The 105,109-nt window shown below is 32.8% G+C and overlaps 8 protein-coding genes across 21 annotated transcripts; 6 read left to right on the top strand and 2 right to left on the bottom strand.

Moving 5' to 3' along the window:
- The first annotated feature begins 13,121 nt into the window (after positions 1 to 13,121).
- LOC108325377 (transposon Ty3-G Gag-Pol polyprotein) lies at positions 13,122 to 18,353 on the top strand. Its single transcript, XM_017558447.2, has one exon. The coding sequence runs from the start codon at positions 13,122 to 13,124 to the stop codon at positions 18,351 to 18,353; it is 5,232 nt and encodes a 1,743-aa protein (XP_017413936.2).
- A 9,018-nt stretch (positions 18,354 to 27,371) lies between these two features.
- LOC108325367 (trihelix transcription factor ASR3) lies at positions 27,372 to 29,891 on the top strand. 5 transcript variants are annotated; one of them, XM_052867990.1, is made up of 3 exons: positions 27,372 to 28,171; positions 28,353 to 28,475; positions 29,404 to 29,891. In XM_052867990.1, the coding sequence occupies exons 1-3, from the start codon at positions 27,400 to 27,402 to the stop codon at positions 29,661 to 29,663; spliced, it is 1,155 nt and encodes a 384-aa protein (XP_052723950.1). In that variant the 5' UTR covers positions 27,372 to 27,399; the 3' UTR covers positions 29,664 to 29,891. The 5 variants fall into 5 exon arrangements, with proteins under 5 accessions (XP_052723950.1, XP_052723952.1, XP_052723951.1 ...); XM_052867992.1 differs by having other exon boundaries at positions 28,353 to 28,403; XM_052867991.1 differs by having other exon boundaries at positions 28,356 to 28,475.
- A 776-nt stretch (positions 29,892 to 30,667) lies between these two features.
- On the bottom strand, positions 30,668 to 34,386 carry LOC108331902 (magnesium protoporphyrin IX methyltransferase, chloroplastic). Of its 2 annotated transcripts, XM_017567032.2 has the most exons (3): positions 33,694 to 34,386; positions 32,675 to 33,089; positions 30,668 to 31,078 (listed from the first exon to the last, which is right to left on the bottom strand). In XM_017567032.2, the coding sequence occupies exons 1-2, from the start codon at positions 34,264 to 34,266 to the stop codon at positions 32,688 to 32,690; spliced, it is 975 nt and encodes a 324-aa protein (XP_017422521.1). In that variant the 5' UTR covers positions 34,267 to 34,386; the 3' UTR covers positions 30,668 to 31,078; positions 32,675 to 32,687. The 2 variants fall into 2 exon arrangements, with proteins under 2 accessions (XP_017422521.1, XP_017422438.1); XM_017566949.2 differs by lacking the exon at positions 30,668 to 31,078 and having other exon boundaries at positions 32,446 to 33,089.
- Positions 34,387 to 36,166: 1,780 nt separating this feature from the next.
- LOC108321569 (uncharacterized) lies at positions 36,167 to 43,901 on the top strand. Its single transcript, XM_017553362.2, has 14 exons — positions 36,167 to 36,329; positions 36,460 to 36,555; positions 36,699 to 36,765; positions 37,242 to 37,352; positions 38,024 to 38,219; positions 39,170 to 39,255; positions 39,507 to 39,702; positions 40,498 to 40,609; positions 41,259 to 41,386; positions 41,469 to 41,675; positions 41,816 to 41,925; positions 42,779 to 42,908; positions 43,267 to 43,413; positions 43,566 to 43,901. The coding sequence occupies exons 2-14, from the start codon at positions 36,465 to 36,467 to the stop codon at positions 43,794 to 43,796; spliced, it is 1,812 nt and encodes a 603-aa protein (XP_017408851.2). The 5' UTR covers positions 36,167 to 36,329; positions 36,460 to 36,464; the 3' UTR covers positions 43,797 to 43,901.
- Positions 43,902 to 46,125: 2,224 nt separating this feature from the next.
- Positions 46,126 to 64,326, top strand: LOC108323855 (ADP-ribosylation factor GTPase-activating protein AGD3). 7 transcript variants are annotated; one of them, XR_008246202.1, is made up of 22 exons: positions 46,126 to 46,396; positions 46,632 to 46,708; positions 48,116 to 48,216; positions 48,526 to 48,596; positions 49,071 to 49,133; positions 51,315 to 51,359; positions 52,226 to 52,291; positions 52,398 to 52,445; positions 52,531 to 52,626; positions 52,713 to 52,754; positions 53,377 to 53,592; positions 53,802 to 53,933; positions 54,021 to 54,245; positions 54,321 to 54,407; positions 54,491 to 54,826; positions 56,462 to 56,607; positions 56,676 to 56,769; positions 60,238 to 60,403; positions 60,482 to 60,728; positions 62,342 to 62,507; positions 62,809 to 62,901; positions 63,685 to 64,326. XR_008246202.1 is itself a non-coding variant. In XM_052871054.1 (20 exons), exons 1-20 carry the CDS (start codon positions 46,352 to 46,354, stop codon positions 63,791 to 63,793), a joined length of 2,454 nt encoding a protein of 817 aa, XP_052727014.1. In that variant the 5' UTR covers positions 46,126 to 46,351; the 3' UTR covers positions 63,794 to 64,323. The 7 variants fall into 7 exon arrangements, 3 of the variants coding, with proteins under 3 accessions (XP_052727014.1, XP_052727023.1, XP_052727026.1); XR_008246203.1 differs by lacking the exon at positions 63,685 to 64,326 and adding an exon at positions 63,643 to 63,676; XR_008246201.1 differs by lacking the exon at positions 62,809 to 62,901 and having other exon boundaries at positions 63,685 to 64,325.
- A 19,297-nt stretch (positions 64,327 to 83,623) lies between these two features.
- Positions 83,624 to 88,758, top strand: LOC108344583 (auxin response factor 2B). The gene is made up of 15 exons (XM_017583016.2): positions 83,624 to 84,415; positions 84,497 to 84,609; positions 84,794 to 84,889; positions 84,984 to 85,040; positions 85,131 to 85,286; positions 85,389 to 85,473; positions 85,570 to 85,660; positions 85,744 to 85,908; positions 86,020 to 86,139; positions 86,271 to 86,346; positions 86,438 to 86,609; positions 86,708 to 87,630; positions 87,716 to 87,906; positions 88,007 to 88,213; positions 88,308 to 88,758. The coding sequence occupies exons 1-14, from the start codon at positions 84,274 to 84,276 to the stop codon at positions 88,176 to 88,178; spliced, it is 2,559 nt and encodes an 852-aa protein (XP_017438505.1). The 5' UTR covers positions 83,624 to 84,273; the 3' UTR covers positions 88,179 to 88,213; positions 88,308 to 88,758.
- Positions 88,759 to 89,408: 650 nt separating this feature from the next.
- LOC108344591 (transcription factor ICE1-like) lies at positions 89,409 to 93,116 on the bottom strand. The gene is made up of 4 exons (XM_017583024.2): positions 91,868 to 93,116; positions 91,195 to 91,410; positions 90,157 to 90,324; positions 89,409 to 89,824 (listed from the first exon to the last, which is right to left on the bottom strand). Exons 1-4 carry the CDS (start codon positions 92,903 to 92,905, stop codon positions 89,741 to 89,743), a joined length of 1,506 nt encoding a protein of 501 aa, XP_017438513.2. The 5' UTR covers positions 92,906 to 93,116; the 3' UTR covers positions 89,409 to 89,740.
- Positions 93,117 to 96,496: 3,380 nt separating this feature from the next.
- On the top strand, positions 96,497 to 100,442 carry LOC108333649 (uncharacterized). Of its 3 annotated transcripts, XM_052871638.1 has the most exons (6): positions 96,575 to 96,627; positions 97,471 to 97,616; positions 97,928 to 98,050; positions 98,120 to 98,192; positions 99,799 to 99,920; positions 100,041 to 100,442. In XM_052871638.1, exons 3-6 carry the CDS (start codon positions 97,943 to 97,945, stop codon positions 100,125 to 100,127), a joined length of 390 nt encoding a protein of 129 aa, XP_052727598.1. In that variant the 5' UTR covers positions 96,575 to 96,627; positions 97,471 to 97,616; positions 97,928 to 97,942; the 3' UTR covers positions 100,128 to 100,442. The 3 variants fall into 3 exon arrangements, with proteins under 3 accessions (XP_017424615.1, XP_017424622.1, XP_052727598.1); XM_017569126.2 differs by lacking the exon at positions 97,471 to 97,616 and having other exon boundaries at positions 96,497 to 96,627; positions 97,880 to 98,050; XM_017569133.2 differs by lacking the exon at positions 97,471 to 97,616 and having other exon boundaries at positions 96,508 to 96,627.
- Positions 100,443 to 105,109: the final 4,667 nt, after the last annotated feature.

A 105,109-nucleotide genomic window follows, 5' to 3' on the forward strand; every position in this document is an offset into this window, starting at 1 on the left:
AAAATTTCTCCCTAACTCTTTCTTCTCTATTTCTCAAGCTCTCACTTGATTCCTCTTTTCTTGGTGCAAAATACCCTTCCCTCCTATGGCTATTTATAGTAAAAAAAAAATTTACTATTCATTAATATTTTAATATTATTTATTATTTTAATATTATTTAAAAATAATATTTCAATCATTTTCTCACCAAATCTGATCCTAATTTCTACCTACTACTTACTTTCATGCTAAGGAATCCAAATGCTGAAAATTTATTTTTACTATTTACTATTCACTTTTACTATTCACTTTTTACTATTCACTTTTTACTATTCACTTTTTACTATTCACTATTCAATTTTTACTATTCGATTTTTTAAAAAATTTACTAAATAAGTTATCAAAAATTTTAACTTCTCCTTATAAAATTACTATAATTTTATATCCAAAATTTATATTTTTCTATCCATTAAAATTATTATTACTAATAAAATGCTAAAATTTACTATTATAAATTTTTTCATGGGCTTTACATGAGACATTCAAATTCACAGTTGTCCCACTCCATTATCATCGTGTTTATAAACACATTAACGTTTGGAGATAAATTAAAATATATTAATTAAACAATTTTTTAAATCATTCCATAACTAAAATTGTAGTTTGATTTAGAAAATAAGGCTACTTTGCTTATATATTATAGTCAAATTAAAACAATTTTATATAAAATTAAGAAAAATAATGTTAAGTAACTTTATTTTTAATTTATATTATTAGACATATATGTAATGCAAACAACAAATAAAAATTAAAAGAGAGAGAGAGTGATGAATGGAAGGAGAGAGAGGAAGAAAGAAGAGAGAGAAAGGGAAAAAACAATGGAGAAGAGAACGAAAAACATATATTTTTAAGAATTGTATAATTTATGATGTAAATTAAATGAATCATGTATCATTTTATTTATTTATTTATTTTATTTTTAATTATATTTATATAATAAGATGTTTTTAACTTCATCTTATTTATTTACATTATTTTTGGTTATTGATTTTTAATTTATTTTATTTATATCTACTTTTAAGTTTACTTCTAATTATGGATTGGTCTTTGTTTATTTGTACGTATCTAAGTTTAGTTACGTTGGTTTGTTCATTTATTTATTTAGATTTATATTTAACTGTGTATTAATCATGTTTATTTGTTTATACTTATATTTAGTTGTGTATTGATTTGTTTATTTATATTGTTTGGTTGTTTCAAATATTTATTATTTTATTTGGTTAATTATGGAAAATAAATATGATATTTTCATAAAATTTATTTAAATAAATATTTATTATTATAATTGAATTTATGACCTTACAAATTTAAATGAGTAAGTTTTATATTCGATATGATATGTTTTTATAAATTTAATAAAATGTTTATCTATTTTGATAGTTATGACTTTATATGATATTTGTCTCATTTTCTTTTGTCATTGTTTGTGTTTGAAAAAAAATATATCATTTAAAGTAAATGTATGTATCAAATATTTCAAATCCTTTCCGCATATTACTAATTATCTAATAACGTTTTAATGCACAAATTCATTAACCCTCACTTTTGTTTCATACAATAAAGATTGAATACATGGTGTAAAAATTTTCACATTTATTATTCTTCTCATGAAATAAGATATGAAATATATGGTGTAAAAATTGTAACATCAATACATTTTTTAAGATCATATTTATGTTTTATTTAATTTCAAGTATAATATGATTATCTCTTAAATAATAATTAAAAATTAGACTATATAAAATAAATGTCACATAGTGTTATTGTAATTTCTAATATAATAAAAAAAGAACAAACTAAAATAGAAAATATGTAATTATTTTTATTACGATAAATAAAATTAAAAAATATTATGCAAGTAATATAAAATACATACTTATATATTTTTAGACAATTTAATTTTAAAGTTTATATATTGAATACATAATTAATTCTATACTATCATAAATTACATAAATTCGAAATGTAAATTTTAAGACTATTATTGTAAGTTACCACACACACACATAAAGTATTAATATCAATAATGATAATAATTTATGATTAGATAATGGATTTAATTTTTTTTATAGTATTAGTATTAGTATTTAAAGGACATAAATTTGTGGTTAAACTCACATATGACTTTTATTGTTGAATGAAAGTAAACAAAAATGAATAGACATATATACGATGTTGGGAAGACTGCTAAAAAAAAGAGCAAAGTTCAACATAAAAAATAAAAATAAAAATACAATATTCAAAGACTGTGAAGCAAAGGCGAGGTTGAAATTGTGCACGAATCACAGTGCTATGATATTTTAATCATTATATTACAAATTGTTATAAAAAAGTTATTAAAAAAAGTTATTAAAAAAACATTTTTCTATTTGGATTTTGTACTGCATCTTATAAGATCATAGTATCAAATGCTAGGGTTTTGTTTTTCTATTTGTTTTTGTTTATCATCATCCAATAATAATGATGTTAACTACAAAATTATATTATTTAATAATATGTGGAGAAAATTAAGATAACATGAAAGGGTAAAATAACAATCACGTTACCTAGTTAAAATAAAAAATAAATTTTATTAATACTCAATAATCCAACAAAACTTAACAGCAACTCAATTAAAATACTAAGCTTTATCAGGGGATTTAAACGTAATTAAACCTTACAATTAAGCATCAAGTGTGTGTGTGTATATATATATATATATATATATATATATATATATATATATATATATATATATATATATCATTTTAGATTTAAATACATTTATTAAAATTGTAATTTTTAATTACCATGATTCATGAAATATGCTTTGATAATTAAAATTAAATCTTATTATATTCATGATATATAAAATATATATTTATTCTCTTTTTAGTTATTAATTAAAATAAAACATCACTTTAAAAAGACAACCACACATTTTCGAAATTGTTATTATATTTTGAAAAATGGCTTAAAAAATGTATTACAAATGCTATTAACAGGTAATTTAATTTTATGGATTAAATATATTTGTAATTTTTAAATTTAGATGCAAAATTATAATTCATCTCTATCAAATTTTCATATGTTTTGGTTTCAAACTTTAAAAGTGAACAAATATTGTCTTTTTAATTATTTTTAAAAGAAATTTGTATGTTAAACAGTGTTTTAAAGTGACATTTGAAAGAAAATGTAACATCCCAAATTCTCACATTAACGTAACATCCCAACTTTTCACATATTAATGTAACATCCCAAATTTTCACACTTGATAATTAACATTACATTTACGGTAACATTCCATAATCTCACCCTTTAAAATTTCCTAGTTGATATAAGTCTATACATGTAAAAAGATTCTAATTATAGTTCTTCTACTCCTCCCTTTCCTTGGTACTATGTGAGGCGACATTCCTTCATCTGCTCCCGTATAACGAATTATACGATCATCGCACATACCCAAACACAAAACACAAACAAGTAGGGTGAGCTAACATGCAACAAATCATTTATAAGACATGCATAATTACTTCGATACAAACATCATATAATAATTATGTCAGACACCCTCATACCATCGTACCACAATTCCTATTAGACACTCGTCCCACAATACCCAATAAATACCATAATACCCAATAGACATTCATTCCATAATGCCCAATAAACACTCATCCCACAATATCCAATAAACACTTATTCCACAATACCCAATAAACACTCATCCCACAATACCCAAATAAACACTCATTCCACAATACCCAATAGGCACTTATCCCCACGATATTCAATAGGCACTTATCCCAACGATATGTTGATGAGCGATACAACGGAAGGTTTTTCACTTGTGATGTCATTCTTAGTCCCCTCACTATGTCCAAAACCGGCACATAGACCAGGACATTCTGCCCTCCATACCATTTACAAGGTTAGTCCCCTCACTATGTCCTAAACCGGCACATAGACCAGGACATTCTGCCCTCCATACCATTCACAAGGTTAGTCCCCTCACTATGTCCTAAACCGGCACATAGACCAGGACCTCCTGCCCCTCTCACCACATAATTCATCATTCTCTACTTGAGACTGAATGATTATTAGAGTATCAGGATAACCTCCAACTTCATGACCCTCAACATCAACATATACGCACATACCATGACATTACAGAATCTCTCCACGAAACTCATACCATGCTCACATTCCTTAACTCATATTATACCATTACGAAATCTACCCATAATCCTCATACACATACCATGACATTACAGAATCTCTCCGCGATACTCATACCATACTCACATTCCTCGACTCATATTATACCCTTACGACATTTCCCCGTAATACTCATACATGTTTAGATGCATAAATTCAAATCAAATAAACTTCAATCATTTCAGAAATCATACAAACTGAATATATTCCAACAAGATATATTACATGATAATTTAACAGTACATAATCTGTACATAAGATTTAAGTTAAAAACCTGTCGAGTAGACTTCCAGGAAAGAGAGGTGCGTCACAATGGACAACTTAAGTACCAAGTCTTTCCTTAGCCAAAGTGTTCCTCAACTAGTTTTTAACAAATTTCTTATTAACAGATTCAAAACAACAGCATATAATATTTACACCGAATATCAATATAGATAAACATACAGTAAGCATTAACAATATTCATACATAATTTCAAGACATGAATAGTAATAAAACAGTACTAAATCATAATATAAAATCTTAGAAAAATTAGCTCCCCTACCTCTATTCCAAACTTAATCTCCTGCTCCGAATTTGTTTCCCCCGAAACCCTTCAGAACCTCTACTCTTCTTGCAACTAAAAATTTCTCCCTAACTCTTTCTTCTCTATTTCTCAAGCTCTCACTTGATTCCTCTTCTCTTGGTGCAAAATACCCTTCCCTCCTATGGCTATTTATAGTAAAAAAAAAATTTACTATTCATTAATATTTTAATATTATTTATTATTTTAATATTATTTAAAAATAATATTTCAATCATTTTCTCACCAAATCTGATCCTAATTTCTACCTACTACTTTCTTCCATGCTAAGAAATCCTCATGCTGAAAATTTATTTTTACTATTCACTTTTTACTATTTACTATTCACTTTTTACTATTCAATTTAAAAAATTTACTAAATAAGTTACCAAAAATTTGAACATCTCCTTCTAAAATTACTATAATTTTATATCCAAAATTTACATTTTTCTATCCACTAAAATTATTATTACTAATAAAATGCTAAAATTTACTATAAATATTTTTCATGGGTCTTACAGAAAACATGTGAAATTGTATAAATAATTTTAATGTCAGTCCAAAATATTGTTTGACATGTTAAATTTTTTTAAAACAGTTGAAATAAAAGAACTATATCTATTTATTTTTAATATTTGAGATCCAAACTATATTAAAATTTGAAACATGAATAAATTATAATTTTGCATCAAAATTTAAGAACAAAAACATTTAATCCTTTGTTTATTGGATATATTTAGGTCTTACAAATTTGATTAAATTTATTAAACAAAATTGAATTTTGTATCATTGTACGTAGTAGTTTAAGTCTTGTATTTTACAGATTATAAGATAAGAGTAAGTTTTGTTTAGAATAATGTTTGATTTTCTAAGAGCAGAAATTTGTGATGTAACATCTTGCAAAACATTGTCTTTTTACCTCAAATATAAAAATAATTATGAATAGGTACTATTTTTTGGAATTATTTCCCCAAATGCCACAATTAACTGTTACATTAATTGAATTTAGTAGCACAAATAATCAACATTTCAATTAGATAAAAAATAAATAAACCAGGTGAATGTGAAAAAACATGTTGGTTTGACATTTGGTCTTGGTTTGAACATAGTACAACTTTTAAATTATGTTTCGAAGTTGCAACTTTGATCTTTCGACCGTGTCACACTTATGTTATGCAATGTCATGGTCAATAACTTTTGTGATGTAATGTGCTAATATTTCATCTTACATGCAAAAATCATCTTTTAACTTTATTATAAATACATAGGACTTAATTACTAGACAAGAGATTATTTATTTTGTGTGTTTAGAATATTTTTAAATAGATTAAAGTGAACAATTATCTTCAAGAAATTATTTAATCTTTAAAATATTTAGTTCGATTTTCTTATTAGACAACAATGTGTTTTATATAACTGTTAAATAATTTGGTATGATTTTATATAATTATTTATCCTATTTTATTCTATTTGATTGTGTGTATAATATAATGTAATTGTGATAATAATACATAACTCAGTTAGAGACAATGTTATGGTTGAAGAAACTCTGGTTTTCCCATCTTAAATATATGCGAATACTTCTTGTTTTACATAGTGAATATCGTGGTAAGAACTTTATATATATATATACTCAGAATACTTTTTTTCTTTTTTCTGTTATTTCGAAAAAAAAAAGACAGTTTACATTTAATATTTCCAATGATCTACACGTGTTGAATAGTTGGAGAAACGTAATAATCAGGGGGTCCAATTTTGGCAGTGGTGTGTGGATCATGAATATAGTATTTTGGATTTTTCCTTCGGTTATTCTTTTTGTGATTTTTCTGAGTATATACTACCTTAAATTTTTTTAATATATTTTAAATTTCAAAATTTGTAATTATTAATATATTTTGAAAACATAATCCATAAAAACACAGCATGAAATTCAAATCTGACAAGTCATTTTATTCAATCTTTGAGATGATAATTCATTTGTTTCGATCATATTCAATAATATCATCACATGTTATCTCAGATATATATAATTGACTTTAACGATATTATTCAATAGATTTAGGATCGAAATGAAATAAAACTATTATATTTAATAATTTTTTATTTGAATTATTTTAGCTGTTATATTTTGGTATAAATAATTAAAAGATATTTTAAAATTAAATTATTAATTTGAGAGAGAAAATTATCATATAGAATAATTAATAACATGATGATTACGAGGATACAAACGTTTGATGATTCTAGTTGAAGTTTTTCTTTCTTTCTTTATTTATGCATTACTTTTTTCTTAATATTTAAATATTTAAAAAAAAATTATTTGTTGATTTTATGGTATCGGGAACACGTATAAAAGCTTTATCTATTTGTCTATCTTTATTATTTACTAAAATCTTCTTATTTTCTTTAATATCAATAATTAAAAGATAAATAATAATTTATGTAATGAATAATGTTGAATTCAAACGGACATTTTGTAAATGAAGTAAAAGATACTGAACCAAAAGCAAAAGGTTAAAATAAAAATATTTCAAATGAACAATTTTAGTTTTCTAAAATTATAAAAATATATAATTTTAATTTAAATAATTGGATCAAATTTAAAATTTAGAAATATAAATTTAATTTTGAAACGAACATGTTAAAATAAACTTAAAGTAATATATATATATATATAGTATGATTATGAATGAATAAGATTTAAATAGTTGAATTATTTGTATATTAGGCCCTTTATTTTGAATGAAAGAATAAATGTAGATTGAAGATCACCCTCTACACCATTCATTACTTAAAATATTTATTAGACTTTAATCTCTTTTTGATTATATATATATATATATATATATATATATATATATATATATATATATATATATATATATATATATATATAAAGTAAAATCAAATAAATTCTTCTAATAATCTAATATTGAAAATTATCGATTGGCGTAAAATGGTAATGTGTAATCTTAATAGTCAATAAAGTGTTTTGTCAGTATCTGGCAAATAACTTAATAGGAATCTTCTAACCTGCTAATAATCCTAATTAATTAATTAATGACTCGCAACTTGCCAACTTTTAAAGGTAAAAAATATATTTAAAAGAAGCATTAAAAGTAAACGAGTGGTGGTTTATTGTTATATATAGAATAATAATTAATTACATTTTTGTTACGACGAACCATATGCTATATAAAATATAATGCTTTGCCATATGTATGCAAACAATTTTTTCCTTCTTTTCTGAAAAAAAGAAGATAATATTTCTTCCTTTTGTTTCTATTAGCCAACGAAAACGAGAATATATATATATAATTATTTTTTTTGTAAATGAAAGAATAAATTATGAAAAAATAAATAAATTATATTAATCTTGAACATTGGACCTCTTGTGTTTTGTTGTTGTAGCATACCATCTTCTAGCGCATCAAGGTGAGTGTCGTGTACGAAAATGTTTTGCTTTGGATCAGTGACCACAATTTCTTTATACTGTAACTGTTCACCAAAAACAATAAAAAATAAATAAATATTGGCCGTTCTGTTCAATGTGATACTGTTTTAATTTTAATCTCTTGTTAATTGTTTATAGACACATAAAAATGTTATTTATTTATTAATATTATTAAAGTCTTACATCGATTAATAAATTTCAATTGTAAATAAATATAAATCTATCTTATAAGTAAGTCCAATACAATAACTTTGAAAAAATACAAATATTTATTTGTTTATGATAATTTTATTTTTATAATGTGTTAAATAAATATAAATTTATATTAGTTTTTTAAAAAAAACTTGAATTGGGGTATGTGGCATATCTTTCCTCTTACTTTGGATAGTGTGTATGGATGATCTTCATCTCATCTCATCTCATCCACCAATGGTATACAATTTGTCGCTTATATCTCACATGGCCAATCATTTACTCCGAATCTCTCATCTTTTTATGCAAATTTCATTATTATACAAATGTATCCACTCACAGATTTTTAAATGCAACAAGCATGGAAACAGAACATGTTCTATGTCATATGTCAGATTTAAATTAAGATTAGTAACTTGTATTCTTGTTTTGGTGTTTGATGTTGTTTTCAGATTTAAGGTAAATTTTGATACAAGTTCTGGAGTTGTTGTGTAAGGAAGATCGTGGTTAAATATTGTTTCAAATTTTAAGACCTTTTTTTTGTTTTTCAGTTTATTCATGTAGGTATGGAAAAGGTGTGGAAGTCAATGATTCAGAAAATGAGATTTATTCTTTGGAGGCAAAAGAATCTTTCTATAAATGATTGTGGTTGTTTCGTTAATTCTATTATATCATTTATTCTGCTTTCTTTCTCTTATTTTATTGAGCGTTGAAGAATGTGATTTCACAAATAATTAGGTTGCAGCGGAATTTTCTATAGAGCATTACGATAAACAGTTTTTATTGAGCGTTGAAGAATGTGATAACAGTTTTTATTAAGTTCCCACGATATTGATAATTTTGTCATTAAAATATGATATGGTTATTTTCATAAATATTTTATAAACTTTAATAAGATATTATTGGCTTATTAAAAACTAAATGAACGAATAAACAGTAATGTATATATAATCTTTCACGTGATAATATATAGCAACATCTAAAATTAAGATAAATTGGAGGCATTAGTTACATCAGTTGGCCAGGGAAATTAAAAGTTGTATTGATTGAGCTACTATTTAATTATATATATCATTATTTTATATTTTCATTTTATTGTCTCGAGACTTTAATAAATGAGTTATGTTTGGAAAAACAATTTGAGCCCTGAAAACATGGTGAGATTATTTAATATAATCTACTAAAATAAAGGTATAGAGTTAGTAAGTAATAAGCTAAAATAATGACAAAATTGAGATAGTTTTTCTCGGCTTTTTATGACACTTGCGAATAAAAAACAAGAATTACCTACGATAATGCATATGTTATTGATGTCATACTTCAATTCGAGTTTCACATATTATAGTAAGTGGTGATATTTCATGAAATATTTTATTAGTCGTATTATTAACATAAAATTACAATTTAAATTAAAGAATTGTACGATATTATATATAATAATTAACAATGTTATAATATACAAAGAACTACAGTAGTTTTTTAAAGGAAAAACATATTATGATTTTTTTTATATATGTGCTTTTTATGCACACATTTTTTTATAACTTTAATATAAATTTTAAAGAATATTTTCATAAGCATTATACTAAATATTTTTTAGTTAAATATTTTACGTTTTTATTATCATAAAGAAAGCAACAATGTGTGACATTTCAAGAAACTAATATATATACACGTGTAAACAATAAGATTTTAAGGTGTTAACATTTTTTGGTATATAAGTTTGTTCTCATGCTTCTTCATTTTTAATCCAGGTAATTTGGAAATTTTTACATAGTTATTAGATTAAATTAAATATTGATGATGCAAGGAAATTTTATATAAACTTGTCTTTTTGTGGTGATATTTTTAGATGTAGCAAAGAAAAACATGTTGGTAATTTTTCTAATTTTTTGGATTTGTAAAATTCTCTTTATATGAAGTTTATGAGAGTTATATATATCATTGAGTATGTTTAGAATGAGAGGTTATGCGTCTCTAATTGGAATGCAGTTTTGGTGTGCAATTTTTTTTCTCAACATACAGATCTTTGGTGGATAGAGAAAATGTTTAATGTACAGGTGTAGAGTTTAGAATTCTATATATTTTTAGGGAAATAAATTATTGTGCTGATAAATTGGATAATTTGAGTTTAATAAATAAAGAAGATTTTAAATGGTATTCTATTTTATCCTCTAATATTAGTTTGATCTTTTTTTTTCTTAATAGAGCTTAGTTTTAATTGAAAACATTTGTTTATGGGCTTGGTTTCATCCATGATGGCTTATATATATATATATATATATATATATATATATATATATATATATATATATATATATATATATATATTTATATATTTATTTAGTAATGTCTAGCATGGTCTTTTGAATAAAAAGACACTAAGGGTGTGTTCACTTGGGAAGATGAATTGGGAGGGAGTAAATGGATGAATTTGAGGGGATTTAAGGGTGAATTAGTTGTTGTTTATTTGAGTAGAATGTAAAGCTCAAGCCTAATTTTATATTTTCGATTTATTTTCTTGTATGTATATTAATACGTAATATCAAAATAATGGTTATATCTTATTTTAATACAAAAATTTATTTAACCAATAGTTATTTTATAATGAAATGCAAATAGCTTCTCGTGGTAATGTTTAAAAAAATCAACATTTTGGAATGCAATGTTTCTAAGAATATTAAACGTGAAAAGGTTATAAGATTTATGAATATACGAAAATGTTTAAAAGAAAGTTGTGCAATGGTGTGAAGGTAGTATATTATTCGTATTAAGATTATGCTTCCCTACCTGTATTATCTTGATTTGAAAATCTACACATAAAAAGAAAGAAATGACCAACAGAGTAAGATTAGTGGAGGTACCAATAGATAACAGATACTAAATGAATTATTAACAACAATAATAATTAAATAAAATAATACAAAGATTATTGATAACAATAATTAAGAAGGGTAGAATAGTTAGCAAAAGAACATTATGGATAGAAAGAGTAGAAGCCCAAAAGTCAATAATATCTTATCTTTAAGACTTGTGAGACATGTATACCGGATAATTCTCAAAGAGTTATCCACTTTTTGAAGCTACTCGCTATTCCACCACCGACATGTTCATGGTACCACCAATTACAGTATTCAGGAACATAAAAGTTAAAAAAGGTAATTAAGGATAAAACAAACATCAAAACAAGGTTAGTTCCTGGATAAGAAAAAGGTAAAAGGTTGTAATGTTTTGAATATATTGATATTGTTTAGGTTGGGCCAACACGAAAACTTATGGAATGGTCCTAAAGTTAGGGGACACGTACATCATTTTACAATTATATATATATATTCCCAGTAACTGTTCTAAATGATTGAGGACCATGTAAAATTTTAAGTTTGTAGAAATTTCTCTTTTGGAGGATTTATTATTTTTAAATGGAGGGTCATAATTTTTGTTTCTTTTTTTCTTCTCTTATTTTTTCGAAATTTGTCCCTAACCTACACTGTTATCTTGTATCACATCTCTTTGACATGACACTGACATAATCTCTGCCGATTGCACGTGACTGTTGTCATTTTCTTACTGCTCCAAACCATTGTATATGGGTTTTTGGCTGCTGTTAGATTGCCTACTACTGAAAGGAGGTGAAGTGAATTTTAAAATTTATTTTTTAAAATGATATTAAAATCTAATTTAAAAAGATCAGTTGAATTACGAAACTGATATCGAATAATTTATAAATATATAGTTTTACGTTATATTTCTTACAATAAGTATTATTACACATTTAAATAAAATTAGTTAAACTTTAATAGTATGCTTGTCTTATGTGTGGGTATGTATACATGTACATGGTTATGTTCATGTTTCAAACTTTATGAACTATTGTATAAGTAGAAAAAATATGATCAAGTGATTATTTTTTCAATTTTGTCCTCGTGGGTGCTTTGTTTCTCAATAACCCTAGACATAGATTTTGACTTTTGTTAGTATGTTCTTTTCTCATGCTTTGAATATTTCACCACACATTAAACAAAAACTAGTATCATATTTTTAGAATCATTTTTATTTTGTTATTATCAACCCATACTTATAGTTTTTGTTTCTGTACCCGCAAGGGCCGGACGCCGTACGGAAAAGTCCACATGGGCGGACATAACCGGCAAAACCGGACGCCGTACGGAAATGTCCACATTGGCGGACGCCACAAGGGCGGATCTCCGTGCGCGTGAGACGAACGCTCACTTTATATGGGCGGACGCCCACGCCCGCCAAAACACTAATCAGCAGGACTTAAGGAAAAGTAGCCTGGTTTAAAGGTAAGTAGAAATTAGAGGCTATTGGGCTGTTTTGGGCCGTGATTAACTTTTCACTAATCCCGAGCCCATAGCGAAAACTATAAATACAGGTCCACGGTGAGTGGTAGGGGGGTTACATTGAATGCACATTGATTACTATCCCTGAGAGAAGCCTTTGCTCTGAAACTGACTTTGGCATCGGAGAATCTTTTGCAGGTCTCCGCCCCTCAGGATTGAAAGAAGGAACGGAGAGTCAAGATAGAAGATCAGCTACCAGGACAAATTGACAGGAGGACGTGGAGGTTTGGAACTGCACAGCCCTACACATCCGAAACATTTGGCGCCCACCGTGGGGCCGTGTGATTTCAAAAACTCAATGGTGACCACAAGAAACATGGGCATGGACGATCCAGTTGAAATGATTCGCGTATTGCAGCAAAAGATGGATGAGATGCAGCAGCGGCATGAGGACGAACTAGCCGCCGTGAAGGCCGACTGTGAAGCCCGAATAGCCCGAGAGGTCGGGCGGATAGCTGAAGGGGAGCAAAGGAAGGACAAAGGGAAGGCGATAGCGGGGGACCACCCGCCCACTAAGACCGAGTGCGATAGAACTTGGAGACCTACTGGGTCTGAAGCGGAAGAAAGTAAGGCCAAATCGGTGCATGCGGAGAGCGCCGTCGAGGATGGGCGGATGGTATTGAAGTCGGAACCTTCATCCACCTTGCTACTGCCGTTCACCCAAAATATAATGAACGTCCAAATCTCGGAGCAATTTGTGGCTCCGCAATTTAAAATGTACCACGGGACAACTGACCCTGCGTCCCACATCCAAACGTTCTCGAACGCAATGGCGTTCCGGACGGGCAATGACGCCATTTGGTGCCGAGCATTCTCATTATCATTAGAGGATGAAGCGCTGGAATGGTTCAACACCCTCCCTCCTAACTCCATTGAGAACTTCGCTGGTTTAAAACAGCTGTTCATTAAACAGTTCGCGGCCAGTAGCGCCCAAGACTTGACTGTGTTCGAGTTGATGACCCTCAAGCAGGGGAAAGAGGAGACACTGCGGACATTCATGGACAGGTACCAGAAGACCGTCCGGCGTGTAAAAAGCCTGACACCTGAGCTCGCCCTGCACTACGTCCTGCCGGCTCTTAAACCAGGACCATTCAAGGATAGCGTCTGCAGGCGAGCACCCAAGACGATGGAGGAATTAAGGGAAAGAGCAGCCGACGAAATAAGGGTGGAGGAGATGAAACTCTCATATAGGAGGGAGAGCCAAGAGGCCAAGGTCGATAGAGCAGACGGAGGGAAGAATGGTGCCTCGGCAGGAAGACCGACCGGCCTTAGACACAAAGAACAAAAGAGAGGACCTCGTTTCCAGCAATACACTCCCTTGAACGCACCCAAGGAGAAGATTCTAAGGGAAGCGCTTAGCGCGGACCTAATCCGCCAACCGGAAGGATGCCAGACTCCGAAGGGAGCGGATGGAAGTAAGCACTGCGCTTATCACAGAAACATGGGCCACACCACGGAGGAATGCACGGCCCTTAAGGATAAAATAGAGGAGCTTATCCAGGCGGGAAAGCTCAAGCAATACGTCCGCGAGGAGCGACCTCCGCATACGGCCACCCGGTCTACTCAGCGACCGGCATATCGTTCGGACAGGCCGAGACCGACAAGGACCGAACGACCTCGATCAGAGAGGAGACGAAGCCGAAGCCGAAGCCGTAGCCGAAGTCGAGAACGCCCTCTGCGGGGGCACATCAACACGATCTCAGGAGGGTTCGCAGGGGGAGGGTCATCCTCCTCTGCTCGGAAGCGCCACATACGAGCCCTCCAATCGGTGAATTCGGTGGACAAACCGCGGCGGACCATGCCGCCTATCACATTCTCGGATGAAGATTTTCATGCCCCAGATCCTGACCAGGATGATCCGATGGTCATAACGGCCGAGATAGCCAGGTACGGAGTCAGCAAAGTTCTGGTCGACCAGGGGAGCTCGGTCAACATCTTGTATTGGAAAACTTTTCAGCAAATGGACATCTCAGAGGACCTTGTCGTCCCCTACGATGGCCAGATCGTGGGATTTGCAGGAGAAAGGGTCGATACCAGGGGGTATGTGGAATTGAGGACAAGGCTGGGAACCGGCCGATCTAGCGAGGAAAAGAGGATTCGATACTTGCTAGTCGAGGCTAACACCTCGTACAATGTATTGCTCGGACGACCATGTTTGAATGCGTTCGGAGCAATCGTTTCCACGCCCCACCTCACAATGAAGTATCCGTCCGAAAAAGGGACTATATGTACTGTTCGGGCGGACCAAAAGACGGCCCGAGAGTGTTACGCAGCGGGTTTGAAGTTGCACACCCGGCAGTCAAAACGTAGAGCGATCGGTTCGGAGGTTGCAATGGCGGATCTTGACCCCAGGACGAACACTGAGGACCGGCTGGAACCAATGGGGGACACCCAGCCTGTTTTAATAGGAAGGGACCCCGCCCATACGACTGCCATCGCCAGAGAAATGGATCCCGACCTGGAGAAGGAGTTGAGAGCACTCCTATGGACCAATAGGGATCTATTCGCGTGGACGACGGCCGATATGCCGGGTATCCATCCTGCCGTCATGACCCACAAGCTTTCGCTTTTTAAGGATGCCCGCCCGGTCGCGCAGAAGAAGCGGAGGATGGGCGACGAAAAACGACAGGCCGTGCAGGAGGAGGTGAGGAAGCTGAAGAAGGCTGGGTTTGTCCGAGAAGTTACATATACTACGTGGTTGGCTAACGTAGTGATGGTGAAAAAAGCAAGTGGGAAGTGGCGCATGTGTACAGATTACACGGACTTAAACAAGGCTTGTCCAAAAGACTCCCACCCCTTGCCTAGCATAGATGCCCTGGTGGACGGGGCTTCTGGACACCGAGTGTTAAGTTTCTTAGATGCTTATTCCGGGTATAACCAAATACCCATGTACGGGCCGGACGTTGAAAAGACGGCCTTCATCACGGAGAAAGCAAACTTCTGCTATGAAGTGATGCCATTCGGCCTGAAAAACGCTGGGGCGACGTACCAACGCTTGATGGACCGCATCTTTCGGGAGCAGATAGGCCGGTGTATGGACGTTTATGTAGACGATATGGTAGTCCGGTCCTCGGCCGGGAAAGAGCATATTAGAGACCTGGAGGAGGTGTTCCGCCAGGTGCGGAAGTTCGGTATGCGCCTAAATCCCGCCAAATGTACATTTGGAGTAGCGGCAGGGAAATTCTTGGGCTTCATGTTGACATCCCGAGGGATCGAAGCCAACCCGGACAAATGTGGAGCGGTACTTCAGATGCAGAGTCCCGCCACGCTCAAAGAAATCCAGAGATTAATTGGACGTCTCACCGCTTTGTCACGATTTATCCCCAAGCTGGCGGAAAGAGTGAGACCAATTTTGCGAAAGATGAAAAAGGGGGCTGGCCCCGTGTGGGACGACGAGTGCGAGCGGGCTTTCCAAGATGTGAAAACTATCCTCGTCAACCCGCCGGTCATGAACCGCCCGGGGGCAGGAGCAGACTTACACGTTTTCCTGGGAGTATCAGAAACGGCCATTAGCGTCGTATTGTTGCAAGAGCAGCCTCAGCCGAGGCTAGTGTACTTCATTAGCCGAACGCTTCTAGACGCCGAAACTCGCTACCATAGGGTAGAGAAGGTGGCATTAGCTTTGCTAAACGCGTCCCGGAGACTCCGCCCCTATTTCCAAAGTCATCAGGTGATAATCAGGACCGACTTTCCCATCTCCAAGATCTTGAGAAAGCCGGATTTGGCTGGACGAATGGTTGCTTGGGCGGTGGAGCTTTCGGAGTTTGGACTGCGTTATGAACCCAGAGGGTCGATCAAAGGCCAACACTTAGCAGATTTTGCAGCAGAACTACCCCCCTCCAATCAAGATGAATGGAGGTTATACGTTGACGGGGCCTCCGGCCAATCGGCCAGTGGGGCCGGCATCGTCCTTGAAGGTCCCAATGGGTTCTTACTCGAACACTCCCTGATATTCAAATTCAAAGTCTCCAATAATCAAGCCGAATATGAGGCCTTAGTGGCCGGCCTCAAACTCGCAAAAGATATGGGTGCCAGGAGGGTTACTTGCCACACGGATTCAGAGCTAGTGGTTGGCCAGATGAACGGCAATTTCCAGGTCCGGGAGGAGCGACTACTGCCTTACTTCCAGCAAGCAACTGAGCTAGTAAAAAACTTCGACAAAATTGCAATACAACACATACCCCGGGAACAGAACACTAGGGCCGACGTACTGTCCAAACTCAGTTCCGGGAAAGAAAAGGGACAACTAACTACCATTGTAAGACAAGTGTTACTCCAGCCCTCAGTGGAATGTTCGGCTGTATCCGGTGGAGGGAGTGATTGGCGGATGGAAGTCAGAGAAATCATGACCCGCCAAGACGAAGGAAGGACGGTTACCCCTCATGACGCCAAAAAAGTCGCCCGTTACCTTGTCATAGGGGATGACTTGTACCGAAGAGGATTCTCCTCCCCCCTCCTCAAGTGCTTAGGGAGCGAAGAGGCCCGTTATGTCATGGACGAACTTCACAACGGCGTTTGTGGTCTCCATACGGGTTGGAGAACGTTGAAGGCCCGCCTGCTGAGAGCCGGATATTATTGGCCGACCATGGAGGCAGACACCAGAGTGTTTGTCCAAAAGTGCATCCGTTGTCAAGAACACTCCAACAATTCCCACCTGCCGCCACACGCTTTACATTCAATATCTTCCCCATGGCCGTTCGCCCAATGGGGAATGGATATCGTTGGACCGTTCCCTGTAGGGCGCGCACAGAAGAAGTTCCTTTTGGTGGCGGTTGATTACTTCACCAAGTGGGTAGAGGCCGAGCCCTTGGCAACCATTACGGCCGCCCAGGTCCAGAAGTTCTGTTGGAAACTGATATGTCGCTTCGGCCTCCCTCGATCCATCATCACGGATAATGGCCGGCAGTTCATTGACAAGAAACTCGCCGAATTCTTCAAAGGACTGGGGATAAAGCGCATCACCAGCTCGGTCGAACACCCCCAGACGAACGGTCAAGCCGAAGCAATGAACAAGACCATCGTCTCAGAACTCAAGCGTCGTTTAGGCGAGAGAAAGGGAGCCTGGGTAGACGAGTTACCCGAAGTCCTCTGGGCGTATAGATGCACACCTCACGGGACCACTGGCGAAACTCCTTTCAACCTAACTTACGGCACAGACGCCATGTTGCCGGTCGAGTTGGGGGAGCCGTCCCTGAGACGACAAGTTGAGGACTTACACCTCAATGACCGGGAGCTGAGGATTGAATTAGACTCCTTAGACGAACGGCGCGATCGAGCGGCGTTAAGAGCCGAAGCATGCAAACGTATGGTTGAGAGGAAATATAACTCCAAAGTGCGACCAAGGAGCTTCCAAGAGGGAGACCTAGTATGGAGAAAAGCAGTGGATGCTCGCCGAAATCCGACACATGGAAAACTTGCTGCTAAGTGGGAGGGGCCTTATCGAATATCAGAGACCCTAGGAAATGGGGCGTACAGACTGGAGCAAACGGGCGGACGTCCCATTCCTAATACTTGGAACGCCACACACTTGAAGTTCTATTTTAGCTAATTTGTATGATGTAAATGACATGAACAGTTATCCCATATAAATGAATGACAGGATATTCTCGCACCAACAACTACATTCGGTAAAGAGTCAGTCAGGAACAACTCTCTATTGGGGACCGTCCGCCACACAAAACAGGCGAAAGTTTTCCTCCGGGAATAACTTAGAGTGTTCTTCCGGGAACAACTCTCTATTGGGGACCGTCCGCCACACAAAACAGGCGAAAGTTTTCCTCCGGGAATAACTTAGAGTGTTCTTCCGGGAACAACTCTCTATTAGGGACCGTCCGCCCCACAAAACAGGCGAAAGTTTTCCTCCGGGAATAACTTAGAGTGTTCTTCCGGGAACAACTCTCTATTGGGGACCGTCCGCCCCACAAAACAGGCGAAAGTTTTCCTCCGGGAATAACTTAGAGTGTTCTCCCGGGAACAACTCCCTATTGAGGATCGTCCGCTCCTAAAAAACAACAACGAAAGTCCTCAAGCGTTTAAGTAACTTAATATTCTTCCGAGAATTACTTCGTTTCGCAAAATAAACGTGGCCGTCCGTGGGAGCGAAAGCCGGACCATGGATGACATCCCAAAATTAAAAATAAGGAGAACATCCCCGTCCAAAGAATGAAGCCACAACTCTATCAAACATATAAAATTGAAAGAAATAGCTGTGTATTAATCGTTTGCGCTAAAAGGCGCCCGGATTTACAAAAAGACTGTCCGACCAACATCTGAGAAATCCAAGATGTTGGACGGGCGGCCACAAGAATACACATCAAAATTAAAACATAAACTCCTAACTATTTTCCCCAGCACCGTCTTCCACGACCGGTTCATCCTCCTCGGCCATCAAGTCAATCAAGACGCCATCCACGACGTCCTTCTCGATGTCCACGCCGAGGCTATACGGATCCTCGACGCCCGCCAGGAGAATAACTTGGCGAAGGGCCTTGTTGAAGCCTTCCTCATGTTCAAACATGACGGTCGACTCCAGTTCGGCGACCTTCTCCTTAGCTTTAGCAAGGTCCTGGGAAAGAGCCTCGTTAGCCTTGGCGCGCTCCGCTTCGACTTCCTTTAGGCGGGCTACATCCGCCTTCAGCTGGCGGTTTTCCTCTTCCGCACGCTCATACTTGCCCCGGGCGGCTGCCAAACCCTCAGCGGCCTCTTTCTTTGTCTTCTCAAGATCGGCCTCCAGCTGGTCGATCTTCTTGTTGCATTCCTCTTCGTTGAAAACCATCTGTTCCAAGGTAGATTGAAGAGAGGCTGCATTCTTTTTTTCCTTGTCAAGCTCGGCACGCAGCTCCGCCACCCCAGGGCGATCAGCAAACTCCTTCAGGTACCACGCCAGGGCGGATGTCCGAGTAGACATCTCCAGCATGGCGTTGGTCAATTCCAACTCGGTGAGAGGCTCTATGAGCGCCCTTTGGGAGGAGCTCATGTGGAACTTCGACCGGTTACTCATGCTAAATTCCGGGCTGAAGATACCCCCCGGAAGAGGGACGGCAGGGGCCTTCCCACGGTCCTTGTCTTTGCTCTTTCGAGCCTTCTTCGAAGCCGACCGAGACGAAGACCCCTCCTTGTCTTTGCGTCCCTCCGCAGCGTGCTCCTTTCTCTTGCGAGCTGAGGGATTGGCAGAAGCAGTGGCCGCCTCAGATACTGGGGTTGCCTGAGTGGCCGCTCCCTCTGGTTGAGAGTCGGGAGGCGGCACCTGGACATTTGGACCCCCAGTCTTATTGGCAGGGGGGGCTTCTACTTTCTGGGTGGGACGCGCAGTTGCGTGACGTCCGCCCAAGGAAATTCGCCCGGCAGGAGGAGGACGGGGTATGTTTGGGACGGTCGTCGGCCGGGCGGTCGACGAGCTAGCCCCGGACTTCTTCCGGGCGGCTATAAAATTGGATTTACGGGAACCCTGAGTCGTCATAAGTTCTGCAAGAAACAAAGCAATTCAGAAAATTAACGTCAGTATACGAAAAATAAACACACCCAATGTAACAGAACCATACCGAACGCCTTTGGTCCACAATCCTCGAGACTAAGGCATTCGACTAGACAACGGGCGGAAATCCGGCGGGGGAGGTCGTTAATGGTACGCACGGCCTCCAAGTCGGACGCTGTTAAGGCCCCCAAAGAAGTCGCCTTTATTCGTCGAGGATCTCTCGTCCAATAAAATGGGAACAACGGCCTCCCTTCATCATCAGAAAATTCGCGGAGGCCGGCTTTATTCACAATTATTTTGAAGTAATGTGTCTTGAAATTTTTGAAAGAATCGGAGAAAGGGCGGAAGAGGGTCCTATCCCGGACTGATATGAAGGAAACCCAACCGCCAGAAGGAGAAGGGCGAACCTCGAAATAGTGAAAGAAGACCGGGATGGTGGGAGTGACGCCCACTGCTAAGCACATAGCCAAGAACGCCTGTACAGCCGCCCAAGAGTTGGGATGCAGTTGTGTAGGAGCCACATTGACTTCTCGAAGGATAGCCATTTGGAACTTTGTGAAAGGCACCCGGATGAATAGGTGGGTGAAGAAGGTGACATACATGAAAAAGAAGTCAAAGGGAGAAGACCGCCCATCATGAAAAACCCGTTCGTTCAACAAGGTCACACCGGCTCGAATTAATCTCGAGTCCTCTACATCCCGGACAATGTGCGTAAGGCGGATCCTCCATTCCAAATCCTTGCGGAAAGCGTAACACGAAGCATACCGGCTAGGAACGACGGGAGCCAACTCAGACACCACCGTCCCTAAGCCGTCCGGTTCATGGGGAGACCCAACCACACGAATACCGCCCTTGAGCAGGAATAGAGGGACACCATGGAAGATCCGGTCATCCGGTGAGACCGGTGCCTCGAGGTCCGCCTCGGAAGACCCAACCGCCTCGTCCACAAAACGAGAGGAAACCGAGCTAAGAGGATCGCTGCCGTCGCCCCCCGTCGACCCCTCCCGGATTCCGCCCGACGACCCGGAACCAGACACAAGAGAAACGAAGGCCATTTATTACCTGAGGGAAAAAAGAATTTAAAATCTTCAACAAGGGAGATAAGCGAAAATGACCTCGTCTAATTTCCTATTTATAGGAAAAATTTCATAACCGTTGGACACGCTCCAGCCGTCTAGATCTGGCACGACCAACGCTCCAGATTCGGCGACGCTTCGCCTCCCGTCCATAGGAACACGCCACGTGTTTTCCCGCCTAAAGTCCAAAATTTGAAAGCCCACTAGATATAGCCCAAATGCGGATTCCTGGCCCAACACACGCCGTACTCAAAATCCTACGTCCACTACGTGGACTAGGACTTGGGGGGCTTGTGTACCAGGGGGGGGGGCTCGAGGCTGTACGAAAGGACCCGGCAAAACCGGACGCCGTACGGAAATGTCCACATGGGCGGACGCCACATGGGCGGATCTCCGTGCGCGCGAGACGAACGCTCACTTTATATGGGCGGACGCCCACGCCCGCCAAACATCAAATCTTGTTCGCCAGGCAAATCTTATTTGTTTGGTCGTCCAAAGTCCTACGTTCACCGCGTGCACTTGGACTCGGGGGGCTTGTGTACCCGCAAGGGCCGGACGCCGTACGGAAAAGTCCACATGGGCGGACATAACCGGCAAAACCGGACGCCGTACGGAAATGTCCACATTGGCGGACGCCACATGGGCGGATCTCCGTGCGCGTGAGACGAACGCTCACTTTATATGGGCGGACGCCCACGCCCGCCAAAACACTAATCAGCAGGACTTAAGGAAAAGTAGCCTGGTTTAAAGGTAAGTAGAAATTAGAGGCTATTGGGCTGTTTTGGGCCGTGATTAACTTTTCACTAATCCCGAGCCCATAGCGAAAACTATAAATACAGGTCCACGGTGAGTGGTAGGGGGGTTACATTGAATGCACATTGATTACTATCCCTGAGAGAAGCCTTTGCTCTGAAACTGACTTTGGCATCGGAGAATCTTTTGCAGGTCTCCGCCCCTCAGGATTGAAAGAAGGAACGGAGAGTCAAGATAGAAGATCAGCTACCAGGACAAATTGACAGGAGGACGTGGAGGTTTGGAACTGCACAGCCCTACACATCCGAAACAGTTTCCATTAACTTTCTTGATGTTCTTTTACTATAAAGAATATTCATAATGTTATTCATTATTGTTATACTTCTTTCATTTTTCGTATTTAGATTTCAACATGTTGCTTCATAAATATTTTTTTTTTCCATGCATTCACATCTCTGTTTTCTCAGCAAAGTATTGTAAGTCATTTTTATATTTTTCTTAACCTAAACCTCTGGCCTTTTTGGATTTGCACACACTCTACCATTTTTTTCCCATTGATGTTCCTTTTCTATATTTCTCATATTTACAATAAATTGTTTTGAATTTGAATTAATTATTTACTTATCTTGTTCGGTACCTTAAAGAAAATCACACAGAACATGAGAATGTTATGTGGTATAAACTTTCCGCTTTCTTTCTCACCTTCACCAACATTGGTTTTCATACCAATTATTCATGTAGCCTCTGTTGGAAAGAAAATTTCAACATGTTATATTTATGTTTGAGTGTCATTTTTTGAATTAGCCTTTGCTATTCTCCAAAAGCTTCAAATTCACTTTTATGATAATTTACCTCTAGTCCAAAGAAAACTTATAACATCTCAAGATTGTTTTAATTGGCTTCACGTTTTCCATACTAGTCTACTTTACAAAGTATCGTTTACAAATTACAACATATTCACCTTCACCTTCTCAAATCTTACTTTATATCCTATATGTATGTTCTTTCTCACTACCTCCCCATTAACCCACTTTATTCATCACATTTACCTCGCTCTTTCAATAACTTACCAACATATAAACTCATTATAAAATATTTCAACAATTCACATTCTCAAAATCAAATAAACATTCCATTTGTAAAATCCTTTTTCAAAAACCTATAAAACATCTTTAAAAACTTGCTTAGTTGGTGTTTTGCTCACTCTACGAATTTGACCTTTAAGAATAATTTTTTTAAATTCGTCCAACAAGTCTTATCTCACCCAACAAGTGAATCATTTATGCTTAGTTGACTTTTCACAGAAAAATTCTCACTCAGCCAGCGTATCACTCACCTAGCGAGTGGGTCATCCCCTGCATCATTCACTTCGTGAATTATGTTTCTCATTCAATGAGCGGATATGCATAATTCATAATTCAAGACAAATACCTAAATCTGTTTCAACTGACCTTAAAAGTTATTCTTCGTATATTCTTAAATCAAATAGACTATATCAATTCAAAACTTTACCAATTAACACTAATTGAATTGAATTTAGTTATCATTAAGTAAACATCTCATCTATTCTCATATACACTTCAATTCTTCACAAGCAACTTCAGATAATCATATTCATCAATTGAGCAAAGATCATAGTACATGTTGAATTAAATAATAATAATAGCAAATTCATCTATCAACCCATTCATTAATCACAATAAAAGGTTTCTAAATATCTAACTTTTCTTATTTGCAAGTAAGCACACACCACTTTTTTTACTCAACGTACTCAAAGTAATATCTGCACAAAGAAAGCTCAAATAAATTATTTAATCATATCCTAATAATTTTAATTGAATATATATTCACTTAGAGTTTTGAGATGATACATGCAACTTCCAAAACTCACACATGCAATATAAAAATTAAAAAAATAAAAAAATAAACTGATTTTATTTAAAAAATTGATCGGATAAAAAATAATTTTTACTTTTATAGCATGCTTTGATCTTAAAGAAATAAAATATAAAGTCAAAGATAAAAAGAAAAGATGGAAAAAATTTTCTTTTAAAGAGATCATAATTCTTATAAAATGAATCTCATAAAAATTGTATTTATTAGATGACTTTTTATAATAAAATAACTGAGTATGATATTTTAAAATCAATTCTCTTACATATGTTCTATTTTTCTATGACTTTACATAATGCTTTTATAAAAGTTACTTATCATTCTAATTGTTTACTTTTCTTTTTATAAGTTGAAAATTATAAAATAATTAACGTTTATATGTTGAACTAAAATAAATAGTTATGACCAAACAAACGATTTTATATTTGGTTTTGAGATAATTAATATATTGCAAAGTTATGTTTTAAGTATGCTTTCTTTTATTATCGAATTTCGTGCTTAAATTTTGTTTTTTTTAAATAATGTCATAGATGTAATTTACCGATGTGCCTCTGATATATTAATTTAGATAATTAGTTTTTATTATACTTTTTAACTTAGTTGGAATTATTATTCGAACCACATAATTTATTCGCTAATAAATGTTAATAAGGAAAAATTTTAAGATGTGTAAAAAAATGAACTACTAAATTTAATCATATTTCAATAAACTAAAATATAATAATTGCTTCATCCAGGTGTTAAGATGTTACTTTACTTTTGTATCATTAGTTAGAATATTATAATTTCCAAGCAAAAGGTTGTTATAATCATTTCCATTTTTACTTTTTTTAACCTTGATATTACATATTAATCATTGTTTAAATTAATAAATAATATGGTTAATATTTTTTACGAAATCAATGCATTAATATATATTTATACTACTGTACTATTTAAAACGACAATGATATGAATTGAAATAATTAAAAATAACCTTTTATTTTGTAGATATATGATTTTATTTCTTTGTCAAACCCACTGCCTAATACAATTAGGCTATTATTTTTTATTCGAGTTCTACACTTTTATACCAAGTAGGTTAATGTATCCTATTAATAAAAGTTTAGGTATTTTCTCAATATTGAGTCTTAAAAATCCGATTCTTTGCCTTTTTCTGGAAACATATTCAAAGGGAAATAAGGAATAATAAGGAAAATGGAAAATATTAGGAATTGGTAGAAGTCAACTATAACACTAAATTGATATTAATTATTTTGTAGAGATATTTAGTTATTGTGTCATTTTAATATTTATTGATTATTCTTTAATTTTTTTATGTAATTTAAATTAAAAATATTTAATAGTATAAATTGAATTAATTAATATATTTCATTACATGATGTTATGTAAATATCACAAACAATAAAAAAATTGTAAGAAGAAAATTAAAAGTAAATGTAATTTAGATTAAGGAATAAAAACAAATAAATTTCTGAAAATAAAAAAACTAAATAAATTATTTCAATAAAATAATTTGTCCGACGCAGAAAACATATACAAGTTTTAAAAATAAATTTAAACATTGAAAAATTAATAAAAATAAATATTTAAAAAATATAAAATTATAGTCAAATAATAATATATTTTATTTATAAATGAAATTTTTATTATATATAATAAAACCTATATAACTACATTCTTTTATGTGATTTTACAAAATTGTTTTTACAAAAATCAAATAGAGTATTTTATTGACTAACTGTTAACTTATAATTATAAACTAATTTATCAATTAAAATCCAACTTAACTTATTATTTATCAAGTTTATAAACTGTTTCTTTTCTTCCAACACAATTATCATCTATCATTAAAATTGGTTTGCATCTTAGTTCAAGATTCTACTATTACTATTCTGATTAATAAAAAAATTATTTGTTGGCAAAATTAGAGATTCTCAGCTACAAAAATTGAAACAACCAATCTAATTCAAATAGCAATAAAATCTGATTAGATTGTTCAGTAGTCAGTCTTTACACTAGTAATAAATTAAAATTACTATAATAGTTTTTATAAAACACAATAAAGACCAACTTTAAATACGTACTATTTTTTTCTTACTTAAGATAAATCTAAATTGAACTGTGAATTTTTACTACTATCGGATTATATATATATATATATATATATATATATATATATATATATATATATATATATATATATATAAATTTCAAAATCCTTTCGAAATCAAGCATCTTACTTGGAAGGAAATGCATCTTTAAGAGGGGCAGTTGACTTTTTTTAAGTACATTTTGGTTATAAATGTGAGAAATTATTTTAAGGGTGTGTTTGGATTCACGTATGAATTTGAGCCAGTAGAAATAGGTAAATTTGATTAAAAAAAAGAATATTGACGAGAAATAAAGAAAAAATTAATTATGAATAATTTGATAAGTTAATAAATAATTTATTTCTTAATAAAATTAATTAATTAAGTATGTTCTTAAAATTAATTTCTATTAATACATTGTAAGTATTTATTATATTAGAATAAGGAATGAATATTTTGTTTTACTATTTACTTTTGCATCTTTTAATAAAAATTTATCCCAACTATCTATTGCTTTAATTTTATTTTATTAAAAAGACCCTTAATCATTTTAGTCCATAAATAATAAATACGGACAATTATATATTTCTCTCTCTTATAAAGATTGGAGAGAATGAATAATCCACTATGCTATTCTACCTCTATAATTAATTATTTTACTGATAAATTTATTACTATTAATTATCATCTTTAATGTATATGAATTTGTTCATTTATGCCTTCTGAGAAGGACAATGGAAATATATGTTAAGAAAAGATACACATACATTATCAAGAACATGAGTATTAAGTAAACAGGGAGGATTAGAATCACAAGTTTTAAAGTGCATTATTCTATTAATTAAGATCTATTAACAATTATAAAATAAAATTAATCAACTAGGAGATTAAACTATAATTTTCAAGAAATTTTGATTAATAAGGAACAAGGGCGGCTTCATTGGAAAAGAGGGGTCTTGTCTTCTAATTTCTTAAATTTTAATATATTTTATATATTTGAAATTCTAATTTTTTTATATATTTATTTAAAAACTTTAACATCCTTTTACAATATTATCGAATTTCAAACTATAATTTTTAAAATTTTCTAAATAAAATACAGCAGAAAAATTGCAGGTATTAGGACTAAATTAATTATTTTTTTAATGTGAGAAAATAATCTGACGTGGAAAGAAGTCTCGTAAGCGAAAATATCGTACCTCTTTGGAAGTTCATTGAGTAGCATAAAAGCACGTCTTTATTATATGTATCACCCTATTCTTATCTTAATCGTCGGAGTCTTTCACTGAAACAAAGGGTGTGATCATGGCAGAGGAATCAGCAGAAAAAATCTGTGAAGGTGTCTCTGAGTCTCCAACTACTACCCCAGTTGGAGGACAGACACCCCTAGAGGGTGACTCCAAGACACGAAGAATCAAAGCCACGAGACACCCTCGATGGACCAGACAAGAAACTCTTGTTCTGATAGAGTCTAAGAAAATGGTGGAAAGTGGGGAACAAGGTTGTCGGTTTAGATCAGCTTCGGGGTTCATCCAAAGCGATCCCAAATGGGAGATGGTGTCATCGTTTTGTCAGCAACGTGGGGTGAAGAGAGGGGCGGTTCAGTGCAGGAAAAGGTGGGGCAATCTCCTCACTGATTTCAGGAAGATAAAAAAGTGGGAATCGGGGGTGAAGGAGGAGAGTGAGTCGTTTTGGATCATGAGAAATGATGTGAGGAAGGAGAAGAAGCTTCCGGGTTTCTTTGACTCGGTGGTGTACAATGTGTTGGATGGAGGGGTGTGCACCACTGTTGCATTTCCCTTGACACTGGTGAAGATGGTGCCCAAAGTGGAGAATGGTTTTGCTGAGGTGGTGGGTCCAGAACAATGCAAGGAGAATGAGGAGGAAGAAGAGGAGGAGGAGGATGAGGCCATCGTCGATAGTGAGAAAATGAGTTGGAGCACCGAAGAAGAGAATGTGGAGACCAGCGTAGCTGCAAATATGGCCAATGGTGTTTTGAAAGTGCCACCAGGTTTCAAGGAGAAAGAGATCACTGGGAGTCTCAGAAACACCCCCTTACTCTCACTGCCTACTCCAGGTACCAAGTTACACGATTACACTGTCGTTTTTGTTTCTGAATTTGAAGAGAGTTACAACATATGTTCCTTTTTATGTTGTTTTATGCTCAAAATATTGACCATTTTAGTTTGCAATGGTTAATCTCTCGTGTACCCTTTTCGTATTGATTAATTATTTTCTTGTTGCTTTCAACTAATAAGCAGAGAAGCAGCAGCAGCAGCCGCCATCTTGCCAAGGGAACTATGATCCTTGTAATCAAACCAATTTACTTCTGCTGTGTAGTATATGTTTGTCACTTTTGTTCAGTTCGACTGTGATGCAATGTTAGTGTTTATATATAGTAGAGTTTGGTCCCCGTTTTTTAATGTAGCCCCTTTTGTTTCTCCTTTTTCAAACAACTTTTTTGTCCCTAAAACACTGTTTATATGCAACTGTTGCTGTCAATTGAATCAACAAACAATAATTCCTAACTACCACTACTAGTATTTCATTTTATTAGAAAGTGAGTTTATGCCTAACTCATCCCCACAAAACCGGCTTGTAAGGTGAGGTTTGCACCTCATTTATATATTATAATTTGGCCTTATCTCTAGTCGATGTGGGACTTCCAACACACCCCCTTCACGCCGAGGTATAGACATCTCGTGCGTGATAGTAGAAATTGGGTGGTCCGATAGCGGCCCGATTGCGGGTGGAAGAGAAGAATAGAATGCCCACTTAGAACTCGCTAGGATAGGCTCTAACCATGGCTCTGATACCATATTAGAAAGTGAGTTTATGCCTAACTCAACCCCACAAAACCGGCACTAATACATTTGGCAATGCATTGCACCATATACTGTAAATTTGTTGTTAAAGATCAATTAATAATTTCATTATGAAATTGTTATTTCGTACGAAGTTATTCTCGCACAAATAACATAAATCAGCGTCTTTTGAAATATCATTTTAAACAGAGACTGCATTGTACTGAGATATGGAGGAATAACTTGTATTTAGCATGAATTTGTTAACAATTGGAAACTATCAGCTGCACGTGAAAATGTTGCTGTAGTCATTGAAATAAATTTTTTTTCGCGTATTTTTCACACATTCATTTGGTCAGCCAATCGAAATCATTCTATGTTTGATCACTCATTTTATCTGGACGATGGTGATTGATTGAATGATGAAAGTCCAACTACACTGAATTTTGTTCCAGAGTTAATGAGCTTTGCTTTTTGCAATCTGAACGAAAGTATTTTGGTTCAGGCTTTCAGAGGGAACCTGTATTTCAGCATGGATACAAGAGAAAGCGGGTATCATCGGACAGTAGTGAGGACAACACAGATTTCGACAACAGTATTACCAAATTGCTTAGGAGAAACAGTGAGATACTGAAAGCCCATCTTGGAACTCAGAACATAAATTATGAATTGGCCAGGAACCAGCAGAAGCAGCAAACTGACATCTTAGTTGCAGCCCTTGGCAAGCTCACCGATGCTCTCACAAAGATTGCTGACAAGCTGTAAATGAATTCATATCACAAAGGATATGCATATTACTGCTAATTATTGCACTAGATTTAATCATCATTATTTTACCCTCTTTTAATTAGCACTTCATTTACCTTTACCGATTTGCTTTTTGGGAGAATTATTCTTCATATTGTTTTCATGAAGTTGAAAGTTTATTCTTTCAACTCGATCCAGATTGCAAATCCATTTTTCTTAGGTCGGACATATACCATCTAGCTGCTTTTATTTGCACACTCACTAAAATGAAAATAAGACAAAATAAAAAACAAACATTAAATAATTTTAATTGATTAAAATAAAAATTGTTGTTTAATGTGTGCATGTAAGAATTTCTTGCAATTACTGTTACTTTTTCCTTGTTACTACTAAATAGTACGAAAAAGTAATTTGCAATTTTAACTTAAATCATTATGTTTTCCATTAAGTCTATTCTTTTTCGTGAAATTAGACATTAATAAAACCTATAAATAGCCTACGCTGATGACTTATGCCGGTATACTATATTCTACGGGCAATCAACTTATAAATTATGTTTATCAAAAGTTTAGCATGCGTCGTATGTATTTTTACTTAGTTTTGCAAAATTAATATTAATTGAAATTGAATTTAATGTGATACGATTGATGTCTGAAATTTTTTATTTTAAATGCAGGTTTACAGTAAATTTAATATAAATTAACATCTTTATGCAAAATATGGTTCGAGTCTTTGTTAAGGAGAGTAGTATGAGATCTCTATCAACAGCTAAGACACTGTTAAAGACAATAAAAAAGGTGCGATACTTGAACTTTTCTCCAACATGTCAGTTAATTGACTTACATCCCTGATTTTGTTATTATTATTATTATTATTATTATTATTATTATTTTATTACCGAAAATGTAATACAGGAGCTAACTACTCCCCTTGATAGTAGTTACTTCTGTATGGACAACATATGAGGAGCTTGCCTCCATACTACCAACCCAATGGAGCAGTAATCACCAGCTGCACACAAATTTAAAGTGAACCACTTCACTCTATTTCCCCCAGAAAACAACATAGCCTCAATTCATCAGCCTCTTCTACACTGAAGAAATATACATGATAGAATTATAGGTGGGGAATAATAGGATATAAAATAACGACACAGAACACCTTACAATTTACACTAAGAATTTCCTCTAATTATACAAAACACAGTCCTCTACACAGCTTTAATAATACAGTATGGTCTACACTGCTTTGGTCAAAACCATACCTTCTCATAGCGAGTTAAATCTTCCAAACACAGTCCAATCCATATAATGCTTGCTATAACTTGCATACCACCTTGGTTCCGGAAGAGGACACCTAACTCGGAACGTCATCTTCTTCCACATTGCCATGGTGAAATGGGTTCTTTACATTGAGCTGGAGGAGTGGCCAATCTATATTTGTTGCAAGAGATATTAGGACTCTAATAGTATTTATTATGACAAATGTTAGCTTTCTATTTGTAATATTTATGAATTGGATTCCTGTTATGTTTTCTGTTTTGATTCAGTACCAAAACAGCAGTATTAGTTGGGAAATCATTAAAGGTTTATGTTAGGACGAATCAAAGGCAGATTCACTCTAGTAAGGCTTTATTCATTATTGAAAATGTTATTGGCAGCTTATGAATTTGGTATGGCGGTTATATGAGGGGGTTTTATTTGCTGTATGGCAGTTACTAACTTGAGGTGGCAGTTTTTGTGTAATATTGTTGAAAGATAAAGAATTGGTATACTGATATATAAATATCTTTCTGCATTGAAATGCAATACTGGATGAGCATATGCTCACAACCTGTATTTATAGTGTTGAAACTCAACAAGACAGATAGTTATAGTGTCTTACATCAACAAACCAACTGAAGCTACTAGGAAAGAGAAAACCCTGATTGGTATAGTTACTATACAGAACACAGAAATATAAACTGATCACGAAAGAGCTAACGTTGAGAAGAGTATTATCTCGCATAAAAGTTCAAACATTTTTATTCTGTACTAGGTGACAATTTTTAAATAAAGAAAAGAACCAGAACAATGTATTCTTGACCAAAATTCTTTGCTACTCATAGTCTTTTGGAATCATATACGAAGAAAACAAATAATGCTTTAGTCGCTAGGCCCACAAGGGGAATAACAGTATTCTGTTTATTTAAATGAAAATGGTTAAAAAATATTACCACTCTTTTGCCTTTAACTGCAATTTTAGTTTGGTAAGGAAAAAATGGAGTTGAAATTATAACTACTGTTAAAAGTGACTAAATAGATTCAAAAGAAGAAAGTTAATCAAACCTACTCATGGTGAAATTATCAAGGTTCGATGATAAAGTGAACAATCTTGACCCGAAGTTTGCTTTCGATATCTGATAACCCAATTGTATTTTGCTGCCTCCATATGACTAGTATAGTTTTTATTTATTTTTATGATTGTAATGCTTCAAGCATTTTTGCAGAAAGCTCATAAGCTTGACACATCCTCCCTTGTATGACTCCGTCCTCATTTTCCAACTAAGGTTACAGTGTGGTGCACTCTGCATCCATAGATTTAAGGTAAAATGTGTTTTAAGTCTCTTAAGCTTAGTTCAAAATTAGTATTAGTCCCTATATTTTAAAAAAGGTGGTTTTGGTTCTTGTATTTTCTGAAATGTGGAGGAATTGCTCCTCGCTAGGTTGAAATGAAGGATAGGAACGTGGATTAAATCACTATATCTCAGAAAAAAACTGAAAAACCACTTATTTTAAAATGGAAGGACTAGAACCAAATATGACCAAATCTTGGGGGATCTATAATACATTTTACCATAGATTTTGTTTCTGCTACGGGTTTATCTCTGAGATATACAATATACTAAACATAGCCTCAATTCATCAGCATCTTCTACACTAAGAAGAAATATACATGATAGATATGCGCAAAATAATAGCATACAAAATCACGACATATAATGCCTTACATTTTACACTAAGACTTTCCTTCAATTATACAAAACTTACCTTTCAGTCCTCACTACATAGGAACAGCCTCAATAAGCCTGGCAAAGTAAAATTGAGTAGTGATTAAGCCTTTCTTCCTTATGGTCCAGCCAACCTTTTTCAATGCCCTTTCAACATCTGCTTCGGAGTGAAGATATGCTCTTGTTGCCTTTGAAGGACCAGGGAACAACTCTCCAATCCTCTTTAGTATATCATAATAAAACGTCTTCGGAGCAAAACTCAGAATCAATCGGTTGTTGGCCAATGAAGCAAGGTGGCCGATCATCCCATCAGCTTTACTTTGAGGGTAATGAATCAAAACATCAAGGCAGACCACCGTGTCATACTTTCCATCCAAACTCTCTAAATCCTTCACTACAAACTTTGGCAACACAGGGGTAGATCCATTCTCACTGGCTACAAGTTGTTCTTTTGCCTGCACCAAATGGAAAGTCATTGTTTTACGTCAGCAATGGCGTATTACTTGACCTCACCTCTCCTATGTGTTCATCACGTCAGGGGGAAGGGGGTACCTCAGCTATTCATCTTACTAATGTTCATCGACTATTTAATTTGTTAATTCCTTCATCAAGCTCGTTTAGGTTTTCAAACAGGTAAATTTAAGCTTAATATCAAACTCAAGTACATAAATGAGTCAAACATGACACTAAGCTCGACCTTATAATTTTAAGAGTTTGGTAGAATAGAGCACAATCCCGAACCTTATACGTGTCACGTGCTCAAACTCTTAATTAGAAGGCTGTTGTCTGTGCCTAGGACCTGTATTATACCCATATGCACATCCACTATAAGGGTATTTATCAGATTTCACTAATTTATTGGATATTTATCAATTTTGAAAAAATTCAATGTCATGTTAATAAATGCCTTTAATTCTTCGCTGTGCACATGAAATACTAATATGTTAAATTAACAGCTTCAAAATTAACAGATATAAAAAATATTGAAGTATGAATAACTACTAATCAAACGAACTAAGCGCCGCTATTTTGAAGAAGAAAACAGGAATGCAGGGTAACCTGTTTCTCAGCCTCAGCAACCATAGCTGCGGAGATATCACTGGCGAACACAACAGCACCCTCTTTCGCGAGAGGAATCGAGAGCGAACCGGTCCCACACCCGGCGTCGCAAACCGTAACGCCCTGAAGCGATCCTTCGTCCTTCAACATGCTCAGCGTGCTCTCTACGGTCTTCGAGTGTCCCAACCGAATGTCGCGCTGAACCCGGTTCACCTCGTCTGTCTCGCCGTAGATTTTCTTCCAGCGCTGGAACCCTGAGTTGTTGAAGTACTCCCTCACCACCTCCTTGTCTCCTCCCCCCACTTCCTCCGCCTGCATCTGTCGCCGCCGCTCGGGGTCCGTCAGCGACAGCACCGCAGCCAGCGCCGCCACGAACCCCCCGCTCACCACCGCCACTGTGGTCCCGTCGATAGCACCCGAGACGTCGGCCGCGGTAGCCGTCGAGAGCGGCGGGATGGAAAATGCCGGCGACAGCGGCAGTTTGTGCGGTTTGTGAGAGAATCGAGGGGAAATGGTGGTTCTGTTGGGGTTTGGAACAATGAGGGAAGACCATAGGGACGATGAGAACGCCATTTTGGGTTTGAGTGAGGCTACCGGGCGGTGACAGCGTGGAACATGAAGGACCGAAGAATGGAGGAAGTAGCTGAAATGTTATCCAGGATAAGATAGCATTCGAGTTTCCAATGTCTTGCGCTGATTCTCGTGGGTCCCTACTTCACCATTCCGGTTCTCTGTCTACACCTGAACTTTCCACCGTTTATTTATTTAAAATAAAAATATATCAACGGCTGAAATTAAAAGGGATTACAAAATAAATAACACGAGCGGACACTCAAATTTAAGTTATTATTTTAAATAAGTTTTGAAGAAAATAATTAATTTTATTATTAAAATATGATTTTAACTATACTTAGTGGTAAGGTAACTATCATAGTTACCTCATTACATATCACGTTAGTAAAGTGGTCAAATTAACTATAATAATATCATCAAAATTGGCGAGTTAGGTTATATACATAGTTATATAAACAAAAATGCAATATTATATTTATAAGTATTGAATTTCGAAAAGTAACATATTTCTAAAAATAAAAGTAAAAGGCTGTATATTTATGGACTAAAATTAAAATAGTATACTTCTAAGAATTAAACTAAGGAATGGTATATTTGTAAGAGCAAAAACTAAGGTAACACATTTATATAATTAAGATAAAAGGACTTGTTTGCAGAAGTAAATATCTGATAAATCTTTTGTAATCAATATTCAACAACTAAATTAATAGTAAGACAATAATTATTTAACTTTATGATAAATATTAACAACAGCAGATAATATTTTAAGTAGAGAAAAAAAAGACTCAATCGTAAAACAATAAACAAAATTGTTATTTTTAAAATTAAATTATCAAAATACAGCTAAAAAAGAAAGTAAAGTATTATTGACTAGTTTCTTAATAATACTAAAATCGTTATAAATAAATAGTATAAATTCAATTCGTTTAATGACAATATTATTATTGAAATATGTTAATTAGAACCAAAGTTTAAAATAATCGATTGAGATGTCTCGACTTGTATAAGGCAAAAATATGCCAATCATAATCAAATATTGAGAAAAATCATAAAAATGAATGTTGAAACAGACAAATAAAAATTGGATGTCGAAACGAGTCTGAAGGGATCAAAAGTCGAGGGAACCTTTCGTGTATCAAAGGTCAAGACATGTTACCTTAGATCAAAAGTCGATATGGATCAGGTCCAGACAAAAGTCAAGATGGTTCAGTTTGGACTGAAGGTCAAGATTAATACATTCATGCCAAAAGTCAAATCAAATCATATTAGATTAAAGGTCAAGACATTCGATCCTAGATTAAAACGAGTCATCCAAAATTGAAACTCAAAACAATCATCTATTTAAAAACTATATAAAAATATAATTCTATAAAATTAAATCTTAAATAATTTTATTACACAAATACATTTATTTTTATTATTTAAATTTTGTGTTCCCAATATAAATTACCTAGCATTCACATGTTAATACCCAACTTCGAATTTGTCATATTTTGAATTAGTTGGTATGCCCATATTTCAAAACCTAATTCCATGTTTTCCCCGATGTGACTGTCCTTAACATAAACTTTTATATTTATATTAATGGAATTCTATAATTTTAAGCACACATTTTTTAATATGACAATGATAATCACTACATTAAAGTATCATGTTAACAAAAACCTCAAACATTTATTAAAATATGTAAAAAGCATAAGAGTTTGACATGTTACAAATGATTTTTAACATGAGTAGATGATATTATATATTGTCGTCAAACAGTTTTTTATATATGTATTTTTGTTATTACTTTAGTTTAGGAAAGTAAAAATTCGGGTTAATTACCGGTCCAAACCGTACCTCAGGCTAACTGGGCCGGGGTTGGCTGGCCCGGCCCTTTTAAACGGGCATACTACAGTTTTTGTTTACTGGCCGCGGTCTTCACTTCTTTCCTTGCACCCACAGTTTCATTCATTTCGGAGTCTTTTCTTTTCGCACAGTGTATGCAAGTAACGTTTGCAGGGGCTCCTCTCTGCTTCAACCTCAATCCTTTCACGACACCAAAAACCCTCGCGAGCCAGGTTTGTCTCATTCCCAGATATCCTTATTTCAAGATCTGTTGCAGCGTCGTCATTGTTCTTCGATCGAGCCTTCAATTTTATTTTTCTCTCATTTGCTCATTGGTTGTGTGATCCATTTGAACCAATCAAGACTCGATGGGCAAGGAGAGCCAAGTGTCTGCTATGGAAATCGACGCTCCGAAACGGGATAGTTCCGATCAGATCGTTCCCAAATTCTCCGTTAACGGTTTGTCTTTTACTTTGCTGTCCAATGCTGCTCCCTTCATGTTCCTATGGTCTTTATTTTACCAAAGAAACGAGAACACCGCGTTTAGTGGTGGAACTTTGATGATTCGTCTAATTGATATTTTTGTTTTAAAAATTTATCAGTGCTGCAGCTGTTGAAATCGGCTCAAATGCAGCATGGCTTGCGCCACGGAGATTACACTCGTTATAGGTATGTACTTATGTAGTTGCTACCACGATGTCAATCAAATAGCAATTTATTTATTTTCCGTCTGTAGATTTATTACAAATCTGTATCAAAGGTTTTAAATTGAGGGCAGAGTTTCGTTGCTACTTGACATTTCATGTAAACGCGGTCAATGCGGCTGCAATTACTGTTACAGTAAGTCAAGGGTTGTGGATGCTTTTTTAAAACCTTGTTTGTATCCCTAAGAATGATTCATTTGGGAGACACAATGTCCGTTGATTTTTCAGCTTTGCTTTTATCCTGATTGCTATGTATAACATATTTGCTTTATGATTTGTGCTCCTTGGTTCTCTAGACTTCGAGTGTTCTAGCATTTCTGGATTTTCCTTTTAGTTATGCAATCACCTTATCGAAACCACGTATCCAATCTGTTGCCTTAGCTAAGATGCTGAAATATGTATAGATTGGTAATAGATGCACTTTTTTGCTCAACATTGTAGGAGGTATTGCACAGCTCGTTTGAGGAGGTTGTATAAATCGCTAAAGTTTACGCATGGTCGTGGCAAATATGCTAAAAGGACCATAACTGAATCCACTGTCTCTGAAGTAAGGTATGATTCACTTGTGGTATTTTTCTTTTCTGACACAAGTTTTGGCACCTTTTTGTAGTTGATTTGAAATTTTTATGGAAGGCAAAGAATATTAAAAAGGGCTCTAATTGGATGTTAGTTGTCAGGCTTTACTATCTTAATTGCTATTGATAATTCCCTGCGGTTGTTGCACTCTTGAATCGCATAGAATCTCTATTAGCTTTCTATTGCTAAGATTATATGCAAGTTGTTACCTGAGCCTAAAACAATCTGCAACAAGAATTGAATTTAATATAAAACTGACTAGGAAACACCCAAGCAACCCTAGGAATTGCAAAAATATCCTCATCTCCTTTCTTCACTCACATTTATACTCCTGTGCCCTGCGGGGCATGTTTGTTAGGATCTAGTTTAATGGAAAATTCTCCACTGTCTTCCTTATCACTTCCCATTCCCCTTCCTATCCCACCCCTGTTCCCCTTCTTTCGTTGTGATAGGTCCATGAGTGGAGCCATCACAAATACCTAAATATTTATACAAAACCATCATTTAGACCTTTTTCTTTTGTCTTGCTGTTCTTAGAATGTTTTTCAGTAATTTATGGAAAAAATAAAGAAAATAAATCAATCTGTGGCTACATTTTTAATTGGACATTTATTTCTAACATTGGAGGTGTTATGGTTTCACATCAGGTTTCTTCATCTAATTCTGTATACAGCAGAGAGAGCTTGGAGTCATGCCATGGAGAAAAGGCAGCTTCCAAATGGTCCAAATGCAAGTCAACGTATATATTTGATTGGTAGGTTGCGGAAAGCAGTAAAATGGGCTACTTTGTTTTCGCAATTGTGTGCTGTCAAGGCAGATTCTAGAACATCTTTGGAAGCTGAGGTGTGTCTTCTATTTCCCCATTTGGTTATGATTAGTTTACTGCAGTATTTTGTTCCCCTATCTTGGTGCAATTTTTTTATGATCAACTGCGTCGGAGGTGGTCAACATGCGAGCATTTTCAAATGTCCATATTTCCTTTTATTTATGGAATTATATGCCTTTTCTTTGTATTTTATTTATAAAAATGCTTGGTTTGATCTTAATAGGTTGTAGTAAGTAGAAAAAAATATAAGATATCAGCACACGGTCATAAAGAAAGAAAAATATTCCTTAAGTTTTTTTAAAATGGTAAGTTTAATTCATTTCATCCACCAATTACATTTATTTTTCAATGTTGTCCTTAAAATTACAGTTTAGCATTCTTTTTTTCTTCATTTTTTAACACTATAAAATTTTGCTCCCTTAAACAAATTGAACTTACACATTATTAAGGTATGTGTTAGGGATTATCCTTAATAATATGCAATAAGCAGTGTTATAAACTGAAAAACAGTTAAGCCAGATGTTATTGGAATGAGTAAATAAATTTAAGTAATGTTAAAATGTATTGTACAATTTTGAATAGATAAGAAATTTGATATCATTGGTTTTACATGAATAATATTGTTTCAAACTGGGAACTCCTGCCACTTATTTCTAGGTAGCAACAATATTAATGCTAGTTTGGAAGTTTCACAATAATTTAAAATCAAAAGAAGTATATCAGAAATCGTATCGAAACCTACAGTAATTTACAGGACATAAAATATATTTTATCCATCAAGACGTCTGCACTTTAATGGTTAGTTCCAATTTCATGTGTTTGTCCTATTCTGATTTTTTTTTTATTTTTTTCATGATTATTAATCATTTTTTAAATTTTTTGGGGAATTATGTTTTTTAAAATGTAAATATTATATTCCGTTAATAAAAAATAAACATTCTTTCTCTTTTTGTCCACTGAATTTTAGGCTTATGAGTCCTATATGAAAGGGAGTTTGTTGTTTGAGCAAGATCAAAACTGGGACGTGGCTTTAAAGAACTTCAAAAGTGCTAGGTACGTTGATTCTGCTTCCATGATTAATCCTTATTGCCTTGAAGAAAAGATAAATACATACTCTTTGGTAAACAAGATAAAAAAAATGGAACAATCTTGTATTTGCTGGAAGGAGACAAATGATTTGATATTTTATGTTTTCTTTCAGCAGACACTTGTTTAATTTGTGACCAATTGATCTAGCATATTGGGATGCTTCTGTTTTTCTAGCTCACACTGCTTAAGTTTTTAACCATCTCCTTATTTAATAGGGCTGTATATGAGGAATTAGGGAAATATGGAGATCTGGATAACCAAGTTTTGTGTCGTGAACGAGTTGAGGAGCTAGAACCTAGTATCCGATACTGCCTTCACAAAATTGGCCAGTCAAATCTACAGGCCTCTGAACTTTTACAAATTGGTGACGTGGAAGGTCCTGCATTAGACCTTTTTAAAGCAAAACTAGAGGTTGGTATAAGTTCCTTTTATATGAATGGGAAAAAAGAAACAAGTAATATATATGCAAATCAATACATTCATATGGAAATGTTGCATTGAGACAAGATAGACTTTTCAATTTTTTCTTGTCCAATGGAGGGACACAATCATGTTCAGATATGCTGTTCTTTTAAGTTTTGATAAACTTTCTGAAATTATCTACCTTCACACTCAAGAACTTCTGAAGTCCTAATTTTTCACCAGAAAATTTAGCTGATGCTTGGTGACTTTACTTCAGGGTCCTTAGGTAGAAAGTTTTTGTATTTCCTGTGCATCATGCTTTCCTGTAATTGTTTGGTTGGAGGGAAATGAACGGTTAAAGTCACTCCCCACGTGTTCTGTCTCCAATATTAGTGTGATTTGGAGGGCACAGAAAGCAGTTTATAGATGTTGAATCATGTAGACTAAATTTCTCTGCGATTTTATTTTAACCCTCATCTCCATTACTATTTATGACAGTAGAACACTATATCATCCATATTTTCTATTCCCTCGCTTTGTGAACCAAACATGGTTTATCTTCTGTTTCTTGTGAACCAAACCAAACAAGGGGGCCTGTCATTCCCTCGATTAAAACCCCTCTGGTCCCCTTCTTACCCATCCATACTTTAAATGTATCATAGTATCTACTTTTTTCTATTATTTCATAGTACACCATTTTATGACTATCCAATTTTATTACTTGAATCAGGTAGGGTACTTTTTTGAATTCACTCATTTATTTCCTATTGATAAAAGTACTGAATTGAATAATGTTTGTTTCAGGCTGTAATGGCTGAGGCAAGATCTCAACAAGCTGCTTCCATGACAGAATTCTTGTGGCTTGGCCACAGATTTCCTATATCAAATGCCAAAACAAGGGTTTCCATCCTGAAAGGTTGGTTGCTTTCTTCTCCTACAAATAATAGTCTTGTAATTTGGAAACAAAATTACATGTTGATTTTACTGTGACTTAACCTCAGCTTTGTCCCATCTCTTTTTCCATTCTACAAAATGGCATTAGTACCCTGCGGGAGATTCTTTCCTTTTTGTTGTGTTCTTTCATCTTGTGTGCTGTGGTGAAGTTATTTCACTGTTGCCCACACTAGATGGCCTTTCTCCCAATGTGAATACCAGTTATACTAATTTATGTGGGAACTAACATTGAATTGCAATCCTTTCTTCCAAGGCTTCATTTCACATTGCGAAAATTTTGTTGGAATAACTATTGGGTTATTTTCTTTCTCTTGTCCTTGATTTGATAAGTATATTTATCAATTCAAGAACATTACGTTTTGCATTATGGTGTGTATTTGGGGAGCTGAATTCATGATTTTTATTTTCATGTAAAATGCATTCGTTTCTATAATTATGATTCATGAATAGGTAACAGTTTTTCATTTTTTTTAAATGTAGCCGGTTGTTTGATTTAAAGTATGGTATTTTTTTTCCTATTGATATACGATATCATGTAATGCTTCTATCTGAATATTTTCTTAGCTATATGTCTATATCAAGTAATTTTCCTATCTGCATATATTTCTCAGCTCAGGAGTTGGAGAAAGATATACATGGTCCATCGGCAGACTCAATTCCAGCAGACAAAAGACTAGTTATTTTTGACAAAATCTTTTCTGCATATCATGAAGCCCGAGGCTATATTCGGGCTGATTTGGTATGGGAAATTACTTACTGTTAACTAAGAATTATAATAAAAGTCGTTTTACTCATTAGTATTGAATTTCTTTTCGTTTTAGGCCACTACAGGAAGTGCAGAAAGTGTGAAAGATGATTTGAATGGTCTGGATAAGGCTGTGAGTGCTGTACTTGGAGAAAGAACCATTGAACGCAACCTATTGTTGGTTAAGGTTGCAAAAAGCAAACTAGCAAAGCGGCATGATGATAAAAATGAAAAAGTCACCAAACCTGAAGAGCTTGTTCGCTTATATGATCTCTTGCTACAGGTTGATATCCCTTTTTTGTTGTAAACTTGCATGAATTGAACAAATACTTCTTTGAACAACGGCTTTCAGGCTGCTGCATTTTTATTTTATGTGCTCATCGATTTGAAGTTCTATGCTAATATCAATCACTCATTTGGCAGAATACAGCTGATCTATCTGATTTAGTCAGTTCTGGAAGGGATAAAAAACCAGAAGAAGTTAGCTTTGCTGAAGTGTGTTCATGCAAAAGTTTGGCTTTTCGAGCTCAGAGGTTTCCTTCTTGGAGCAAATATTTTCGTACTGCTTTAGTTAATTGCTTATTAAATGCACACATGGGTACACACACTATTTGATATTTTTCTTATACCTAGGATATTCAAGTATATATTTTTAGAATAAATACGTACCCCAAAGTATTTGGGATTCTTTAAGAAGATAACACACTAATTACTGTTCACCCAAAGATCCGTGCTGTTCATCCCTTTTAAATTTGTTCTGGGCCGAAATCGGTGGACCTAAGTTCATTTCTTCGGCAAGTGGGTTGAGCTTAACTCAATTCAATGCCAAGAGATAGCTTGAGGAGGAGGATTGCCTATATTTTACAACAAATATTTTGGCCACATTCCTAACTAGTACCACCAACGGCTTCCCCCTCCCCTATCCCCGGAATTGGACACATGAAGTACAATGTTTGTGAGATAGAGCATCTATAGGTAGTCCAATGTTAAAACTGAATAGCCTCTTATGCCGTATTAGAGAACTGTTCATATACTTATAAGGAAAGAAAATAAGGACAAATTTACAAGATTTTCCTATAAAGCAAAATTAACTTATCCAATAAATTTATTTTTAACTTACGGGAGATCAAATTCCATTTTTTCTTCAAATTTCTGTCTCCTTTGAGTTGTTATGGAAAAACTTATCCAAATAAGGCCTTATTCACTCCTTAGCTACCTCAAGGGATGACGATTGCCCAAACTCAATAAGTATGTATTGTTTTGCCTATATTTGTACTTGATGTTAGATCTTAACATCCCCCTTGACAAATATACTTTTAGATGATCACCTATCTTCTTAATGCTTTTAACTTGATGTATTAATATGTGCTCACAACTTACATGCAGGTGCTTTTATGTTGCGAAGTCATACAGTGTGGCTGAGATGAGGGCTGAAGCGTATGCATTGTACTGTCGTGCTCGCAATTTGGCTGATGATACATTAAAAAAGTTTCAAATGTTAGATGGTGATAATAAGGTAATTCTAATCTTTTGTTTTCCCGGATCAGGATTGGGTAACTTGGACACCTAACTGATTAATGCTAGCATTATTGTTTGCGCTACAATCATTTTTCAGGAGGACAATTTTATCTAGTTGGGTGCTAAAGTTTTCCTTGGCTCATTTAATTCTTAACTTTTAAACACTTGGTAGATAGACCATGAAGTTGAGTGAAATTAAATATTATTAACGGGAGATAATTAATCAAGTAAACATAGGTATCTTGTATAATGATCAAATCATTATACAAAAGGCCTGTGTTATTGTTGCCCCCCACATTTGATTTGAAAGGCTGTGTATTTTCTTTATTTTTTTCATTGTTTGTTCGGTTTCACAGACTATGATTAAAGAGTTGGAGGACTTATGCAACGAGTGCCGATCTAACACTTGTATTGAGCATGCGTTGGGGATCATAGAGGAAACAAAGACTCAAGAGAATCTATCTGAAAAGGTCTCCAATATATCATTGACCGGAACTGAGCGGGTACATATGTTTCTACTTATACAATAATCCCTTTGTTTTTTTCTGTTCATGCATTATCATACGACGATGTTTTTTGATCCTATTGAATTTGTAATATCTCCGGAGTATCTGCTTGAGCATTTATTGATATATATGTTGTATGCTTGTTACAGTTGGAGAAATTCCTTCTTGAGAAACTTGAAGTTTATGAGTCTGCTGTGGGTGATTCAAATGTGAAGTGTACACCACGCATTACAGGCTTCCCCCCATCTTTCGAGGCAATTTCACGAAATCCTATTGTGCTGGATCTGGCTTATAACATGATTGAATTCCCAACTATTGAAAATAGGATGAAGAAGGATAGAAAAGCCAAGGGCGGCTTTATCAGTAGAATATTTGGATAGGTGTATTTGATTAGGTTTTTTGTTCTTCAAACTGAATAGTTTTTTACAACTGATCTTGTGGATTCTTTTGTTAAATATTGTGAATTTTGAGATGTCTTGTACAAATTTTGGGAGGTCTAAACATTTTGAAGTGGAGACATGACTCCGATTTTGAGGGAAACATTTAAACCTAAAATTTACTATACCCTTCTTTTTTAAGAAATGCAAACATAAGATATCAGAGTTGCCTTCGTATATTCAGCACAGCCTATTCGTGAGAGTGCAATATTTTAGGAGGCAGGTCTTCTGGAATTGTATGCGAAACTGTAGATGAGGGGATAGCACAAGGTCAATAAAAGTCCTTTTCAACCAAGCTAGAAAATGGTGAGAAAAACTGAGCTCTTATCAGCCTGTTGCAAAATCTGTACTAGGTTGTTGACTTCTGAAAAGACAGTGATAGCATTGACAACTCCTGTATATTTTGGCCACTACTGTACCAATTTCTAAGAAATCTGAAAGTACTTACCTATTCCATACCGCATGCCATTGTTAATATTAATGGCCTAGTTTTAGTTGGTGTCGGGCACGTAGTTTGGCTAAACGGGACATTGCGGCATATCCAAGTTGATTTTACATTTGCCGTACTTGTAGAACATTCGCGGACGCTCAGCGTATGTCAAACAGAAACGGAACCGTTTCGCATGCACGTTGCCTGTTTCAAGCAAAGGCTGTGCTGAATATATTTTTTCCTCTAGTTTGAATGCTTCGAATTTCAGCCGTAAGTATGAGTGTTCTTTATTTATTGTAGATACATGCAATACGTGTTCAGAGTGAATATGTTGTAGCTTTGTATGGAAAAACATACAGGTGGAACGAGTAGAAAATCTAACTTGCATAGCTTAGTTCTGGTTATGCATCATACACGGACGATTCATTTCTGATTTGTGAAATGTATTTCTAATCTACTGACACTTTTAGAGGTCCTACGATGATTGAGAATCATGACATAGCTTGACATGTTAAAAAAAAGGTTGGAAAATAAAATTATTGTTTTAATGATCTTAGTTAAAAGTAGTATCAAGTGAGTTGAACTCAAATGACATATATATAATTTTAATGAATTCTTTAAAAAAAAACTATCTAAGACCGACTTAGATTATTGTAATAATAACGACAAACATAACATTATAACTACAACAATGACAAATAAAGGTCATTATATACTTGAAAGTTATACTATATAAAAGAGATTCATTAATGAGGTCATTATATACTTGAAAGTTATACTATATAAAAGAGATTCATTAATGAGGGAAGATTGTTAAAAATAAAATAAGTTTCAATCTAAGTTTTATATTGTTTAAAAATAATAAAATTAAAGACCATATATAAAAGAAAATTTATAGACTCATTATCTTAATTTTGTAAGTTAAAAAAAGTTCATCAAAACGGAACTACAAAACAACAATGTAGTATAGCTTATTTATGAACTAATTGAATTGACATGTCATGTGTCAACTCTAAATAATTTGTTGATTAAATTATAGATAATTTGTTGATTAAATATATAGCTTATATATATATATATATATATATATATATATATATATATATATATATATATATATATATATATATATATATATATATATATATATATATTTAAAATACGCATGTTTTCCTAAATATATGGATGACGCTGAATGAAGTTAACTTAGGATATTACCATTTGTGTCCTCTTATTGCATTTTAATAAAATGTACTCTACTCGGATTTACATTCGCCTCAGTGATAACTATGAATATTTTAAAACAATTGAGAAAACATTAATTATAAGTAAGTTGATAAAATTCTAATTATAATATATACACCAATTATAAGTACTGCTTTTTAATTTTTTTTTTAATCTTTCTTCTATAAGACTATTTTCTAATTATTCTTGCATTGATTTTTTACTAAAATACTCGTATTTTAGTTTATGATAATAAATATTATTTTAATTTTGGTGTCGATCCATTAACCACTTTGTTTATATTTGAGATATACATATATAAATAATAAGATAATAATTAGGCATAAGTGTAGTCTTTTTCCCCTGGCAAGGAAGGATGCTCCTCCCAATTTCACGTGCAGCATTAAAGAATAATGTATATTATGAAAGATGAAATGAATCCATTTTAATGCACCAGTAATCAGAGCAGACCAAAGTCATAAAAACGGTGGATGCATGCACGCACCACCAAAACCCATGGCTGAGAGCGACACGTGTCTCCTATGCCACGTCGTTTTGTAGCATTTCAATCCACACAAAAAAGAAACATCGTTTTTGCAACAATCCATGTAAGAAAACAAAAAAGGGCGCGTGAAATTTCAGTGAACGACAGAGATGAAATATCGCAAAGCGAACCCTCTTAACCGTCTTCTTTCTTTCCCTCCAAATGTTAATATAAATAATATTCATTAATTTCTTTTTTCACTTTCGCGTTCTCTCTCATTCTCTTTTTTCTTTCTCTCTTGGAAACCAACCGTTATAGCGATCCCTTTCTCTGCCAATTCGAGCACGATTTCTGAAAAAAATGCATTTCGCGAATCTCGATGACACTCCGATGTTCCGTCAACAGGTTATTCTCTCGCTCTTCCGTTCCGTTGATTGTTTTTGTTGTTTTACGTGGTGTCTTCGTTGGTTTGGTAGCTATTGCGCATTCTGCATCTCGCGATATTTTATGTGACGGTTTTTGTTTAAATTAATGAAGACGTGTTGTGTTGGTTGTTGAAAGTGTTGAGAACGTGTTTCGTGGTTGGTAGAGAAAAATAAGGTGGTGAATTGATAAATCGTGTGGCTGGTTGTGGATGCAGATGCAGTGTTTGGAGGAAAGTGCAGAATCGTTGCGTGTGAGATGCTGCAAGTTCTATAAAGGATGTCGAAAGTATATGTGAGTTTTATTCGCATTCTTCTCGTTGTTAATTTGAATTTGGACGTTTGTATAATGTTTGGATAAACTTTTTATTTTCTTGTAGAAAAAAGTAGATAAGCTAAGATGAATTTAGCTTCTTCCATTGGCTAAAATTAACTATGCATTATGATGGTTGGAAGGTGTGGAGAAATAGTATTTTGATGGAGTGGTAACCATTTTCTTGTTTGGTGGGCAGTGACGGAGTTTCAAAAACTAATTTACTTTAGTGTCTTTAATTTTAAAGTTCGAAACATAAATAAGAGTATTTTAATTATTATAGTAAGTATATTTTAACTAATCTTCCTCACTTTTTAAAACTTCCCAATATCGGGAGGACGGAGAATTAGACGAGAAGAAATTTTACTTTTCATTCGTTCCATTTTTCTGCAACCATACATTATAATAAATTATCATAGAGAAGTTTACTCATACATAACTTTAGTTCTCTAGGTTTTATCTTTGGATAACTTCGGAATAACGGTTAGAAATAAGTGAAGTTTTCAGCACAACTAGGTAATCATTATACTCATACCTAATAAGGCATCTACCTCAATCAATTTAAAATTAAAATATAAATTAAGAAAGGGCAAACTACCATGATAAGCTTCCTTTAACTCATTTCCACTCTGGGAACTGCATGTTGAAACTTGAAACCTGCAAGGCCTCATGATAGTACAACGATTACTTCTCTTTTTCATCAGAGGCCCATAACGTTAAGTGTTGTAAGCCACTAAACAGTTTAACATAATTTAGAGAAAGGGTATGGTTGTTTAAATTCTGTCATGTTTCTATCTTTTATTTAATACATGCCGTTATTCAAACAACACTAGTTTTTTTTTTTTGTCTTGGTTGTTGAAGTTGTGATAAGTATGACAGTAATCAAGCAAATGTGCTAAGAGCGAAGAATTACCTTATACTGAGATTCTTATATCATGGTTCTATCCTAAAAGTTTTCAAACAACCAAGTAGTTAAAAACTCTATCTTGTGTTGATTGCTTCATGGTTTAACCAAGATATTTTAAAGCATATCTAAAAAAATTTTGAGCTCAATATAACTATGGCAATTTTTCAACTTTTGGATGTACGTGTAAAAGTATGACCAAACAGAGTGACCGCATAAGGTCTTTAGTTTTCAAGTTGTATCAGAAAATAGAGCTGGAACTAGGAGAAAGAAAGTTAATGCAAATGGTTTTCTTGCTTTGTGTGAACTATGAGATTCTATAAAAATGTTTTTTTTTGGATACTACCTACATTTATTGCAAGCTTTACAATTTGTTTCATGACACTTGATCTGATCAAGGAATAGTTTTGACACCTATGGCTGATTATATAGCCACAGTTCTTGCATTCTAAAACTTATTGCTTGGTATTCTTAACACTTTTTAGGGAAGGTCTTGGAGAGGCATATGATGGGGACATCGCATTTGCAAGTGCCATAGAAAACTTCGGAGGCGGGCAGAATGATCCTCATTTTATTGCTTTGGGAGGTAAGCCTTGGGGGTCTTTCCCTCCCACTTGCCTTGTCTTATAGAGCCAAATGAAAATTAGGCAGAGTACAACAAGTTATATCGTTGCTTTGTATGCTCTATTGCTTGCAAGATACTTTTAACTTTTAAACCAGTAAATGAGGTAGGAAATATAGTTGAAGTTGCTTAAGTATTCTAAAGCATGTTTGATTAATTTACTCTTTGCCATGATTTTTTAACCCATGTACTTCCTATGAAAATAGGTAAGTTTCATTGAATGTAATTTTATCTTTGGCTATAGATATTGATATATTTGTTTGGTATTCTCAGGACCTGTTTTGACCAAATATACTCTAGCATTGAGAGAAATCAGTACATACAAGGAACTGCTCCGGTTACAAGTAATGATTTATCTGTAATCGTCTTTCTTTTTCTTTAGCAGTGTATTGCACTTTGAGGGTAGGTTTTTATATTTTAACTGGAAACACTGCTCCGAGAAACTCCTATTTGGAAATTATTTTATTCCAGAAGAGGACGTGTAGTGGCATCTATACCTTACATTATTTAATTTAATAACAGTGAGTGGGCAGTTATAGTTTGTAGAATGACAATTACTTCATAGGATTGACGGTCCACTTGCATACTTATCCTAAATTAATCACTATATATTTCAGAACAATAAAGTTTGACCAATGATGGTAAGATAAACAATTAACCTAGGAAACTTGTGCCTTAGTATTTTTATGCTTCTATTATTGCAAGTATTTTTGTTCAAAACTCTCTCTCTCTACCCCATCCTCCTCCCCTTTCTGTTATATTTAATGCATTACTGTAACTGATATTACTATACTGATTAAATTGATTTTTCTTCTCAGGTAGAGTACATTTTCAATCATCGGTTACAACCGATTGTCAATGTTGACATCAATGAAGTCAAGGTATAGTGCAAAAAAGATTCTAGTCCATGTAATTTAGCATATTTTTTTTTTGGGTTTATCTAAATGTTTCAATTTTTGTTCTAACAAGATAGACTGATAAAGTATTACAAGTACTAAAAGTGAAAAGAAAATACACATATTAAAAGAACAAAATTTAGGCACAAAAACTATTGCTCAGTGATATATCATATTGTTGATTTATTTATTATTTTTAATATTTAGTTTTATATATTTGAACACGTAACCTTTTATTTTTGTTCACGTATTGCTTTTATTTTCATTCTTGTAATTTCTTTTCGTTCCTACCAATTCTTCTTTTTTATGATATTATCTTTTGCTTACGTGGCACATGATGACAATATCTTTCATGTTTTTTTGTAAAGAATGATGACAGGGTGCAAGTCTCATCTTACAAGCCACTTTTGTAAGGTTGAATTAGTTTTAAAACCTATTTCTTAACATCGTAATAGAGTCTATTTTAACGAAGTTTGTTGTTTGTTGAATCTATTGTTGCAACTTCTTTTGGGTGTTATCGGACCATCTATTAATGTTTAGTCCCACGCTCGAGATGTAAATGTTTTGACATGAGAAGGGTGTGTTGAAAGTCCCACATCAATTAGAGATAAGATCAATTGAGAGTATATAAATAGGTATAAACCTTACATTTCAAACAGTTTTGTAAGCCTAAGTTAGGCTTAAAGTGGTTATCTTAACAAAACCTTTGGGTAGCGTTGATTATTATACATTAATAACAGTATGATGTTGACTTTCCTCTCTCAAATATTGTACAACTCTTTGTATGTTGACTTCAATTGTCCAATTCTGTTTTATATATTTGAACTAATATCACAATGGGATAGTTTAATATTCCTTAACGGAGCCATCAAGGGAGTAATTAGAGCCTAACATAGAGCTTAATAATCATTTGCTAACTTGTATCCTAATATTGACTAATCACCATAGCTACATATGATTATAAACTCTAACATGAATTATTGAATGATAACATTTAATACTCCAACTCCTTTTCAATATTGTTAGAATATTTACCCTATTTATCATGATTATATTGTGTCTAGGTTATCCTATTTATCATGATTATATTGTATCTAGGTTACCCTATCATGATTATTTTGTTTTTCGTTTGATTTGGTACCAAGACAGAATTTTTAGTTAGGAAATCGTTAAAGGTGTATGTTAGGAGGAACCAAAGGCAATTCAATCTTAGTAAGGCTTGATTCATTATTTAAAATGTTATAGAGACTGTGCAATTGGTGTGTCAGTTAGAGTTTTATTTGTTGTAGGACAGTTATTAATTTGAGGTTGCTATGTGTAATATAGTTGAAAGAAAACGGAGTGGTATATTGATGTATAAAAATCTTCTGTGTTGAAATGCAATATTGGATTAGCTTCTGGTCACAACAAGTATTTATAGTGTTGAAGCTCAACAAGACATACAGTTATAGTGTCTTACATCAACAAACTAACTGAAGCTACAATGAAACAGAAAACACTCATTAGAATTTTTCTGTATTAATGCACCGTTGGATTAGCTTCTGATCACAACCAGTATTTATAGTGTTAAAGCTCAACAAAACAGATATAGTCTTACATCAACAAACTAACTGGGGCTACTTGGAAAGAGTAAACATTGATTAGGATAGCCACTGTACAGAAAACAGAAATATAACTGATCACGAAAGAGATGACATTGAGAAGATCTTACTTCACATGCAAGTTCAAACATTTTTACTCTGTACTAGGTGTCAACTTTCAAATGAAGAAATAAGAACACTGTATTCTTGACCAAAATTCAATTGGTACTCATAGTCTTTTAGCATAATATACAAAGACAACAAATAATGCTTTTGTTCATTTAAATGTAAATGGTTAAAAAAATCACCTCTTTTTTTGCATCTAGCTGCAATTTTATTTGGTGTGGAAAAAATGGAGTTGAAACTATAACTACTATAAAATGTGTGATTAAATAACTTCATGAGAAGAATGCCAATCAAAACTATTCATGGTAAAATTATCAATGTTCAATTTTAAAGTGAACACTTTTTGACCTGAGGTTTGCTTTCTACATGAGAATACATTCATATTTTGCTGCATCTACTTGACTACTAGTATAGTTTTTACTTATTTATATAATACTAATGCTTCAAGCATTGCTTGCAGGAAGCTCGTAAACGTTTTGATAAATCCTCCCTTGTATATGATCAGGTCCTCGTTTCCATACTAACTCTGCATCTATAGATTTTGGGTAAAATGTGTTTTAAGTCTGTTGAGTTTGTGTCAAAATTAGTTTTAAATCCTACACTTAAAACTGGTGGGTTTGGTCCTTTTGTTTTTCGAAATGGGGAGGATTTGGTGTCAAAATCCTCTGAAAAATAAGGACCGAAATCACTTATTTTAAAATGGAAGGACTAAAACCACATCTTGTTGGATATAAAATACATTTTACCATATATTTTGTTTCTGCCACATGTCTATCTCTGATATATACAATATACTAAATAAGAAACCTAATTGCTTCTCTTTTTAACTGATCCAGGAGTATGATAATAATAAATATAATTCACTTTTTGCAATTCACAGAAATTTGTATTGTCTTGATGCTAGTAAGTGACCATCAGTGTTTAATAATTTTAAATTCTTTTTTACTTGTTGAAATTTCATCTTGATGCATCAACGTTTGATTATTGAGAGAGAAAGCGTTCATATTATAATGGGTATAATTGAATGGTATTATGGAAATTGACCTTGCAGTTTCATATTAGAAGTTTTCAATTTTTTTCTTAAATCAATAGTCACTATTTCAAGTGCTATCTTTTAGTAATTGTCATTTCATGGAACCTTGAAGTACTTTCATTTTAATTTATTATTTTGCATGATCAATCTACACAATTCCCTGGGATACAACCCTCGGGAAGTACTTGTATTTTAACTGGAGAATTAAATCTCAAAAGTTCAAATAGATTTTGTAGTACTTTTGAAGGAGTATGTGAATTTGTGTGTATGTAGTGCTGTGGAAAGTTTACTTACATTTGCCTTGGTCATAACCTGCAAACAATGTGGATGTGTTACAGGCACGTGAAAAATTTATGTCACTCAGAAAAAGTACTAAGATTGACATTGCCACTGTCATTGAAGAGGTATTTCCAACAGCTTTTCTTTGGAATGTTTGATTTGGAAATTGATCAAATTATATGTCGTGAGTACTGTGATCCTTTTGAATCTAATTTGGTAGAGACATTCCAGGAACTGCAGGAGGCAAGAGCATCATTTGAGGAAGCCCGTTTCAATTTGGTAATTTAAGCAGCACTGGAGAGATGTTACTTAGAAAATGAAAGATATGTTGTTAGGTAACCACATGATATACTTAATTGTCTAGGTTGGCACTCTTAATAACGTTGAGGTGAAGAAGAGATTCGAGTTTTTAGAGGCTGTAACTGGAATTATGGATGCTCATTTTCGATACTTTCAACAGGTGTATGGCATAGTCACATATATGGAACTTTCTCCATTTGTATTAATATTGCACGTATACTGAATCTGAAAGCACTTCTCTTGCAGGGGTATCAGCTATTGCATCAGATGGAACCTTTCATCAATGAGGTTTTGCTCAATTCCCTATTTCTTATTTTAACTTGACTACTGATAGTAGTAGGCATAGTTCTTTTCACAGATAGCGAGATGCTATTAGTTCCCTATTTTTATTTTAACTTGACTGCTAATTGTACATGTAGTTCTTTTCCACAGATAAATAGATGCCATTTTGTTTTTGATTTTTCTAGAACTGAAAGCCAATGAGGAGCAAGCAGGCCGAAAGACATAGTTGATGTTCTATCATTTGACTATTAGGTTAGCTTAACTCATGGAATTGCTAGTATAATTTTTAGGGTCATCCAGACTTGAAATGCACCAGTTAACCAGGGTGACACGTTTGTTTTCAAGTATAAAACAAAACTTTTTATTTGAATTATGACTAGTGTTCCTGAAATTTTTACTAAATGGTAGGTTATTTGTCCTGTATCTGAGGTGTCTTTTTTTATTATTGAAATGATTTTGCTCAATTTAGTGGCTAGAATAAGAAACTGAGATCTAATATTTCTTCTTGTGAGGCAAGATATTTTGCACAAAGGGTGCTCATTGCTTATGGTTGCTGAAAAAACAGAACCTTTTTCTTAACTTTTTGCTTAAGAGGGAGGGTTAAAATGCCAAAATATTTTACTTGCAGATTATGGATTATGTACATCAGTCAAGAGAAAATTACAATAACGAACAGATTCAACTTTATCAAAGAATGCAAGACTACAAGAAACAAGCTTATGAAGAAAGTAGGTTATCCTTGAGTGGTCCCTATGGTTCTCTTCTTGGAGACTCTACACATCCATTTTCTAGGATATCAAATGAGGCAGCAGATGTAGTAATGGAATCTGCTGCGAATGGAAAGGTATTTTAGAACATGACATCCTTTTCTAAGATTATTTTCTACTTCATTTTTCAGCTTCTCAATCTGTCTTGTTACTGGCCAAAAGAAACTTTTATGAGTCCAAGTCCTGTTCTTTTTTGTTTGTTCATCCCTTTTCAAATAAGTTCATGTTAAACATCTTTATAACCTTTGACATCTCAGCTATACTGACTCCAAAATCACAATGATAGGTTCAAATCATTCGGCAAGGGCATCTTTCAAAACGATCCTCCAATTTGAGAGCTGATTGGAAAAGAAGGTATTTTGTTCTTGACAGTCGGGGAATGTTGTACTACTACCGCAAGCCATGGAGCGGGTCATATGTAAGTCACCAACTAGAACTGGACTTTTAGTACAGTAAACTACGTAATGCTCATTCTTCTAAATAAATGCTGAGCATCCCGTTTCAGGGCAGCAATCAACCATCTCCAAAGAGGAATAGCGGCGTTGAAAATGGTTCTGGAATTCTAAGTCGATGGCTTTCTTCTCATTACCATGGAGGCGTTCATGATGAAAGATCCATAGCACGTCATACAGTTAACCTGCTGACATCAACAATCAAGGTTGATGCTGATCAGTCAGATTTGAGATTCTGCTTCAGGATTATTTCGCCTACAAAGAACTATACGTTGCAGGTACTTATACCAAAGCTTTCGGTTTATAGTTTGGGCATTAATTATTACTTACAATGATACTAAGGGGAACTGTAGGCAGAAAATGCAGTGGACCAGATGGATTGGATGCAAAAGATAAATGGAGTAATTGCTACCTTGTTGACTGTCCAGACACTAGGAACGGTACATAATAGTTAGTTTCTTTTAAATGCATCTTTTGATGCCTATTTCAATTTTAATACAATTGTAAAACAATTATGTGACAGCCTCCCTCAGCTGACTCAGAAAACGACGACTCTCACTCTGATGACAATATTGAAAAGTCAGAAAGTTATCCAGATGATGATCATGCTTTGAGAACGAAGTCTGCATTGAATAAAACCACCCGTACTAAGCACTTACGTTCGTCTAGAAGTATGAACTTACATACACACACTCTGAGAATTGAAAAGCCAATTGATGTTCTTAGAAGTGTGAGCGGAAATGATAAATGTGCTGATTGTGGTAAACCTGAACCAGAGTGGGCATCCTTAAACCTTGGCATCCTCATATGCATTGAGTGTTCTGGTGTTCATCGTAATCTTGGTGTACATATATCAAAAGTAAGTATTTGAGGCCGCACATTTAATCTTACAATTTAATGTTGTATATGGTTCATGTTTTGTCAAAATTCACTGAATAAAAGCTTGAGACAAGGTTAGAAGACCTACTTCCTCAGCCCTCACTTTAATTTCTATTGTCTACATATATATGGAGAATGATCGTGTTATTTAGGGAAGTTATTCTAGGAGAAAATAAGTCCATGTACCAATGGCAGAATTTTTTTGGACTAAATTTCTTATTCTAAGGTTAGCATCTAACAAGTTCCTAGAGAAATTGACAACACTTAGCCATTCTAAACCAAGAATGCAGCATATATATTGGGTGTATTCTGTTTGGGCAAACTTCTACATATGGACTTTGAAAGGGAAAAATTAGAAAAAGTGAAATGAACTTCTCCATAAGCTAAAATTAGCTTGCGCACAACTTAAAAAAATAAAACTTTAGAGAAGTTATATACGACCTTTTACAAATTAGCTTATTAGCTAATTTTAATTTATGATGAAATTCATTTCATTTTTTCTTTTTATTTCTGTCTGTTAGAAGTCTTTACGGAGTTACTTTAGTCAAATTAGACCCTATTTGCAAAGCAATCAACTTGTTCTAAGTGAACTGTTGAATCATGTGATATCTTGATAAGTACGCATGTCAAATTTTAGAAAAAAAATCCATAGTTAGGGATCATAACGGGTCAAGATAGTACCTATGACATACCTTCCTGCCAAGAAAAACCCTGCCCATTACCCGGTAAAGAAAAACCCACAAAAGTTTTCATATTTGTGGTAATCCATTAATACTAGTAGATACCTTTTTAAAAGGATTATTTTATCTGTTTTTAAATAAATTTATGTAAAATTTATTTAAAATTACTTTAAAAGTATAAACTCAAATAAATTGCACTCCAAAATTATAAATTCAAATAAAATTGCACTCTAAAGTATAATCCCAAATAAATAATACTTAAAACATAAGTCTAAATAAATAGCACTCAAAATATTAGTCTAAATAAAATTAATCTTTTTAGAAAGTTTAAGAGGCACGTCCAAATAAAAATACCCAATTCAATGAAATCACACTCTAAAGGATTAGAATAGGTTAAATTATTAGTGTATGTAGATTTAAATTTAATATAATTTAGCGTACCTACTAGTTGGTATCCGTTTAAGGTATCCTTACCTTTCCATAACAAATTTTATTCATAGATATATGTGAGTACGAATTTTTCTTTTTCATCCTTATTCATGGCCATCTCAAAACAAAGTTAATTGGTGAAATATCAGTCTGTTGTTAAATTATACAATGTTTTGCGGTCTACTATTATAATCTCTCAAATCATATTTTGGATTAATGAAATCTAATCTTTAGAAGTTATTAAATGGAGTAAGTTTAATAAGACTTTCTGTTGACGTGGAGTAATGTCAGATTCAAATTTTAATATTAAACTACTACGGGTTTTGGATGATTAATCAATTTACAATCAATCCACAAATATTTAAATATTTATTTCTAGCCTATAGATATATTTTGAACATCTGAATCTAACATTACTTTCTTCTTTATCTGTAAAAAGGGAAAAAAAGAAATCCTTTTGTTTTGATTCTCACTTTTGCAACTAAGTTGGGAAATATTCTTGGCAGGTAAGATCGCTGACACTCGATGTTAAAGTTTGGGATTCCTCAGTCTTAAGTATGCTTAAATCACTAGGCAATCTTTTTTCAAACTCAGTTTGGGAGGAGTTGTTGCATTCACAGGGTAATTTGCAAACTGTAGACACCCTTGCTAGGTAAGTACTCCTAAAGTTGATGGGATTATCTATGATTTGGTTATTGCTAACTAGCACCTGCAATGTAGTTCATCCAAGGAAAATGAAGAGGAGATATTCCATGCAAGAAAGCCAAAACATGATGATCCGATTTTAGTAAAGGAAATGTTCATTCATGCAAAGGTATTCCAAGAACATTTCTAGTTTCCTTTGCTATTTTATGTTGTTAGAAAGATGGATGGACCTCGAATCCCTCAACTATAAGTAAAGCTTGCCTTGTTTGACTTTAATAAGCGTATTTTATTTTAGTACCTAAAAGGTTTCAAAGGACTTAAGAAATAACTTAGTGATCTAGAAACATACCCTTTATATGTGAAGGTATTGACTTTTTTTAGAAGTGAAAGTTGTGCATCCAGTACGAAGAATTGAGCATCATATTTCATCCGCAGATATCTAGTATTGTTACCTTTGTGATATGATAATATTGTTGGGAAGTCCTACGTCGCCTTTCTCAATTCTTGGAGTGCGGCTTATATATCTATTGGACAACTTCACCTAATCTGAATTAGTTTTAAGATGAAATCTGATATAGTATGATAGCCTATAGCTTATCTCATTAATTGCCTATTTTAGGAAGCTTGCCTGATTAGAGGGCATGTGTGGAAGGGTGTGTTTCGAAGTCTCACATCAAATGTCCCTTTCCTCTTCTCTTTCACCAATTTCCGGATTTGTGAAGTCTCAAATTAAATCCAATATCTCTTTTTTTCACTTAACCCATTCGTTCACTATTCTAGGAGTACAATATATCTTTAGGCAACTTCACTTAATGCCAATTGATTTTAAGATGAAACATCAATTAAATGAATCATTATGTGATTGTTAGAGATGCACTGGAATCATTCATGAACCTTCAACTCCAGCTCTTCGAAGTTTGAAGACGTTGTTCTTGACATGGTATCAAGGTCTCTATAACCAAGGGGTCAAGGTTGTGATCCTTGGCTTTCCCATTCTCCTAATTATAGTTGAATTTAGAACATGGTAGAACAGAGGCATTTTTATTTTGTTTAACTTTTGAAAAAATTTCAGAGGATAAATTGATAGTAGGAGTAACTTTAGGCTTAATGGCCTACACGGCTAAAAGTGAGGTTGATCCTTGAACTAAGGGATTTGACAGCTGAATTTTAAGTTTAGGTTCCTATTTTCTAGTGATTCTAATGACTGCCGCAAACACTTATCCCTTCAAGTTGGTGCATAAATATCTTTACTGCCCAATTTGTCATGAGAATCATAGAAGTAATTTCTAGAAACTGTATTCGTAAGGAATTTGTCAACTAGTCTTCCAACTCAACAAAAGGAAATTGAATAATCTTCTCCTTTGAGATTCTGCTTGATGAAATGTCTATCTTTCTCTACATTTGTTCGACCATATTGAATAGGGTTTTTGTGAGATTTCAATTGCAGCTTTATTGTCACAAAACAGGTTAATCCCCATGTTGGGACCAAATCCCATTGTCATTAATAACCTTATAAGTCATGATAGTTCACGCTATTCATTTGTCATGCCCCTAAACTCAGCGCAAGAAAAAAGCTACTATCTTTTGCTTTTTGCTTCTTCATATAACTAAATTGCCTCCCACAAATGTAAATTAGTCGGAGGGTTGCCTATCTAGAATATTCCCCCCAATGTGCAATTATATAGCCTGAGGGTTGCCTATCTAGAATGTTACCTGCCCAATCTGCATTTTGTTTTTCCTTTAACATTCAAGTGATTATTCTTAGAGAACATCAACCCCTTCCTGTGGTGAGGATTTTAAATACTGCAGTATTCCGTTCATTGCATCCATATGTTTCACACTTAGATTATGCATTAATTGGCTCATTACAATTACCATAGGCAATATCTGAACTAGTATGTGACAAATAAATAAGTTCCTACTAACCTTTAGTACCTCATTTGGTCTATGTATTCTGTGAATTTGTCATTTCAGGGTATTGGAGTATTTGTTGGTTTATAATCCAACAACCTCACCTCAGAAAATAGGTCCAACACATATTTTCTGAGACAAGAATATGCCTCTAACCATGTCACATTTATCCCAGAAATTATTTCAATCCATCCAAATTCTTCATAGGCTTCCGTTTGTTCTTGTAGGGGGTCCCCAGATCATGCTCCTACGCCATGTAGAACGGTGATATTTTTATTATGTTTTACTTTTAAATATATAGACTATACAAGTAGGAGGAATTTTGGGACACGACTAAAAATAAGGTTGAGCCTTGAACTAAGGGATTGGACAGCTGATCTTTGCAAGTTATTATATAAGGACTCGCGCTAATAGAACATAGTAGAAATGGGTTTGTGCGTTGAATGTGCTTTAAGTTCTATGGAATCTTGTATGAACAAGTATTGGTTACGTGAAAACACAATTAATGAACCTTTTTTTCGTAACTATACAAGATTATATAGTCATAGATAGAGTAAATGGCCACATTGTGTTCTAGTTTGGTCTAGTTTACAAGTTTAGAGTTGCTTACTAACTTTCCCCAAAAAAAACGTGACCAGATAAGATTGATAGCTTTATAACTGTTACATTTTTTAACTCTACCGCATATAGCATAGTGTCCCAATAGTCATTGAAGAGGGTATGGTATCATATTTGGTAGTAATTATATTAGGGAAAAGAATAACTTATTTTTCAAAAGCTCTTAGAAAGCTCATAAAAATAAGTTAAATCTAACACAACAGATTATTGAAAGTAGACAATTCCTTTCTCCATTTTGCATAATTCGAAAAAAGTGGGTGGATGATTTGGTACAATTACTTCTGAAAACAATTATTACTGAAAGAATGAGTTTTATGTTTAGACAGATAACTCAAGATTAATCTTTGGTTGGAAAGTAATTTTAAAATTGCTTATAAATGCGATATAACCAAAAGGATTTGGATTTGTTGTTACACATGTACAAAACATACAGGAACAGTCTTAATGATTAACCAAGAAGGGAAATGTTACAAAAAAAACACTTTCTAACCACAAAATTGGGAAAAGATCTATTAATTTTAACAAATGTTCAAGAGTATGTTGGAGAGATTATTCCTACCTTTCTTTTGAATCTCTAACCATAACTAATCTCATTGTTTTTTTTTACGATTTTTTAAAAGATTTAGGTACAATTTGAATAAACTTCTCCATAAGTATTTTTAAGTTTAAAAAAACAATAAGAAAAATCTAATATGAAATTGACTTTGTTTAAAAGTTAAAATCAGCTTTTGATGAAACTAATCCAAAATAACTTTTATAAATTGGTTTGTGATGGTCTATTTTAGCATAAAATATATACATTTCATTTTTCGTTCATATTATCTTTTTCTAGCAGTGTTTGCAAAAAAACTTAATCCAAGCAAACTAACTATATTTAGCACCAAGACATTTAGCGTGGAGTTTTACCAAAACCCTTCGGAGATAGTTAATCTCGGATCAAATCAGATCAAATCAAATCCCAGTCAAGAAAATTTAACCAGTCTTTATCCTACAATGCTAAATGACGTTTGAAACCTAAGTTTACTTTTTCTCCCTCCATAGATAACTTTTAGCATTTAGTGGCAATCTTAATCTTGAAGTATTACTTGACTGAAGTTTAATATTGCAGTATTGTGAGAAAATATTTATTCCCCGGATCACGGATAGCCACCCTATCCATTCACTAGCGCAACAGTTGCAGGAAAGCATCTGTGCAAATGACAAAAAAGCAGTGTACCAGCTTATTGTTAAGTCGAATGTTGACGTCAATGCCATCGGTTGTCAAGCATTGTCTGGTATGTCTTCTTGTTCAGAAGTCTCAACTCCAGCAAAGTTTTTCTAGTGGAAAAAACAAGTAATGAGGTGCTGTGCAGGTGACAATTTGGACATGGCTTCAAGTAATTCAAACATTGCATCTCAAAGTGAAAATCAGGTCGTTGAGGACGTAAAAGATGGCTCTAGCGCGCTTCACCTGGCTTGCCTAAATAGTGACATTGGCATGGTGGAGCTACTCCTACAGCTTGGGGCAGATATAAATGCTTCCGATTCTAGAGGTCGGACACCACTTCATTGTTCTATTATTGGAGGGAAGAATGCAGCTGCAAAAGTGCTTATCTCGAGGTAATTAATTGGACGTTTTCTTATATATCCAAAGATTTTTAGTCATAAAATTCTATATCCTAAATTCCCATTTAGTCAATGGATCAACTTCACATTTACTCTGCCTACAGGAGGAGGTTACAACCTTTGGCGATACTAAAAAAGCATTCTCTACCACATTATATCTCCTGCGTATCTTTATTTCATAGAAAACGTAAATTATTTATTGCATAGAAAGAACATGGTTTAAATATATAAACGGTTTCTATATTATATCTATATAATATTTTTTTTTGTTATTTTTTTTCATAAAAATAATTTATTAGTTTTCATAATATAATTTTTTTTTGTTTGTCCCCATCATCAGTATTATTTGTTAAAAGATGATCTCACATTTGATCTGTCATGTCACTTTTTAATAATGGTGGAAAGACAACAGAATCAAAAAAATCAAATATCAAATTTTAAAGGATAAAAATGGTTAAATAATAGGCATAGTTTACATATTTGGCCATAAATTATTTTACATTAAATATTTATATTTTATATGATTGTTTTTAAATATTATGTCATTTATCCACAATTATTTTATGAAATAAATAATTTTATAACTTAAAAATTCAAATATATATATATATATATATATATATATATATATATATATATATATATATATATATCTTTTCTATCAGTCAGATTAAACTTAAAATGAAATAAAAAATAAATAAATATTTTGAAAAAAAAAATTAAATGGTTTGTTTAAGTCGTCAAAATAAATACTTTAAAAGGAAAACAAAGATATGGTTGTGATATTTGAATGTGCGGATGTAAAATTAAAGTGGGTTGGTACATAAATGACTTTTAGTAGAATAAGGTTAAAAATCATTAAAGATTCTTATAGTGTCTAATGGTATTGATGATGTTAGGTGGATAACGAACCAAGATGTTCACTCCACATGACCTCTAATCATTTGTGGTTCTAGGAGTCCACAGAACATGAAGGAGGATATGTTCTCATTGGAAATAACAAGTCCTGTAATATCAATAGTATTACAATGTGAATTAGATTGCATGAGGGAACTGAAAAGCTACTAGATGAAGTTAGGCATGTATGTAAATTGAAAAGGAATCTAATACCCTTGGCAATTTGAGAAGAAGAGATATGTATTCAAATGTGAGAAAAGGATGTTGAAGATGATGAGGGCTGTACTGTAGTATATGGTTCACCATCTACTGCTAAGCAGGCGGTCTGGACAAGATAAACTTATGACGCATAAGGTTAAGTTATGTAAAGTGAAAAGTAATTGGTTGATTTATAGAAGCAAGAAGCAAGACACATAAGGTTAGGTTATGTAATTAAAATGTTGTGAGCAATGCATCTATGGCAAAACTTGTAGGGTCAAATTCCATGTTGATTTCTAGTGATTGTTTGTTACTTCCTCGCACTTTAGCACACGTACTTCTTATATGAATGGTGGAGAATTATTCGAGGAATTTATGGGTCTACCCTCAAAAGATCAAAGAAGAAGCTTTGAAAACTTCAAAAGATGGAAGCGACTAAACCAAACTAGTAAAGCAGTGAAGAGGTTCAAAATGGATAATGACCTTGAATTTTGATTATAATTGTTTAACAGGTATCAAACTATGGTTGGGATTCCACGACAGAATGGTCTAGAATGAGTGAGATGCATGCTACTAAGTGTTGGAGTTTCAAAGGTGTTTGAGCTAAAGTTTCTACCATTGTTTCTTGATAAACGGATTTCTCACAATTGCTCTAAATGTGAAAACGCTGGAAATTTGGTAAGTCCATTCCTCGAACCTTGAGAATTTGATAATCTCTGGCTCTGTTACCTTTGATTACATTAGATGAGATAAAATAGAAGCTAGGATTGTGAAATGCATACTTTTAGGATACCTTGAAGGAGTTATGGCTTACAGATTATGGTCTTTTCGAGTCGAGATTTAAGAATTATATCTTCGATGAAGTTGAGATGGCATGTATGCAAGAAGGTTCAAAATTTGTGTTTGGTAGAAATCGAGAGTTTAAGAAGGAAAATAATGAGGTAGAGACTAGTAAACTATCTGACTTTCTATGATGTAGATGATCAAGTGGGAGCAGAGTTAGACAATAAGTTGATGATGGCTATAATGTAGTCAATGATGGAACAAGATGAACAATCAAACCCTTAATGAGGTATGTAAATGCAGATCATATTGCACTCTCCTTAGTAGCTCATAGCGAGCTTCTAAAAGATGAGCCCACGAGCATATTGTCTAATCTAGTAAGGAGAAAATTCAATTGTTGAATATTATTAAAAAGGAGATGAAATCACTACATTAGAACAATACTCGGAGTTTGATATATATACCTATATTAGTTCTGGACTGTTTAGTTGTAAATAGACTTTTAAACGAAATGATGAAATTCTGAGAATTGATCAAGGAAGATTCAAAACAAGATTGGTAGGCGAGATGCTTTACGTAGAGAGAATGTGTTGATTAAAAGGATTTATTCTCTGCACTAGTGAAGTACGAGTCCATAAGGTTTGTGTTAGTCATATATGTTGAGCTTAATCTTGAATTAAAATAGATGAATGTCATGATGGCCTTCCTGTATTGAGATCTTGATGCGATCATTTATATGAAGCAAGTAAAAAGATTTGAGGCAAAAGTTAGGAAGGGTTATATTTATAAATTAAACAATTCCCTTCTCTGACTTGTTTTTAGCATGTCAAATGTGCGAGAAGATTAATGAGACGTGCTGATCTCAATAATTACTCTTAGTTAGCATTATAAGTTAAGTGATGAATAGTCTCTTACGATTTCATTGCTCTAAACGTAGACTAAAATTTATCAACAATCTAATTAAACTATGCTAAATTATTGTATGTTTTTTTTTTATTATTCTTATTTCTTTCTTTATATGTCATCTCAGATATACTGTGCTGAATATTGATAAGTTTGCGGAGATTTGCAGGGGAGCCAATACATATGTGGCAGATAAAGAAGGCAACACTCCTATTAAGCTTGCATCAGAATCCATCTGCGTTGACAAAGAAATTATCAATCTCTTGACAAGCAGATAACAAGCCCAAAATCTTACTAAAAGCAGCCATTACTAAACAACGCTTTTTGTGACTTCTCCAGAAGATAGAGGACCAACTAAGCAACGCTTACAAGCACAAAGGGGCCTGGAGCAAGTGGTTTAGCTTTATTGGGCCATATTATAAGTAATTATCTTCATGATTGAAGGATGTGATGGGCTCATATTGTGGGGTTTCAACTCTATTTTAATGTTTAACTTAAATTTTAGGAACTGGAATCATTCTCATCTATTCTAACAGAGGACTGTATATAAGTTACTTAAATTATTATTAAACGAAAAAAAAAACAAGAAGGCAAAGAGACAGGAAAAAAAGGTTAATGCATGGATCTTAAATAAGTATGGCCCAGTTAAACAAGAGAAATGGGAGAGACGACCTTCCCAAAACGTGAATCTTAATTAAGTGCTGATTATGACAGAATTGTTAGGTTCAATGTTCCATCAGGTAGCATAAAATTTAATCACTTTTTAATTACAAAATGTCTTTGCCATACTTAAGCAAATAAACGACCCAAACATAGCTTCTTTGGTCTATAAAATATTTCAAATTATCTTCTTTCATTTTCAATTATGTGTTAACAGTTTGAGAGGTTCATGTGACCAGCGTTTTACATGTTTCATCCAAACAGCGCCACGCGTAATTCTGGTAAATGTTTCTTCCATACAAATGTTTTAACACGGTTCTCCATATTACTTGTTCAACTTTGAAAAACCTTTTTTTTTATCACATTTGATTTTTCATTGTATTAAAAAATCAAAAATCTTAATTCTCCGTTTATAAGTTGAAGTGAAAAATGAAAATGAAAAAGTCAAAATAAGTAATTCAAAAAGGAAAGCCCGATAGCGAAAATTCCCCAACGGTAATAAGTAGAGAGAAAATAAATTGCTTCAACAAAAAAATAAAATTAAAAAAAAAAAAACAATTCTTCATCTATGGTTTGAGTATGAATCTTTGCAAAGCAAAGAGGTCATGGTATGCCTATCCACTTTAACTTGAAATTCCTTTCTCAGTTTTGTTTCCTCCCAACCTATATTAAGAATTTAGGTGATAGATGCCCACACAAATGGATACAATATAAATCTGATGTGACCTGCTTCACCCTTCTTCTAAAATATCAACTATCAATTACATCAAACCAACCTTAACTTCAAAAATTACTCTTATTTTAAATCTATTTTCAGACTATAACATTAAAACAATTTCTTCTTTTAAAATATAGGATATGTTACTTTAAAATTATATTTCAATCTTCAACAAATTCTTTTTTTCTGACAACCCTTCTTACAAAATTTTGTTAGAATTCTTCATTTAATCGAATAAGGCTGTAATTTTCCTGACCCAAAAACAAGAATTGTCAAATGGATGATGTGACTTTATGTGTGCATATGCATGAATAAATACATAGTTCCACGTAAATAGTTATCCTTATTTGATATGGCTTGCTTACAAAATACCTATATTAAATACTTTGTTTGACTTTTTAGTTTTAACAAATATTTTTAATTTACAACTCAAATGACAAATTAAGTATATTCGGTTATCATATTCCTAATTATTTACTATTGTATCATATGACAATACAATGTTCTGCACTTGATTGAATGTAACACTATCCAGAGGAGAGTAATTGTCTAACTAAATATAGGAAATTGATATCTTCATCTTATTCTCTTTCTAATCACTTAATTATGTTCAAGTTTCATTTTCCTGAAATTATACCCTAAACAATTATTAAAAATGCAATTTTAATTTCTCTTCAATAGTGAAAACAAAATTTAGCCATGTGATACTTTGCATTCTATTCCATGTTTAGTACTTACAACTAGCAAACCTATAATTTTATCATTCTTCCAAGTGATCAATAATTAAGTGAGCAATAATTATGAAGAAACTCTTCTTATTCCACATTATAAAACCACCATGACATAAGATAATGTGGGAAAACAATATAACAATATTCATGTATTAATTTTTCTCTTAAAAAATCTCATAAATGTTTGTCAGTTATCTAGACATATATAATAGTTATAATGAAACCAATAAATAATATCAATACTTTGAAATACTAATTATATATATAGACACACACACACATTATATTAAGTGTATTCAATAATGAGTTTTTTATGCTAACATTATATTAAGTGTATTCAATAATGAGTTTTTTATGCTAATAAAGCTTTGCACCTAATTAATTCACATTGATTATTTGTTTATCCCAAAAATGCTTCTTATTATGGATCCTTTGTTGATAGATAACATAATGAGAAAATATCCTTCAAGACTATATCAAATATAAATCTCCGATTCAATAAATTGTGAGACACAAATAATTAAACACGTTCTTCGAGTGGAAAAAAAGAATTGTTTAATATATTTATTGGTATTATGTGATTTGAGATTTACCCTGTTCTCTTACTCAGATAAAAACTAATGATTTCTCAATCTTATGTGGAATTTGGTCTTTTATTTTATTTATGTATTTTCCTTGGAATCTCAGGAAAAAAAAACGAGAGCCATATTTTCCTTGGTAGCGTGTATGAATGTATATAATTACAAAACATTGATTAACTTTTCAACTTTTCAACAGTGAAGAGAAGCCATGTATTAATAAGAAGATTTGTGGTGCAGTTCACATATGCAGAGTAATTCAAACACGTGAAAAATGTGACACCAAGTGTGTATGCGTGGTCGCAATGTGATGTAACATTTGTTCCTGTACAGTCACAATCTATTTTTTAGGTGGCCACGTTAACTATTTTATTTTTCATAAATTATTCAAATTCAAATACTATCTTCAACTCTGGACCAAGGTTAGATTTCTATGTATGGATTTATTAAATTTCAAACCATTGAACTTTTTAGAAACACACTTGAATACAGTAAATTTATTTATAAATATGAATTTTTTAGTCAAAATATATATACTTTGCGCCAGGATAGGTAGATGATAATAAATGTAATATTCGATAAATATTGTTAATTAAGTGAATAATTATTATGATTGATGGTAATAGTCATCATACCAAGACAAAGTACACTTGCATGGTTTTGTTTTTTTCATAACAAGATGAAACATGAATTGATTACAAATGTAAGTATTATTTTTTTTCCTATCATCTACTTAGTTATATTCTATATTTTAAATCTTTTCAATTTAATTAGAGTTGTGGATAAATTCGCACAACAATTTAATTGAAACTCGTTCATTTTAAATATTAATTTTTGCATGTTAATTTATTATCTTGATATGTGATTATTTTATTTGTCATATGTTTAGTGTAACGAACACTCAGATTCATGAGCATGTGATTATTATATCATATCTTTGATAAAAATCATCATTCGTTTAAGAATTAAAGAAGATTTGATTGAAGTAATAATATATCATTTAGGTATTACAAGTCACATCAAACTTTCATCATTAGTATTCATACATAATGAAATTGTGCTATTTTTCTAGCGATTAAAAAATCTATCACTTATAATGAATGACACAATGAAAAATATAAGATAGGAATGGATAGTATATCTACGAGAACGATGAAGTTAGACCCACAATACCATTAATATCTTGCTTGAAAATTGTCTATGACAAGTTTTTTATTACGAAAGTTTTAGTTTTGTTTTAATAGCTTTAGTACTAGTAGTTACATTTTGTATTAATAGTTTTAGTTTTGATATATCATCTGTGTTGAAAATTTTCTGAACTAACATGGAATATTTTCTGTTTTTCAAGTTTTAGTAAATTGTAAATATAAAAACTTATTTAAAAAAAAGACAACATCTAAAGTCTATTAGTGCGCTAACAAATGTCAAATATTGTTCATTTTTAGTTAGAAATAACACCAATTGAACGTTAATTCTTTGACGTTTGTTTTCAACTCCAATGCCAGTTTGATATCTCTAGCTAAGACATCAAAATTTTCTCTAACATTAAAAATAGAAAATAACAAACATAAAAAATCATTTTTGTAGTAGTGATAACTTATTTAGAAATGTCAAAAGGTGAAATTATCATTATTAAATGATAGATAATTAATTCCAAATAATGTAAGCTTCAAATACAACAAGAGAACAAATATTTTATGATTATATCAAAGAAAAATAAAGATTTATATGAAAATAATGATAAATAAAGTATATGAATATGACAAGTTTGATTGAATATTTCCTAAAAATCATTTCATATATAAGATTGTTAGGTCCATAAACATCAACTTAAGCTATAGTTAAGATAATAATAATAATACATTATTAGATGTTTTATCATGTATCTCAAAATTCATTTTATCATAAATGGATATTTAATAGTAGTTAGTTTTGAATCCCAAGATTTGGCCCACTAAATAAACTCAATGATACTCAAAATATCTATAATAGACATGTTTGTTTATCAATACCAAAATAAAATAAATAAATAATAGAATTTGAAAAGAAATTGTCCTAATGAGCCCAAGGTTATGGCCGCGAATCTAGCCATATAATTCATGAACTCATAAACTTTACATTCGAAACGATAGCCTTCTTCATTTCAATTCTTGTTATTTTTTTGGTTTAATAGGTTCGGAGGTCCCTATATTTGCGGGTTCGTTTCAATTGGGTCCTCTAATTTTAGAAGTGATCAATTAGGTCCCTTATTGTGTAAAATTGAATCAATTAAGGCCTCGCCGTTAGTTTCATACTAACACCGTTAAAGGGGTGACACGTGTCAGTTCATGATTTTTTTGAATTTTTGAATTATATTTTTATTATTTTTATTTTTAATTTTTATTTTTATTTTTATTTTTTTAAAAGTAAAATTTTTAAATGCCACGTGTCAAACGGATAGTGTGCCACGTGGCAATGGCAGTGTGACATGGCACTGACAGTGCCACGTGTCATTGTCAGGCCACGTGTCATTGTATTAGTCTCAATTTGGTCCCTGTATTTTTATTATGTTGCAATTTGATCCCTATATTTGTATTTTGTCTCAATTTAGTCTTAATTTTAAAAATTAAACAATTTTTTCCCTCCTCAAATTCAAACAAAATTTAAATTGTATATAAATCTTAACAAATATTTTTATGAAAATTGATATTTTTAATAAATATTTTTAACAAGATTAAGATTAACATTAAAACCATCATCATCGTATACATTTTATCATGTTAAACATACATATTCAAAATTAATCATAATTCATACATAAATTTTAAAGATTGTTATGATTTAATTGAACTTTTTTTCGTTTAAACAACACCATTTCTTACAAGTGAAATCATTCTCACCTATGCATATACTAGAGAAAGCCATCGTGATTCACCCATAAGGTTCCAAACATCACCGTCACTTCACCATTTGTGCCAACAAATAGAAGTTATATCATCATTCACGTGCTCGAACACAAAATCAACGGTATATAAATATATAAATAAATAAATATATATATATATATATATATATATATATATATATATATATACTGAAATTAGAGGGTGAAGACAAAAAGTGATATGAGTTGAATTTGTTCCTAATGGATGTTGGGATCGTGTGTAAGTGTGCATTTTTTGGGTGAACGGAAGAATAAAGAGTAGTGTGAGAGGTGAGTGATAGAGTTTTTTTTTAAGAACTATGTTCAAATGTGATGTTGGGTGATGAAGATGAAAAGACGAAAAGATGCAATGAGATGGTGTAGAGAAAAATGATTAGTAGAGATTAGGATTATAAGTGCATTTTTTTTTAAATCAACAATTTTTCAAAAGTAGGATAGATTGACCCGTAATTTACATAAATAAGATAGTTGACTCTCTTTTTTTTACAAATTTAGAGTAAGTCATGGTTAGTTTTAAAGTTACTTTTCAAGTCATGACGACTTCTTTATAAAATTGTGAAAAGGTGAAGTCGTCATTATTTATAACGATTTATTTATAAATTCGTTGAATTAAAGTCGTTAAGACTCGTGATGATTTTTAATTTGAACTAAGGTCATAAGATTGATGACGACTTTTGATTTGTAGTGAACTATTTAAGTTGTATTGAATTTGTTTATGAACTTTTAGACTTTTTTTTTTACCTTTTGATTTTTTTTAAAACATAGCCAAGTGTGAAATGTTTTATAAACTTTGGTGGTGTTAAAAAAATGAACAAGTGGAATAATAATAATAATAATAATAATAATAATAATTAGAAGTTAATATTACATAATATGTAATTTTCATCTATATGTGGCCTCTAATGTCACACAATGGTTTTATTCTTAATCGACCTAATAGTTAGTTAGTCGTTATGGTTGTTGTTTGTGTTGTTAGGTGTTTTCGTTACTTATTAATTTTGCATAATGTAAAGAAATTAAACAACTACCTATGATGATTAAATCATTATTATTATTATTATTATTATTAATCCACATGTTCATTCAAACATAGCTAAGTTTAAAAATTAATCCATACTTAATTATGTTTAAGAAAAATCAAAATGTTTACAAAAGAAATTTAATACAACTGAAGTCGTCATGACGACTTTAATTCATTATAAATTAAAAATATGTGTCATTACAACTTTAATTAAAATTAAAAATTATCATAAATTCTAATGATTTTTTTCAAAAAATTTATAAAAAAATCATCATAAATTATAACAATTTCACTTTTTAAAATTTTACGAGAAAATGTTCATGCTGTAAAACTATCCCACTACCTTGGTTTGAAAAATTTGCCTAGTAAAAAAATAAACTCTTCTTTAGAATTTTACACTTTAAAAAGACAAACACAATTCCTAAAAGAACTACAACAAACACGGTCATTAAAAAAGAAATTACAAGTGTTCCATACATATTTTCACATAATCATATTTAAATATTGTTTCACAAAACACAACAAAAAAAAATATAATTCTTACACATTTAAAAAAAAAGAACTTGAGATTTAAAAATAGAAACGATGAAGCGGGTATTTTAATCATAATAATAAATATAAAGAAAAAATGATAGTAGGTGAGAGAAAGGGGAAACAGCGTAGTGGATGATGACGTAACGCTGCTCCATCTCTACCCAACCATCCTCACGCAACCTGCGTGATTCAATCGCCACGCAACATATGCCAATGCCTTTCGCTTCTCCCTAAATAACTGCACTCACTCTCTTTTCTCAATTACTATTTTTAATTTAACTCTTTTCAAACTCCGTTTCCTTCTTCTCCTTACTTCCGTAACGGCCCCAATCTCAACCACGTTCTTCTTTTTTATTTCTCTCCTCATTTTTTAACTAATCTCTATTCTCAACTCTATCAAATCTCAATATATCATATTCTGATCTTTTTAAATCTCTTTAACAATCTTAATTATTTACAATATAAATATTAAATCAACATTAACATATAATAAATAATTACTTTAGATTCTTTAATTTGATAATTTTAATTTTAGAAATTTCATTTTATTTATAAAATCTAATATTCGCTAAGTTATTGGAAAATTTTACAAATAACCTTACATTTTTTTAAAATTTTATTAGTTTATTATTATGGTTATTTGTCCTTTTTTTTGTACTTTTTATGGGCATTGGTTTTGTTTTTATCATGCTGTGTTTCTCGCGCAGCTCGAGAATGTTGGAAAGTAACTAATCATGTTTCAGAGTAAAAAACTTTTTAAAATAACAGATAATTTGTTTTGAATAGTTCATACTGACTTTTCGAAGAACATTTATTACTTGTTTCTTTTATTCTCCGAAAATAAAAAACTGTAGACGAATATTACTCTATTCAAAAGTAAGCGTTATAATCACTGTGGATATGACTATCAACCCTAAAGCTATATACTTCCAAAAAAAAAAACTCTAATAAATACTACAAAATTAATTAATTAGTTGTATTAAACGAATTCACAATTTCAAACTTACATATTTAATGTTTGACCCAAAAAGATATACATAATTACTTTCTATATCAACTAGTTAAAATGCTTAAGCTAATTTTTTCTTACTTTTATTTATATTTCTGCATAAAAAATATTTTATTAAAATTACTATTATTGATTAAATATATTTTTAGTTTCTAGACTTTAACACTAAATTAAATTTAGTTTATTTTTTAAAGTTTAATATAATTTGGTTTTCAAATTTTAAAAATTAATTTGTTAATATTTAAAATTTAAAAGTAAAAAGTATAGAAAATAAATAAATTTTATTTTTTTAAGAAATAAAAACATATATTTAATCTTTATTATTATTATTATTATATTTTACTTTTAATCATACGAATAATAATAAAAAGAAGAATGGGTGGCATGTTTTGTTATTAAACGTATGAAAGTACGCGATGTGAAGTTAATAGATAATTAATGAATGAATTAATTAATGCGGAGGTGTGCATAAGGTGTGGTGGAGTGAGATTAAAGAGAGATTAGAATGAAAATGGAATTAATTAGTGGAAAGTTTGGTCTGTGGGTTAGGGGTCAAAGGGTGGAAGTTGGGGGATGGTTGAATTTGGCATTGCCAAGGAGAGAGGAGGCATAACCTAAATGGGCCCACATCTTAGATTAGGTGTAATCCAAATATGAGACAACCACTCCGCTCCCACTTTTCTTCTATCCACACCTACCTACCTTTCTTTTCTTTTTTTCTCTTTTCTTTTTTAAATTAATTAAAAACAAATTATCACTCTGCTTATTAAAAAATTATTTAACCTTTATTTTATTTTAGCGTAATGAAATTTTTTTCATGCATATTAAAATGCTTGCACTGATAGGGATATTAATGTTTCATCATTGGTTCAGATGGTGAAGAAAACGCGTTAAACTATATAATTTAAATTTCTATATTTGCTACCGTTCCTAGGAACCTTATAAATGTTGACCCGTTCTGAGGGTAAATACGTCAACCTATTTAATGCAATGTCGACTTCTTCTTTATGAAGTCAATCAACTTCAAAAATATTATATATATAATTAGGAGGTGTATTATATCTGGAGCATTTCTAAAAGATTAATTATTATTCTAGAAAATTAAAAGTCTATTATGAGATAGCTTATAAATGGAGAAAAATCTAAAATTTATATTGCTAATGATTTATATTTATGTTGTTTTTATAATTAAAAAGTGGTTTAATTAGTAGAAAAAAAAAGGAATGATGAATAAATATCGTCTAAAACCATGCTTGATAAGAGACAAAATGTTTATTAAATATAGTTAAAATTTTTGTAGTTAATCACAATAAATAATTATTTTATAAAAAATTATTTTATTATTTAATAAATTTTAAATTCTTAAAAAATTAACAAGTATATATATATATATATATATATATATATATATATATATATATATATATATATATATATATATATATATATATATATATATTTAGCAGTGTTACCAAAACTTACAATATCATTTACACGTGTGTTAAATATAGTCAAAGTAGAAAAACAAAACCAAAAGATATTACAAAAAAGGGTTGGTTAACTAAAATCTAGTCAATTTACAACTAAACATCTTCATGTTTGTTATGAGATCATATAATCTCATATATAATATATTATGTCACAATCAACTTCACACATTAATAGATTTCTCATAAAACTAAATACAATTAAACAACAAGTAAATAACAATATATAATTGTTATTCACAATATTATTTAAGTATGTATTATTAGCAAGTAACATCCAATCTAATATAAAATCTGAATTATTTTCAAATTGAAAGTCAAGGTGTATTTAATATCGAGATTTGCATAAAATTTCGAGCATATAAGGAACTTTTCTCCAACTTTTCACAACTTGATATCACAACTTACAAAACCTAACTTGTTAGTGAAATAAGAAATATCTATTATATTACATGTTCTTTTATTTAATACTAACAATCCAAAATCAAAGTTAATATATCATTATTAAATATGTGGCTAAGTAATTATTATTCAACAATGTCATAATTATTGATATTTTAATCAAATATATCATTTAAATTCGTATATATGTCAACTATCATTCCTTCACATCACCTAATACTATCAAAATCAACAACTAATAAATACATTTCTATTTCATTAAACATGTTATCATCACATGTATATCATTGAGGACAAGAAAATCTCACTACTTTAACACAAAACAATACATTAAAAATACAATATATTTTTAAGATTTTTCTTTGAACTAAAATAAATTTCTGCTAAAAGTCATTATAAAAAAAAAGATTAATTACTCATTAGGATTTAAACTTAATAAAAATATGTTTACTTAAAAATAATCTCAAAAGAGGAATTCTAGCCAACATGCTTGTTCTAATTAAAAATAAAAATATGTTTACTTAAAAATAATCTCAAAAGATTAATTACTCATTAGGATTTAAAAGTGTTGATCAGAGTAGTTCAATCTCAAAAATAAAATGTAATAAAGAGGATGGGAAAAGAAGAAAGAAAGAAAGAAGAGTGATAAGAATGTTGGAGCTACTAAGTAATAAAGAGTGCGTGACTTGAAATTCCCAAAATTGTACGTATCTGCTTTTAATTCGTTGGTCTAAAAATGCCTCTGCTGCTCTTTCTTTCTTCTTCCTTTCTCTCACATTCTAAACACATTTCATTTTTCTTTCTTCTTCTTTTCTTCTTCTATCTTCTCTTTCAGTCCACAAGTTTAAACACGTGCACGTTTCTGTCTTAGGTAAGTCACGTCATCGAGCTACCTCCACAATTGCAAATTGCAACTTCTACTCTAATTTATTATTATTTATCAACATACATCACAAACATAAATATACACTAAATAAAATAAAATAATATAATTAATTAAAATATTTAAAAACATGAAATTCAAATTTCAACCCTTTAAAACACTATATATTAACCTGTTTAATAGTTATACACAGCTTCGCATCATAAAAATAAGGTAGATCAAATATATTTATTGTTTGATTAAGGATAAAAAATATTTATAAGAGTAATCTACTTTTAAAAAAATATAGAGAGTATTATTTAATATTAAACAAGTTTTATCCGGAACTTAAAAAAAAATGTTTATTTGAAAATCAACATTCAACTCACGTTGTAACTAACATATAATAGGTAACTTCTTGCACATCTCTTTAGTTTTTAGTAGAAATTTTCACCAATTTTTCACTATGTGATACCTTTAGTCATGTTATATGATTAAGACTATCAATAAATAAAATTTAGATATCTCACTTATAAGTTTTGTAAGTTAATACTTACTTTATACTCATATGAAGTATGATTATTTTTCAATAATTCATTCTTTTGGGAATCATACCAATGATTCTCCTTAGCCTTTGTAGTTTACACTTTTCATTGCAAAACAATACACGCCACATTATTTTGATTAAATAAAGTTAATGAATAATTAGTATTATGATTAAATAAAGTTAATGAATAATTAGTATTATTATTAAATAAAGTTAATGTCAAACAACCAAACCAACCAATGGCAACATACTCATAGACAAAGAGAACTCCTACCCTTATTCTAAACTTCGACTTGAAGGGATTATAAACCTATTAAGTACCAACTAATTGACTCATTTTCACAGATTTTTCACTTTAAGGTGGTGTTTAGTTTTATGTTTAAGACTCGGGAGGCTTAAGAAATTTATGAGGAAGCAATTAACTAATACAAATCTATCTTAAAGACATGTTGAGGACTTTAGAATTATTATACTAATCATGACTTGACATAATAGATATCCTAAGTAATAAAGCTTTGTGAAAGGAACCATGATTAACGTCATAATCTCTCTGTCTCTCTCTCATCACATAAATAATGGTAAATCGAGTAGTTGGTATAGAGATGTGTTGTCAAGACCATTAAAATCAGTAGTTAGTGGAAGCCAGGTGTAGGGGCAAGGGTTTAAAAATTTAGAAAGTGGAAGACAGGTGTGCAGAGCTGAGTGGCCGGTCGGTTTCTTGACGGTAGTATTTAAGAAAAGTTTTCAAAACTTATAGCCACTTCTGCGTGCATCTTCTCTCTCTTCAAACTTTATGAGTTTTTCTCCTCCTTCTCTCTACAATTCTCATCCTTCTCTCTACGAATTCTCATCTTTTTCTTCTTCCGATCATCATTCAGGCAGCGCTTGAGTCTTCCTGGTGTCAAGGGCTTCACTTTGCACCGATCAAGTTGTTGGTTTGAGCTGGTAAGTTCATTCTTCTCTTAGCATGGTTGTTTTTTGGCACATGCAAACCAAGTTTCTGGTTGCATGAGATTAATATATTCTTCCATGAAATTCTGATAGCAATTGTGGTCTAGTTTCGTAATCGGTGAACTCTAAGTGTATAAGATTGGTAGTGGTGAGCCATATCTTGCAACCGTGAGCGTTCGACTAAGTTTAGAGGTAAGTGAAGCTTGTAATTTAATTATGATTCTCTGATGGTGAATGGTTGCATGTTTGAACGATGATCTGTATAATTATTTGATTGATATGAACTACTATGTTAATGTATGTTCGTTTGTATGCGTTGATGTTTTATAAATGGTGTGAACTGGGTAAGAATAGGGTTTGATCTTAAATCTGCATTATTTTATGCAATTTTGTAATTGTCGCCAAGAGTCATTCTTGACTGTTCGGTTTTTTCATTGGGCATTCGGTCTGGACTGGATTCTTCTTCTGTAGAGAATTTCAGTTGATGAACGATCGATTTTCTATTAGTATACTTGTAAATAAGTGTTCGGTCTAAGTATAGTTTCCTATTTATACTTCGTAATCAGCTTAGTTAAGGTATTCAATAATACTTAAAGTCGTAAATATTATATTTATCCTCTATTGAAAATAAGTGTTATGTAATTGTATTATATATATATATATATATATATATATATATATATATATATATATATATATATATATATATATATATATATTTCTTCATTTTTGTATAAGCTTAGTAGTGCTCGGTCTTGAACCAAGCGCTCGGTCTCAATAGTACTCGGTCTTGAACCAAGCGCTCGGTCTCGTCATAATACTCAATTATGTACTTATATTTGAAACTAAGAGTGTTCGGCCCAACTCAATAGTGTTCGGTTTAAGTATGATGGTATTTTATAAATTCTTTGAGTCCTGTCTAGTAAAGACCGTTCAGTCATAGTTTTTGAGTAGCGAGAAAACATTCAGTCTCACAATAAGTATTCGGTTTAAACTATAATGTTCAGCCTGGTTATAACGATCAGTCATGTTGGTCATTAAAAAGTAATCTTCCGTTCGGTGTGATTCATAGGAATGATGATGATATCTTTTTCGGTTTTGTCAAAGATTGGAATCTTATTTTATTGTGCGGTTTGACTGTGTTGATGGCTAAAGTGTGATGGTATTTAAAGTGTGGCATGAATTAAATAGTATGGATATGAAGGAGTATTCGAGGAGGAATATCTCAGGATTGGTTATTGAATGGTAGAGTATGAATGTGGTTATGCTTAGCTGACGTTTATCCTGATATTCTATTATTAGTCATTCTTAAGTAGAGAGGAGTAAATCATGTGTGAGAATGACAGGAGGTCCTAGTCCATAAGGTGTGAACTTAGGCGATGTATAACGGACTAACCTCGGGTGACAGCTGTTGAGGGCATCCCAGCTACTACATCACCCGGGTACACAAACGTCGTAGCTACACAAATTCATACAGTCCGGACAGTCAAAGTGAAGTGGTCGGTCATTGCATGTATTACCGTTCGATTATTGTTGGAATTGTATGATTGGTTGTTGCATGATTGACCTATTGATCTTATCTTAGATTTGTGTGAATTATATGTTGTACAGGATTAATTAAATTACATAAGCTTACCTTACTTTTCTGTTTTGTCATGTTGCAATGATCATCCTTTGGATGTGAGCAAAAGGGGACGAGTGTTTGTTAGAAGAGACTTTGGAAGAAGTGAACGTTAAAGCTGAACCATAAGACCGTTCAGTCGTTAGAATTAGTTTTATTTTGTATAACCGTTTGGTGTAAGCATAGTTTTGGAATCGTTCGGTTTAGTATTTCGTTTTGTAAAACTTAAATTCTGTAGTATTTTTGTAAGGTCGTTCGACCATGAACATATCCCTTTTCTCTCAAAACTGAACTGTAATATTATTAATTGTGAGTATTCTATAATATGGTTTTAGGTTATATTTTTGGAATCTTACATGTGTTTTTCTTTAAATTGATCACGAACTCCTGATGTTATATTAGTGGGTTAAAAATTTGGTTTCAAACCGTTTTGAGGGTTTCGATTTTCAAAAAATTCATTCATCGATAACCCAACACTCACTGTACTTACTGGGCATACGTTTTTTCTTTTTCTTTAGATGCTATATTACTAGTAATATATAATATGATATGATAACTAATTATTAATATTTCGTGCTTACATTTTATGTCATGGTTAATTTAGTCTACTGTTTACTTTTCTACGTAAATAATAATCGCGATGACTTACTTCTAGAAAAAAGAAAATCACCAACATATAAAAGCGAAGGAAAGTGATAAAGAATGACAAAAGGCATTTTGCAATTTATTTGATATTAATGTTTCGGGTACTCATTTTCAAAGATTTAGAGTCAATTCATAGTTTGGGTAAAACAAAATTAATATTAGTTTTCTTCATTAAAGGAAAGTTGTTGGAATAAGGATGTCTTATTCAAACAATATCTCACTATTTTCAAAAGTTTGTGTTTAATTTTTAAAATTATTGTGTTGACATGATAATAATTGAGTTATATGTTATATATTTATTTTGATGGTAAGATGTAAGTATAATAAATAAGTATGAATTAAGTTATATGATGATAAGCTTTAATAAGAAATGGATGTACATGAGATCATATGTATAGTATTGCTTCTGTTTTGTTTTGGTGTGTTCAATATTGAAATTCATTAATGAAATTACGTACACATTTTGTCTATGTTGATAGTTTAAATTATGTACATCGAGGTATTAGGAAGAAACTACATCAAGGTTCATAAATTAGATGTTATTGAACACGTGTAATGAACTACTAAACTGTATTAAATAACAATGTTGTTTTATTGACAAAATAAATTAGTGATGATGATGTACTTCCTTTGATATTGAAGTAAGATATGAATGTATTTATATTGTTAGTCTTGACATATGAAAACAGTGATTTTATGAATTATTCAATGATAGTGTGGAGATGTTTTAATATATGTATACATGTTTGTGACTTATAATGAACTAAAATTAAGTTAGCTTTGTTCTTGTGTGCTATTTTGTACATGGTGACAATTGTGATATTTGAGATGAGAACAAATAAAATCACAAGTGTTGAAGAACATTCAAGAAATGTATAAATGAGAGAAAAATGAAACTTAATTTTTTAAAAAATATATTATCTTATTCTTGTTGTAAACTCAAATTGTTTTGGGTATTATATAAACTATAAATGTCTTTTGTATTTTAAAGTAGATTAAAAATAAAAGCATACTTTGAAAAAGTTTATAACCACGTCAAAAATAATTATTATTCACTTCAGTAATTTCATCTCTCTAAATATGTAATTTTCTCTTCAAAGTTTTCAATTAACATCATTTCCTCAAATAATTACATCATTTTAGGAAGCAATGAAAAAAAAAATCAAGATAGATTGATCAAAATCTTAACAAAATAAGATATTCTTCATCCTACATAAATTCACTGATGAAATTTTCAGTTTCAGTGATAACTTAATCATATAAATCAATATATTAGGTGGTGAAAAATTAAAAAATATTATATCATGTTTTACAAAGTAGATAAAAAATTGATTGTCCTACCAAAGGAGTTGAGGTGATTCTTAATATTGTTTCTAATAGATAAAATGTTAGTTTTAGTAGGATATAGTTAATAATTTTTTTAGTAACACACGTGTACAAAAATATCTTGACGTCATATGAAATATATTTGAGAATTTTATAGTATTGAATTACGAGTCAAATGTAATACAGTGTTTTTGAAATAAATAATGTAAATGATTATGAATTATTTTATGTGAGAAATTGTGATAATATATACTAACCATGACACGTACTTATGAATTAATGTTTGAATTTATTCATGTTTTATTTGTTATGATATTGTTATAATTGTATGTAGTACAAAAATAAGTGATATAAGATAGAAAAAATACCTTCAGTCAATCTAAAATGATTTTTTTCATGTGTGATTCATGCACTTTTTTATTCTTAAACAATGAATGTGTTATGTGTTTTGAGAGATATATTTAATTTGGTTTGGTATAAAAAAAATGAGGATATTATTTCAATTAATCTTTAAATTAATCAATTTTACATGACTCATGTGCATGATATGAATTCCTAGACATTATTTCAGCCCTAAAACTTGTCGATAAAATGATTAAGTACCACTAAACAAAAAATTATCCTCACTTAAATAATTATTCACAGTTTAAAGATACTATCCAATTGTATAATATTGTTATGTTTAAAAAAAAATTATAATTATCTATGAAAAATATAGACTTGTGTTTACAAGATGGACAGTATAAAATTAATTATATATTACTAGGAGAAGTAGTTAATGAGAAGTAAACTGACAAGATAAATCATAATTTAAAAATCTCAATCCAATTATATTTTATTCCAAAAGATAATCAAAGTGAAAAATTGATTAAGATCTAAAAACTAAAATATGAAAAATTTTATGTGAAAGATGACAGAGGTGAGTGAAAAGCTGGGAAGTTGTGTGAATTATTTTCCAAAATAAAGAGGTCCCACATTCTTCAATTTACGAAGAACAACACTGTTTTTAGCATGTGACCTTCTCTGCAACTTCACCGTAGTAAAACAATAATATTTATCTTTAAGTATAATTTTTATTTGTGGAGTAATTTTTGTTATGGAAAGAAATTGTAAAATGGAAGAAAATAGGGATTAAACTATGCTCTTTTGACATTTTGATATTTGAAAGTGTTTTTGAGACACAAAACGAAGGAATATTCGTCTCCTTGTTGGTTTGGACCATACAAATACAATACACTTCTGCTCTGCGGTGCTGTTCCAATGGAGGTGGGCCCCATCTCTACTCTCTCTAGTCTGTGTCTCCACGTGATATGCCTTTACCTTCATTTTCTTTTACTGTGTCTTGTATCGTATTCTGGCAGCATGCTCTCTTTTCTTCCCACAATTCCTTTTTTCTTTTTCAAAATCTTTTATTTTTTCATTTAAATTAAATAATAAAAATTAATATTCGTTTAACATTAACCACCTAATTTTTTTTGGAAGTTAAAATTAAAAAAATATCCATGTTGTCCCAAACCAACCTTTGTTTCTCCATCACTGTCCTTTTGTTCTGTCAGATTGGTCGGCCAACAAACGGTTAAAAATAATCGAAAATTCAAATACTGTGCTCATGTTTTCACATCTCAACTCAACTGTTACTGCTTTAATTTTTATTACTTTTCCTCACACCAGATGACATTAATCACTCAGTTCTTATTTTTTTTTTATTTTCTAACAATATTAAAAAAAATAATGATATCAAGTTTCTCTTATTGTTTTGTTCTATCATCTATTTTGAAATTTATTCTTTTTACTCTTATCTTAAATTAAAAATGTACACATAAATAATATCTATCTTCAAGTCATAGATAAGACAACAAGTCTTTTAAATGTTATGATATTTTAACATTAAAAAAATATTTATGACATTACATATGATACGAGGTGGAAACAAGAAGATATTTTATGTGTGCACATTTTCTTCAAAATGCTTTTTCCACTTATATTTATACTTATTTAATAGAATTTTTTTAATCATTCCATGTATTTTATATATTTTAATCAGTCAAAATTTATATGGTTTGTGCTAATCTAGTAACAGACTTTATGAAAGCGAAATAAAACTTTATACTTAACGAGTTTCGCATAAATCTGAAGTCAAAAGAAACAAGAAATAACGTGTCGCAAAAGTAACACTATGCAAACCTTAAAAAGTTCAATAAAGAGGTTTTCATGCAGTTTTTATCTTGTTTATCATCAAACATTTAAAAAAAAATCCAGACAGTTAAACGAGTATTTCGTGTCTTTTTTTTATATAAATAAATATTTAGACAAAAAACACTACAAACACAATACATTTAATTATTTTTAAAGAAAAGAAACTTAATTTTATACAAAGGAAAGAGTAGAAGTGATTTTATTTATAATTTGTATTTGCATATTTATTTTGTGTGTGTTGAAAGGTACATGTTTTACTAGCTTATATTTTTTTTATGCATGATTTGAATAGAACATAACTAGACAATGATAAGAAATTTGCGAACAAAAGGACACTTGTAGGTGGTGGTTAAACTCACTTAATATAAAATTACATATTGATCAAATTATATATTAATATTTCGGAATCGTGTACGTAGAAGAAACAGATAGATTTGAATTGTATTACAACGGAGAATTAACAAAATAAAAAACAAGTGGTTTTTATAGGAGAGACAACGCAAAGATGTTCCTGCAAAGAAACTATTAAACTATGATAACAGTGCAAATATTTTCAACTTTGTCATACTGGCTAAACTCCACATACCCACCCTAATTTAAGAAGAGTTAAGAAAGATTAAAAGGATTGGAAAGAAAGATGAATTTGGTAGGGTGTGAAGTGTTTGGCATGTAATGTAATATTGCAATAATCACTTGTCCCCCTAATATATACATGTCTCTCACGGTATTTATGTGTATTTAATACGTGTGTAATTGAAACAAGACGTGTCGTGTTGTAATTAGTTTAAGCGAGAAATTCTATTCTATACATGTATGAATCGTGGCTGGCATGAGTTCAGGAATTCTTTTTTTCAACTCAGCGATAACAAGAACATCAACATGTCTTTTTGTACACTTGTAATCTTCCATTCATTTCCTGCTTCCAACATCAGAAAAATGAACAAGTCTGTGTGGTTTATTACTATCTCCTCGGATGTATTTACATGTGTCGCTCACAAAGTCTGGTTCTGTTCGTGTGTGGTCCGGGGCTGTGGCGAAGGGAAGAAATTAATATTTGAAGATCGCGCACGTATCTATTTGTTGTGAAATAATTTGAGAAATAAAATAATAATAGTAAAGTATATTAAATATATTTGTGTGAGATGGTTAAAAATGGAAAATCGTTGCGTATTAAAAAAGGAAATACAATAGTTGAACTGTGTGCTGGTGACGAGTATACAGAATTGTATGTGTGGATATTCTTCGTAGACTTTGTTGAACTTGAACAAGTTTTATTGGGCTTTTGACTAGAGAGTTTCTGGACTAAATGAAATGAGGTAAAATTAGTAAAAGGAAGAAATTTTAGAAAAGCAAGAGAGAATTTAAAAGGGATATTCTATTAATGGGAGTTTCCTAGTTTGAATGAGAAAATGAAATGAATAAATATTATATTATAATAAAAAAAGAATATAGGAGATGAGTAAAATGAAGGTGGGAGATTTGGATATGGTGAGATGAAAGAAGGAAGTTGAGTGGTTAACGCAAAATGGATAAAAAGAAAAATGGTAGATGGAAAGAGGGTTTGGATTGCGATATGAAAATGCATAAATGCAATGGCCATTAAGATGGATGGGATAAGAGAAAGATGAGAAAGACCCAAATGGGGGCGACAACTGCTGTTCAGTCTTCACAGTTGTGTGGTGCCCTACCGTCCTGCCGCATCAAACTTCTTATCACAATTCTAAAAATAAATAATAATAATAATAATAATAATAATAATAATAATAAAACAGCTAATACCACTGCCAATTTATTAAATGGCTAAAAAAAGAAAAGAAAAACAAAAGAAAAGGGAAACTATGGTTAAGTTGCGCGGGTGGTGTTAAATGCACCCTCGTTGCAAATGCATATCGCTGCCCGTTCACAGCAAGACAACGCCATTTCCCAATAAAAACAGTGCAACTTTCCCGCCACCGTCAAGACAAACGGCGTTACATGCCTCGTCCAATAACTCATCCGCGTCTGTTAACGCCGCTAGAACATACGTCTTTCACTGTCCCAGGAGCCGTCAAGGAGATCGCGCTGCCTTGCCAGGGAAAACAATCCCACCTGGTGTAGCCGGTTCCCAACGGGGCTCAACCGGTAAAAGCCGGTTGCTTATAGTGGTTAAGAATTGACCGCGGTTTAAATGATTGCACGCTGTTTTGACCACTCTGGTTAAGTCTCCCCTTCCGACACTGGTTCTGGTGCTGCAATGCGAGCCATTTATCAACTCAGAGACAACAAATAAAATATAAAATAAAATATAAAAAGAGAGACAGAAGGAGATAGAGAGAGAAACAAAGAAAGAGAGAGAGATTGGTTGAAAGGGTGCTCCGAAGGTAGAGAGAGATACACAGAGAGAGAAAAAAAGTTTCTGTGAATTCGTGTTTCTTCTTCGTGTGCGTTAATTTGCTCGCACGGTTTGAGGATTTTTTGCTTAGATTCTGCAACAGTGAAGAGAAGCGGAGGCTCCGATCTTGCCATGTGGTGTGCGAGAGATCTGTGAGGAGCTTCAACGGAAAAAAAATGGCGTCGTCGGAGGTATCGATCAAGGGAAATTCGGTGAACGGTAAAGCAGAGAACAGTTCCGGTGGCTTCAACGGCTGCAACGATGTTAGGAACGCTGGAGGAGAGCTTCAGAATGCTTCTTCCTCATCATCCGCCAGAGGTAACGTGGTTTTTTCCGCGAAACCATTACTTCGTGCCTTGTGTCGTGTTTGGCTTTACGATGACATGTTTTTGGTTTCAGACGCGGAAACAGCGCTTTACAGGGAGCTATGGCACGCGTGCGCGGGTCCGCTGGTGACGGTGCCTAGAGAAGGAGAGCGCGTGTTCTACTTTCCTCAAGGACATATTGAGCAGGTGAGTGTTCTTCCACTGGTTCGGTGAGAGGTAGTTCAGATGCGGCGCTACTCGGCGGAGTTCCGCTTCTGGCGCTGTCTCTCGCAAGCGGACTTGGTTTCTACAGTGAAATTTGGTGTACTTGTGTTTTCTATATTTGGTTTTGAACACGAGTGTTTGTTTTTATGGCGCACACGCACATTAGGTGGAAGCGTCGACAAATCAGGTAGCGGAACAGCATATGCCGGTTTACGATCTACCACCGAAGATCCTTTGTCGGGTCATCAACGTCATGCTCAAGGTAGCAATGGTTAATTTTTCGGCTTTAGAACTGAGTTGGTGGATGAAGTTATAAATAACATGGTACTTATTTCTTTTTTGGCGAAATTTTTCAGGCGGAGCCAGACACAGACGAGGTGTTTGCCCAAGTAACCTTACTTCCTGAGCCAAATGTAAGTTAATTAATTTATTTTTAGTTTCTGGGTATGGAGTAATTCCGCAACGCCGTCGTCCTTATGTTTCTTTGTGGATCTGGATGATAGCAAGACGAGAATGCGGTGGAGAAGGAGGGTCCTCCGGCACCGCCTCCCCGGTTTCACGTCCATTCGTTTTGTAAGACACTTACGGCTTCTGATACGAGTACGCACGGTGGATTTTCGGTGTTGAGACGACATGCTGATGAATGCCTTCCCCCGCTGGTTGGTTTACTATTTTTTTTACCATTTTACCCTTCCACGTGCTTTGTTTGTTTTGTGTGCTGAAGTTGGGGGTGTCTTCCCCTGTTTCGTGTTTGTTGGCAGGACATGTCAAAGCAGCCACCTACCCAGGAGTTGGTGGCCAAGGATCTGCACGGGAACGAGTGGCGATTCAGGCATATTTTTCGGGGTGATTATTAATTATTAACTACAGATCTTGTTTTTTAACTTCGTGTTCTTACGTTTTTTGTGTTTTTCCTATTATAATGAGTGGATTTAATTTCAGGTCAACCGCGTAGACACTTGCTGCAAAGTGGTTGGAGTGTTTTTGTCAGCTCCAAGAGGCTGGTTGCTGGGGATGCGTTTATATTTTTAAGGTTTGTTAATTAATGAATAGGGTTTTAGATTCAGTTGGTTTAGTTTGCTTTCTCGGCAGACGGACTAATTTGGGAACTTTCAGGGGTGAGAATGGGGAACTTCGAGTTGGTGTTAGGCGTGCAATGAGGCAGCAGGGTAACGTTCCCTCCTCGGTTATCTCGAGCCACAGTATGCATCTTGGTGTTCTTGCAACTGCTTGGCATGCCATATTGACTGGAACCATGTTTACCGTGTATTACAAACCTAGGTTTGTACCTTGGTGTTCCTTGGACAACCGCATGGACATGAATGAATTTGAGTATTTTCTTTTCATTGTTTCCGTACGCAGCATTTACAGTAATGTCCAATTTATTTACAGGACTAGTCCAGCCGAATTTATAGTTCCGTATGATCAATACATGGAGTCACTAAAAAACAATTACACCATCGGGATGCGCTTCAAAATGAGGTTTGAAGGTGAAGAGGCTCCCGAGCAAAGGTATGAATGTGTAGCTTTTTTGTTTTCCTGATTAAGATGTAATTGTCTATGTAACTTATCAGTGCTGTATTATTATTGAACATATAATTGTAACGAAAGAAATTACTAGACTTGAAATGACTACTTTGTAGGTTTACCGGTACCATTGTGGGAATAGAAGATGCTGATCAAAAAAGGTGGCCTAACTCCAAATGGAGAAGCCTTAAGGTTGCATTCCGGCTGTCAATTTTCACTATGTTATCTCTCTGTTGAATTTGACATGTTATAATGGAGTTTCCTTTATGTGATGTTTTTCCAGGTGAGGTGGGATGAAACTTCTAACGTACCTCGTCCTGAGAGAGTTTCCCAATGGAAAATAGAGCCCGCTCTCGCTCCTCCTGCTCTTAACCCTTTACCAATGCCCAGGCCTAAAAGGCCTCGATCTAATGTGGTTCCATCATCCCCTGATTCCTCTGTTCTTACCCGTGAAGGTACAGACAAGTTACTTTTGATATTTGATATATACAAGATTTTAATCTTTGCTATACATTTGAGTTTGCAAAACCTGATATTTGTTGGTGATTAACAGCATCATCTAAAGTGAGTGTGGACCCTTTGCCAGCAAGTGGATTCCAAAGGGTCTTGCAAGGTCAAGAATTATCGACCTTGAGAGTAAATTTTGCCGAAAGCAATGAATCTGATACGGCAGAGAAGTCTGCATGGTCATCTGCTGCAGACGATGAAAAGATTGATGTTGTTTCCACCTCTAGAAGGTATGGATCAGAGAGCTGGATGTCAATGGGAAGGCACGAACCAACTTATCCAGATCTGCTTTCTGGCTTTGGGGTTCATGGAGATCAGGCTTCCCATCCATCGTTGGTTGATCAAAATGGTCCTGTAGCTAACCTTAGTAGAAAACATTTTTTCGACCGCGAAGGCAAACATAATGTTCTTAGTCCTTGGCCTGTAGTGCCATCTAGTCTATCACTCAATCTATTGGACTCTAATACAAAAGTCTCTGCTCAAGGTGGTGATCAAGTTCGAGGGAATTTGAGATTTAGCAGTGCATTTGGTGACTATACTGTGCTTCATGGACACAAAGTTGATCATTCGCACGGAAACTTTTTGATGCCACCACCACTGTCAACTCAATATGAGAGCCCTCGTTCTAGAGAACTGTTACCCAAACCAATATCAGGAAAACCTTCTGAGGTATCAAAACCGAAGGACAGTGACTGTAAGCTATTTGGCATCTCACTTCTTAGTAGCCCCATTGCTCTGGACCCTTCTGTATTACAAAGAAATGTTGCAATCGAGCCAGTTGGTCACATGCATACCACACATCAACAGCGCACATATGAAAATGACCCAAAGTCTGAGAATTCAAGGGGATCGAAACCGGCTGATGGTGTGCTGATTGACGACCATGAAAAGCCTGCACAAACTTCTCAGCCACAGCTGAAAGATGTTCAACCCAAATCTAATGGTGGTTCTGCTAGAAGTTGCACTAAAGTACGTCCCCCTTTCTAATTTCTGATTTTAACTTGTAAGCATCAACAAATTTTTCAGGAAAAGTTTAATGCTTTTTTTATTTTAGGTTCACAAGAAAGGGATTGCACTTGGTAGGTCGGTGGACCTCACAAAATTCAGTGCATATGATGAATTAATTGCTGAATTGGATGAGCTATTTGAATTCGGAGGTGAATTAACCTCTCCCCAAAAAGATTGGCTTATTGTCTACACTGATAATGAGGGCGATATGATGCTTGTTGGTGATGATCCTTGGCAGTAAGAATCTCTGATTGCACTCCTTAGGTTTATTCTATACTGGTGTATTTTTTTTTTCTTGAAAATGACGCGTGATGTTGCATAATTCTATTTAATTCAGGGAATTTGTTGCTATGGTACGAAAAATTTATATCTATCCCAAAGAGGAGATTCAGAAAATGAGCCCGGGTACCTTAAGTTCAAGGAACGAAGAGAATCAATCGGCTAGTGAAGGTGCGGACGCTCAACAAGAAAATAAATGTCAGCTGAATCATTCAGCTTCAGAGGCCTGATAATTCGTATAGATTTTGATTTCCATAGCTTCCAGGTAACTTCATAATTTATTGTGTTCCCCATGTATGAATTTTGAATCCAGTTTACTAGGATAATCTGATGGTATAAAATGTGTTGTCTTGATACAGATTCCGAACTGGAGTGAGTGGAAAGTAGTAGGTGACTGTCATAAAGCCATCCCCAGTTGGAGAATATGACCTGAAGAAGAAAATTCTAATTCTGGACCTGACTGTTTTATAAAGTGACTGTTTGTGTTTGGAAACAGAATATGGATGGCATGAAGGAGTATCCATCCAATTTTGGACCTCGTCGTTGAAGTAGTAGTATTAGTATATATGCCTTCCCTGTTAGAAACTCCTAATATAGTAGTATGTAATTTCCTACCCTGTACATAGTTTTACTCTTTGCTTCCTTAGAACCCGAACTCATTAATGTAATTAAGTTCATATACAAGGGCGGTGATCTGATTTTAAATATGATTGTCTCTTATTTTAGTGGGGTAGTTTGTGCCAGTATTGTGAACTCGTGGAAATGACTGGATATTTAAATATTGATTGATATGCTTTTGGGGATGTATAATTTAATTTTGCCTCAAAGTCTTGGTCTGTTTTTGTGCTTGGTGTTTTGGCGAGTGCGGCCATTACCGTCATATCACGGGCGGTGTGGATTGAAGTCGAAGTCATGTCAGGAGAGAAGAAAGTGGACACTTAGGTCTGGAAATCTTTGATGGGGGATTTGAAAATTCTTTAGTGAAATGTATTTGTGGTTATTTGTGACGGCACTGCTACTTGTGCTGTGGTCCTATCTGGGATATGTGGAACGTGGTTACGTGATAAAACTTCATTCCTTGAAAGCACCATCGTTCAATATCCAATAATAATTTTTCAAAATTATAAAATTGGTTGTACTTTTCTGAACAAGAAACATACTCTGTATGCCCACGTTGTGGACCTCATTATTTTCCGTGGTTCTGTCCTTTATGTCTCATAAACATTGGCCCAGGGAATTCATTATTTATCTACACTAAAAGTAGCCTACAGTGGGGACTGTGTTTGGCCAAACCTTTACTCTTTGCTTAGATGCATGAGACCCCATTAATCGGGGCCTCTTTAGAAGCAAGCATTCAATTTTCAGTTTTGTCTAGTAAAAGTTCTTTTTTCCCCCTTAATTTTCATCTTTATCTCCTTTTCATTTTTTTATTGTCCAGCATTATTAATTGAAGATGAAAAAAAGAGAGAAAACATTGCATTAAAGTTTCTGTCCCTAATAATTGTACAAGGAAGAAAATGAAATCGTAGAAACAATCTTGACACCAACATGCATTTTCAGAATGTCCCTACACCTAGTGAAGACCATCATCAGATTTCGTTTCAACTTCAACAATCAAAAAGGTCCCAAATTTAGCAGTGCTTTTAATTAGTAAATAAAATTTCTCCTAGTTCAATTGAGCAAAAAGTTAGACGAGTCTGTAAAGTACACTTGAATTTTGAGCATCAAAAAAACACTAGGATTGCTAGATTGACCATTTGGAAAGGTAGTGCCTGTAGCTTCTTTCTTGCCACTAGATCATGCCATGGTAGCCAGCCGAATCTAATAGAACTGCTTTGATTTGCTCTGGATGAACATCTTGACCTTCGCTACATATCTGATTGAGAGAAGAAAAAAATTAGACCTCAGAATAATAATAATAATAAAAAAAAAACTCATCAATTCATAATAGCCATGGTTTTTTATTCCTAGATATCATCTCAATACAACTTTCAACCTTAATTATAAAGCAAGGAATGTTCCTGGGAAGACATAAAATAAAATATGAAGAATTTGTGCATCTTGTTTGTTGAATTTTATAAGAATATTCTATAAAGCATGATTTATGATAACAGTATAAAAAAAGTTTGATATGAATAGTGAGTGCATTTGAAATGATGCACATGGTTTGATTTTATAATGAGGATTAAAGAATAGAAAAAGGTTGACCTGAGCTCGGAGAATATCCATGGAAAATCCATTGAAATAGGTGATGACAGCTTGGTGGATGTCTATGCCAAGGTTGTCGAGAGCCCTCATGGTACACAGCAAGAGACCAGGTTTCCTCTCACAACACATCTGAATCTTTACACCTCCTTCACTCAACCCAACATCAACCTATATTTCCCGCCAAAACTTTTCTATTACTTTTCATCAACTCAATCATGTCAAATGCTAATTATTTTCCCTATCTATTTATTAAGGAATAAACTTTGACTTTTAATATGTTAAATGGTTTTACTCATTAACAACTGAAAAGAAATTCTTAAAAAAACTTCGCTTTTATGAATTTGGCTTAAGAGTAACATTACTAAATTCAACTTTCTCCGTTCCTAATTAAAAACTGATACTTTAGTAAAGATGAATCTTTGCAGACCTTTTTTAATGTATAATACTTCAAAATATATTAATACTAATATTTTAAAACATATTAAAAAAATCAATCTATCAAAATAGACATATTTTGAAGACACGAATAATCAACAAAGAACAATAAACAAGGTTCTTACTTTTCTGAAAATGAACTCTACCTTGAATTTCCATTTTAAAACTCATATATATATATATATATATATATATATATATATATATATATATATATATATATATATATATATATATATATATATATATATATATATATATATATATATATATATATATAAAGTTTGGGAAATTTCCAACTTCGTAAGTATTGGGATGAATTTAAACTCTTAAAACATACATATACTCTATCGTTTTCTCTAGTTTAGTTTTTAGATTAAAGAATATAAAAGGAAATGAGAAAGATACTCCTTTTCATGCAATCATGCAATCATGCACTTCCAAGAACAAGAAAGAGCTAACCTTCTCTTTTTTTTTTTCTTGTCGTGACATATATGATATTCATACCCAAATATAGGAACAGAAATTAAGAAAGGCATGTGAGTTGAAGCATATATATGGGAAAAAAGAAGAAGTTCCAGAATAGGGCAAGCAATACATTACCCTCACAGGTTGGCCATTAGGGCTTGGCAATGAGCTGAGAGAAAGTTCTTCTTGCATACTTGTTGGTAATTTGGGCGTCAAGGGATGAAGAAAGCTTGAAGTCAATGAAGAACCAGCTGGTGTTGTTGACTCCAATTCATTGTGAAGGTCACCAATCCTTTGCAGAAGTTCCTTCAAATACTCTACTGCATCCCCCAGTATTGATGCTCTGTCCATCTTAGTTTTAAACCAAAATTATCAAATAGTTCAACAAATCCATGCATATCATATCCACCATAGAGAGCTATGGAACCATGATAAATGTTGATTAGCTTCTTCTATAAACACTACCTTGCACAATCACTTGTTATGTATTTGTTGATTTATTAGTGGATATTATGAATCATGTATAGCCTATAACATGATTGAGTAACCCTAGTTCCTAAGAAAAAAGTATCAATGAAGTGGTGCTTAATCATTCCATATCATCATGAAACTTACATGTTTTTTTTCTTATTTTCTGTGTGTTTTTAACTAGTGCTGTGCTACAATGTTTGGAATTGAAGTTTCTGCATATGGTGTCTATCTTTAATTAGACAAGATTGTATTGAAGTAAAAGTCTGACATGAAAAACAAAACCGAACGTAATTGGATAAATGCAGCAAGTTTGGTGCTAAAGAAAATTAAGTCTTACTTTGCTGATATTGGGAACAACTGATCTCAGCATGTAGAGTCTGTCATTGAGCTTCTTTCTTCGGCGGCGTTCGGCCATCAAATTCTTCGCAGGTATCCCTGTCTTCTTCTTGCCCTTTTGATCCACGCCGCCAGTGACGGTGCTATTCGCATTCGAGCTGTTTCCGCCGTTCCTTCCACTCTCTTCCATCTCACCACTCTCATCAGAATCAAGATTCAACCCGGACCCTTCATCACCTTCTCCATTATTACAAGTCTTCCTCTTGCTACTATCGCTATTCCCTTTACTCTTGCCTTTGCAGTTATCTTCCATGCTTTTCCTCAGTGCTGCTCGCTTCTGAAAAAGTGTTGGTTGCACACCTGATGGAGGGAACGATTCAAGGGGTTTCAGTACGTTGGACGTGCTCAGAAGCAAGGCCTTTCTTGAACCCTCCACATGATCAGAGTCAACGATATTCTTGAATCCGGGAAATCCAACACCGTCTTGTTGGGGAGGCATTGCACATAGGGTTGCTAAATTTGGAAGGGCGAACTGGTTATTATCATTTGAGCTGGAGAAGACACCACCATGATGAACCTTGTTCAAAGCATGAGGATCAAGAAACCCCACATCGGAACCCGCGCGAAAGGCGTGATCCAACGGGTAAAAGAAGGGTTTGGGGGTGAAGAAGTTGTGCCCTTGAGATAGGTCAAGGCTGGTGGAAGAAGAGAAAGTGTGTAATGGTTGGTGTTGATGGAGTAACATGTTATGAGCGAAGTTGGTGGAGAAAGCCGTGTCTGTAACATGTGAGTGAATCTGGGTGGTGCTGTTGGGCACGTGCCATTCTTCATGGATGTCGGAGATGGGTTTGTAGAAGCAGCTTAGCTCGTTGGCGTTTGGGTTTGACCATGAAGCACAGTTTTGTTCTTCTGTCTCTTGCATCCAACCAGACATCATTTGATGTTGTTTTCTTTTGTTTTTGACAAATGATGGCTTGTGTTTTGCTTGGATGGGCGTAGAAGAATTGAAGAAGAGAACTTTGCAGAAGGAAAAGGGCATCAATATCGGTGTACGTGTATCGTCTCTCTTCTTAAATAAACACAATATATAAAAAACATCATCTTTGTTTAGTATTTAACAGAAAGCAATCCGAGGAAGAAGACTAAAATTGCAGAAACATTCCAGTGTACGTAACTTTTCAAATTGAAAATTTGTTAATATAATTTAAAAACTGTGGTTTGTTTGTTTTATATATATTATTGTGAGTACAGGGAATATTGTAGAAAAGAGAGGGAAATGGAATATATGGGTGAAAGTAATGTATGTAGAGTATGAACATTCATATGTGTCTTGTGAAGTCTTTAATTCAACCCTATCCTTTATCTATTATATCCTTATCTACTATAAGGTATAACCACTTCAATGTCATTCAATTCTTTTTCTTCATTCAAAATTTATTCAACACGAATAAATCAACTACTTCTGTTTATAGTCTTTAAGGTTAATTTACTGCCAATTCCTTTATGTAGTTGTTTAAGAATTATTGCTTTTCTTAACACATTAAAGTAACCATTTTAGTTTCTTCTTCTTAAAAAGGTTCATGTTCTAAAAAAAAATTGTTACGTCATCGTAAAAGGTTGTTTCTTAAAGTGAGTTTCTATCCGATTAAGTTAAAAGAATAAAAATGTATATTTTTGAAGTTTCTTTATTATTAAGAGTGATATAGAATACATAACAATTTTTAACGAAAAATAATATGTTAATACAGATTTTTTTAATAATATTTTGATTTAATATTATACATGTCATATTTTTTTTATTAAATATAGAATATATCAGCACAATAACAAATAAATAATAAATCAGTGAAAAAAATATATGTTAATATAAATTTATTTAATAACATTTTAATATAATATACATATCATTTTTTATTAAATATGTTAGCACAATATAACAAATAAATAATAAATAAGGAAAAGAATAACACTTGTTTAAAAAAGTTACAAAAAAAATCTATGTGAAAATATATTCTTTTCATTTTTAATATTATAAGAAACTGAAATGGTTTTTGTTTTTATATCCTAGATTTTTCTCAAAATAAAATAACTTAAATATATTTGTAGGTGCAATGAAATGAATGAATTCTGAATTTAATGTAAAGAACTATTTTTTGTTTTTGTTTTTTGATAGAATGAATGTAAAGTTTATTAGAATTGTAGTGAAGTATTTGATATTATTTGAGTATGGTTGGAAAGTGAAAGTATTAGGAGGCAACATGCATGTGTGATTGAGGGAGAGAATTGAATGCAATGAATAGAAAAATGAAATGAAAAGATATTTGAAAAGGTATAGAAAGCAAAGAGGGACAAGAATCTTAAATAAGTTTGAGTGAGTGAAGGTATGGAAAAGGAAGATACTCCTTACTTTATTGTTTCTCTACTAACCTCGTGAGTATGGGACATGCCTCTTAATTTCCCTTTCCCTTTCTCTTCTGGGGTATGCCACCCCTAATTGTGGGACCTTCTTTCTTATTACAATATTTATAACCAATTTTTTTATTTTATTTTCTACACTCTTAAATTAATTCTTCATATTTTAGTTCAGACTAAACCATCAATTTTGTTTGTTCAAATTCTAACAGCTAATCAAATTTGTCATTTATAAATACTTTTTCAAACTCTGCATCATCAATTAATTTACTCATTCAAATTATATAATGTATACTCCAAAGGTATTGAAATAGACAAGACATGTTTAAAAATATGAATTACCAATTATTTTTATTTTCCTAGTTAGGTATACAAATCTAGACTTTTTTTGAAGGGAGATATACGAAACAAATAAAACGTAAACGTCAACATGCTCATATAAAAAAATATAATATTATATTCAACTTAAAATCTTAAAATTTATAGATATTTGGTTTATCTTACTCATTTTTACATTAATAAAACAATTCGACTTTTTTTTTTTAAAAGTAGTTAGGAGAAATAACACAATCAAACATTTGTAATAAATGATAATTTATTTTATTATTGCAATTTAAGACTAAATTGATTAATAATTTAAATTTTTTTAACCATCGCGTCATTTTATTTATTTTAAGATCCACTTTAATTACCAGTATAATTACTGAAATAAATTTGTTAATAAAAATAAATTTATTGATGAATTTTATTAACATATTTTAATATTTTAATTACTTACCAACAAAATTTGTATTTGGTAAATTTTATTGATTATTGATATTTTTTTTAAATATGTTGGTAATAATTTTTTTTTAAATTGATTGATAGATTCATCAATAATATAAAATTTTTATTGTCAACAAATTTTTTTTTTATAAATCTATCCGTAAAATGGTTACTAAATTATTAATGATTTTCTTCTAAGAAATTATTGACAAATTTTTTATTCATTAATAATATTTATTAACAAATATTTTATCATTAATAATTTGTTAATAAATTTGATTTATTGATAAACTTTGTTTGATGATAATTTTCTATTTTCTTGTAGTGTGTCTATGTATGATTCTCGGAAAATGATTCGTATACTACCAAAATCATAAATTCATAGTTCACATGAAATACAAGTACATTAACAATAAAAAAAGATCTCTTTTCAATTTAATTAGCTTTTAATTTTTTAAATTGATTTAATAGCTTCGAACCCACTTTCTAAAGAAGTTTCTAGCATTCATGTTACACAATGTAACGATGATGGAAGACATATTTTTTATGCACATTGATAAATTGATATCTTACAAAAATTTACTCACACTTTGTATTCATTATTTTATCATTCAATCTTTTTTTTATATATAAATACAAAAAAGTTTACTTTTCAATTGTTATAATATTTTTAAAAGTGAGTTGTTAAAGTAGTGCATTGGTGTCAAAGAAAAGATTTTCCATTTTTTATATTTCAAGGAAAATAAAATAAAATTTGTAAAAAGAAATGGACGAAGTAAGACCTCCTAAGGTAGGAGTCCTACCCGTAATAAAGAGAAAAATGGGTGATCTAGCTTAAGATTGGACACATACATTATTAGTATTGGACACATATATTAGTATTAGGCCTTTTCTTTCTACACCTCCATAGTTTTAATGTGCATCTAATGAGGTGGTTAAAAGACCAAATTATTCTCCACATCCCTTTTTGTATGCTATGTTCTGCATGAATTCAACATAAAATGTTATGAATCATAAAATTTCGAAAATATTTTTAAATTGTATAATTATAAAAATATTTTTTTTGAAAAAAAGGTTTTTGAATTATGTAATTCGAAAAATATTTTGATGCATAATATTTTATGGAAAAAAAAATTCAAATATATCAACACATGTAGAAAGACATAATTCTCAAATTAACATTTTAAAAATCACCTGAATGAAGGAAAGCTTCAAAAAAATATTATAAATGAAATTGTTTATTAATATCAACCATTACTAACTACTAATAAAATCAAACAAATTTCTCAAAAATAAAAAAACCGGAAAGTAATAAAATGTTTTAGGGAATGTAAACATACTTTCATGTCCTAAATCATATTAAATAAGAAAATTTTGGAATTAAAGTTTTGATTTTAATTACGACACTTGTATGTTTGCTCAATTAATTTAAATAATGAAGCCAAATTAATTTCAAAGAAATACCCATATTTCACTTCATTTACTCTATAAACTTGTTCTTTTCATTCTCATTCTCATTCCCAGGGTTTATGCTTTCTTCAATTTCTTCACCCAGCGTTTCGTGCCAAGCCCAGTCATCAATTGGTAAGATTACGCCCTTCTCCTTCGTTCAAGTTACAGTCTTTTTCCTTCAAATTAATCTTTTCTTGCTTCTCATTCCTGCTGCTACTGCTATTCGTGTTTTCTTCTTCTTCTTGCTTCTTCTGTCTGTTTTTCTTTTGTTTTTTTTTTTTAAAATTAATTCCCTTTTCTGCAAAATAAAGGGTAACTGTGATATTTGAGAAGTTGATCACACTTGTAAGTGAGGTTTTCCACTATGGGTGCGCGTTTTCTTTGGGATTCTTGTTGTTGTAGAAAATTGTGGAGAAATACGGTTGTTGTTGTGATTGCAATTGCAGTCCAAAAGCCTTGACGTTGTGGCGGAAATCGCATTCACAATGACGATCACAGGCCATTGTGCTGTAATAATGATGTAATACACCATGGCAAATTTAGCACCAATAATGCTTCCAAAAACTATGCCTATACACTGCCACCTGGCTTGACAAGCGGTGGTTATTTGCTGTTGATATGTGTAATGATTGATACATGTCAAATGTTGACCCCATTTGGACTGTTAGAGCAAAATACATAATATATACTTTTGGTTAGGTTAATCCCTTTGTCCAATGGAATCAGTTTCCCATATTTTAGATAATACATTCTTCTTTCTGGTCAAACAAAACTGGGAAGAGCCTGTGGTTCATTGTGCGTGTCCGTTACAATTTATCCTACAGTGCATGACATTTTGTACAATTCAATTATTTTGGTTCACTTTTCTTTCTTGCCTTTGATTGTAACTGACATGGGGTTGGATTCTACCAATTTTATTTTGAGATGCTGTAGTGAGTTCTGCACTTATAAAAAAAGTGATGAATATTATTCCAGTTGGTGAAACGCATAGAACAGCGAATACGATGTGTGCCAATTTTGTCATTCTAAAAATGTATGCCAGATTGCAAGCAATGGAGTGAAAAAATTGCAAATTCCTCATTTCAAGATGTGCTCTACCGGTTCTGCCATATTGCCAGATTGTAAGCAATAGAGTGAACAAATTGCATATTCCTCAGTTTAACATGTGCTGTGCCGATTCTGCCATATTAATTAGCTTTGGTTACCCACACAATTAAGAACTTAACAACTACTAAGCTTGAAATATTAATAACTTGTTCATGCTATCCTGCTACACTACGTGAATTCACAGGCTGCAATGCCATAATGATTGGCGCTGTCCAACTGCCTTTTTGTAGTTATGAATTATGTTCTCGTTCCAACCTTTTATTTCTATTTCCTGCAGTTTCAATCTGAGATATTCCTATCTTCATGTAATCTGTGTTGTGATCAGTATATAAAGACACAAATGAGCAGTGGTGGAAGAGCTGGTAAACCCAAAGAGGAGGAACAAGATGGCATGTCCGTCCACTCTCCTTGCAAACCTCCCCCTTCCTCTGCTTCCTCTCTACCCAAGGTCTCTGTCCCTCTGTCTCTCTTTGAAATTTGAATTTGGTTTGGAATTGACATCTGGTTATGGTGACAGGAGCAATCACAGGTTGAATTGGAGCTGAGATTGTTGGAAGCTCTTGAGATTTACCCTCCAATGAGGCTACAAGGTAGTACACATGCATGTGTGCATACATGCACATGCACACATAATTCTTTGAGGATTGTGGATGATTTTGATATAAAAATTTTGGTATTGATTAGTGAAAAGGAAAAATAATGTTTTGCTTTTCCAAAATGAAATGTGGGTGCAAAATTATGTGTAATTAAATGAGTTTAATGACTATGGACTGTCAGTATAAATGTTTTACACTGTCAGCCAACCAATCATAAATCATTGTTGGTATGGCTTTTAAGGTAGTTATTGTAAAAGTCAACAAACTTACCATACATGGTGGTTTGTCAATTGAATGTTAGTATAAATATGCTTTACATTATCAGTACATAGCCTATTTTCTCTAATTAAATATGAAAGTGAATGTAAAATACAATTTGTTGTTTTGAACTGAAAAAATACCAATGCATAATTAGTAATGTTGTCTGACTAGAAAGAAAACAATTGAAGTTGCAACGTTAGTAGATGTTTGATATCTACACTTTCGTGTCCCCAATAGAAGTTGGTACTTTACAGTTTGTGGAATATAGTACCAACTGCCCAATCATGGAATTTGGCATTATGTCACTTCCTAGTAAGTGGGATTTTAGTTAGAATTGTTTTTTCCTTTGGGGAGAGGGTTATTTTCTCTATTTGAGCCCTTATAAATGATTCCTAAAATTGATTAAGATATATTTTGGTACATATAGTTTTTACAAGAACTGCCGAAGTTGCAATTTATTACACAATTTTCAGTTTATCTAAGTAATAGATTAATGAGATCAAGGGTAATGGCCTTATTTTCTATTACTCCTTTTATAAGTTATTTTTTATTCAGTAAAAATCTATAGCACGTGACGTTATTTTAAACAATAAAAAGTTATTTCAGTTATATTACAACTTCAAACTGTCTTTTCTGTGCTGTTCCAGGATAAGATACTTATGTATTTGTTTTTAATTATAGAATGCATATATTTGGAGTGCTTGACAGTTGATTTACAATATATTTTTATATACATGAAATCCTTTTTAATAATACTGATACTAGTTTTAAATTAAATAATGAGTGATTTCTGTATCTTGAGCATGATTCCTTTACTAAGACATTTATTATCTGGAAAGGGGATCGCAAAGAAAAGATGTTTTGTGTTAATAGAATTCAGGCCAAGTATACTGCATTAAGCTCCGTGGTGGTACTGTTTACTTTGACATTTCGTAATTGAGAAAATGTAAAATTTTGTCCGTTTCTGCAGTAAGTGATATCTGGTTAGATTTGAACACTATATAACAAGTAATATGGTTAAAAATAAATTGTTTTCTAGCATTGATTGAGAAACTTTTGTCAAGTATTTGCACTAACCTTTCGAGTAAACAGTAAGCATTTGTAGCGATAACTGAATTGCACTTTCTTGAGTTTCATTTATGAATCCATTATATGTAATTGTTGCTTGTTTAGCTGTTATTTGATACTTTGCATTTCTTATTTTTATCAAGGTTTATGCTAAGGTGGGTCTTGGATGCGCTCTTTATCCTTATATATTTTTCCCTTGTTAAATAGTTAAGTCTAGTTGGATCAAGATTCATCAAATTTAATGCTTACAATTCATGTTGCTTTCACGAAGGAATACATCGCCACTTTGTCCTTTATGGTCTGATGGAATTTTTAAAGAGGAAGTTTGACAGACACTTTTCTGCCGAGGAGGTTCTTCAATTGTTGGATCGATTCTACAACATAGAAATGCTGGTATGTTATCATTAAGTTGTGGTTCTTCCCATTCATCTTGCTACCCCTCAAATAAGACGTGGGTTTGTGGTATGGATTTTGAGAGCTCATAAAATATAGTGGTTTATCTTTTTTCCTCAGAAAACAGATGATGATGAGATTGATTTGCTTACTCACGAAGAAGAATTTTCCTTGCCTCAGAGTTACTTTGTGAAGGAAGAACCCTGAACAACAACTTTTGGAGTATACACATTTTTTTCTTCAACCATTGTTCATCTTTAGATATGTACAGCTGGTTATCTATTCCTTTCCCTTCTTCCCGTTTTGGGATATTATGTTCACGTTGACCCCGTTAAGTGGAGGTTCTTATCGCGTGTCTGTTAAGTTCCACCGGTAGTTCTGGGAACTCTGATCCAGTTGGATACCTTCTGTCATAATGTATTTAGCTAGCTAGACTGATTTGGATATAATGCACTTAGACTCGAGAACATTAGATCGATGATAGACCCACCATGCAACCTCAATCTGTTTTTTTTTTTTAAATCCTACTGCTAAATCATACCAATTTAGTGGGAGGAATTTTCACTACCCGAGCAGCAATGAGTGAGATAAGGAAAATGTAGTAGAAAGTATACAAGTTAATTGATTGAATAAATAGATAGAAAAGTACTGTTGTAGGAAATTCCTACCTATAAAATGAAATGATTTAACTGAATTGATGCTGTGATGCTGTTAAGATGGTTTGGTTGAATAGAGGAAATATGGTCTGATATGGGGGTGTAAACCCAATGGTTATAGATAGTGTACTGATGGCTACTTTTTGTGAGGATGGGAAGTGCAGCCAAGTTGTTGGAAGACCTGAGAAATGGGGAAATGGAGCCTGATGTAGTTTGTTAGAGCTGGAGATAAACCCAAAAGGTCTTTTTCCTGTAAGGAGATGATGCATTGTTTTTACCAAAATCATTTTTTTTTAATTACTTTCTTTGCCCTTTCACTCTCTCCATTTGGTTCATCATCCTTTGGCCACCCAGAGTGGTTCTAATCAATTGTTTCTTAAGAATAAAGGACGATTCTTTATCTTTCTGTCTCACCACCATCAAATATTATGTACCATAAATCTAAATGAAAATATATATATATATATATATATATATATATATATATATATATATATATATATATATATATATATATATATATATAATTATGAGTTGCTTTGAGTTTTTTAAAGTTCTTTCATTGAAACAAATATGAGCATAAAGTACTTAACAATAGTGTGATGGTAGGGATAAAAAATCACATATTCCAATATAAGAAGCAATTCATGAGTTGCTTCCATTGAAAATTCTCCAATACCACCTTTGATGCTAGACTTGTTCCTCTGACCACAACTCAGCATTTAGAATTGCTTCTACCAGTTTAAGTACTTTCCCCTTCTCTACCGTACCATATTTTTAGACTATTCTTTTTTGGGTAAACTCTAGCTTAACACAGTTAACCATTCTCTTGTCTTCCTTTTACTCAAAGACACTCGTCTCATTGAGAATGAGATACAACACATACATTAAACGAAAAATAAATAGAACTCGCATCTAAATTAGGGAGGGTTTGAATTGAATTCAAATTTGAACTATTTTGAGCTGGATTTACTATGTACAATATTCCTTAGCGACATTTTGAAACTGTCGGAATTCTTCCTTTCGGGATATTGAAAATTTGCAAATACTTAGTTTTCCTTCAGTGTGTTGGTGTAAGTAACTGATCATAAAAAACAACTTCTAGAATGGATGGTTATAAAAATTGGCTTGGCAAACTATAACTTGGGGGGCCATACTTGGTTCTAATTGTTTATTAAATTTATTCATTATGTAGTGAATTCGACTATGTAATTATTAAAGTAGTGCTAAATCAGATTAATTTTTCTAGTCAAACCATTGATTAGCAATGTTTTAATCTAAATTATTTGCCACTTGCACAAGTTCCAATGAAAATCACTTGTGGATAATGTTATTATTGTGCTATTATGGTTGTGTTTATTGTCATTTATTACGGTATGATCTATTAGAAGTGTTTCGATAAAATTTAGGATTTCAAATAGTGGGATAGAAGCAAACCAAATATTAGTTTTACGAAAAATGTAAAAAAAATTCAGACCAAGGGCTTCATCTTGAACCATGAAGATCCCAACATTGTTAAAGGAAATCATTGGTAATTTAAATTTAATATCCTTAAACTCCATAGTATGATGGACTTGTCTCAATAATTTTCTTCTTTTTTATGATGAAGGAGTTTATGTATACACAATTTTAAGTTTCATGACTCAGGAACAAAAAATATATATAAATGCATTATCTTAACAAGTGTTATTTTTTATGAAAATTTGTTAGTATTTTATCGTTATAAATATGTAAAAGCTCAAATGTTAATTTCAGTTTAACGCAACAAAATTACTCAAACTATTAAATAGAAACATTTTTAGTTAATAGAATTAGGTCTTTAAATAAATTAACAATTAAATATTGCAAATAGTAATCTTTTACAAAAAAAATATTATTGTTCGGTTGATATTAGAGACTTTAAATGTTCCATTTCTTCTCTCGCTTGTTTATCAACTTAAAAAAAGATAAATGGACAGGTAGAATTGATAGGAAGAAAAAAAAATACAGAAAAGAATGGGAAAAGTGTATTATGCATTAAAAGAGCAAAATAACTAATATAGCAGCTTCTTTAAACATAAAAAAAAAAGTATCAGAGAAATAAGGATGATAAAATAAATAGTGAGACATACATCTGGAATTCATCTAACATCAATACAAAAAATACAACTTAAAAGTTAAAAAATTACACCAAGGTGGATTTGCAATTGTTTTTTATTGAAACACAAATATATATATATATATATATATATATATATATATATATATATATATATATATATATATATATATATATTATATATATATTATATATATACACACGTAAATGCTCACAAACTAAATTTCACCAAAAGTCCAAAAGACCGATAGATAGGAGAGATAAAACTCAAATAGCCATTTTTTTCATATAACAATTTTTTTTAATTTACGATATATTGTAATTAATCACAATTTTGTAAGAATTTCGGTTTCTGCAAAATTAAATTTATTTTAATAATTTTTACAAAGACATATGTTGTGAAACTCTGAAAATAACATCTGGAAAGAAGAGACAGATGTATCAACAAGAGAGTGAGCATTTTATAAAATTTCTCAAATCACAACTCATCTCATTTTCTCATAAATCTATATCTTTCTAAAAACTCAAGTCTCTTCTTTTCTCCTCCTTCTCTCTACTTTCTTTCTTATATTTCTCCATATTCTCTCTAAATTTTCTCCTTCTTTCTTCTTCTAATCAACAATCCGTTGGTGCTTGAGCACTTCTGGTATAAAGGACTTCATTTTTCACCGATCAAAATCCTCTCTTGAAGCTGGTAAGGTCCGAACCTTCTTCCTGTGAATTCTCTGCGTTTTCTGTGCATGCAAACATTGATCGGCTTGCATGTGATCTTGCATTGTTCTTGAGTCTTTTCTCTTTTGGTTTCTTCGGTTGGTTTCGCTGCCGATAAGTGTGAAAAAGAGTTGTTTTTATACTTATAAATGAACTCAATCTTGTAATTATTCATGTTGTTCCTCATTGAAAAGTTGTAATAGATAGTAAATTGTTATGTAAAATATTGTACAGGAAATAATGTATTATTTAGATTCTGTCAGCCAATTTTCGCAAAGCCAAAGCCAAAATTTGCACGGCCAGAAAAAGAAAATTCGCATAGCGCACCAGTACCCGTGCGCTGAGCGAATAACATCAGTTAAAATACAGCAGTTAAGAAAATTCGCATAGCGCACCAGTACATGTGCGCTAAGCGAATTAATGAATTTAAGTGGCTTTAAAAGACGTGACAGAGCGACAGAAACATTCTCTTCTAACAGAAGTTCCGGACAAAAGAAAGAAACGAAAACATCTGAGAACCTCCAGAGACTACTTCAAGGCATCAAGACACCATTGTTGCAAGAGATTGCTTCAAATGTGTACGTTTTAGATGACTAGGAGTAGTTAAATTTCTCTTTCGTTGGGATTGGATGTAATGAACTCACTGTAATTTTCCTGCTCAATATATCGTTGTTCGTTCATATGCTCTTTCTTGAATTTATTATCATTGTATGAAAATATAATGTTATTTGAATGTCTTTGATTACTGGAAAGTAACTTTGAACATGAACGAACGTAAATAGAGCACTTAAGTGATTTGGGATCTAGGGATAGACTCAATTGTTAGCAAAATGATGAAGATGAAGTTTTGATGATGTCCAAATCAAGTCAAGAACAATCAAGACTCATGAAGAATGATCTTTGAAGACTTGTAACCTTTTGTAATAATTGTATGAACATAGGAAAATTAGTAGTTTTATGTATGCATTCAAAAGTGATGTAAAAATAAACCAAAAACCCAAAACTGTGCAGTGCTAATCGATTAACAGAGGGTGTTAATCGATTGTTCCAGTGCGCCATGAAGAAGCACATTAATGCAGTCTAATCGATTAGCAGATCAGACTAATCGATTAGCTAATCGATTAACAGGGGCTGTTAATCGATTAACGTTAATCGATTAGCAGATCAGACTAATCGATTAACACAGTGACCGTTTGAAAAACTAGCCGTTTTTAGAGCCGTTGAACTATCCGTTGGGTTGTTAATCGATTAACCACTGTAGCTAATCGATTAACACAGTGTGAAAGGCTGAAAACGAAAAATGGAAGAGTCTTTGGATGAGTCTATAAATAGACTCTCATTTCCTCTCAACAACCAACTAGAGAAACTCTTCCCTTGTGCTCAAATACTCAGAAACTCTTGAGAATTGTGTGCTCTTGCTCAGCTAAGGAAACTCTGTCTGTAGAGTTGGTGATATACTGCTACGGTGATAGAGGAATAGCTGATTCATCCTTGGTGTGTCTAAGGAGGTGTTCGGAAGAGAATCATCCTTCGTGAAGTATTCGGAGGAGGTGTTCATCCTTCGTGAAGTATTCGGAGGAGGTGTTCATCCTTTGTGAAGACTCAAAGGAGGTGTAGTTTCATCTCTTGTGGTATCAAGAGAGGTGGTTTCTAAACTCTTACAAATTGTATCTTTGTGATTGTAGTTTGTAATTGTTTTGTGTTAGTGAAACTGTTTATCTTGT

This window comes from Vigna angularis, chromosome 1 (genome assembly GCF_016808095.1).
Source record: "Vigna angularis cultivar LongXiaoDou No.4 chromosome 1, ASM1680809v1, whole genome shotgun sequence".
NCBI lineage: Eukaryota > Viridiplantae > Streptophyta > Magnoliopsida > Fabales > Fabaceae > Vigna > Vigna angularis.

What these genes read in the sequence shown, in the direction of transcription:
- LOC108325377 (XM_017558447.2), top strand. Translation starts at nt 13,122, where the DNA reads ATGGGCATGGACGATCCAGTTGAAATGATTCGCGTATTGCAGCAAAAG.
- LOC108325367 (XM_052867990.1), top strand. Translation starts at nt 27,400, where the DNA reads ATGGCAGAGGAATCAGCAGAAAAAATCTGTGAAGGTGTCTCTGAGTCT. An exon ending in ACTCTCACTGCCTACTCCAG is followed by an intron (nt 28,172 to 28,352) that starts GTACCAAGTTAC and finishes TCAACTAATAAG; the next exon opens with CAGAGAAGCAGCAGCAGCAG. An exon ending in CAGTTCGACTGTGATGCAAT is followed by an intron (nt 28,476 to 29,403) that starts GTTAGTGTTTAT and finishes ATTTTGGTTCAG; the next exon opens with GCTTTCAGAGGGAACCTGTA.
- LOC108331902 (XM_017567032.2), bottom strand. Translation starts at nt 34,266, where the DNA reads ATGGCGTTCTCATCGTCCCTATGGTCTTCCCTCATTGTTCCAAACCCC. An exon ending in TTGCTGAGGCTGAGAAACAG is followed by an intron (nt 33,090 to 33,693) that starts GTTACCCTGCAT and finishes CATTTGGTGCAG; the next exon opens with GCAAAAGAACAACTTGTAGC.
- LOC108321569 (XM_017553362.2), top strand. Translation starts at nt 36,465, where the DNA reads ATGGGCAAGGAGAGCCAAGTGTCTGCTATGGAAATCGACGCTCCGAAA. An exon ending in GAACATCTTTGGAAGCTGAG is followed by an intron (nt 38,220 to 39,169) that starts GTGTGTCTTCTA and finishes ACTGAATTTTAG; the next exon opens with GCTTATGAGTCCTATATGAA. An exon ending in AAGAACTTCAAAAGTGCTAG is followed by an intron (nt 39,256 to 39,506) that starts GTACGTTGATTC and finishes CTTATTTAATAG; the next exon opens with GGCTGTATATGAGGAATTAG.
- LOC108323855 (XM_052871054.1), top strand. Translation starts at nt 46,352, where the DNA reads ATGCATTTCGCGAATCTCGATGACACTCCGATGTTCCGTCAACAG. An exon ending in CTCCGATGTTCCGTCAACAG is followed by an intron (nt 46,397 to 46,631) that starts GTTATTCTCTCG and finishes TTGTGGATGCAG; the next exon opens with ATGCAGTGTTTGGAGGAAAG. An exon ending in GCAAAAGTGCTTATCTCGAG is followed by an intron (nt 60,729 to 63,642) that starts GTAATTAATTGG and finishes ATGTCATCTCAG; the next exon opens with ATATACTGTGCTGAATATTG.
- LOC108344583 (XM_017583016.2), top strand. Translation starts at nt 84,274, where the DNA reads ATGGCGTCGTCGGAGGTATCGATCAAGGGAAATTCGGTGAACGGTAAA. An exon ending in ATGAATGCCTTCCCCCGCTG is followed by an intron (nt 85,287 to 85,388) that starts GTTGGTTTACTA and finishes GTTTGTTGGCAG; the next exon opens with GACATGTCAAAGCAGCCACC. An exon ending in ACCGTGTATTACAAACCTAG is followed by an intron (nt 85,909 to 86,019) that starts GTTTGTACCTTG and finishes ATTTATTTACAG; the next exon opens with GACTAGTCCAGCCGAATTTA.
- LOC108344591 (XM_017583024.2), bottom strand. Translation starts at nt 92,905, where the DNA reads ATGCCCTTTTCCTTCTGCAAAGTTCTCTTCTTCAATTCTTCTACGCCC. An exon ending in CTAATGGCCAACCTGTGAGG is followed by an intron (nt 90,325 to 91,194) that starts GTAATGTATTGC and finishes CGGGAAATATAG; the next exon opens with GTTGATGTTGGGTTGAGTGA. An exon ending in TGGATATTCTCCGAGCTCAG is followed by an intron (nt 89,825 to 90,156) that starts GTCAACCTTTTT and finishes TCTCTCAATCAG; the next exon opens with ATATGTAGCGAAGGTCAAGA.
- LOC108333649 (XM_017569126.2), top strand. Translation starts at nt 97,943, where the DNA reads ATGAGCAGTGGTGGAAGAGCTGGTAAACCCAAAGAGGAGGAACAAGAT. An exon ending in CCCTCCAATGAGGCTACAAG is followed by an intron (nt 98,193 to 99,798) that starts GTAGTACACATG and finishes GCTTTCACGAAG; the next exon opens with GAATACATCGCCACTTTGTC. An exon ending in TCTACAACATAGAAATGCTG is followed by an intron (nt 99,921 to 100,040) that starts GTATGTTATCAT and finishes TTTTTTCCTCAG; the next exon opens with AAAACAGATGATGATGAGAT.